Source organism: Balaenoptera borealis (genome assembly GCF_965194805.1).
Source record: "Balaenoptera borealis genome assembly, chromosome: 11".
Lineage (NCBI taxonomy): Eukaryota > Metazoa > Chordata > Mammalia > Artiodactyla > Balaenopteridae > Balaenoptera > Balaenoptera borealis.
The window spans coordinates 12,541,804-12,679,348 of NC_138868.1; the positions used below are offsets into that span (position 1 = coordinate 12,541,804).

The 137,545-nt window shown below is 52.2% G+C and overlaps 6 protein-coding genes across 13 annotated transcripts in view; 5 read left to right on the forward strand and 1 right to left on the reverse strand.

Annotated features, from left to right (window-relative positions):
• The window catches only part of SLC43A3 (solute carrier family 43 member 3), a 16,634-nt gene extending 563 nt beyond the window's left edge, over positions 1–16,071 (forward strand). The window contains exons 1-13 of one of the 3 annotated variants that reach the window (XM_082341201.1): positions 1–62; positions 694–1,061; positions 1,436–1,565; positions 4,108–4,154; positions 6,518–6,594; positions 6,821–6,913; positions 8,049–8,188; positions 9,291–9,385; positions 10,438–10,611; positions 10,837–10,956; positions 14,275–14,461; positions 15,097–15,220; positions 15,832–16,071. The exon at positions 1–62 is cut by the window's left edge and continues 197 nt beyond it. In XM_082341201.1, coding sequence (XP_082197327.1) covers positions 878–1,061; positions 1,436–1,565; positions 4,108–4,154; positions 6,518–6,594; positions 6,821–6,913; positions 8,049–8,188; positions 9,291–9,385; positions 10,438–10,611; positions 10,837–10,956; positions 14,275–14,461; positions 15,097–15,220; positions 15,832–15,933 — 1,473 coding nt within the window. In that variant the 5' untranslated portion in view covers positions 1–62; positions 694–877 and the 3' untranslated portion in view covers positions 15,934–16,071. The remainder of the gene's footprint in view (positions 63–693; positions 1,062–1,435; positions 1,566–4,107; positions 4,155–6,517; positions 6,595–6,820; positions 6,914–8,048; positions 8,189–9,290; positions 9,386–10,437; positions 10,612–10,836; positions 10,957–14,274; positions 14,462–15,096; positions 15,221–15,831) is intronic. The other 2 variants (XM_082341202.1, XM_082341203.1) reach the window with 2 other exon arrangements.
• Positions 16,072–35,911: 19,840 nt separating this feature from the next.
• PRG2 (proteoglycan 2, pro eosinophil major basic protein) lies at positions 35,912–37,688 on the forward strand. Its single transcript, XM_082342209.1, has 4 exons — positions 35,912–36,225; positions 36,358–36,362; positions 36,796–36,867; positions 37,366–37,688. The coding sequence occupies exons 1-4, from the start codon at positions 36,116–36,118 to the stop codon at positions 37,668–37,670; spliced, it is 492 nt and encodes a 163-aa protein (XP_082198335.1). The 5' UTR covers positions 35,912–36,115; the 3' UTR covers positions 37,671–37,688.
• Positions 37,689–44,173: 6,485 nt separating this feature from the next.
• Positions 44,174–47,765, forward strand: LOC309605434 (proteoglycan 3-like). 3 transcript variants are annotated; one of them, XM_082341300.1, is made up of 4 exons: positions 44,174–44,241; positions 44,687–44,994; positions 45,683–45,814; positions 46,640–47,765. In XM_082341300.1, exons 1-4 carry the CDS (start codon positions 44,181–44,183, stop codon positions 46,898–46,900), a joined length of 762 nt encoding a protein of 253 aa, XP_082197426.1. In that variant the 5' UTR covers positions 44,174–44,180; the 3' UTR covers positions 46,901–47,765. The 3 variants fall into 3 exon arrangements, with proteins under 3 accessions (XP_082197426.1, XP_082197427.1, XP_082197425.1); XM_082341301.1 differs by lacking the exon at positions 44,174–44,241 and having other exon boundaries at positions 44,360–44,994; positions 46,640–46,745; positions 47,551–47,765; XM_082341299.1 differs by lacking the exon at positions 44,174–44,241 and having other exon boundaries at positions 44,360–44,994.
• A 787-nt stretch (positions 47,766–48,552) lies between these two features.
• Positions 48,553–82,826, reverse strand: P2RX3 (purinergic receptor P2X 3). The gene is made up of 12 exons (XM_082341328.1): positions 80,846–82,826; positions 74,069–74,204; positions 73,541–73,612; positions 73,308–73,371; positions 72,514–72,607; positions 72,217–72,294; positions 71,442–71,583; positions 70,757–70,893; positions 55,497–55,590; positions 55,181–55,246; positions 54,518–54,595; positions 48,553–54,091 (listed from the first exon to the last, which is right to left on the reverse strand). Exons 1-12 carry the CDS (start codon positions 80,962–80,964, stop codon positions 53,978–53,980), a joined length of 1,194 nt encoding a protein of 397 aa, XP_082197454.1. The 5' UTR covers positions 80,965–82,826; the 3' UTR covers positions 48,553–53,977.
• A 43-nt stretch (positions 82,827–82,869) lies between these two features.
• Positions 82,870–92,180, forward strand: SSRP1 (structure specific recognition protein 1). The gene is made up of 17 exons (XM_082341188.1): positions 82,870–83,017; positions 83,514–83,649; positions 84,078–84,263; positions 84,893–84,998; positions 85,293–85,483; positions 85,589–85,819; positions 85,960–86,063; positions 86,147–86,275; positions 86,515–86,736; positions 87,492–87,564; positions 87,974–88,112; positions 88,230–88,275; positions 89,742–89,871; positions 90,304–90,474; positions 90,609–90,697; positions 91,241–91,427; positions 91,676–92,180. The coding sequence occupies exons 2-17, from the start codon at positions 83,596–83,598 to the stop codon at positions 91,745–91,747; spliced, it is 2,130 nt and encodes a 709-aa protein (XP_082197314.1). The 5' UTR covers positions 82,870–83,017; positions 83,514–83,595; the 3' UTR covers positions 91,748–92,180.
• Positions 92,181–93,181: 1,001 nt separating this feature from the next.
• On the forward strand, positions 93,182–117,729 carry TNKS1BP1 (tankyrase 1 binding protein 1). 4 transcript variants are annotated; one of them, XM_082341092.1, is made up of 13 exons: positions 93,182–93,329; positions 96,468–96,575; positions 97,652–98,285; positions 99,789–99,858; positions 103,875–105,260; positions 107,249–109,374; positions 114,688–115,054; positions 115,271–115,421; positions 115,533–115,660; positions 116,143–116,226; positions 116,351–116,508; positions 116,745–116,817; positions 117,302–117,729. In XM_082341092.1, the coding sequence occupies exons 2-12, from the start codon at positions 96,482–96,484 to the stop codon at positions 116,803–116,805; spliced, it is 5,259 nt and encodes a 1,752-aa protein (XP_082197218.1). In that variant the 5' UTR covers positions 93,182–93,329; positions 96,468–96,481; the 3' UTR covers positions 116,806–116,817; positions 117,302–117,729. The 4 variants fall into 4 exon arrangements, with proteins under 4 accessions (XP_082197218.1, XP_082197219.1, XP_082197220.1 ...); XM_082341093.1 differs by having other exon boundaries at positions 93,192–93,329; positions 116,140–116,226; XM_082341091.1 differs by lacking the exon at positions 93,182–93,329 and adding an exon at positions 95,981–96,140 and having other exon boundaries at positions 116,140–116,226.
• The last annotated feature ends 19,816 nt before the right edge of the window (positions 117,730–137,545 follow it).

Consider the following 137,545-nt stretch of genomic DNA (forward strand, 5'->3'; position numbering starts at 1 on the left):
GAATCTAAACCTCGCAAGGTACGCTGCGGCTAACCCCGAGAGCTCCGCGAGGAGGCCAGCGGGTAGGACGCGGCTCGGGGCCGGGGCCGGGGGTGCGGGCGGCGGGGCCGCGGGGACGAGGCGAGGGGCTCTGTGGCTGGGCAGACCTCGGGGCGCCCCTGCTGGGAGGGCCGCTGACCACGTGCTGGAGGGGGAGCGGGTGGGGGTGGGGAGCGCTTTCCTGGCAGATGGTGATGCGAGGAGGGGCGCTAGGAAGGGGGTTATTGGGAGTCCTAGCCGAGGGTCACGGAGGATCGTGTGGAGGTGGGGATATTTTTGCCCTTAGACTGGCCTGCGACGTGACTAACCGGACCATGTGACCTTGGGAAGTTGACAAAGTCCTCTGAGCTTTTGTCAGTGAACTGAAGATAAGAAAACACCCACTTTGCCAAGTTATTGTGAGGCTTTGTGAGGACCTGTGTAAAGTCCCTTATCCCCTGTTCCTGGCTCACAGTTGCTGTTGTTATTTTAGTGGCCCGTCTCCAGAACTGAGGCTCAGATCCAGCTTCCCGACCTGTTGCCAGCTGTGGGATGGAGAGGCATTTGCAGCTGTTTCTAACACCTGGCCTCTTTGTCTATCCCACAGAGAACCTTTGTCCACCGCTACCTTTCCCACAGCCCTGTGTACCAAGCAGCCTCTGCCTTATTTTACAGGATCCAGGGAATCGCCCACTGATGGTTTTCACCCAGGCCTGAAACAGCCAGCACCAGAGAGCCACCTGAACAGAAGCGCCTGCCGAAGGAATTTTCCAAGTGGCTCGAAAGCCGGGCTTTGCCGCTCCTGTGGTCAGCCCAGGAGGCCACCAGTGGGATTTGAGGATCGGCTCCACCTCGGACCATGCAGGGCCAGAGGCTGCCCCTTCGTGTGGCCACCCTGCTGACGGGGCTGCTGGAATGCCTCGGCTTTGCGGGCGTCCTCTTCGGCTGGGCATCCCTGGTGTTTGTCTTCAAAACAGAACATTACTTCGAGGAGCTGTGTGAACCGAGTGCCAGGCTGATGGGCAATGCCACGGGGCTGGATGGTAAGGGAGGAGGGCTTCTCTAGGAAGCTGAGTCTGGTTCCCCGGTGGCGGGAAGGGGTCGGAAGGACTCCACCCGCTGCCTCCTCTGCCAGCATGTCTATGGTGAGAGGAAGGGAGTGTCAGCTGCCCCTGCCCTCAACCTTGGTCTCGGAGGTCCCCGGGGAGGGAAGTACCGGCTCCCAAGAGGTAATTAGGGGCAGTCACGTCTCCACGTACCTAAGGGAGAACTTATTCTACCAGGCAAGCTGTCCGAGATGGAAGAGGCTGCCCTGGACGGGAGCCAGGCTGGGTGCCGGCCTGGCAGGAAGGCTGGGATGGATGGGAGGTTGGCCCGTCCACCCTGGGCTCTTGAGATCTGCCTTTCTCTCCTCCAGACTGCAAAGCCCAGGACGAGCGCTTCTCACTCATCTTCACCCTGGCATCCTTCATGAACAACTTCATGACGTTCCCCACTGGCTACATCTTTGACCGTTTCAAGACCACCGTGGCCCGCCTCATAGCCATGTAAGTCCCAAGGGGATCTGAACAGGGGTGGGCAAGAGGAATTCTGGCAGCAGCTTTGTTTGGAGGGAGACCCAGGCCAGGCAACTGGGTATCCCTGCCCCAGCAGCCCTGCTAGAAACTGCCCAGGGTGTGGACTCTGTCTCGACCTTCCCTCTTCCCCACACTCCTGCTTCCCTTTCTTCACCTCCTTCCTCTGTTGCACGTGACACTGCATGCTGTATGATATGCTGAATCGAGCAGGAGCCCAGGCCTGCTTCCTGTGAGCGCTGGCCCGGGACAGGGTTATGAAATTAGCAAAGCCTAGAATTGTCACTCTCGGGGCTTCCCTGGTGGCGGTCCAGGGGTTAAGACTCCGCGCTTCCAGTGCAAGGGGCACCAGTTTGATCCCTGTTGGGGAACTGAGATCCCACATGCCGTGCGGTGTGGCCAATAAAGAAATAAAAATAAAAATAGAATTACCACCCTCGCCTTCATGCCAGGGACCTTTGTCCTCATCATACCCGAGTGACTCATTGCCATCCTCCTTACCGCCACCATCACTCCCCAGAAGCTTAGGTAGTAAGGCGTCCTGGGTGTCTCCAGCGGTGGGATTTCAGTTTCCCTCTGACGGGAGGGGAGGCCGTGGGGGTCCATCCCATGCAGACGAGTCACGGAGGGTAAGGGACTTGCTGGCTCCACAGGGTGCCACCGCAGCTGGCCAGGTTCGGTGATAAGCAGCGGCCTGCGGGGGAGCTGATAGGACCCAGAGCCGGCGCCTCCCGGGAGGCACGTGAGAGGCTAGCTGTCAGAGGGACCAGAGGGTGGCTGGACCAGGAAACAGCCGGGCAGGAAAGCAAGTCCTTGGCTCTCTAAGCCTTTGGGTGCACGATGACTCTGTCAGTCGCTCTTGGAATTTGGTCACCTGTCTCCTCCTCTTGCCCGTCCTTCTCTGCCCACTCCCTCTTCTCCAGCCTTTAGTGTGTTAAGAAAAACCCAGTCTTCCCACCCGTGTTTCTCCTTTACTTTTACACAGAACTCTGCACTTCTGGTCACCAAATGTGTGGAAGCCTTTCCCACACCAGGCAATACTGTGGCACCAGCTGGGTGTCCTATCATTTAACTCAATTCTGACACTGTCTACCTGGAGATATAGCATCAGATCCCACAGGTTAAGGGCTCAGTCCCACCAGACTGCCCTCCACCTCAGATGCCAATTGCAAGTGGTAGGTCCCCAGTTTACCCACAACTTCAGCTGCAAACCTGGGATTCCTGTGACCTCCTCCCCCTTGGATTCAGTTATTTGCTAAAGGGCTCGCAGAACTCAGGGAAACACATATACCAGTTTATTAAAGGATATGATGAAGGATACAGATGAACAGCCAGATGAAGAGACACATAGGGCGAGGTCAGGGAGGGTCCCGAGCCCAGCATCTCTTCTGTCCCTGTGGAGTTAGGGTGCCACACCCTCCTGGTCCATGGCTGTGTTCCCCAACCTGGGAGCTCCCCAAACTCCATACTCTTAGGATTTTATGGAGGCTTCCTCATGTAGGCATGATCAATTATTAACTCCATTTCCAGCCCCTCTCCCCTCTCTGGAGAAGTCGGGGGCAGGGCTGAAAATTCCAAGCGTCTAATTATGGCTGGTCTTCCTGGTAAGCAGCCCGCATCCAGGACCCATCCAGGGTCACCTCATTAGAATGAAAGATGCTCCTAGTTCTCTTATGTAGGAATTTATAAGGGTCTTAGGAGCCCCGTGTCAGGGACTGCGGACCTGGACCAAATATGTATTTCTTATTATAAATCAGAATGTCACACTTAAGCACTGCTTTTATTACCCCATGCTTCTAAGAGAGTCCCATAACCTTGGGATCGTGGTCCTTAAACAATAACATTGTAGAACTTTAAGCTTAGGGCCTAGATCAGTCAGTCCAATCATCTCTTTTTTTTAAATGGTTAGATTCTGTTTTTTTTTTTTAATTTTTTTAAATTGGGGTATAGTTGTTTTATAATGTTCTGTTAGTTTCTACTATACAGCAAAGTGGAGTTCCCTGTGCTCTACAGTAGTTTCTCATTAGGTATCTGTTTTATACATATTAGTGTATATATGTCAATCCCAATCTTACAGTTCATCCCACCACCGCCCCCCCCTTCCCCCGCTTGGTGTCCATACGTTTGTTCTCTACGTCTGTGTCTCTATTTCTGCCTTACAAACAGGTTCATCTGTACCATTTTTCTAGATTCCACATATATGCGTTCATAAGCGATATTTGTTTTTCTCTTTCTGACTTACTTCACTCTGTATGACAGTCTCTAGGTCCATCCACAAACATCTCTTCATAGAAGAGGCTGCTGAGGCCCAGAGAAGGGCAGTGCCTTGCCCAAGGTCACACAGCAAGAGGAATTAGAACTCAAGATTATGATTTGTAAACGAGGCACTAACCCCTTTCTTCAAGGGCTTGGCTGGTTGGGACTTCTAGGTGGGAGGACCTTGGCTCCACGCTCCCTGCCCCTCCAGCTTTCTCTCTTGTTGACCGCATTCTCCATCTGCCGTTCTGTGTTCCAGATTTCTCTACACCAGCGCCACGCTTACCATAGCCTTCACCTCTGCAGGTGAGTGCCGTCGGGAGGGACACAACCTCAGGGGCAGCTGGTGGATGGGCAGGTGCAGAAGGTAATGGGCAGTTATTCAGAGATCCACAAACTTTTCAGCTGGAAAGAGTCCTTGAGAGGGTTATTGCTGGTCTATAAAAACAGTTTAGTCTAGTGAGACGTGCAAAAAATAAGGACAGTGGAGGGGTTGCTTCAGAGAGAAGACTTTATTCAAAAGATTACATCCTTCCTTTTGTTATGTATTAAATGTCCTCTCTCTCTCTTTTTTTTTTTTTAATGAAATGATAATATGAATGGCAGTTTTTGAAAATATCCTGACTTAGCCGGGTACAAACTGATAACTCTAGTGTAGTCAGAAGTTTTCTTTTCAAATTTTACTGGTCTATAAGTGTCTAAAATTCCCAAAGTCTGGGAATTCCAGTCTGGTGTATTCCCCACTTCCTCCATTATGTAGAGGAGAAAACAGGTCAGAGAGAGACCCTTCGCAAAGACTAGCCAAAGGCCACAGAGCAAGTTAGTGGGAAGGGGTCCTGGGACCCTGGCTGTGCTCTTTGCTAGCATCTCAGTTATAGAGGCCAAGAGATGCTTTCCAGTATTCCTCCCCAGTGTCAGATCACGTGGCTCAGTTTTGGGGTTAGGAAGTAAAAGTACCTAACTCTCCTGTGTCTAGTACCTGTGCTGAAGCTGTTACTTCATTTGTGTTCAGTGAACGCAGGCTGACTGAGGGTCTCTCTCTGAGCAGATCTCATGAGGTAGCCTGGCACCTCAAGCCAGTTATTTTAAAACCACTCTGCTCATCAAACTGTCTTCTTACCTAAAAGCCTAAACATGATTTTCAAGTGGCTGAATGTGGAGGTGATGGCTGGGTATGTTTGACTCACATTTGTGAATCACTGGAGTCACAATATTCCCTTTCCCTCTAAAATAGGGCTTTTTGGTTTTGGAAAAATCATGCTATTGTGAAAGGAATCTCAACCAACCTTTAGTGCATTTGAAGACGTACCTTTTATAGAGACAGAAATTGAATGGTAAAGAGTGTGAATGCTCTAAAATGAGCAGGTTTACAGTGCTTCTCAAAGTATGGAACAAAAGTTACTAGGATAATAGTTACTTTGGAGAATATTCTTAGGAAGCACACATGTGCTGCATTAACATTGAATCACCTGGTGGGAGAGTTACTCCCTTTTTATTTCTCATTCAGCCCTCTGATTTCATGCACGAGAGTCTTGGTTTGGGGCTGGGATGATTTTAACACTATGACAAGAGCAAGTATCAGGCTTTGAACATTCTGAAGTTTAATAACAGTGTTTTCATTGTATTTATTTTTACAGTTACCTCCTATTCACAACAAGCAACACAAGTTGCTTTTCATTTATACTAGCGATATAAAGTTTTCTCTTTTTTTGGCCGTGCCACAGTGGCTTGTGGGATCTCAGTTCCCCGACCAAGGATTGAACCTGGGCCACGGCAGTGAAAGCCCAGAATCCTAACCACTAGGCCACCAGGGAACTCCCAATATAAAGTTTCGTTTAAAAATAATAGATTTCTTTTGGATAAAAGTGAGTCAACTTAAAAAAACATTTTTTTTAGCAAATAAGACAGGTGTGGGTTATGGCCCAAATCATGAAGGTGGGCAGAAAGAAGGCTGTGACTTGGGAAAGACTAATTTACGGAGGGCTCCCTAGTCCTGGGCACTTTAGTTGTTTTTAGTTCTGCTTTCTTACCCAACACTTGCCAGACCTGTTAGAATGATTTTTTTGCATGTCAGTCTTTCCAAGGGCAAGAAGTATTTATTCATCCTGCATTTCCAGTGCCAAGCACAATGCCTGGCACAAAGGAAATGCTCAAAGTTTAATGAACAAAAGAGAGACACTCAGATCTCACAGCGCCTGGTGAGGTGGGAAGAGCAGGGACTGTTATTCCCATTTATCAGATGAAATGACTGAGTCCCAGATTCAAAATCTAGCTCAAAGCAGTGAATTAGAGGCTGGACTCAGGGACTGAATCCAGGCTTCTCTCCCCCACAGTGTCAAGGATGAATAGAGGGGCTGCTTGTGGTTTAATGAGGGAAGGGGGCGGTGGGTTGAGTCGTGCCTCTCTCTGTAGACATCCACCCTGCCAGAGACCAAGGGTCATCTTTGATGAGGAAGAGGGTGTCTCAGGAGACCTCTGCAGGGTCCCTCCGCAGGGGCACGTGAAGGAGCCTTGACCAGGACCCTAAGATCCTTGGAGGATGCTGGGAGGCTGCCTAGAATTGGGGTCCTGAGCCCAGGATTGTAGGGAGCAGTTGGGGGCCAGAGTTCGGGGCTGCATGTTTGGGTTGCACTGTGACACCTCCCCATCTCTGTCTTGGATTGTTCCAGACTCAGCTGTGCTGCTCTTCCTGGCCATGCCCATGCTCACCGTGGGAGGAATCCTGTTTCTGATCACCAACCTGCAGGTGTGAGCCTGCCCTCATCACAGGCACCTGGCCGGAGGTTGGGGCGGGTGGAGGGAGGGAGAAGCACTTTGCTACATGGGCTGCCTCTGATGGGGTTGGCCCAAGCCAGGGTGGTAGCTCCTGGGGTGGAAGGGTAGGTCTGGGTATGAGGGCCTGACACTTGCCGGGTGCACAGGAAAGATTTCACGGATAAATAAGTGATTCAGGCTGATCGTGTGTTCTCCAGATCGGGAACCTATTTGGCAAACACCGCTCAACCATCATCACCATGTACAATGGAGCATTTGACTCTTCCTCGTCAGTCTTCCTTATCATTAAGGTAAAGGATAGCAATAGCCCATGTCTATCTCCCTGCTGCTGGGGAGCACCAGGCATCCATGACCAGCCTCCAGGGTGCAAGGCAAGAGCCTGGGCCAAGACTCATTCTTAGAAACAGGTTTCAGCCCCTCATTTTTTTAAAAAAATTAATTAATTAATTAATTAATTAATTAATTTTTGGCTGTGTTGGGTCTTCGTTTCTGTGCGAGGGCTTTCTCTAGTTGCGGCAAGTGGGGGCCCCTCTTCATCGCGGTGCGCGGGCCTCTCACCATCGCGGCCTCTCTTGTTGCGGAGCACAGGCTCCAGACGCGCAGGCTCAGTAAGTGTGGCTCACGGGCCCAGTTGCTCCGCGGCATGTGGGATCTTCCCAGACCGGGGCTCGAACTCGTGTCCCCTGCATTGGCAGGCAGATTCTCAACCACTGCGCCACCAGGGAAGCCCCAGCCCCTAATTCTTACACTGACTTTTTGTGTGATGAAATACACCCAGGGACTTCCCTGGTGGTCCAGTGGTTAAGACTCCACACTTCCAAAAAAAAAAAAGACTCTGCACTTCTACTGCAGGGGACGGAGGTTCGATCCCTGGTCAGGGAACTAGGATCCTGCTAGCTGCGCGGCAAAAAAACCCCACCTAACGTAAAGTTTTCCATGTTAACCATTTTTAAGTGTACAGTTCAATGGCATTAAGTTCATTCATGTTGTTTTACAACCATCACCGCCATCCATCTCTAGGACTCTTCTCCACCCTGTAAAACTGAAACTCTGTGCCCATTAAACAATAATCCCCATTGTGGGTACCCCCCCATCTCCCCCTTGCCCCTGGCAGCCACTGTCTTATTGTCTATTTCTGTGAATTTGACTACTGTAGGTACCTCATAAGTCATATAGTATTTGTCCTTCCGTGACTGGGTTTTTCCATTTAGCGTAATGTCTTCAAGGTTTATCAATGTTGTAGCAGGTGTCAGAATTTCCTTCCTTTTTAAGGCTGAATAATGTTCCATCGTATGTATGTGCCACATTTCCTTTATCCATTCATCCGCAGATGGATACTTGATTTGCTTCCACCTTTCGGATGTTGTGAATAATGCTGCTGTGAACGTGGCTGTTACACTGACCTTTCCTCTCCTTTTTCTGCAGCTCCTTTATGAACAGGGCATCAGTCTCAGGGCCTCCTTCATCTTCATCTCTGTCTGCAGTGCCTGGCATGTTGGGCGTACTTTCCTTCTGATGCCCCGGGGGCACATCCCCTACCCGCTGCCCCCCAACTACAGCTACGGGTAAGGACTATGAGCTGGTGATGGTGTGCCCAGAACCCCTCATCTCACCTGGAGTAGGAAGCAGGGATGGGACAGACATAGTAAGGCAGCGGAAACCTGTCCCAGGAGAGGAGGACTAGACCAGGGATGTATTAGTTAGCTACTGCTGCATAACAAACTACCCCAAAACTTAATGGCCTAAAACATTAAGCATTTATTATTTCCACAAGTCTATGGGTAGCTGGCTAGTTCTACTGATCAGGGAGCTACTTGGATGATCTTGACAAGGCTTCTCATGCCTCTGATCATCTGGTGGGCTAGCTGGGTGCTGGCTGGTCTAGGATGGCCTTACTCACATGGGGTTTGTCTGGCCATTTGGAGTGGCAGGGATTTCTGGGTCACATGGCTTTTATCCTTCCACAGGCTAGCTTGGGCTTCTTCACATGGTGGTCTCAGGGTTCCAAGATAAATGCCAAAATGCACAAGGTTTTTTCAGTTTTAAGCTTAGAATTGTCACAACATCACTTCTGCTGGGTTGTCTTGGCTGAGCAGCTCACAAAGCCAGCCCAGATGGAGGGGACAGGGAAATAGTCAGAGCTGTATTGCAAAGGGTGGAGAACAGAGGAGGGGAAGAAATGGGACCGTTTTTGCCGCCACTCATCAAAGCAGTAGAGAGAGGGCATTTGTTTGCTGTTTGGCAGCCCCATGTGCTCTGATTTCATCTCACAGTAGTCCTGAGATACGCATACTTATCTCCAGTTTCCAAATGGGAACAAGGAGGCTCAGAAGAGTTAGGTCTGAGCCATGTTGCACAGCCCCAGGAAGAGGCAGAGCTGGGGTTTGAACCCAGGCCTGTCCTATTCTTCCTGCACTTCGGTGGTTCCCAAACATTGCTACATATTAGAATTGCTGGGATTACTTGGAGATCTTTAAAAAATATGGGAGCCTGTCTCCCATGCCCAGACATTCTGATTTAATTGGTCTGGGCTGTGACTTGGGCATTGGGGTTGTGAAAAGGTGATTCCAATGTATAGCGAAATGTACTATCCCCAACCCACCAGCCTGAATCTGAGGCTCAGCTCACAATTTTTGGGTCAGGCTGATGGGGCTTCTGTTTCCACAGCCTGTGCTCTGGGGATGGCCCCGGAGAGGAAGAGAAGAAAACGGTTGAGTCCCAAAAGCTGGAGCTTTCAGAGGAGTTCATTTCACCAAAGAAAGGTGAGCCCTACTGGTTAACCCATTTCCACTCCAGAACGTGGCCTTTCCCCGCAGCCAACTTGGTTGCTCACCTCCAGAGCTTTCCCAGGGACTCAGAATCAGGAAAGGTCAGGTAGGGAAAAGACCTGCAGGATCTTCTCAACCCCCTCAGTTTATAGGCGGTCCAGAGAGGGGCAAAATTTTTGTCTCATCTCTCCTTTTTGTCCCCCTTTTCTTTCTCATCTCATCATACCCTTTCCCCTCGCAGCCAGTCTTCCATCATTTGCCTTCCCTTCCCCCCACTCCTAAGTCTGCCTTATTTGTCCCCATTTCTGCAGGTCCCCTGGGTCTGCCCTCTCTCATTGTCCCATCTCCATCACTGCCTCCTTTCTCTCCTCTGTCTGTTTTGGGTCTTTGGTTATAAACATCACAAACCACTGCTGGTTAAGGTAGAAACGAGAACAGGATTCTGGGAAGTTCACAAAAGCAAGGGCAAAGTGCACTTGCCAGGCTCCATCCAGGAAGAGTAGAACCAGGATGCCTCTGGGGGCCCCAGTCTAAAATCACAGCCAGTCTGCCTCTCGAGGAGAATGATCAAATGGGTCAGCCTTGGGTGAGGCATGGAACGCTTAATTCACAGTCCCATCTGGACCGTGAAGAATAGGGCAGGGGGAGATTTCCAGAGGAGACTCAGGATCCTGGTACTGAAAGAAAAGAAGGGGATATAGATCAGCTGAAATACTAGCTGTCCGCCGCGAACCCTCATCTCTAACTTTCTCCTCTCGTCTTTCTTTTCATCATCCTGGCTGAGAAAGATCAGGAAAGTGTTAGTGCAAGAAACGTCATTGAGTCCAAGCTGCGATAGATCAGATTTCGGCAGGCAGAGGACGTGGGAGGCTCATTCAAGGTGGTGGGGACAGGATGATGCGTCGAGGTGGCGTTGTGCCCAGGAAGGCAAGAAGAGCAGTTGAGCTCGGACCTCAGGCTGTCCCATCAAGACCCCTACACTCTTGCCCATCCCTGCCCCCCAACTTTAATTGTAACTCTTGCCCAAATCTTCCTCTCCCCACCAGAGATCCCAAGAGCAGGGCAGCAGCAGGAACCCCGCTCTTTCCGGAGCTACGCTTTCTCTCGGCGCTTTGCCTGGCACCTGGTGTGGCTGTCTGTGATACAGTTGTGGCACTACCTCTTCATCGGCACCCTCAACTCTCTGCTGAGCAACTTGGCCAGTGGGGACAGGGTACTAGGTATGTGACGAGGCTGGGAGGCAGCACATCTGAGCATCACAGCTGGGGACTTGGAACCTCGAGCCGCGGGGTGCTAAGCTCAGCAGGGCTCTGTGCTCCAGAGAAAGGTCTGAGCAGGGGTGTGGCGAGGAGGGTCAGGCAGGGCAAGGGCCGGGTGGGAGGGTCCTCTCCTGTAAGGCACTCCTGGAAAGTTCTTACCGCCCAACCCCTCTCTGCCCTCTGCAGTCAGCACCTACACAAATGCCTTTGCCATCACTCAGTTCTTTGGAGTGCTGTGTGCCCCCTGGAATGGCCTGCTCATGGATCGGCTTAAATACAAGTACCAGCAGGAAGCAAGAAAGACAGGTGAGACCTGGGCTCCAGGGGACCAGGGAACCAGGAGGGGAGAGATCTTTATTTTCCTCCATGCCCATCTTCTCTTTTCTTCTAAATCCTTTTCTACTTGCATCTGTCCATTCATCCATCCATCACTCATCCATCCATCCATCCATCCATCCATCCATCCATCCATCCCATATCTGTCCATTCATCACCCATCCATCCATCATCCAACCAGTAGTCACTGAGTGCCAATTATATGCCAGTCACAGTTCTAGATTCAGTAACGGACAGGACAGATATATCCTTGTTCTCAAGAAGCTGTTCTCAGTCTAGAGAGTGGAGAAATGCCAGTAATCAAGCTTTACAGTCCATGAAGTAAACCTGCAGGGAGCTATGAAACAGAAAGAAAGGCACATAACCTGTTCTGGGTGGGGATGGTATGGGTGTCAGGGAAGGAAGTCTTCCTGGAGGAAGTGGCATCTAAGCCAAGACCTAAAGGAAGAGTAAAGAAGTGAGAAGATGAAGAGGAGGGCCTTGGGAGAGTGGCCCAGGAGTGCAGAGGAGTCAAGGTGGTGAAGGGGAGAGTGAAACACTGAGGAATCTGAAGAATCCCAGAAAGTGATTCGGGCTGGCCAGGGCACAGAGGGGGTGGTAGGGAGGGGGCTGGAAAGACGGAGGTAAGAAGGGACAGGCAGTGTTATGCCAAGGAGCTTGGACATGATCCTTGGACAAGAATGGAGGAGCAGGCATGCTGAGGTCTCTCTCTTTTTTTTTTTTTTTGGCCTTGCACCTCATGGCTTGCGGGATCTTAGTTCCCCGACCAGGGATTGAACTTTGGCGTACGCAGTGAAAGCGCAGCATCCTAACCGCTGGACCGCCAGGGAATTCCCTTTACCCTTGTAGTTTCATCTCTCCCACTCCTCCCTTCCGTGAGCTGCTTCTCCTACCGCTGCTGGAGTATTTTAAAACAAATCTCAGACATCAGATCATTTCATCTGTAAATACATCAGTTTGTAGCTCCAGCAAATAAGGCCTCTTTTATTTAAATTAAACATCACCATAATATCATCATACGTAAAACAGCCCCTAGTCATTTCTTAGTATCATCTAATAAGGTAGTCCTGTTCAGATTTCCTTAATGGTCTCAACTATGCCTTTTTATAGTTGGTTTGTTCAGATTCGGATCCATACAGGGGCCACACAATGTACTGATGTGCCTTTTAGATGTTTTTAAGTCTCTGTGTCCCCCACCCCCTTTTTTCCCTTAGTTGTTCATTTATTGAAGGAACTAGGTTGTTTGTCCTGTCAAATTTCCCACATTTTGGATTTGGCATCCTTTTCATGTAAAAACGTTTCTTTGATTGGGTCTTTCCTGTAAACAGGCAGATTAATATTTTTATTAATATTATTATTTAATATTTTTTGGCAAGAATAATTCAGAGGTGGAGCCGTGGGCTACCTACACGCTCTCGTCAGCAGGCCCTTGGTACCCGTAGTTTTGTTCTTATGATGTTAAGATTGATCATTGGGTTCAGACATTGTCAGTCTGATCCGCCCATTATAAAAGTTTCCCATCAGCTGCAGGCCTAACGATTTTAACAGCTATTGATGATCGGTGCCTAGACCCATTATTTTATTAGGGTTGCAAAAAGGAGATTTTCTATTTCTATCTTTCCTTCTGCTTTTAATAGCTAGAATCCCTCTAGAAAGAAAAACTTTCCTTTATTAACTATTTCATTACCCTGAAATAAATGAATGGTTTTTCCTCTATTTACTAGTTTTAGAAAAATGAGTTGGTGCCTTAGAAACTTCCAGGGGTAACCATTCATAGTTTCTCTTTTAAAATCTCATTTTAAATATATTTGACATGTTTCAATCCATTTGTGTCACAATTCTTCTTGATGCTCAAATTGTCTCATCTTTGACTATTGGCAACTTTACCAATCCAGTATCTGTGTCCTTAACAAATAGTCCCATTAGTTTTAGAGAGTGTCTTTCCCTTCTGGCACAAGGAGATATTCAGGTCCATTTCATTGGGTATGTTTCCTGGCCCATACCTGAAACCAGCCATTTCTCCAAATAGCCCTGGGTCCCTTTAAATGAGAAACGGTATTTAAAGACTGCAGTTTGGATGCTAAGGTTTCTAATTCTCCTGGGTTGTCATTGCTTTTAGGCCTCTGAGGTAAGATATACATAATTTTTTGGATGAAAAAATACATCATGAGTATCCACTACTGATATATTTTTTTTTTCAGTACTGATATTTTAATTCAAATTTTACTTCCTTGATTTTTACATTTGTATCTCTTTTCCTCTGAAAATCATGGTTCCTAAAATACTATAATATATACTATATTAATATATATACTGTATATACATACACTGTATACTATATACACATACTATATATATATATATAGTATTTTAAAAATATATTTTATGCATAATTACTGGTTTAGCATCATCAATACTATTAATAATAGTATGATTGCTGCGTGCTGTTTCTCCCTTCCTCCCTCCTTTCTTTCCTTCTTTCCATTCTCATCCTGAGGATACATCCCATAAGAGCTGTCAGTCAAATTACAGTATTTTAAGAGTCACCAACTTGATATAAAGTTATGTTCATTGGTTTCACCTTGTTGGATTTTTTTTGGAATTGCTTTGCTTGTTTTCTTCCTATTATTTTAATTTTATTTTAAATACGTTTGCATATCAAACATTGACATTATTCCTAAGCCGAAACTATGAAACAAGATACAGTCAAAGAAGTTTAGTTTCCTTCTCTGTTCCCTGTCCTCCATTCCTTCCCTTGTTAGGTAATTGTTTTTGTTTTTGCTTTTCCTTAAAGACAGACTCTATGTATGTACAGTTTTTCTTTCTTAGATAAAAGGCAGCGTATCGCACACGCTGTCCTGCAGCTTTCTTTATATAACTCTCTGTCCTGGGTTTGTCCCACAGCCAGGCTCCCTCCTTCTGCCTTTAACCGCTGCCTAGTTCTGTTATGTGACTGCAGCATAGTTGGTGCTGCGTTCCCCTACTGCTGCTGATTTGGTTGGTTTCCAATCTTTTGCTATTACCCGTGGTGCTACCCAGAGTGTCTGTCTGTGGGTTGAGGGGCCTCCCTGTCAGGAGGTCATTGTGATAATCTATGAGTGAGTGATGCTGGCCTGTAATTAGGATGAGTCGCCGGGGTTGGAAACGAGTGGATACATTTGAACGATATTTAGGAAGTGAATTATCAGCATTTGTTGATGGCCTGGAGATGGGGCATGCGTGGAGAGAGGGTTCAGGATGACCCCCCTGCGGGCATCCACGCAGCCTCTGCTCTTCCCTTTGGCCCAGGTTCCTCGGCCTCGGCGGCAGCCCTGTGCTCAACAGTGCCTTCGCTGGTCCTGACGTCTCTGCTGTGCCTGGGCTTCGCCCTCTGCGCCTCCATCCCTGTCCTCCCCCTGCAGTACGCCACCTTCATCCTGCAAGTGATCAACCGCTCCTTCCTCTACGGGGGCAATGCTGCCTTCCTCACCCTCGCGTAAGTGGGCTTGGTATGCGTCACGTGACGGGGGCACCCTTGGGGCAAAGGGAGGTGTGCTGGGGGCAAAGAAATCAGGAGATGAGGACCAGAGGTGGCCAGAGGAGGCACACAGCGTCTGGGAGCAGGTATAGAGGAGGTGGAGGCTGGTGGGAGGGTTAGAGCCTTCATGTACATGAAAGCTCTTCATGTCTGCTCCCCTCTGCCTCTGTTGTCTACCCTGTGAACTCCTATTCACCCTCCAAAGCCCACTTCTGTTCCAGCTCTCCCAGGGAAGAGTAGAAAGAAAGTGTCTTTCTTTCCTTGTGCCTCTCTATTCTTGCTTCCTCTGATAGTGCATGCATCATCTAGCATATAGCGGAATTATTCATGTGTTTTTTCCTTGAGACCTCCCGGGTCACAGCCGGTGTCTGGGTCCATGCTGTTTCCCCGGGATCAAGCACGGTGCCATCTCTTTGCTCTGTCGTTTGAAAGCCTAAGCAAAGGTGAAGGAGGGGAGCTGTGTGGGTGCGGGTGGATGAAGGCAGGCTTAGGCTAGGGGAGTAGGGGGCTGACCAAGGCCCACCAAAGCCATGCCCCTACATGGAGAGAGGGTCCCCAGAGCTCACTGGAACCTCGTTTGTCTCTCTGCCCAGGTTCCCTTCAGAGCACTTTGGGAAGCTTTTTGGGCTAGTGATGGCCTTGTCGGCTGTTGTGTCTCTGCTCCAGTTCCCCATCTTCACCCTCATCAAAGGCCCCCTCCAGAATGACCCGTTCTATGTGAGTACTGTGGCGGGTTGGGGGACCCTGGCCTTAGACCAGCAAGGATGTCCAGATTGGGGCAACTGTGTTGGTCCCCAGCAGGGGGCGCCCCCAACCTGGCTGGGGTGGCCTGGGTGTGGTCCCTGCAGGAGCATTTCTTCACATGGGTACATCCTTGGTCTTGCTTCTCAAACTGGGGTCAGTGGGAGTACCCTGCCTTGTGCTGGGGGTGGGGGTGGGGTCCCTGAAGCCAAAGGGTTAACGTGGCACAGCTTCCCAGGTCACTGAATACTCTCTAGGCCTCTGTTTTTTCATCTGTGTGATGGGCATTGGGACTTCCCTAGCGGTCCAAGGGTTAAGACTCTGCTTCCACTGCAGGGGGCGAGGGTTTAATCCCTGGTCAGGGAACTAAGATCCCACATGCCACGGGGTGCGGCCAAAATAAAAGGCATAATATAATATTCCCCTACCCCCCACCCACCCTGCTGCATGGGGCAGAATGGAAAATAACCAAGAGTCCATCCCAGAGGGCACCACTGGGTCTGAGTGGAAAGTAGAGGATAAACCAGGCAGAATTCTGGTCCCTCCACTAGTGGTGGACTTGGCCTCACTGCTTTCTCTCCCTCCAGGTGAATGTGATGCTGGCGCTCGTCACTCTTCTGACGTTCGTCCACCCCTTCCTGGTGTACCGGGAGTGCTGGCAGAAAGAAAGCACCCCTGGGGTCGCCTAGTTCAGAAGCCCTCACTTTTCAGCCCTGAGGATGTGTCATCTTCCTTCACCTTTGAGCACCCCGTGTCCAGAAAGACTTTGCCCACCCAGGCTACTTGTATAAAGTAGCCATTATTTTTTCTTAAAACGAAAAGACATATTTAACTGTCTACCAAGCCTTCTTATCGGCAAGACAAGAAGCAAAGTCACGTGGAAGTTCTTAGTTTCAGGGTAGGAAGCGTGTGGCCCTGGCAGATGCTTGGCCCGAGGTGGGGTGATGTGATGGGAGGGTGTATCCCCTGCTTCTCCGGGCCTCTTTGTCTCTGAAGCCCATGTGTGCCTGGGCCCTGTGCTGCCGGGTAAGTTTCCAGGTGAAGAGTGAGGTTGTCGTGGCCTCAGCTTTGCCCCCCTGGCATTCAGAAGTGGCACCCAGCTCTCCGTCAGAGCCCCAGCCTTGTTAGGGAATGAGCCTGGGGAGAAAGAGGAAGCAGACCGGGTGGGGTGGGGGACCCCGGGCTGAGTCCCGGCTCTCCCGCTGATGCTGAGTGACCTTGAGCGGACCCTTCTCCCCGCCGAGCATCAGTTTTCCCACCTGTAGAAGGAGAGGGTCTTGGAGTTGGAGGTTCTTTCTGGAGTTCACGTTCTGGAAGGTTTTAAGAACAGTGACAAAGAGTTAGGCCACCCGAAGGGCCTTGGGAACCAGCTAGCCTGCTTGACCAAAGGATTTCTGATGAAGCCTTTTTGGGCATGTTTTCCTCTTCAAGAAGGGAGATGATTATTTACTTTGGGTATTATATAAAAATGTCCTCTGGGGAATCGTTTTATAATATATTGAATTATATATTAAATAGTTTTATTTAAAAAATAAAGCCTTTCTGCCTAAGGCAACAGCTGCTCCGCCTCTGCAGGCTTCGGGGCTCTTGCGATGTGCACGCCTGCGTGCCTGCGTGTTCCTGTCCCAGCCCCAGCCTTGGGGAGTGGGTGCAGGGCTGGAGTGGAGGAATCCTGGCGCGGCAGCTGGACCCAGAGGTGGGGCAGGAGCCCTCAGACTGCGATCTGGCCACCTGGTCCTGGGCCCTGGGCTTGAGGACCCCCAGCAGTCCCTTCCCTTGCCTCCTCTTTCTGTCCACCCCACCCCTCCCCCTACTGCAACGCTCCCCCCCCGCTCCCCGACCTCCCCGACCCCCCCGACCCCCCCACAAACTAGAAACGCTAGATGGAATCCGAAAGTCTGGTGTGAGTCTCAGTTCTGCCTTTCAGCGGCCGGGCAAGTCCCTTAGCCGCTCGCAATCACAGCGTCCTCACCTGCACCCCTGAGGGCGATTGTGAGAATTTAAGGTAATTTCTACTGCCTAGTACACAGTGAGAGCACCTGAGCATTTGTTCCTTTGTTTACTGATGACCAGAGAGGAGGTCGGTAGCAAAGGGGGATAAGGTGAGGGACCGGGTGGGCGAGACGGGAGCATCTGGAACACACCAGGTGTTTTATTTGTTTTATTCCTTTTAGCCAGGAGAGGACTGAGGGGGAGGGGCTGGCAGGCGGATTCATTCATTCATTCAATAAAGGTTTATTGAGCTGCTGCATCAGGCATAGGACAAAGCCTATAGTCCAGCCTGGCAATCCAGGCGGTCAGCAATGTGATACCAACCTCTCCCCTGCCCTCTTCACCTCCCACCTTCAGGGACACAGAACTCATCCCTGGGGACCCAGGTTTCCGGTTTAGGATCTGTGAGCACACCAGTTCCTCTGCACTGGGGGCTCACCCTGCCTCTGCCAGGGAAATCTGCCTGGTCCACTGGGGTCCTGCTCAAAATGTCATCTCCTGTAAAAACCTTTCCTTGGGCTCTCCAGCAGCTCTGAGTTCCTAGGCCTTGGTCACACCCTTCCTGGAGACTGGCCCCTGCCATGACCACCTCTCCTCCCTTCGACAGGGAACTCCAGGAAGCAGCATCTGGGTCTCACTAGGCTCAGGGACTAGTGCCTGATTGCCATGCACGTGGTGCCAGTTAGGGCTTGTTGGAAGAATGATCACTGAATGAGTGGAGTCTTTCTTGTTCTGGCTTCAGAACAAGAACTGGAAGGAGAGAGCATAGCACACGGGGTGGGGTGGGGCAGTATGAATTGGGAGCCAGGCCAACCCTTTTGGCATCCCAGCTCTGTCACTAGTGTGACCTTGGATGGACCACTTCTCCTCTACATCTCAGTTAATTTATCAGTGTGATTGGAGAAATAGACCTGCCTCCCTGGACTAGATTAGAAATTAGGTCAAGTGCCTAGCACATGGTAGGTACTTAACAGATCAAAGCTATCATTACAGTTAATATATTAAATTCAAAAGGATGCCTAATACCATGGATAAATAAAATGTGGTATGTCCATACAGTGGAATATTATTTGGCGATACAAAGGAATGAGGTATCGATACATGCTACCATATGCATGAACTTTGAAAACATTATGCTAAGTGAAAGAAGCCAGTCAGAAGAGACAGAATATAGTATGATTCCTTTCAGATAGAAAATAGGCAAATCTATAGAGGCAGAAAGTAGATTAGCTATTGCATAGGGCTGCGGGGAAGATTAGTGACTGCTAACGGTAAGGGGTTTCTTTCTAGGATGATAAAAATTTTCTAAACTTGATAATGGTGATGGTTGTACAACTCTGAATATACTAAAAACCATTGAGTTGTACACTTTAAATGGATGAATTGTGTGGTATATGGATTATATCTGAACAAAGCTGTTATTTAAAAAAAAAAAAATTACCTGGATTCCTCAGGAAGTGCAGAGAACAGCTGTATCCAGAGAGAGTCAAGGATGATTTCTGGGGAAGGTAAGTGCGTGAGAGAAGCAGCCCATGTGTACAGCCCTCATTTCTGTCCCAAGAGCCTCCCTCCTGTACCCTCTTCCTCAAATGGAATCAACTGCTCTTTCAAACAAGGAAGCAAGCAACCCAGGGGTTTCACAAGTTTTGATTTCACACAGCCACAGGCTCCCAGTGCAACCCTTCTCTCTGCTACCAGCCTCAGCAGAGAGGAACTCAGGCAAATCTGCCCCTGCTGCAGGCAGTGGCGGGCGGCGTCTTCCCTGGGGCAGGGGACAGTCCACCAGGAGGAGGAGGGCACCTGCTGTTCAAAGGACAGCGACAGTGTGAATCAGAAACTTTGTGTGACCACCTCCTTTAATCAGCCTCAATTTACAGATGAGCAAAGTTAGGCTCTGCGGGGCAAGTTACATCCAAGATCATCCAACTATTGCATTATGGAGCTGGTATTTAAACCCACGTCTGTCTGACTCCTAAGGTCACCTTCACATTCATTTTAGACATTACCTTTTCCCTTTTTTTTTGTTTTTGACTGCGCCGTGTGGACCCTTGGCAGTGAAAGCATGGAGTCCTAAACACTGGACCGCCAGGGAATTCCTGACGTTACCTTTTCTTTACATTCATTCTTATGTAAGAAATAAATGGTTGTTGTAAAGCAGATCAGAAGATAAAGAACTGCGTGGAAAAGAAATACCGCTGTTAATTGCAGCGCTCTGAGATACCATGGTGGCTAACAACAGTGGCATGTGTCCTCCCAGTGGTGCAGCTGTGTGTGTGGTGATGGAAACCATCTCATAGACTCTTCTTTACGTCATCAAATAGTTGTCAAAAACGTGACTGTGGGGCTTCCCTCGTGGCACAGTGGTTAAGAACCCGCCTGCCAATGCAGGAGACACGGGTTCAAGCCCTGGTCCGGGAAGATCCCACATGCCGCGGAGCAACAAACCCATGCGCCACAACTACTGAACCTGCGCTCTAGAGCCCGCGAGCCACAACTACTGAGCCTGCATGCCACAGCTACTGAAGCCTGCACGCCCAGAGCCTGTGCTCTGCAGCAAGAGAAGCCACCGCAACAAGAGAAGCCACCTCAATAAGAAGCCCGCGCACCGCAATGAAGAGTAACTCCTGCTTGCCGCAACTAGAGAAAGCCTGCGCGCAAGACCCAACACAGCCAAAAATAAATAAATAAATAAATTTTAAAAAAACAAAAAAAAAACGTGACTGTGAACGGCTGCTTACAACCCCATCTTATGGCTGTGTCACAACTTGATCCCCCACTCCATCCTGGGTCTCCCCTCACACACGTCTTGGGACATTGTGGTTCCCCCTCCCTTTCTGTCCCCCCTCCCTTTCTGTCCCCCCTCTGCTGCCTGAGCAGGGGGTCTCAGATGACAGTGAACCGTGAGAGCAGCCTAGGGCAGGTCGAGAGTGTAAATAATAATAGAGCCAGAAGCGCCACCTTGGGAGTTTCTAGGGAATGACATCACATCCATTAATCTTCCCTTAATCCGGTGCTCACTGTTCTCCAGCCTGAAGGTATTGACTGCCCGCTTCCCAGGGGCTGTTGATCCTCTTCCCCTAATTCAAAGCTTGAGGTCCTAGCAGTTATGCCCCGGAGCTCCTTTTTCTTCCAGCCCCTCGGGGGATAGATGCTTCCCAAATGCACTGGGTGTGGCTCTGGGGCACAGCAGTGAGCCCCTCCTTTAACGTTCTTTGGGAAGAACACTTGCATCCAGTCTCCAAGGCACAGGCTCTGGTCCAGACTCCGGTCCTTTGTTGGCGATGAGGAGTTCACAGATGGGCCATGTCTGACCGCTCCTGGGTCCACTGCTGCCCACAGCGGGGCTGACTCACTGGCAGGGTGATTAAACCCGGGACGATGCTCAGGTCCCTCTGCGTTCCGTTTGCTGAGTCCAGTGTTACCTCCCAGGCCTGAAGGTGGACTCAAGCGGTAGGTGTGTGGGGAAAGGCTCTGGGCTTCACAGACACTTACCAGCTGTGCGACCTCGAAGAATCCCTTAATCACACGGAGCCTCAGTTTCCTCACCTGTAACGAAGATAATAAGCAGTATGGGAGCTGGTTGGGAAGACTACAGAGGACTTTGGGGAATAAAAGGTAGCGGTACCTTGGGCTCGGCAGTTGGACTGTCCAAGACCAACTGCCAGCTCTTTACTATGCAAGCTCTGGGACTTAGGTTCGTGGTGCCTCAGTTTCTTCATCTGTAAAATGGGGATAACAATAGAACTACATCTTGGAGTTGTAAGGATTAAGCGAATTAATGAATTTAAAGCACTTCAAACATGACATCAACCGCCTGGGATGCGGCAGGCATGTGGTGCGTGCCTGCTGTTATCAGTAACATCTGTGATTCCCTGGGGGACGGGCAGAGCGAGGTGCTCCATACCTGATGGAGCCTGGAATGTCACTTCGTTTGTTCAGGGCAGAAACCACCCTGCAAGCATTTGCCCAAACTTGTTTCTGTCTAACAAAGCAGCACAGATTCTCTTGCATTGTTTCGAACGGGAAAACTTCAAGATGAAAAAATGGCTTTCTAATTATCCCAAATCTTAAGCCAAAGTCATTGAAAACTGTCAATCTTCATATTCAATTTTTGCACTTTTCTTTGTTTCTTCAGTAGTCAATGCAGAAAATCTGTGAGCAGAGAACTGTCCATCACCAGGGATAGGGCTGTGTATTCCTTCTGGAGCCAGGGCCCAGAGGTGGCTGGGACCCAGGGAGGAGCGTGGACAGACAGCCCTGTCTCATGTCCTCAGGCTGTGTGTCCTTGAACCGGTAGCAGCCTCTCCCTTCAGGTGAGGATAAATGAGGCTCCACATGAAAAGCGCTTGGCCCTGGCACACAGTAGGTCCTGTAGTAATTTCTATTATATACACAATATCATGTTAAAGGTCAAGTGCATATTTTAAAATGGTTTTATTCTCCTTGCTTGCGTTCCATCCAACCCGTCATCAACTCCTACAGTTCCTTCAGCTCTCAGCTCAGATCTCCCTTCTTTCCTTTCCGGCCTGTTACCGAGTACAGATTTTCATTGCACCAGGCACTTCTCTAGCATAGAGCTTGTCACAGTTGCAGTTTAACATACAGATTAAATAATAATAATAATAATAACGATGATGCAAGACTTCCATTAGGCTGGGAGCTCCATGTGGGCAGTAACTGTATCTTTTATTACCCCCTGTATCCTCAGGGCTTTGCACCCTACCTGGCACAGAATGGAGGTTCAAGAAATACTGGATGTAAGAGAGAGGCAGGGACTTCCCTGGTGGCACAGTGGTTAAAATCCACCTGCCAGTGCAGGGGACACGGATTTGATCCCTGGTCCGGGAAAATCCCACATGCTGTGGAGCAACTAAGCCCGTGCGCCACAACTACTGAGCCTGCGCTCTACAGCCCGCAGGCCACAACTACTGAGATCCCATGCTGCAACTACTGAAGCCCATGCGCCTAGAGCCCGTGCTCCGCAACAAAGAGTAGCCACCGCAATGAGAAGCCCGCGCACCGCAACGAAGAGTAGTCCCTGCTCGCCGCAACTAGAGAAAGCCCGCACGCAGCAACGAAGACCCAACACAGCCAAAAATTAAAAAAAAAGAAAAGAAAAGAGAGAGAGACAGAAAGAGATAGAGACAAATACGGAGAGATAGAAGGAAGGATGGAAAGATGGGAGGGAGGGAGGAAGAGGAAAGGAAAGGGAGAGAAGAGAAGAAGGGAAGGAAAGAGGGAAGGAATGAAAGAATGTTTGAAGGAAGGAAGGAGCCTCTTTAACCTTCCACCACCCTGAGATTTCCGTTCTCCACCCACAGGGACTTGCTTGTGGAAACTTCAGGGTGACTTGAGCCAGGAGGCTTTGGAGAAGTTTGGGGTATTTCTGGAAGTATCATGTTGGGGGAGGTGATGAAATAAAATTTATATTTTATGACAGGAAAGATTTAAACATAAAAATTTTCTCAGCCCATTTGGGCCTCCTCCCTCTCCGAATGAAGATGTGTGTTGTGCATCTGCATTAATCAGACCTCCTTAGGAGATAACATTCCTTCTTAATCTCACAAAGCGTCACAATTCCTTAGGAGATAACCTTCCTTCTTAATCTTGTAAGGGGTCACAATGACCCACGACCCACTACTCACTGTACGTGTAGATCTGGATTGTGTAAACTGTCAATAATACGTCATTTGACATATAACCCTTTGTCTCAAAAACTGATGTCATTGCTTTGATCCCTAACAGGTGGAACAGTCCTCAGAACTTTCTGAAAGACTGTCTCCTGGGTTATAACCCTCAGGTTGGCTCGAATAAAATTTTCCATTTCTGGGACTTCGCTGGTGTCCCGGTGGCTAAGACTCCACGCTCCCAATGCAGGGGGCCCCGGTTCGATCCCTGGTCAGGGAACTAGATCCCACATGCCACAACTAAGAGTTCGCATGCTGCAACTAAAAAAAAGATCCTGCATGCTGCAACTAAAAAGATCCCACATGCTGCAACTAAAAAGATCCTGTGTGCCATAACTAAGACCCAATGCAGTCAAATAAATAAATATAAAAAAATAAAAATTTCTATTTTTTTCTTAGATTGACTATTGATTAATTTCTTTGTCAACAAGGGGATGGAAGGATGCATCCATCCTTAGCATCAGAATGCTGTCCCTCCACAGCTGGTCAAGAGAGGAGGTCTATCTGGGGGGAAGACCCTGAGGTACGCAAACCCTCTCCCACCGCAGGACCCCTCAGTCATCTCCAGGAGTCTTTCTGGGGCCTGACAGAAGCTGCTTCAGGGTTGGTGTGTGTGTCCAGCCTGGTGCTAGACCAGCAAACGTGAAAGCCCATTACGCCAATCACCATGACCAACTGCCTTTTCCACTCATTACCAAATCAGCGAGTCAGCTTACATCCATAGGCCCTCACTGCACGGGCACAAACTCCCCTGCTGTGTCTGTGAGGCCCCAGTTCTGGGCTCTTCCCACCAACTGAACCTCCATCATGGCTCTGAGCTTCCAGCTGGGAGAGCAGAGCTATATTTCCAGGAGCTCAGGACCTGGCTCCTCTTGGTGGTGTCTGTGACTGGTCCCATGCAGTGTTGAGTACGTCGAAGATGTTCAGAAAATATCTGCTCATTAGAATTCTTTTTTTCAAGTTCCGTCATTTGCCAGTACATGAAATTTGGACCATCACTTAACCTTTCTGAGCCTTGCTTTCTCTATTTCTAAAATGGGGAGAATATTTAGGATTGTTTGTTCAGGACCTACCATGTGTCAGATCGGATTACTGTACAACCACCTTCTCAGTGAATCCTCCCCAAACCCTGTGAGGTTCTCATCCTTAACTCAACTTGCAGATGGGCGGACAGAGAATGGGAGATGAGGCACCTGCCAAGCTCACGTGGTGGGCCAGCTCACGAGTGACAGAGCCAGGAACGGCCCCAGGATCCTCTGAATCCCAAGGAGCACATTCTTCATATTTCTTATATCATCACCTGCTAACTTACAGGGTTGCTTGAGTGCCACTCACATTGCTTTGAGCTAATTACTCACCACTACGGGGAAGTGAGGTGTGGAGGATAAGAGCTCAGGCTCTCCATTCAAATCCTGGCTTTGATGCTTACCTGGTAGGCAACGTCACCATCCTGAGCCTCAGTCTTTTTGTCTATAATTTACAGACGACAGTGGTACTTGTCTGATACAGCTGTTTAGAAGAGTAAATGATATGGAACACTCAAAACACTTAGCACATAGAAAGCGCTTCCTGGGACTTCCCTGGCGGTCCAGTGGTTAAGACTCTGTGCTTCCACTGCAGGGGGGGCAGGTTCCATCCCTTGTCAGGGAACTAAGATCCCACATGCCACGCAGTGTGTCCAAAAATATTTAAAAAAGAAAAGAAAGAAAGTGCTTCTTAAATGTTGGATGCTGCTGTTGTTATTGTTATTAAAATTCCTGCTTAAGATCTCATTTCAGGGAGCACCTACTCAACTCATCTTAAACAAAAATTTCTTTTCATCATTCATTCGCTTATTCAGCAAACGTGAATTGAGCCTTTGGCATGTTTCCAGGACACTGCAGGTACCAGAGATACACAGATGAGAAAGGCAACGCTGCTAGTCTTCTGGGGAGACAGCAAGAAGACAGCTGCCGTGAGATGGGCTAGGGGCGGGGCTAGAGTTAAGCCCCATGAGGTTCCTTTCTACTTCTGTCTGGGAGAATCAGGGCAGGCTTCCTGGAAGAGTTGATCTTTGGCTGAGACTTAGTAGAAGAGGAGGGTTAGCACAGTGGTTAGAGAGGAAAGGGCATTCTGGGCAGATGAAATGGTATCTGAGAGCTCACAGAATATTAGGGAAATAGCAGGGTGTTCAGTATGATTGGAGCAGAGTGGAGTGTGTGTGTGTGTGTGTGTGTGTGTGTGTGTGTGTGTGTGTTGTGTGTGTGTGTGTGTGTGTTTGGAGAGTTGAGGTTGTAGACCAGTGGCTCTCAACTAGGGGGCAAGTCTGCCCCCAAGGGGACATTTGGTAATATCTGGAGACATTTTTGATTGTCACAACTTGGGGGGCAGGTACTACTGACATCTAGAGGGTGAGGACATTACTGCTAAACACCCAACACTGCACAGGACATCCCCCTGCAACAAAGAAGTATCCAGTTCCAAATGTCAATAGTGCTGAAGTTGAGGTAAGGAGGGGCCAGATCAGGAAGAAAGTATTTGCCCAAGAGCAAGAAGAAGTAACTGAAAAGTGTTTGTGTGATGAACTCAGGGTTTTAGGAGCTCATTTTGGCAGCAGACAGACAATGTATCAGAGATGTGAGGGTGAGGGGTGGACTTCCCTGGTGGTGCAGTGGTTAAGAACCCGCCTGCCAATACGGGGGACATGGGTTCGAGCCCTGGTCCTGGAAGATCCCTCATGCCGCGGAGCAACTAAGCCCATGCGCCACAACTACTGAGCCTGCGCTCTAGAGCCCGTGAGCCACAACTACTGAGCCCATGTGCCACAAGTACTGAAGCCTGCGTGCCTAGAGCCCATGCTCTGCAACAAGAGAAGCCACCGCAATGAGAAGCCTGCGCACCGCAACGAAGAGTAGTCCCCCCACTCGCTGCAACTAGAGAAAGCCCGTGCACAGCAACGAAGACCCAACGCAGCCAAAAAATAAAAAATAAAAAAAAATAGATAAATTAAAAAAAAAAGAGAGATGGGGGAGGTTATGGTAAGAGGAGGAAGGGAAAGTGATTTGAGAGCCACTGAAGTGATCCAGGTGAAACGTGGTCAGCAGTTGGTTAGGAGAGCAGCGAGGAAGGGAGGTTGGGTGGGTAGATGAGATGGGGAAGCAGGAGCACTGTGACTGAGAATGTGTGGGTGATGAGAAGATTGCAGAGGACGTGGCCCCAGAGTCCTGGCTTGGGGGTTTGGGTGCAAGGTGATGAGTTCTCCTGAGAAAGGGACCACGAGAAGAGGAGCAGTTCTGTGTAGGTGTGTGTGCACGCGTGTATGTGATGAGTCAGTCTGATGTGTTGAATTCATAATGCGCATGGGACATCCAAGTTGGGAAGCTTATTTGGTGGCTGTATATGTGAGTCTGCAGTTGTGGACCAGACCTGGTGAGGAGCAGGTCTGGGGCTGGAGATGAAGATTTGGGAGTGATCAGTATATATTTCATAGCTTGAGACGTGGGGGTGGATGAGATAACCCATGGAGCGTGTGTAGAGCTAGGAAAGAAGGGCACCAAGAAACCAGGTGATGGCCAATATTTAAAATTCCAGAAGAGGAAGAGGAGCCCACCAGCAGAAACTGGGAAGGAATGGCTAGAGAAGTTGTTAAGAAAAGAGGCTGTTTTTAAGAAGGAGGAAGTAAAGAGGTATCAGGCACTGCAGAGGTCAAGTAAGACAAGAACTGAAGAATGTCTGTTGGGTTTGGCAATTAGGTGGTCAGTGGGGACCTTGGCAAGAGTAGTTTCCATGGAGCAATGCGGGGTGGGCAGAAACCAGATTATTATGGTGTAAGGAGTCGAGGGGGTTGAAGATCTGGCCAGCCAGTCTACACTGCTCATTGGAGGAGCTTGGCTTTGGCGCCAAGAAGCAAAGCCACCTCGTTCTTTGACTTAACCTCCAGGAAACACCAATCATCCATATCCTGGCTCAGATTCCAGCAGGACAGGGCCATGGTTTGGCTCCTAGAAGTGCCCCCTACTTCTCTCCTGCCTCTCCCATCCTGTCTGTCAATCCTTCAGAGCCCAGTCCAAGGAACACCTTTACAAGGAAGCCTTCTCTGCCTGCCCTTGCCCTTAATGTGACTCTGGTAGCACAGAAAATTGGTATCTTCTAGCAGGTGAAAGTTTTATCCTTCTAAGTGTCCACTCAATACAGTGCCTTGTTTTACTAAGAGGTTCATTTTGTTTTTCTTGCTTTATCAGCTACATGAAGCCTCCCTGAGATTAGAGACCACCTCTGAGTATTTACTGCATGAATGAATGTATGACCCAGTGCACAGAGCCTGGCCCACGATTGTGTCCATGGCAGGTGGGGCTCAGAAAGACACCTGTAGTATTGAAATTAATGGACTTCGACTTTAACTCAGCTGAACTTTCTCCAGGAAGTACATTTCAAGTTGATTAATCAACTAATTGAAAAACTCTTTCTATGATCTGGGTAGAGTTCTAGGCAGTGAGCAAGAAAGACGAGGTCCCTGTTTTCTTAGAACTTACTTCCTACTGGGAGAGACAGACAATAAACAAGAATCCAGTGAAGGAGCAAGATCGTATCACTTTGGCAAATGTTCTGATGGAAGTAAATGAATGATGTGCACCAGAGTAACTAGATATGCGAATGGGCTGGGTGGGCTTTTTTTAAAAAATTTAATTAATTAATTAATTAATTAATTTTACTTTTGGCTGAGTTGGGTCTTCATTGCTGTGCGCGGGCTTTCTCTAGTTGCAGTGAGCAGGGGCTACTCTTCGTTGAGCTGCACGGGCTTCTCATCGTGGTGGCTTCTCTTGTTGTGGAGCACGGGGTCTAGGTGCACGGGCTTCAGTAGTTGTGGCTTGTGGGCTCTAGAGCACAGGCTCAGTAGTTGCAGCACAAGGGCTTAGTTGCTCTGTGGCATGTAAGATCTTCCCTGACCAGGGCTCGAACCCGTGTCCCCTGCACTGGCAGGTGAATTCTTAACCACTGCGCCACCAGAGAAGTCCCCGGGGTGGGTTTCTTTAGAAAGAGTTCTCAGAGAAGAATTCTCTGAGGGGGTGAACTTGGAGCTGAGACCCACTAGAGGAGAAGGAGCCAGTACCAAACTTTAGCTTGGCCAATGGAGCAGAAACCAGTATGACAAGGGTCACACACACCAGTGAGGTTGGACAAGTAGACAAGAGCCAGACCCTGGAGGCCCTTGAAGGCAATGATAATGAGTTTGGATGAATCGCTAGCACAGAGGGAAGACACTGAATGGCAAGCATGGGGATGATGGGCTCGGATGTACGTTATCAAACGTTGGCAGCTTGGGCTAGGGAGGTGGCAGCAGAGATGGAGAGAAGTAGATGGTCTGGGGAAGTATTGAAGGTGGAAGTTGGGGTAGGGGGATGGGCACTGACTGCAAAGACATATTCCTTCTAACCTTGTTGTGTGTACACAGTCCCTGGGAGAGGAGATGCCTGGAGGCCAAGGGGGGTTATCTCACCAAGGGAGCAGGAAGAGCACTGAACTGGGAATCAGGGCATCTGAGTCCTCCATATCTTAGGCATGGAGACTGGACTGGATCATCTCTAAAGGCCCTTCCCGCCCTAGCAGCCCAGCCCTTGGTCTATGTCAATTGTTGGGGCATCCAAATGGGGAAGTGTCAAAGGAGCTGTAAATCAAGGTTGATTTCACAGAGCAATGGCCCAGGTCTCTATCTTCTGGGCTGCTTACCCCTGGGATGATGTTAGTCCTTTCACCACCTCTTATCTGCCCCCAGGGAGATGTTGGCTAAGCCCAGGCAGCAGGCAGTTGATCAGCTCTGAAGTTCTGGCTCCTGCAGTTCGTTGCTTCTCTGAGGGCAGAACTTGGAGCTAGAAGAGGCTCACCAGCCCCTTATGGTCTGAGGGGAAGGGTGGTGGGACCTCTGGCTGGAATCAAACCTCTCTTTCTCCCTGTCCATATTTCCTGACCTTCTGCCCCTGGGTTCTTTAGAAGGTCCTCCAGCCCATTCCTTTGGGACACTCCCCTGTGCCAATCAATCCCCCACCATCAATTGCACCAACTGTAAATTTCATCCTGGGAAGGAAATGGGCCTCGAGGGTTGTATGTGTCTTCTATGCCACATAACAAATTGGCACAGATTTAGTGACTTCAAACAGCACACATTTATTAGCTCACAGTTCTGTAGGTCAGAAGTGTGGGCATGGCATGGCTGGATTTTCTGCTCAGGGTCTCTCAAGGCTAAAATCAAGGTGTCGGCTGAGCTGTGTTCTCATCTAGAGTTCAGGGTCCTCTTCCAAGCTCACATGGTTGTGGTAAAATTCTGTTCCTTCTGCTGTTCCTGGCTGGCTGTCACATGGGGGCTGCTCCACATTCCTTGCCCTCCGTCCTCAAAGCCAGCAATGGAGAACCTCCCTTGGGTTGAATCCTGCTCATGTTTGTAATCTCTGACTTCAGAAAGAGCCCAGTCACTTTAAAAGGCTTGCCTGATTAGATCAGACTCATCTGGGATAGTCTCCCTTTCATAAGGTCAACTGTGCCATATAATATAACACAACCATAGGAGTAAAATCTACCCTATGTACCTACGTACAGTCCCAGGGATTATGCACCATGTGTGCATGGGAGTGGGAGAAGGATCTTTGGCGACGTCTTAGAATTCTGCTGATTATGAGAGCCAAGGCGGACTTTTTTGGTGGAGAAGGTTGGAGGTCATTCCTGGCAATTTGAGAACAAATCATCCAGTAAAGTGAGAAGTCCCTTTCCTTTTGGGAGGACATAGAGCAATCTCATGGATGGTTTGAACACTCACCCTAGAAACATCACGCCATATGTTGTCTATGATTGCAGAGTTCAGGGCCCCTTGAATCCATTCATTGTTTCTAGGTTGATAAACCCTGGGGCAGGGTGTGGGGAGGGTGCAAGTGGAGATGAGGGCTGGGCAGTGTGAGTTGGGTATTTGGAGCTGCAGAGCTTTCTACCTTCAAGCTGCTCTGTGTTGGTCATGGGAAGGACATAGACCAGACTTCCTTGGTATTGGCCACCTTCGCCAAGGTGACCTCTGCTCAGTGCCCTGTTGACACGTGTGCACATTCGTGGCAGGGCAGATGTCTCAGGGCCAGGTCTGTCCCTGGACAGACTGTACCAGGGCTACAGCAAGCTGTCCCATGAGCCTAAAGTTGGGATGAGTCCCCTGAGAATGAGATCAGGAAAGATGAAATGCAGGGGTGGTCTGCTGGGATCCCCCATGGGAGTGCTGATATGGAAATGGATGACAGAGTCTGTTTAGGGTCACCCAAGCTCTGTAGTAACTTTGGGGGTAGAAAGGGCGATTCCTAAGACTCAGGATCTTGCAGTGGTTGTCCAACACTTCTTGGGGGAAGAAGGCAGACCTGAGACTCAAAGGCACTGGGCCCCAAGACCTCCAGCTCTCTGCTTCCATTCAAAATTCAGGTATACTGAGCACACTGTAGCTTGGGATGCAGGGAGAGAACATGCTGATCAGAGGGCCCTAAGTGGGTCCCTTGCGGATATAGGTCAACCTAAATTATATCATTGGTACCAGATGTAGACATCGGTCTCTTGAGAACTTGATTAATGTGGGTCAGCCCAAAGACCTCAGTCACTTACACAAGTAGCTGTCATTTGTTGAGCAATAACTGAATGCCAGTTTCTGTGCTAAATGCTGTATCTGTTAGGGCTTTTAGTGGCAGCCAAAAGAAACTCTCCCTGGCTGATCTGAGAGAAAAACGAATTTATTAAAAGGAAATGGGGGATGTCCCTGGTGGCACAGTGGTTAACAATCTACCTGTCAATTCAGGGGAAACAGGTTCGAGCCCTGGTCTGGGAAGATCCCACATGCTGCGGAGCAATTAAGCCCATGCGCCACAACTACTGAGCCTGCGCTCTAGAGCCCGTGCTCCGCAGCAAGAGAAGCCACCACAATGAGAAGCCCGCGCACTGAAACGAAGAGTAGCCCCCGCTCGCGGCAACTAGAGAAAGCCTGCGGGTAGCAACGAAGACCCAACGCAGCCAAAAAATAAAAATAAAAATAAAAATAAGGAAATGGGATTGGGACTTCCCTGGTGGTCCAGTGGTTAAGAATCTGCTTTCTAATGCAGGGGATGTGGGTTTGATACTAAGATTCCACATGGCCCGGGGCAACTAAGCCTGCGTGCTCTAGAGCCCGTGCGCCACAACTAGAGAGAAGCCCGTGTGCCGCAACGAAGAGCCCATGCACTGCAATGAAAGATCCCGCATGCCGCAACGAAGATCCTGTGTGCTGCAACTAAGACCTGATGCAGCCAAATAAATAAATAAATATTAAAAAAAAAAAAAAAAAGGAAAGGGGGTAGATCATAAATTTGCAGGAAGGGCTTAGAGGACCAGACGTGGGGTCAAAGCCAGGCCACAGATCAGGTCTGGGGAAGACCCCACTGCTGCTGCTGAGATTCAGACCCTGTGGCTGGCACCCAGGGTGCTGTAGGGCTTGCACTCTGGGTCCATCCTCTAGCCCTATGGCCACTGCAACCCCAGAAGCTCAATCTCTCTTTTTTTAAAAATATTTTGTTTATTTATTTATTTATTTTTGGCGGCGTTGGGTCTTAGTTGCAGCACTTAGGCTCTCTAGTTTTGGTGTGCGGGCTCAGTAGTTGCAGCGCGTGGGCTTTGTTGCCCCGTGGCATGTAGGATCTTAGTTTCCCGACCAGGGATTTAACCCACGTCCCCTACATTGGAAGGTGGATTATTATTATTATTATTATTATTTTAATAAAATTTATTTATTTATTTATTTCTTGGCTGCGTTGTGTCTTCATTGCTGTGTGCGGGCTTCCTCTAGTTGGGATGAGCGGGGGCTATTCTTTGTTGCGGTGCGCGGGCTTCTCATTATTGTGGCTTCTCTTGTTGTGGAGCATGGGCTCTAGGCGCATAGGCTTCAGTAGTTGTGCCACGTGGGCTCAGTAGTTGTGGCTCGCGGGCTCAGTAGTTGTGGCTCGCAGGCTCTAGAGCTCAGGCTTAGTAGTTGTGGTGCACGGGCTTAGTTGCTCCACGGCATGTGGGATCTTCCTGTACCAGGGCTCGAACCTGTGTCCCTTGAAATGGCAGGCAGATTCTTAACCACTGCGCCACCAGGGAAGCCCTGGAAGGTGCATTCTTAACCACTGGACCACCAGGGAGGTCCCCAGGAACTCAATCTCATCATTACTACCACCAGAGAGAGGTCTTCATGGCCCCCACTTTTTGGTCCCTAGCTCTATTTGAAGTCTTGAATGGATGCTTCTATTTGGTGGAGCCTAGTTGTATGCCTTAGTTATGAAGGAAGCTGGGAATCTATTTGTCACATTAGTCTTCATTAATAAGAAACCTGGCCCCCACCAAGATCCATAGGAAATGGAATCCCAGAAGCCAGAAGGCAAGGAAGAGGCTGTGCAGCTCACGGCGTGTCTGCTACAAATGCGCTCATGCGTTCCCAGCGAGGCAGATGTTGTTACCCCCACTTTACGAACAACGACAATGAGGTACAGAGAGGTTAAGAAGCTTGTCCAGTGTCATACAGCTATTAAGTGGTAGAGTCTCAATTCAAACTTGGATTGTCTGATTCCAGAACCGACGCTCTCAGCCACCGCTCTATACCTCCACTGGATGTCGAGGAAATGGAATTTCTGTGTTCACTAAGCTGTGGATTTCAGACTGTGGATTGTGTGACCTAAAGAAGAACTTCCCAGGACTTCCCTGGCGGTGCAGTGGTTAAGAATCTGCGCTTCCCCTGGCCTAGTGGGGGGAACTAAGATCCCGCAAGCCGCATGGTGCGGCCAAAACAAAGCCAGTGCCAAGCCACCAACTGGGCTCTAAGAGTCGGCTCCATCCCGTCCTTGTCTGCCTGTAATAGCTCTCTCCACGTACATGTAAAGTGGCCCTGCCGGGACGGCCTGGGATGGGGGTGAACAGAACGCAGCTCAGAGCTCCTGTCTTGGCTCTCCTTGAGTCATCCCCTTACTCCTGTGTCTGTCTCATTAAGTCAGTGGATACAGGAGAAGGATGTCTCCATCCTTGGCTCAAAGTGTGACATACTGGTTCCCTGTTTTTCCCACCCTCTTCCAAGGTGCACACTATTGACTTTAGTTATGAAAGGACCCTGTCCTGTGCACATGCCAATGTCACGCCACTTGCACACCTTGTTCATGCCCTTCTTTCTACCCGGACCACCTGTTTCCTTCCCTTCTATTCACCACAAATCCATCCAGATGAGACTCAGCTCCTTGTTTTCCTAGAGCCTTACCCACGCTCTTCCACTCTGGAATTTCTTCTGAATCAGCAGAGAGTGCCTCTTAGCTTGGGTCTTAACCCATCTCCTCTTGTTTTATCGGGATGTGTCTCCTCTTACCAGTTAGGTTGCGAGCAAATTGAGGGCAAGGATTGTAATTGACTGTGTTTTGTCTCCACCTAGACGGCCTAGTTTTTGACATACAACAGGCACATGGAAGGGAAGAGAAATTTGGTGCCAGAGAGAACTGGATTTGAATCCCAACTTATTTACCTGAGCAATTTGCTTAACTATTCATTCGTTTATTCATTCAACAATGTTTATTGAGGACCTACTATGTGCAGACACTGTACTAGGCACCAAGGCTACAAAGGTGAGTAAACGGACATGGTCTCTGCTATCCAGGAACTTGTAGTCTAGGGAGGGAGACAGATGTTGACCCATTAACCAGATAATCTCACAAAAAAGAGAGAATGACTAACTCCAGAAAGCACTCTGAAGGGCAAACACATGGAGTTTGATCCTACATGGGGACGGGGTGTGGGGAGTGGGTTAGGAGCCGCGTGGAGCCTTGGTTTTCTCACCTGGACCATGGAGATATCACCCACCTAGCACACCAGGCTGTTGTAAGTGAGGTAATAGATGCAGTGCACATCTTAAGATGTGCAGTAAATGTTACCATAATGAAGGCTGGTACACTGGCCAATTGAGTGGCTAAGTTTTGAAGGAAAGTGGGGTTAGGCAGATGTGAGCATTTCCTGTGCTCAGACATCCCCAGGACAGTGATTCTCAGATACATTTTCCATCAGAGTCAGCTGGGAAGCTTTGTAAAAAGGCATACGTCTGCCCTACACTCTAGATCTACTAGCCAATCAAAATTTCCCAAGGTGGGGTTTGTGTATTTTTAAAATTTTTATTTACTTATTTATTTAGTTAGTTGCAGCAGGTGGACTCCTTAGTTGTGGCATGTGAACTCTTTGTTGCAGCATGCATGTGTGATCTAATTCCCTGACCAGGCATCGAACCTGGGCCTCCTGCATTGGGAGCTCGGAATCTTAACCACTGCACCACCAGGAAAGTCCCTAGGGGTTTGTGTACTTTTAAAATCTTTAATAAGGTCTCTTGCAAAACTTCAGAGTGAATACACACATCATAACCATTGAAACATGCACAGCTATATAAAGAAGGAGAACAGCAATCTCCCTCCACTTTCTTCCCTCTCCTCCTTCTACTCTTGGAGGCCACCAAGGTAAGGAGGCTGGTGTGAATCCTGTTTAGCACACGAGCTCTACGGTCTGTGGTTATGTAAAGGAAACTCACAGATAGATACTCACATATGGTTTTTTTCTTTACAAAAGTATTCTCATACTAAATGTTTTTCTCTGTATTTTGCTTTGCTTTTTTCACTTCACAGTACAGCATACACATCTCTTCAGGTTTACAGATATAGGTCCATATCTTCTTTAAAGAGTCACATTATATTCTGGGGAATTCCCTGGAGGTCCAGTGCTTCCACTGCTGGGGCCTGGGTTCGATCCCTGGTCGGGGAACTAAGATCCCGCAAGCTGAGCAGCATGGCCAAAAAACAAACAAACAAACAAACAAGCAAACAAATGAGTCACATTATATTCTGTAGAATAGATGAGCCACATTTTATTCAATGCTCCACTGATGGATATGGGTTGTTTTGATTTCTGTAAATGGTAAAGCAATACCCAACTTTGTAAAAGTGTTTTTATTTGTGGGTACTTTTATTTCCAAAGGATAATGTCCAAAAACTCAAATGGATCAAATGATCTATGCACTTTTTTTTTTTTGGCTGCCCCCTGAGGCATGTGGGCTCTTAGTTCCCCGACCAGGGATCGAACACCCACCCCCTGCAGTGGAAGCCCAGAGTATTAACTACTGGACCGCCAGGGAAGTCCTGATCTGTACACTTTTAACTTTAATAGATATTGACAGATGTGTTTCCAAAATATCTGTGGCAGTCACATCCCCCTCAGTAAAGCAGGAGAGCTGTGTATTTTGGAAAACTGCCTAGGAGATTCTGAAGTGCAGCCCAGGATAAGAACCACTGGCCCAGAGCAAGCCCAGAATGTCCCCCAGGTTCCTGAAAGGGGTGTCAGGAGAGAATGAATGGGCTCCCCAGAGATGTGAAGAAATGGTTCTTATCAGCCCTCCCATCTCCCTCAGGCTGTGGGGCAAACCCTCCTGCCTCTGGAGAACTTCCTACAAAGCTCCTATATAAAACATCATTGTGAGATGGAGTGAAGAAGGATGGAGTTTGGGGTGTGCCTCAGGACCCAGGAAGACCTCTGGGCTAGTGAGTGCCTTGCCTGTTGCAGTGGAGCTGGTCCTAAGTAAATGTTCAATCTCCTGGGAGACGCCTGACTCAGGCTGAGAGGTTCCAGAGGGCTGGCTGGGACTGTGTGTGGCTCTCAGGTGTCAGCAGGGTCAGGACTTCTCAGCCTCAGCCTATCACGTTTCTTTTGAGGTCTGTGAAAGCTCTCCTTGGCTGGGGAAGGCAGAGCATGGAGGATGTGAGCATGTGTGTGGCTTTCTGAGCTTTGAAGAGGAGACATGCTTTCCAAGAGCTGCGAGTTCCTAAGAAGGCCAACGATCATCTTGTCTTGATCCTCTCTTTTTTCATAGACTCTGAGGAGAACATTAAGTACAAACAAAGAAAGGTAATACTCCCTTCTTCCCATCCAAGCCCACAGGAAAGTCAGCCTTGGCCGCCCCTCATGGTCTGCTTCACTCTATTCAGAAAGAGGTCTCAGTGCCCTAGAGCATCAGGGGCTGGGCATAGCACTAGCTTTTCCATCCCATCTTGACTTCTATTCATGCTTTCTCTTTCTCCACCTCCCTCTCAAGGTCCCCTAATGGTGTGGCTCTTGTGTATGTGTGTGTGTGTGTGTCCAACTGTGTTCTCCATTACAGGACAAAGCCAAAATGAAACTCCCCCTACTTCTGGCTCTTCTACTTGGGACAGTTTCAGCTTTTCATCTGAGTAAGTCTCCTTGGCCTTCAGCCTTTCTTTCTCTACTTGACTCCTTTCTATAGTTTATAGGGTCAGAGTCACATAGCCACCTTCCTCTGTGGCCATCCCCAATTTCAGGATCTCTGCACAGAAAGGAGCGGGGACTCTAGAGCTGGAGTTGAAGGGATTCCTCAGGGCATCTGCATGTCTGCAGTCTTGGTTCTACTGTGACGTTCTCAGTGTTGTCCTTTCTGCAAGATGCAAACGATGATCAAATGATCACTTCTTTGACTTTGAGTTCACCGAGTGTACTGTGCTAAGCGTTTTCTATGCATTATCTCCTTTAATCCTCATACCATCCCCATGAGGTATGTGGTGTGGTATACCCATATCACAAACGAAGACCTAAAGCTAGTAGATGATGGAACCAGAACAAAACCCCAAACTGCCTGACTCTAAGTTCATGCCCTTAACTGCCAGGACCTCATGTGGGAGGTTGGCTTCTCCTGGGGTGGGGTGGGCTCCATTCCAGGTTCCTCTCTATCCAAGGCTCAGCTTGCAAATGCCTGGGGCCAGGAGGGAGCTGTCCGTGGTTCTGGGGAGGAACAGGGGAAGATGTGAAGGAGGGACACTTGGCCTTTCTTCTTGCCAGGAACTGAAATGTCCAACATCGAGAGCCCCTTGTGGGATGACACCCTGCCTCAGGTTGGGGAGGTGCCAGAAAGTGAGGCAAAGGAGGTCCCTGTGGAGGAGTAGATGCTGCTAGAGGAAGAGGAAGATGGGGCTCTGGAAGTGAAGATGCCCGCAGGGAAGAGGGGGCTGTTGAGTCCATCTCAGCCTTGGATGATGTAGACAGGGACCTTCAGTGTCCTAAGGATGAGCACACAGTAAAACTGGAGGGCATCCCTGGATGCAAGACCTGCCGTTTCCTCCTGGTGAGGAGCCCCTGAATTTTATTCATGCTCAGGTGAGTGGCCAGTGGCTGAGGCTGAGGCCCAGGGTGGGGATGGGGAGCAGGTGTCTCCAGCCTCTGTGTCGCTGGTCATTCTCCGCCCTGAGGACCCTGGGGGTGTTAGCAGAGGCTGAGACCCGCAGAGGTGTTGGGGGTAAGAGGTGAGGGTCATGTGGAAACAGAAGTTGCATCTTAATCTCCAGCCTTCAAATGTCTGTGGGGCTGGCGGGTGGAGGGTGAGTTTTGGAGACTTAGACACCCAGGACTAAGGTGATGTGAATTCCTGTGGGACGGGCACTCCATTCTTCTTCTTTCATTCTGCCCTGCAGTTAACGTGCCAGAGGTGCTACTGGGGAAGACTCATCTCCATCCACAACTGCAGCCTTAATTACCAGATCCAGTGCTTAGTCAAACAGATCAACCAGGGCCAAGTCTGGATCGGAGGCCAGGTCACCGGCTGGGTAAGAGGGGTCCCAGCTCTCAGTGGGGAGCACCTCCTGACCCCAGCCCATGTTCAACTTGCTGCAGATTTGTCTGTGCTTCTCCTCTACAATCCCCTGAAGAACTGGGGATAGATGGACACCTGGGCGAGACAACAAGGGGGCTGCCTAGGCATCGGGAACAGTGAAGCATTTAGAATCAGGATGTTTAGATGCGAGTTCTGCTCAGTCTCTGACTGTCTATAGGACCTGGGCAAGACCGTGAGCCTTGTTCCTCATCTGTAGGATGGGGTTGGAACTCCTGCCCTACCTCTTGTTAGAGCCAGAAGGATGGGGGTGTCACTGGAATGCATAGAATGTGATGGTGACAATCACTGTGAATCTACATTTCGGTTGACCAGGACTGTGTCCATTGTGGTCCAGCAGTCCTTTAAGGGCCAATGCCTGGCGGGCAGCGGGAGGGTCAGGCAGGGATAGTCCCAGCTCTGCCTACCTGCTTTCCCTTTGCCCGTGTCCCAGCCCACCTCTTTCCCTCTTGCCTCCCCTAGGGTCGCTGCACACGCTCTCGCTGGCTTGACGGCACTCCCTGGAATTTTGCATACTGGGCTACTGGCCAGCCCCGGGGCAGTGCTGCTAGATGTGTGACCCCATGCACCAGAGGTGAGGTGGTGGGAGTGGGGATGAATAATGGCAAGGCCTGGGAGGGAGGAGGCTCCAGGAAGGGCCAGACCCTCCAAAGGAGAGGCCTCCTGGCTCTTCAGACTCATCTCCACTGAGGCGTGGGGTAGGGAGAGGGGAAGGCCCTACTGGGGCTGAGTCAGGGAGAACAAGAGGCTGAGACCCCTTCCTGTTGCGTCTTCACAGGAGGCCAGTGGCGTCGAGCTCACTGTGGCGTGGGTCTCCCGTTCATCTGTTCCTACTGAGCTGGATCTTCCTGGTTAGCCTCCTCCCATCCCCTCCCCTCCAGCCCCCAGCAAGAAAACTGTTTTCCTGAGACTGATTTCTTTTTCTTCCAATCATTGATCTACTCTGCTTAGCCCCACCCATGAGCTTTCTGCCATACGTGGACCACACCTCCCCACCCTACTGTCTTTCATAAAAAGGGACAGAAGTTATCACTCCCAAGGAGGATGGAGCATGGGGTGGGGTCTGTGTGGCCCTCTTGGAGACAGAGGAATGGGCTCAGGTGGCTCTTTTCATAGGACACCCAATTACTGGGCTCGTGCATTGCAGGTGCTGCCAGGACCCCACGCATCTCTCTCCAAACTTTCAAGGTGAACTCTCAGTGTACTGTGTTTGCATCTCCACGTCTGAGGGCCTTTTCTCCCTCTCCCACAAAAAACTGTGGTTGCCTTAATGTGCCAGGATATTAACATGTCCCTGGGAACAGCCCACAACTCTCAGGAGTGGGTGTATGTGTACCCCAGCCCTTTGCCCCCTCAAGTGGAATAATTCTGGGGCAGGTATCGGGCACTGCTTCCCAGGGTTTCGCAGTGGGATTAACTTCCAGTTATCCACTGAGGTAGCTGGCTTTATAACGCACATCTTATTGGCTGTCTTCTCTCCCCCATGTGAACTCTCCTCTTCCCTACTACTGCCCCAGTACGTCCCATATAAACTACTTGCACTCAAATCCTTGCCTCAGGGTCTGTTTCCGGGGAGTCTCAACATAGGACAAACTGCTATACGTCCAACTCTATGTAAGGTTTGGGAATATGACAAGACACAGCCCCCTGCCATTCGGGAAGGTACAGATGTTTGTAATACAAGCTCAACAGCATCTACTAATTGTTACCGCTTACCGTGCACCCACAAAGTACCCCCTGCTGTGGCAGGCATCTTACAAAGATGACCTTGTTTGATCAGTAATTATTATCCCATTGTACAGAACCAGGCTCAGAGAAGCTATGACCTGTTTTTTTACCCAAGGCTGAACATCTAAATGTGACCTGTGCTGTGATTCAAGTATCTCCAGAGCATGTTCTTTCAACCATTAGGATTTCATGTCTGGAAGTGTTGGCTGCTTCCAGGACATGATCATATAGGGACAGAGCACAGAGGGGAGGCACAAGAGACTCATCTACCCTTGGGTTCATCTTGGGGCATTGGATTCCAACCCAGCTGGAGATGAGGGAGTCCCAATCAGAGGTGAGGAAGGAAGGCATTCTGAACCCTCCCCCTGATGGGGAGGTGAGCAGAAAGTAAGGCATCAATGCTCCGAAGCCCTTTTCCTCCAGGACTCCACAAATTCTCAGAAGTACAGATGGCCCCAGGGATTCCATTCTATCTGGTGGCCCGGACAGAAGAGGCTACTTATTCAAGGTTGCACAGGAAGTTGAAAAAGACAGAAATCACACTGAGGTCCTTTGTAACTGCTGTTCTCTTGATTTCAGAGACGGTGGAAATCTGACACACTCTTACGAGTTCAGCCCTGTGCTGGGTGCCGTGGAGGATGCAGTAGGAGCAGAACTTTCCCTCCTTGCCCTCATGGACTCTGTATTCTGGTGTGGTGAGGCGTTGCTTCTCTTTATTCCAGTACTACTAATAAAGAGTAACAAAATCCCTCATTTCATTGTTTATTGATCTTTATTGGAGTATAGCTGCTTTACAACGGTGTGTGAGTTTCTGCTGTACAGCGAAGTGAATCGGTCATACGTATACACACATCCCCTCTTTTTTAAAACCCCTCATGTATTAAGCACTAAATAGGTGCCAGGGTCTGTACCAAGAGACTTTGTGCTCAGGTGGGACCTTGTTTTATGCCTCACAAATCTCTCCTGTTGGCGGTGGTTTGTGACCGAAGTGTGACTTCCGGTCCACAAAGGTCTCCTCTGGGGGATTAATGTCAAGAAGGGGGCATGAAGGAGGCATTTGGGCTCCTGGTAACATTCTGTATCTTGACCTGGCCTGGGTTACGTGGGTGCATTCCCTCCGTGACCACGCCTCAAGCAGTCCACGCTACAGTGAACATTACAGGATGCATGTTAAAGATGCATCCTCAAGAAAAGCTTTAAATGAAATAAGAGGACTGGCCTTATGTCCCCAAATAAGGGCTTGTGTGGTATTTTTCCTGTCCAAAATCGTGCTAACTAAGCTCTGGGAAACTCAGCTCGTGTCTTTACAATGGTATCCCTGGCGTTCCTTACAGCATCATGCGGTACCCAGAGCGGGAGCTCAACCAGCTCTCAGTGCTTGCTTGTTGATTAGGGTCACAGTTCAGTCTCAGTTTCCTGACAAGGGCTACCCGCAACTCCACGTGCCAGGTACTCTTCTGAGGGCTTTACTGGAGCTGATCTCATTCGAGGTAGGTCCTGTCATTAGCCTCAGTTTATGGATGGGAAAACTGAGACCCAGAGGGGCTGACTCTGGAATGGTGATTCCATTCTATCAATACGTCGCACTATGCTGCCCTCTGCATAATGTGGGGCTGGATGGAAATTTGAGACGAGAGGCAGAGTTTGAAACCCCTATGAATATAGATGCAAACAGTAAGCCAGAGAGTTGGCGTTTCATGGATGCTGAAAAGGTGGGCACCATTGGCTAGTCTGGGACTAACACATTTGGGTGAATCAAAGAAAGCAAGGATGTAGGAGTCAAACAGACTAGGGTCAGACATGCCACTTCTAACTAGTTGTGTGGGCTTGGGCAAGTTATTTCACCTCTCTGAGCTTTTGTGGTAGGTCTGCGGACTGGGATGGCAGTGTCTAATTGGCAGGATGATTGTAAAGATTAAGTAAGTAGGATAATGGATGTGAAAGCCTTAATGAAGCATAGTGTTTGGACTGTGGTGGACCTTCAAAAATGTCATTTCCAGACTTCCCTGGCGGCCCAGTGGTTAAGACTCCGCGCTTCCACTGCGAGGGGCGTGGGTTCAATCCCTGATCGGGGAACTAAAATCCTGCATGCTGCACGGAACAGCCAAAAAAAAAAAAAAAGTTATTTCCAGTTTTACATCAGACATCACTGTGGTGACTGAGGAGGGCCCTGAAGTCCCTGGGGTGTCTTTGCCCAAGGTCAACTCCGGGCAGGGGCAGGCCAGAGAGATGGGAGGCCAGTCAGAGGAAGTAGAGGGAAGGCAGGCGTGGGGTAGCTAAGGAGCCGAAAGGTCTTGGTTTAGGCCTGTCTCTGACTTGTTGTGTAATCTTGGGTAACTTATTTAAGATCTCTGAGATGCCGTTTCCTAATGTGCAATACAGGGACGTTTCAATGAAACAATGCTTGTAAAGCTTATCGTGGTGCTGGCTAACGGGGGGAGCTGACCTTATTGGTCATCCCAACCGCTGAGTGAAATGAGGCCCCTGGCCTGGGCCCCAGGACTGGGGAGAATAATGGGGAGGGCAGCTAGCTTTCCACCCCTCCCCAGCTAGGGAAGTCTCCTGCTTGAACTCTGGAGACCAGGTTTTTGGGCCCTGGAATTAGCCAATCAACCCCCAAGTCAGGTAGATGAGCTGAGGGTTGCGTCTGTTGGGCCAGGGAGATAACGGCCGATACCGTTATTCTGCCCGTTGGGCCAGGGAGATAATGGCTGATACTGTTATTCTGCATTCAGGCCCAGAAGTGACCTCTCAGATGCTTCTCCACTTGTAGGTCCCCTGAGAGAGCAGAGGAGTGGAAGGAATCCAGGCCTTTTCACCCTCTGGGTGACGTGTCCCTGATGCCCTGAGCACTGGAGGACTGGGCTGGAATCCGAGGAACAAACATGCACTGCCCAGCTAGGATATCACAGAGCAGAGTCACCCACCCTGACAGGGCCACGAGCTCTTGGCAGTGATGTCTGGCAAAATCAAGGCTCAGCACTTGCTGGCCTCTCCTTGGATTGCAGTGAATGTGACTGGAACTTGATTGATTAATATTTTGACGTTTTGTTCATCATGGTAGCTTGACATCGATTCTGATTTTTAAGAAAGATTGCATTAAATATTTGTTTACCTTGACTACTGAGTCCTTTAGTGTCCCCTTAAGTTTTGCAACTGAGGCAAGTGCCTTCTTCCCCTTAGTCCTGACCTTGGTCGTGACAGAGGGCTGGTGGGAGATGGGGAGTCGGGGTGGTGCGGGGAGGCTGGCCCACAGAGCATCTGAATGACTCTGCGTGAAGGTTTCCATTCCAGCTGCTGCCTCCCCGCCAGAAAGATATGCCTCAAGGTTGGACAAAATAGCATGTTCTAGATCAGTGATCCTCAACAGGGGTACTTTTTCTTTCCAGAGGACATTTGAAAAAGTGTGGAGACATTTCTGAGTGATATGATTTGGGGAGGCACGATTGACATCTAGTGGGTAGAGACCCAGAGATGCTGCTAAACTTTCTACAAGACACAGGACAGCCCCTCCCCCAACCTTCAACAAAGAATGATTTGACTCCAAATAGTAATAGTGCAAGGGTTGAGAAACTTGATCTAGAGCCACAGCATAAAGGAAAGAGCATAAGTTTTTCACATATTAAAGATAAGAAAGAGATGGAGAGGGAGAAGGAGAGTGAGAGAGAGGAAGAGAGTGAAGGAGGGAGGGTGGGAGAGAGAGAGAGAGAGAGAGAGAGAGAGAGATGGGGTGGGTAGAGAATGTTGGGAGCCCCAAAGACTTAGAAATACCAGTTCCCCCACTTCCTGCATAACCTTGGCAAGTCACTTTCCCTCTCTGTATCTCATTTTTCACATCTGTGCAGCAGGGCTAATCATACATTCTCATGGGACTGAGGTTAGGAAGGTGAGGATTCAAGGATGCAATGCACATAAAGTACTTGGTCTAGATAAGAGCTCAGGAGGGCTGAGGCTGCCCTTCATCTCCTATCTCCTCTCCTGTGGTCTCCCTGTCCCTGGGATTCTCCACTTCATTTGCTGGAATATTGACCGAAGGAAGGCTGCTCCTGGGGCTAAAGAGTATTGTTCAGACTGGGACCCTTTAGGGGTGCTGATAATCATGCCTGGACAGTAGTCATCTGGGGCTTTCTCGAGCATACTAGGGTGTTTGGGCACCTACATATGGCAGGAGGCAGGTCCCTGAAGTCCCAGCAGAGAGCAGGGCCCAAGGGTGGGAGGACTGAGCTAACCTCTTATCAGCTCCACTGTCCCGCCCCCCAGCCCAAGCCTGGGGCAATCGTCCTGGCTTTTTCCCACTTCCCCAGAAGCCCAGTATAAAGGTTGCCTCTGGGACCCAGCAGCCAGAGGCACTGAGAGTGGAGGCTCCAGACTCTGGGGAGGTAAGTGCTCCCTCGGCTGGCCGGGAAGGAGAGGTCCAGGGCTGGGGGAAGCAAGACCCTATACGGCAAACACCCTGGAGGCCTGTCCTTAGGACCATAATGGCCACTATCCTTCCCCTTTCACCCCCAGTGTCAGTGAAATTGGCCCTGAATGTGAGCAGACCTCTTCCCATGGCAGCTAGCATCTGAGCTAAGTGCTGTCCCAGGGAGCAATGATGGAGCTCTCAGGAAAAAGGGTCTTTCGTACTTGAGCTGACAACCCCCTGTTCTTTTCTTGATTCTCCAGCTCAGGGTCTGTTCACGGGGGGAGAAGGAAGCTCTCTAGTTTGCCCTTTAATCCACCAGTTAAGCAAACACTGTATCTCCACTGTGTGTCAGGGACCGTGCAGACACATGAGAAGTCCCCAAGGAGGGAAGGTGAAGCTGTGTCCCTGTCACAAGACTGAGAAGATATGAAATGCCCCATGCTCCTGCCCCTTCTCCTGCTGGGGACAGTTTCTTCTCTTTATCTGGGTAAGTCCTCCCCTTTCCCTCCTCGTCCATTTTTCTCTTTTCTCTTCTTTCCTGCATCTGTTTTTGCTCTTGTGGGCCAGGGCCACAGCCTCCCCTCTTCAGCTGACCCAGCCCACCTCTAGTTAGATTTCTCCTGGACTCAGAGCTGTGACCTGAACTTTCCGTCAGGGCTCCTTTGCAAGGAAAAACACCCACCTGTGAAGATGAGGGCTTCTCACAGGTGCTTCCTCCCACTCCCAAAATACCCCACATGTGGTGTCCGCCAGGTGCTCATGCATTTGGGTGTGTGATGCAGGAATTCTGGCTTGCCCAACCCCCAAGGGATCCGTCCAGTCTTGGTTCCAGATGGTGTCCCTAGGAAGGCTTGAGTGGGGCCATCAGAGCTGTCCGTGGTCCTGGAAGAAGAGAGAGCCCGGCCTGATGGCAGGTTACCTCTTCTTTCCAGAGAACGATGCCTCCCATCTGGGCAGCAGAGAGGCTGACCTGAGCCAGGATCTGGAAGGTTCGGGGGAACAGGAGGGACAGCTGGCCCTGAATTATGGAGTGCTTGAGTCAGAGGAAGAGGAGGCTGTGGCTTCCAGCTATCAAGATGCGTTTGAGGATGAGGAGGCCATGGAGTCAGACCCAGCTGCCCTAGACAAGGATTTGCAGTGCCCTAAGGAAGAGGACACAATTCAACTTCCAGGCAGTCCTGGGCGCAAGACCTGCAGAATCCTGTTGGTGCGGACCCCGAAGAACTTTAGGCAAGCTCAGGTAAATGGCAGGGAGGCTACTATGGGGGACCAGGTGGAGGAGACAAGAGTGGAGAAAAACCTTCTGTTCCCTATCATTTGGACTAATGGTTCTCCAAGCCTAGTATGCATCAGAGTCTCCTAGAAGTCTTGTTAAAACACAGATTTCTGGGCCCCATCTCCTCAGTTTCTGATTTAGCAAGTTTGGGGCTTAAGAGTTTGCATTTATAACAAATTCACAGGTGGTGATATTGTTGGCCGGGAGACCGCACTTTGAGAACCACCGGTTTAGATAAAAAGCTTTGGTATAAGATATGCCTGTGCTAAATCCTGGCTTTGCTTGTCACCAGCCATTTTATTTGGGCAAGTCACTTCACCTTTCAGGGCTCCTGTATCTTCATTTGTAAAATGGAGGTGTATGGTACCACCTCTTAGAGTTGTGGTGAGGATTTAAATAATATATGGAAAGTATTTAGAATAGTCCCTGGGTCATTGTAAACTCTCCATAAATGGTGGCTGTAGTTATTCTGAGTATTATTATTCTTTTCTGCAAGAAGTTCCTGACACCAAATAAAGGAACAAGAGACGGGATTCAGGGGGGCAATAGATCCCTGATTTCTGACTTGGAAAGGGATGAGGGGGTCTCTCCTGGAGACTCAGGGACTTGAGAGAAAACAGTGAATTTTCTACCCCACCTCTTCTCTCTGCAGAGTATATGCAGGAAGTGCTACCGAGGCAATCTCGTCTCCATCCACAACTACAGTTTCAACTATCGCATCCAGTGCTGGGTCAGTAGGATCAACCAAGCACAGGTCTGGATCGGAGGCTTCGTCAGGGGCAGGGTAAGCAAGGGGCCAACTCCCAGGTACACGAAGGTCTTTCTGATTGCCTCAAGGGACCACCTGCTGGCATCAAGCCTCGTCCCGGCAGCTGAAGCTGGCTCATACCGGCTTAGGAGAACTGATGATTGAGTGCTTCTCTTCCTAACTCCATGTTCAGTGGCCTCATGCTTGTAGCTTGAAATCTGCCATGGTGGCTGTATTTACACCAAGGAAATTGACAATTATTACAAATCAGGTTTCTTTCTTCCCTCTAGCCTCTCACCTTCCCCCAAAGCTGGTTGTTAAACGTTTACCAGCACACTCCTGGCGTCAGGAGATAGATTCTATATCTAATTTGGTCCCTTACTAGCTGAATGACTGCCTCCAAATTTCAGTTTCCTCATCTCTAAAGTGGGGTCCTTCTCTCAGAGTGGCTTTGGGACTGTGGACAAATAAGTGCCATTATATTTGCTACTCAAGTGTGGTCCACGGACCAGCAGTATCAACATCATTAGCTCATTAGACATGCACGATCTTGGGCCCCACCCCAGACCTCCTGAATCAGAATCTGCATTTTTCACTAGATCCCTAGGAGATCTGTGTGCCCAGTGAAGTTTGAGAAGCCTACTCTGTGTGATAGCTGGAAGTGATGTTTGCTCTTCCATTGTCATTGCCTGCGAACCCTCAGGGATGGGTCTCAATGGTATACTAGCCAGGTGGGCAGTGAGGAGATTATATATACAGTGTTCGGGAAGGGATACTCAGGGGGCTTTCTGGAGACCCAGAATCTGTCTGTCTCTCCGGACCTCCGCCCTCTGACCCAGCCTCTCTCTTCTCTAATTCCAGGGCAACAGATTTTTCTGGACGGATGGCAGTAGCTGGAATTTTGCATACTGGGCCCCAGGGCAACCTAGGAATGGGAGAGGCTGCTGTGTGGCTCTGGGCATCAGAGGTGAGGGGGGCCGGGCACCAGGACAAGGGGAAGGGGTGGCAAGGTGGACTCCCACACAGATCCCTCTGAGCTGCCTGAACACACCTCCCCAAACCCACACCCTCCCTCCAACCGGAAAACCAATGTCCCCGTCTGTGAGGAGGGCTGAGATGTAGGGATTCCTCAGAGCAAGCCCAGGTGATGAGGCTCCCGGTACAGGGGAGAGATGGGGACTCTCCATCCTCCCAGGCAAAGCTAGGCTCAGGGCCTGGGGACTCCTTTCCTTCCTCTGGTATGATGGCGACAAGGAGTGAGTATGGGACAGATGGGGGGAACAGATGTGAATGCAAGGTGTGGATGAGGGATGAGGTGAAGATGTGGGAATTAAGGATGGCTGACATAATTTGCCAGCTTTGAACAGCATGGCTGCCAGATGGGAGGGAACCTATTACAGTGGCTGGACCATACGGGTTGGAGTAAGATGGCCGGGATTCACATCCCAGCTGTGCCACTTGCCAGCTGAGACACAGGCAAGTTATCACTCCCACTAAGCCTCAGTTTCCTCATCTGTGAAACGGGAGTGATGATAGCACCGACCTCTTGGAGAGTCATTGTGAGGATTAAACGATAGTCCATATAAAGCACTTAGCACATTGCCTCTGCAAGGGAAGAGATCAATGGCTAGTCCGGATGTGTGGGAAACCTGTGGCCATCGGATCATGACGACGGCAGGCAAAGATGACATATGAGGTGCCTGAGGAGGGGAGGAGGGAGCACAGGCCACACTCAGGTGGGCAGCTGACATCACTGTGCTCTCTACCGCTAGGGGGTTACTGGCAACGAGCTCGATGCGGAAGCCGTCTGCCCTTCGTCTGCTCCTTCTAAGCCAGAGGCACGGAGATCCTCCCTTCACGCCCTCCTGGTGGCCTCTGTCCTACCCTTGGCACTTGTCCCCAGCCTCTCCGGATCATAAAGCCAGACTTCCCACAGCATCTCGTGACTCTTGTTTCTTCATTGAGCACTTTAGAGGAGTTGGACTCTGGGTTGGAAGATCCTGGAAGCATTCACTCCGGTTTCGTGGGGAGTGGGGTGGGAAAGTAAAAGATGTTGGAGTAGCGCGCCAGATGTGGGGGGCGGGGCGCCGGGGTGTGTCTGCAGCGCCACCTGGGGGCGGAGCGTGTACCAGGCGGCGGTCCTTCTCGTTCCGGCTCCGAGGATTCCACCCCGCGCGCCCCAGCTCCCTCAGGTTCTGGGAGGAAGAACTCCTTTGGTGAGGGGGTGGGGAACTGACCCTGTTGCTCTGTTTGGATTCAGTAAAGTGTGCGGAGCGGGGTGGGAGTGGCGGCTTTCCAAAATGGAGGCTCTGTCGCCGATTCAAGAATTGGATGGACCATTGAGGTCCCACCTCGGGTAACCACATAGCGGGGAAGAGAAAGTAGTCTCTCGGGGCAGCCGGCTTCTCTAGACCTGTGTCTTTTTCACTTAGGATAATGGCCCCTATTTTCCACTCTCCCAGCCGCCTGTGTGTGAGTTCGGAGGCCCCAACTTCTTCTGAGATGGTTCCCCACCCCGTTCCCAGGAGGGCGGCTGTCCTCACTGCGCCCCGAATCCTTCGTCCCCTCCCCGGTCCCCAGCCTACGTCCCCCTCCCTAGAGGGGCCACATTCTCAGGAGGGAGCTGCCTCTCATCCCAGGACCTTTTTTAAAAAATATTATTTAAAAAAATTTTCTATTTTTGGCTGAGTTGGGCCTTCATTGCTGCGCGAGGGCTTTCTCTGGTTGCAGCGAGCAGGGACTACTCTTCGCTGCGGTGCATGGGACTCTTATTGCAGTGGCTTCTTTTGTTGCAGAGCACAGGCTCTAGGCACGCGGGCTTCAGTAGTTGTGGCACACGAGCTCTAGAGCGCAGGCTCAGTAGTTGTGGCGCACGGGCTTAGTTGCTCTGCGGCACGTGGGATCTTCCCGGGCCAGGGCTCGAACCCGTGTCACCTGCATTGGCCGGCGGGTTCTTAACCACTGCACCACCAGGGAAGTCCCTCATCCCAGGGCCTTGGGGCCAAAGTCAGGGCATCTGTAGCTGTGTGGCTCCAATGCTGGTTCTACAGCCCCAGGTCTCCTCTGCTTCTCCCATTTGCTCAGATCCTGGGGACATTGAGAACATTGTTGCTGCTCTTAACTTTGTTCCAGGCTGGGCTCCAGGAAGGATCTGGGCTTGATGAAGCGAGAAACTCACACTGGAAACTGGGTATTCAGAGGACAGAGAGCCCCAGGTTGTGAGAGAGAGAGAGAGGGATAGAAAGAGAGACTTCTTGGGGGTGTAGTTCTACATGGGGCACAGGGAGAATGTACAAGTAGTTCTGGGGGCGCACACATACACGTGTGTATATGTATCTTGGTGTGTACAAGAGTCAGTCTTCGGATACCTGTGTATATGTGAATCTATATTTGTAAATATGCATAAATCTGTGTGTGAGTCAGCATGTATTGATGTGTTGTGCGTACGTTTTATACATCTCTATTTATGGATATGCCTGTATGTCTGTGTCCATCTTTGAGTGCGTGTATCTGTGTAGCTTTGTACCTTATACTCCTGAATCTGTATATGCATGCATATGTGTGTACCGCTGTGTCTTTGGCCAGTGTCTTTGGGAGTATGTGTGCATGTCAGTGTGTCTGAGCATACCTGTGTACAGGTCTACCTTTGTGCATGTATGTGTGTGTGTATCTGTACAGCTATCTGATGAAATGTGGAGTTTTTTTTTTTAATACATCTTTATTGGAGTATAATTGCTTCACAATACTGTGTTAGTTTCTGTTGTACAACAAAGTGAATCAGCCATATGCATACATATGTCCCCATATCCCCTCCCTCATGAGCCTCCCTCCCACCCTCCCTATCCCACCCCTCTAGGTCATCGTAAAGCACCGAGCTGATCTCCCTGTGCTATGCTGCTGCTTCCCACTAGCTAACTATTTTACATTCGGTAGTGTATATATGTCGATACTACTCTCACTTAGCCCCGGCTTCTCCCTCCCACCCCGTGTCCTCAAGTCCATTCTCTATGTCTACATCTTTTTTTTTTAGATTCCATATATATGCGTTAGAATACGGTATGTGTTTTTCTCTGACTTCACTCTGTATGACAGACTCTAGGTCCATCCACCTCACTACAAATAACTCAATTTCGTTTCTTTTTATGGCCGAGTAATATCCCATGGTATATATGTGCCACATCTTCTTTATCCATTCGTCTGTCGATGGACACTTAGGTTGCTTCCATGTCCTGGCTATTGTAAATAGAGCTGCAGTGAACATTGTGGTACATGACTCTTTTTGGATTATGGTTTCCTCAGGGTATATGCCCAGTAGTGGGATTGCTGGGTCGTATGGTAGTTCTATTTTTAGTTTTTTAAGGAACCTCCATACTGTTTTCCATAGTGGTTGTATCAATTTACATTCCCACCAGATGTGGAGTTTTTGGAACAGAAAATCCAGTTTTGCCAGATGTGCTTTGTTTCTAAAGATGCTGGAGTTGGACAGGATCGGAGAACCCCAGGGGAAGTGGCTGGTGACGAAGCGGCAGGGTTGAGTCCCTTGAACATGAGCAGGCCTCTGGCAACAGGATCGGGGCCTTGACATTGCTATGAACCTCACCAGTGCTGGGCTCCGGGGACTGCCTCTAGGTGAAGAGGCCTGTCCTCCGTAGAGGGGTCTGTCCATCTGCCTTGGGTGGAGATTGGGTCAGGAAGCTCCTAATCACAGCATGTCAGTCTCCCCAAGGGCATGGAAGGGGAGCTGCCTTGAGGTCAGGCCCCTACCCAAGTCCCTGCACTGTGTACTGCAACAAGCTAATAGTGATGCTGTACTTCTAAAAGAAGCAGAAGCAGTGGGGGGTGGGAAGGATGAGCTTTGCACAGGTAGCTCTGGGACTGGTATTTCTGGGACTTGCTGAATGGCAAGCCCCCTCTTATCAGCCTCCACTTATCTCCTTGGTGGGGAATGGGCTCTAGCTAATCCCAGTAACCAAATATACTGCCAGCCAAGATCAGAGGTAGAGGGAGGGAAGAGAAAGGGGTGAGGTGGGGTGGTGCTCAGACCCTTCCAGACTGAAGCTTGCTTGAGGCAGGCCAGGGAAGAAAAGATGTCCTTCAAATAGCCAGTACTGTTAGTGGGCCTCAGCTTCAACCATTATATATTCATTCCTTTGGCTGTTTAAGGCCTTTCAGACTTGAAGCCCTTGATTAAAAAGCAAATATTCTTAGGACAAGAAACTCCTGAGTGTGTTGCCTATTAATACCTCTGGAAGATTGATTGGTAACTTGCCGAGAACAAGGTTTTGTGAGAAGGAACACAGAAGGGAAAAATGTGTGTAACTGTTAGTGTGCATGGGTCGGGGGTTGTGGAGAAGAAAAGCTATTAAAAAGGAGATAATGAAGCAGAGAGTGCTGTGCTCACAGTTTTCTCTTCCTGGGGACCTAGGAAGACTATATTCCCCAGTATTCCTTGCAGTAAACCTGGGCTCTGCAACATGATACCGAGTCTGGCCAGTGCAATGTGGTTGGATGTGATATAAAGGCCACACCTGGCCTTTATATGATCCCCTATGATCATCCATGACCCTCCAGTTCTCACTTTCCTTGCCACAGTGATCTGGGGGTCCATGTATCTCAGATGGCATAGCTGCCAGGTGGAAGTGGCTGACTGACCTACTTTGTTGTATTAAATCCTGAGATTTCACAATTAACTTGTTACTGCACCAAAATCTGCTTTAGCCTAACACATATAGAAAAGAAGTTGCCAACAAATTTCATAGTTTTTCCCAGGCAGATATGGCACAGAAGTCAAGATCCCAGACTCTGGAGTCATAACGGTCTGGGTTCAAGTCCCAGCTCTACCACTTCAGTTTTAAAACCTTATTCAGCCTCAGTTTCTTCTATAAAATGCTGGTTGAATGAGACAATGCCTGTCACACATTTAACTCATTGCTTGGCGATGGTGAGTTATCACTAGATGTTAGCTTTGATGCTGAGCTGTTAGGAATGAGCGTGGGTTTCAGGTCAAATATCCACGTATTGCAAATTTCTTTTTCTATTTCTAGGATTAACGACAAACCATAGCAAGCTAACCAGGGTTGGTGTGAGGGGTCACGTGATTATGTTGGTGATTGTGCTGAGTACACGTGATGCAGCGGAGGTGAGTTAGTTACTGGTATTACTACTGAGATCAGCCCTAAGTCTTGCACAGGGAGCCATAACCTAGTTCAGCCGTGGGGAAGACAACATCAGGCCCACACACACAGGAGTTCAGGCTCAGGAGGGGCTGGCAACCTCAGGACGGGCTGATGCACCTGTAGGAGGACCACCCCAGTCTGGAGGAAAGGGAGGGGCTGGAGGAGAGGGTCCCTTCAGGACAGAGCTGCCTCTGTCTCCTCCTCAGAGAGCATCCCTGTGACCCCAGCCTCAGCCCATCGTCCTGAGAGCTGGATTCACCGGGGCTCCTGGTGGGAGAGCTCAGCACTGTCTTCACTGATGTCTCTGCTGGTCAGATCTCCAGATGCTGCCTGATTCCCTAGGCCACCCATGGGGAGGTGTTACCCCATCCTCTTGAGGATGGGGCTGGGGGTGAAGGCAGAGTGGGGAAAGGGGTGATGGGCCTCATGTGGCAGAATCTCACCCCTTCTCTCCCTGGGGTGGGGGATCAGAGGGCTTGGGCCTTCCCGAACTACCCCCCAAGCTGCCTGCACCTTCTGTAGAGGGGCCAGCCCACCATGTACAGTTAAGCTCATCTCTGCTAAGACCTCATGATCAGGCCTGCGAGCCAACCTTTCCCAGGGATTTACCATGAAGCTAGTGAAACTTACACTCCAGGGCCACTCACCTGCCTGAGCCTCTTCTAATCCTAAAAGGTGACCCACATTGCGTATGCTTCAGGCTTCATAAAACCTGGATCTGCTCCTGATCTCTGCCCTGGTGAGATTTCTGGGCCTCCACTGTGGAAGAGCCCAGAAGGGGAGGGGGCGTCGGGGCAAAGGAAGACGGGGTGGGCTTGGCGTGCTCGCAGCAGCCTTCCCAGCTGCCTGTTTCTTCCTCCTTCCCTGAGTGGCGGGACACCTGGTTCTCTTTGTGCCACTAACTGCGTGACACTGGACGAGTCATTTTCCCTCTCTGGCCTCAGTTTGCTCATCTGTACGCAAGCGAATCAGACAAGATGGTTCCTAAAGCCCCTTTAGTTTCTGACATTAGAGGACGGACCACCTCATTAGGGCCCCACGGGGACTGGCCTGTTGACAGGCTGCTTGCCGGGGGTTGGGTCTCACCGGACCTTTCCGTCAATGTGTTGGAGGAGACTTGCTGATCTCCTGGAACAGGGCACCAGCTTGGGGAATCCCGTCCCGCTCTGGGGGAGCCTAAATGGCCTCCCGGAGTGAGGGGCCTGGAATATGTATGAGCACGTGGAGGTCCCAGAGAAAATGAGAATGGCCTCTTCTCTCGCTTGGGGTGAGGGAAGGAAAAATTTACTGACAGTTACGCCTCCTATTTCCTTCTGAATTTGGGACCCCCCCAAGTCAGAGAGAGACCCCGCACCCCAGTCCTACTGATCTCCCCTAAAATGGGGCCTGCCTGCGTTCCTGGGGACAGCATGGGGCTTACTCTTGACTAAGCTGAAACTAATCGTGGTCAAGGTGGAGGAGGCTGAAGCAGCAGGGCAGACGCCCCCCGGGGGTTCATTCTCTCCTTGTGGGGTGTGGGCGATGGAGTTAGTCAGACGTGGGTTCAAATCACAGCTCTCTCGCTTCCTGGCTGTGTGGCCTGGGGCAAACGATTCAGTCTCTCTGAGCCTCAGTGTATCTTCAAAATAGGGAAGCTAATATCTACCTCGTAGGATTATTCTAAGGATTAAATGAGATAATGTGTGTGAAAGTGCCTGGCATTTGGTAGGCCCTTGTGGCCACTAGTTATTCCTATTATTAGCTCTACTCTTCGGAAGGGGATGACTCAGGTACCACTGCCCTGGGGGTTCTGGGAAGCACAGAGGGGTGAGGCGAGGGGTGAAGGTGAGACTGAGGTCTTAGTGGGAACAGGACCTGTCTGTAGAGCAGTGGGAAGGCCAGACACCCGGTCCCGGCTGTGGTCTCAAGGGGTGAGCAGCAAAAATGAGAGCCTCTCCCCTCTCCCATCTCCCCTTGCCCAGGTGGGACCCTCTGTTGGGAGGCCTGGAGCCCAAGGGTGAGAGGGGGGCCCACAAAAGAGGCCCTAGTGGCCAATGGAGTAGGCGCCTGAGTCCGTGGACTGCTTTTCCTCTGTGGTCTGGTCGCTGGCGTACACCGGGTTGGCCGAGGCCGTGACCTTCAGCGTGGTCTCGTTCACCTGCAGGCAGAAGGGCTGGCATGATCGTGCTCTGCCTGTGGGCAGGGTCCTCCTGTGGGCCCCCGTGGGACAGACTCAGCCTCTGGGGCTCACAGCCCGGTCATAGCGGAGCTAGAGCGAGTCTGTGACCCCAAGACTCTTCCCATGCACCTCAAGGGCAAACAGACCTGAGCCAACCAGTAGCAGGATTTGTCCCTCCCCGAAGCAAAGAGGGGACAATGAGTGGACGGAGACGTTGACAGCGATGAGCACAGAGCCCACTCTTGGCCAGACCCCCTCTTGTCGGGTCCCCAATACGCATTGAGGCCCAGTGAACTCCCCTTCAGAAGCCCCCAGAAGGTGGGCCCCTGAGAGTCCGGGGTCCAGCTCCCCTCCCTGCCCTGTTCCTCTGCCTCTCGTGGGCGCACCCCACCCTCCCCGACGCACCTCCTCAAACTTCTTGGCTTTGTACTGGTCGGCCCCCTTGAGGAAGTTGAGCAGGATGATGTCGCAGAGGACAGTCCCCTGGAGGAGGAGAGCAGGGCGGCTCAGAGGGGCTGCAGGGTGGGAGCAGGGTGGCGGGAAGCACGGGCCGTGGGCAGGACTGCCCTCGGGGTCAGGGTGAGTCCTCCAGAGACACCTGGCTGATGTTTCCTCTTAGGAAAACATCGAGGGGCTTTGCAGAATATCTCCAGAACCCACCTCCCCAGCTCCTGGGGTGAGCCCAGACCAGAGTGCAGAGGGAGGACTTGCTGGGAGAAGCAGAGGGACCGCGGGGGTACAAGTCCCTGGGGACGGGGCTCTGTCCCCACCTTGCCAGCTGGGCTCTGTTCCTCGACCGGGCTCTCAGGTCTGGGAACCCTGGAGTCTCCTCCCCACCCCTTCACAGTGGCGCACGGGGACTTTTGTAGCAGGTCGGGGGGCTGCCGTGGAGGGAGTGAGCTCTCCAGGACTGGAGATGTTCACGCAAGGGCTGGCCCAGCAGGGAGGTGAGGGCAAGAGGTTGGGCTCACGGTCTGGGAAGGAGAGGGTCACCGCTTGCCCAAACCCTGCCAGCTGGGGCCGCACCCTGAGTGGCCCCCGGACTGAACCCAGAGGGGCTGCACTCACCACTCCCACAGAGGTGAAGGCTGCCACGGAGCTGATGATGGTGGGAATGATGTCAAACTTGCCAGCCTGTGTGTGCAAAGACCCAGGTGAGTGGGCACCGCTCCAGCAGGGCCGGGCGAGGCCTGACATGGAGCTTGGACTCCCAGCCGGGGAGACCGTGGAGCCAGCAGGCCTCACCTGCTGTGGACATGTGACCAGCGAGGGTCTCAGAGCTGGTCAGTGGCAGGACCCTGCCCCCAGAGGAGCCTCTTTAGGGCCCAGGATGGGTCCGGGTTTCCTCCCCTATCCCCCGTGTCTGCCTGGCCCAAGGACTCACATTCCCATACACCAGCACATCGAAGCGGATGCCGAAAGCCTTCAGAAGCGTGCGGTACTCACTGCCGTTCTCCGTCTTGTAGTACTTGGCAAACCTGAAGGCCAGAGGGGAAGGTGGGTCCCGCTGTGGGCTCCTGTCTCTCTTGCCTGAAAATTCAGCGTCCTCTAGAGCCCTATGACCCTCACCTACCGAGCAACCCTTACTGATGGTTTGGTGGGACACCTGCCGTGGCCCTCCCTGTGTGGTGAGCTGAACCCCTGCACAGGCATCACCTTGGGGGTTTGTTCATAAGGCAGATTTCCAGGCCCCACCCTGAACCCATGGAATCAGCATCTCTGTGCGTGGAGCCCAGGACTCTGTCTTTTAAATAATTTCTTTAAGTGATTCTGATGTGTATGAAAGTTGGAGCCCAGCTGGACTCCAAGCTTCTTCAGTTCTCTTTGTTTGGGTATCCCAGGGCCCGGCAGGGGCTCCCCTCTCCACAGGCTTCTCAGCCTACTTGGGTTCAAAGCCTGGTTCTGCCACTTATCAGCTGTGCAACTCGGGCCAGTTACTTAACCTCTCTGACACTCGATTTCCTCATTTGTGAGTGGGAATAATACAGAAGTCCTGCTTCAAAGGGTTGCCGTGAAAACTGAATGAAACCGCATGTGTCAGGGGTTTAGAATAGTGTCTGGAACAAAGTAAGCACCCAGGAAATGCTCACTGGTGTTGATACTGCTGAAAAGATACGTTGATTTCTAGAGCAGTTTTAAAAAGTGCCTTTAGACACCTCATCTCACAACCCTGTGGGATAAGGATGTGAATAATCTGTTTTTCAAATGAGGCTCCAGGGGTTAAGTGACTGGTCCAGGGTTACCCAACTGGCTGAGACCTGGTGCTGGATTTGCCCCAGTTCAAGAATTTGTCCTCTGTACCTTCTCTGCCTGGGCTGCTGGCTGCCAGGAACCGTGCTGGAGACTGATAAGAATGATCGCATTTAATTCTCACCAAACAACACAGTGAAGTGGGTGTTCATACCCCCATTTGGAAGATGCCTGTGGGGTGAAGGGACCCGCCTTGCAGTCAGTAAGGATTCAAATTGCATTTGGCTTTTGGCTTCTAAAGCCAGTGTGTTTCCCCTTACGTGGCTCTGCCCACCACGGGCGAAACTCTAACATTAGCAAAGTGCAATCTCTTTGGGCTACTGTCCCAAAGCTGTAACACAGGCTCCTGATGCCAGCATCCCAGGAAAATGGTGAGGATTAAGGGAGAGGATGGTCGAGAACGAACTCAGAAACCTCTGTAACTGTGTGGCGTCGACATCGGTCTTATTCGGTGCCTCCCTCTCAGTGTTTCCACTCCCCAGAGGTTCCCAGGCCAGTCCCAGGCCTCTCCCAGCACAAAGAGGGCGCCTGAGAAACTCCTTCCCTGGAAGTGTTCCGTGATTGACGTGACGCCCCTCCCAGGGATGTTTGCCTTTGAAACTGTCCAGCAGGGAGAATGAAGTGCTGAGCCCAAGGGGATAAATAAGGGCGAGCTCACAGGCAGGGGAGGAAGGTCATTTGTGGTGGGGAAGAGCCTCCTTAAATTGTAAGTACCGGCCACTGTCTGCTCTGGTTGCCAGGGAACTTTGGGGTCAGGCAGAAATGAGTTTAAATCCTGGCTGCACCACGTGCTGGCGGTGTGGGGCCTTTTATGGGACTTAGCCCTCAGGGTTTGACTTCCCACGTCTATAAAATGGGGGTGCTCAGGCCCCCTTTGCAGGTCTGTTAGCGAGAAGGGTGACCCCTGAGACCAGCCCTTCGAGGCAGGTGCTCTCCTGATTCCCATGTTGGACATTTTGCCTGCCCCTCCACACCCAGTCTCTGCCCTTCTCTGCGGGGCCTGGCAGCCTGGTCTGCAAAGACTGCTTCCTCCCTGCCCTCTGGTTCCAGCTGGGTACAGCCAGTGGGAGGCACCCACAGGAAACCAGACGGTGGGAGGGAAGAAGGGGGAGGGCGTTTCGTCTCCCAGTTCCTCTGCTGGGCCTCTAACAAAGCTGACTTCCCTCCTGAGGCCCAGAGCCTGTAGGGCGCACCCCTCTCCAGTTCTGTGACTGCTCCCTCCCTTTGCCTTGCCAGCTTAGCTGGTAGCAGCTTTCCTGTGGTGGCCGCTCTGGTCCTTCCCCAGGCTCCTAGCTTCCTTCAAACTGCCTGCACCTTTGCACACAGTCGTCCCTTTTGAGACCACTGACTGTTTCCCGCCAGGACACTGACCCTTACCATCCCCATTTTACAGAGCGGGAAGCTCAGGCCTGGAGAGGTTTATGTGGGTCAGGAAGGAGTGCAGGAGGAGGGCGGCCCATCTTCTGTCTTGCCTGTGCCTGGGCAGGGCTGTAGCCGTGTGCCCAAGTAAAGCACCTGTTACCTGACTAAGGCCTTAAAAAGGCTGTAAACTATTCAGTGAGAAAGTAGTTTCTGGGGAGCCTGGGCTGGGAATGTATTTCCTGTGGGCTTAGCGGCTGGAGGGAGAGGCAGGGGAGGCAGGATGATCTTCCTGAAAGTGAGACCAGAGGAAAACCGAGAGCGGCCCTGGGAAGGATGCCGGAGGAAGGGCAACTGCTTAACCCTAAGAACAAAGTCTTGGTGGGGGACTTCCCTGGCGGTCCAGCGGTTAGGACTTGGGGCTTTCACTGCCGTGGCCCGGGTTCAATCCCTGGTCAGGGAACTAAGATCCCGCAAGGTGTGCGGCACGGCAAAAAAAAAAAAAAAAAAAAAAAAGAACAAAAGAGGACAAGGAAAGCGGGCAGCGGCTACACCATCCTTAAAAATATGGTAAGTATGGCCTGGGTGGCAGCGGCAGAGAGCTTCACAGACCAAGGCAAAATGCAATGAACTCAAGTTGCACCAGAAGGAGAAGAATAGGACAGACACCAGAAAGAAAATCGTTTCTGTAAAGATGAAGAGGCCCCAGAAGATAATTCTCCCAAAGAAGTTTGCAAAAGAAGTATCTGGGATGGGCAGAAGGCTTCAGGAAGTCCTTACTGTGGCTTTTTCAGGTTGGCCTGAGGCTAAGTATGAACCATTGCCATCTCCACACCCACTTTTACACAGCACCAGAAAAATATGCACGTCTCTTGAGCTAAGCCGCTCAGGTAATCTCATGAAGAAGGCACCATTGGCCCATTTTGTAGATGGGGAGACAGATAAGAAGGTCACTTGCCTGAATTGGAATTCTGATCCACCCTTAACAACTCCAAAATCTGTGCTCTTAACCCAGAACCGTCCTGCCTCTGAGCTCTAAGTGGTCGTTAAGGACACAGGCAGCCCTCGTGCTGGATCTCAAAGCCCTTCTGTAGTCTGTGTTCTGTCTCACATCATGGAAGAATTCAGGGCCCTTGTCTGAGACATGTGGCAACTAAGAGATGGGGACCAGGCAAGGATGAGAGGTGGATCACAGATGTTAAGGGCCGGGCAGAGCCTGGGACTGTGATCCTGAGGGCTACATCCCCGGCCTGAGGCTGCAGCCGTGGAAAATGCTCTGACACGGACTCGAACAAAAAGTCAGCATCCTGGGCACTGCCGTTCAAAGCAGGGCTGGCTAAATTTATCTTGGGAAGGAATGTGAAGGGAACAGGGAGAAAAACCAAAGCAGACTTGGTTTTCCTCCAGCACCTGCCTTCCAAGAGGCAATAAGCATGATAAGATCATATCTCACCACCCACACACCCTTGGAGGAGGTTTGGCAGGGACTGGTTCTCTACCCGGGAGGGCAGGAGGAGGGACAGCTCTTGGTGGGTGGGGGGAGGCCCCCCGCTGCAGACAGGGGAAGGACCCAGACATCCTGACTTCTGCACTCAGTGTGGCCAGTGGAGATCACAGAATCTGGCCCAACCCTGTGGCAGAGATGGGCTTGGCATTCACCAGGGTCTGGGTTATCTTCTGTCCTGGCACCCGGCTGGACCATATTTCCCAGCCGCCTCGCATCTAGCCTGGGCCCTGTGACTAGTTCTTGTCAATGGACTGGGAATGGAAGTGAGGTCTGTTACCTCTGGGCTGACGTGTGTTAGAGTTGTGTGCCTTCCTCATCCCCCCTTTCCTCATGGCCAGGTGCTCAAGAGCCAGGGGAGAACTCAGGCCCTAGAGGAGATTGATCCATAGGTGGCAGGAGCTCAGATCCCTGAATGACTGCACGGAGCTCCCCACCCACCCTGACTCACAGGGCACTGTGCCATGAGCAAGACACAAACCTTTGTGCTGAGCCACTGAGATGGGAGGGGCTGTTTGTTACAGCAGTTAGCAATATTTACGCTGACCATTACAAACTCTTGTAATGTTATCGCTGAGAAGACTGAGGCTCAGGGAGAAGAAGTATTTGCTAAAGGACAAAGAATGAGTTAAAATTGGGAGTAATTCAAGATTAGACAGAGAGAGGGTAAGGATACCACATCCCTAGGAATAAACCTTCTAAGAAAGTCCAGGAGATCTACGTGTGGTTCTATGGCTGTCTTTAACTAGCCTTTTGACCCCTGGCAAGTCACTCAACCTCTCTGATAAATGAGAGTAAAAAGAGCTACAGGAAGGATGAGATGAGATATAGTACGTGCCCAGATATAGTACGTGCTCAAGGCATGTCCCTTTCCTTTCTTATCCTGAGATCAAGGTGAAGTGAAATAATAGTATCTAGACTTGTCTGAACCATTACACTCTCTGACCTCCTGGAGATAATAACATTAGTAACAATAATGGCCAACGTACATTGAGTGCTTACTGTGTGCGAGGCACTGTGCTAAGTGCTCTACACCTACTAACTCATTAAATACACACAACCACCCCATGAAATCCAGTACTGCTGCAATTCCCATTTTACAGATGAAGAATCAGGATCAGAGACGTTATGCCACTTGTCTAAGGTCACACCACCAATAGTCAGTGAGTGGAGATGGGATTCAAAGCAGGGCAGTCCAGTTCTAGAGCCCACACTCTTAGCCAGTATCCTAGACTGTTTTTTTTTTGTTGTTGCCTGGTTTCTGTTAGGTCCTGGCTAATTTCTTTCAAGTTCTCCCCAGCTGGGAGCCCCTTTTGCATTTGCAAAATGACCCAGAGTCATCCGGTGGGAGTAGAACAGAAAGCATAGGAGAGCCATGAAGTGTACGAAGAAGGACCCCAGCCTCCTCATCTAAAAAGGGGAAGGGGCCTTCCTTGGCCTGGCTCACCTCTCTCTTGAGGTGTTCCCTCTGTTCTCTCCTTATCGTCAATAAACTCTCTTGCAACAGGGGGGAAAAAAAGGGGTGGGGGGGAAGGGCTTGGAATTCCCTGGTGGTCCAGTGGTTAAGACTCGGTGCTTTCACTGCCGTGGGCCTGGGTTCGATCCCTGGTTGGGGAACTAAGATCCCATAAGCCACACAGCGTGGCCAAATAAATAAATACATAAAAGGGCTGAGCTACCCCATGCCTGGGCCCTGATTTCTCCCAAATCCTCCGATTTCTACCTCTCTGGCTTTGGTCTTCTTGTCTGGGAAGTAGAGTTGGTGAGAATGATACCTCCATCCAACACCTTGGCCTGGAACACCGCCCTCCCCCCAGCCTGGCTGGGCCCAGCTTCCCAGCCTCATCGGCGGAACCCCTCTCACTGCACACACACCACCCTACCTGCTTCCCGTAGTCCCCGAACGCACTCAGACAGACTTCTGTGCCTTTGCCCATTCTGTTCCCCTCTCCTCCCCTCTTCCACCGTGCAAACTCCTATTCATCCATTAGGGCCCAGCTCCGTGGCCTCTCATTTTTTTCTACATTCAGCAGATCTTTCGAGCACCCCACCCTACGCCAGGCGTGGTGCTAGGCACTAGCTGACCCGTTGGCAAGCTCTGCTCTCATGCGAGGAAGAGAAATACGAATGAACCGTGCAATCCCATCAATAGGTAAAACTGGAAGTAACCCATAAATAGGTAAAATCGGACATAAGGGCTAGGAAGGAGAAGGGCGCCATTCTAGAGCACAGGTAGTCAAGACACTGGATGGAGGCTGGCGGGTCAAGGAAGGCTTTGGTGGAAGTGACGTGAAAGCTGAGACTTGAAGGATGGAGAGCGGAAAGGTAAGAAGGACAGAGCGGGGGCAGCTTTCCTGGCTGAGGGATCTGCAAGCCCTGTCAAGGGAAAGGACGTGGTGTTCTGAAGAAGCTCAGAGAGAGCCCTGGTGGGTGGAGGACAGAGCCAGATGGCAGTGGCCGTGGCTGGTACACCTGGCCCTGGCTGCCACAGCCAGTGTGTGTCTCTCTTCCCACTTCCACGTTCAGGGACTTCATGCTTTAGCTTGAAATTGATCATGGTGGAGTATTTCCACTACGGAAATCGGCAAGCACTACAAATCAGCGCTGTTTTCTTTTTCTCCGGAGAGCCGGCTTACCAGTGTAGCACTGAGGCTGTAAAATCCCCCTAGGCTACCTTTCCTGTCTCTGCTGGGATCCAGGCCTCTACTCCAGTACCTGCCACACCAGACTGTAGTTAATAATTGGGACTATTGACTACAAGCTAGATCTCACTGTCTCTCTTTGCCCAAGGGCCTACCCAGTGCAGCAAGGAGTGGGGTAAATGCTTGCTGGAGGGATAAATGGATTTCGGAGATTCTCGACATCTCACAGATGGAGTTTAGTGATGTCAGCCTCCAGGTTTCCTCCTAGTGACTCGGGCTTCTGCATTCCTCCCCCTTCTTCATGTAGAGCTAGTACGAGGTGGTAACAAAGGCTCTTTCTCTCCCCAGCAGAAACATTTAGATCTGGCAGCTGGCTGGGTGGGAAAGTAGGCGCTCTTGGTGGGAATAGCCCCTGTGGAGGGGAAATGGGGAAAAGAGTAGGGAGATAATATACGTGCAGCGCTTACTCCAGCTAAGCGCTAGGCTGGAGACTTCCACACCCATTATTTCACTGAGGCCTCATAACAACAGCTTCACGGCATAGTTGCTGGCTTAGGGGCTCTGAAACGAAGACAGTCCTGGGCTGGAATCCTGGCTTTGCCACTCGAATGAGCTACATAAGCTGGGGCACAGTGCTTTATTTCTCTGAATCTCAGTTTCCCCAGGTGCGAGATGGAAATATAGCAACAGCTGCAGGCTTACTAGAGAGGATTCCATGAGCTGCTGGAGGTGAAGGCTGAGCACAGCCCCCGGCTCGCAGCTTTCTGCGAATATTATCTGTGAATATTTTCTGTGAATATTATCTATCACCATGAGGCAACGCTGTCCAGACTCTCCAGGCTGGAGGGAAGCATCGCAGCTCTCCTCAGGCTACTGGGCCTGCAGGGGCACAGCTGGGATCTGAGCTCAGGCCTCTTGAATCCAAAGCTGCCTGCTCACCCACCGCTGCTTCCCTGAGAGAAGATCCAGAAAAGAGAGTTCACTGCAGCCTCAGCGGCGGGCAGGGAGCTTGTTCAGCTGGTGCCTGAGAAAACACCGCAGCTGTGGAGGAAAGAAGAGTGTGGCTCTGACTGTGATGATGCCAGAACTATCTGGGGAGAGATCAGAGCCCAGACGCCGCCCAGACACCTGGGCAGTTATTAAAGCGGTGGCTCCTATGTAACTTCAAGGAGTCTGGATAAGAATAGCTGCAATAACAAGTGCTGTATGGCTGACGGAAGAAGTGCTGAGCTGGGAAAGGGAAGGAAGCCTGGGGGCGCGCGGGGGGGGGGGATGGCGCACTGGCAGGGATGGCCATGGGGGTTGGGAGGCCCCCTGAGCCCGGGTGTTTGAATGAAGTGGGGACGATCACCTGCTGTGCTGACTACTCTCCACGATCCCAACACCCAGTCTCTGATCGTGGGCCCCTGAAGGCTGACCTCTGCAGGCCACATTCCTGCCCCTCTTTGCCTCGGGTTTCTGTGGGGGGGGGGGTGAGTTGGTTAATGGGAAGCGCTGGCCAGCACCGGCCGGGGATCAGAGGGTGGGAAGGAGAGAGGCGGGGTATTTATTCCACCTGCCGCTTCCCTGCTTCGCTGTGGTCCTGCCTGAGGCTGTGTCGCTCTGTGGCTGCTCCTGCCAGGGACCCCAGCTCTTGGCCAGGCTCCCGTCCTTTCCACTGGCTGGGGGACTAGGGATGGAAACAGCTCCCACGTTGTTAGGCCCTGCGTGTGAGTTTCTTCACAAACCCCAGCTGAACCTGCTTTCCCACCAGGCCCCTCACTGAGATACCTGTCCTGTGACCAGACAGGAAGCCCCCAACACAGGACTGAATCGAACACTTCTGAGGCCTGACAGTACTGAGAAGCTTGTGTGTGTGTGTGTGTGTGTGTGTGTGTGCGTGAGCAAGCACACGTGCTACCTCTTGCCTCAAGCAGCAACAGATAAAGAATGAGTAAGTTACAAATGTCAATTACCATAATAAGTCACTTGTCAGAGGTATTGCTGCAGGGCAGTTTGGAAGCTGCATTCCACTGTGATATATATCACAGGTCTATAAATAAGAGTGCATGCTTCGGCAGCCCAAGTTTCCAAAGCCCCTCCCCAGATGCCCACAGGCACTGATTCAGACTTCTGGAGCTTAGAGATGATCACCTTTAACCAACCCACCCATTTTACAGAGGAGGAAACTAAGGCCCATGGAGGGAATGAGACTTGTCCAAAAAAATCACACTGAGTTTTTGTGGCGAGGCTTGAACCGTAGCCTGTGTCTCCTGACCCACAGCCTGGACACTGGTGTTTCACCTCTGCCTCATCTTAATTATTCTTGGCTCGCCCCAGCATCAAATGTTTTTTGTATAAACATTTTTGTTATTTGGGTTCAGGCCTTACCATCTCCACTAGATTAAAAATTCCTTGATCATAGGAACTGGTCCTGTTCATCTCTGGGTCAGCCACAAAGCCCAGCACATAATATAATTAGATGTTAAAAGAAATCCTCAAAGCCCTCCCCCACTTTAGCCACGAGAGGTTCCCTGCCGCTGCCTGCGTACCTCCAGTGAGAGGGAGCCGTTACCTGTGGGAGCAGCCCAATTCAGCTTTGGACAGCTCCAACCCTTAGCAGCGCTTCTCCACGCTGAGCTGACATTTGTAGTCGTCGGCAGTCAATAAGCTGAATGGAGAAGGGTTTTTATCACCACATTCAAATCCCTTGGAAGCTCTCAGACATCTGTTTAGAAACGATCCATCTCCCAAGAAGTGGTGGAAATTCCTTCCCAAAGCAGGGACACCGTAACTGTTACAACAGCAGGAAAAACAGCAACAAACTTGCGGGATCTGGGTTGGGCCTGCGAGGGAAAACTTGGGCCTGGAATCTGGGCGTCTAAGTGAGGGAGGTGGTGTTCTCAGCAAAGCTTTTGCCTGGTGGGAAGTAATTTTGCCAGCTGAAATATACTTTTACAGTTGATTTTATACTGATGGGAAAATATCTCCTGGCAGACGCATTGCATGGGGTTGAGGCAACATCCTTCCAGCAGGCGGGACTCTTCCCCTTAGAGAAGGGTCCCAAGCTATATGGATTTACTCATGTTCTAGGAATCTAATCCACCTCAAAGGCAGACATTTAAAATATGGTTTGTTTGATCTTTTTTTAAAAAATTTAACATATTACTATTAATCTATCTTTAATGAGGCAGGGAAGGCTCAATGGACACAGAGCTAGAAGATATACCTGAGAGCCTGGTTACTAGCTGTCTTATCCTGGGAGTAATCTTTTTTTTGGCCTCAGTTTCTTCATCTGTAAAATGGAGGAACCATACCGGTCCTGCCAGGATACCTGTGGCTGTGAGCACATGCTCTGGAGCTAGCCTGCCAGGGTTTGGATTCCAGCTCCAGCACCATTTGCTGTGTGGTTTTGGGCAGATAAATGCAACCTCTGAGCCTCAGATTTCCAGCTATAAAATTCTCCCTCTTTAGAGTCAATGGGATAATCCACAAAGAGCACTTGCTAAGTCCCAGGCTCACAGGTAAGTGCTCAGTGAGTGTTAGCTAATATCTTCCACCCATAAGGTTGGTTGTTGTGAAGATAGGGTAGACATGGAAATTACCAAGGGCTGAATAAATTCAGGATTGCTCTAATTGCCTCGCCTCTCACCCTAAGCTAAAGAAAGTGAAGGGGAATATGAATCAGGGAGAATTCAAGCAAGTACGCCCCATCCAAGAGGGCCTTCACATGTTTCTGTGGAAATGATGGAAATGGCTGCATTTAACACATATTTTATGGCTTTTGAAAGGAGAAAAATCCAGATTGGAGAAAGAATGATCAAAGCCAAGGGTGCAGTTCGAGTCTGTCTCTGTCAATTGGCCTAAGATCTTGCTGATCTGCATGTTGCAACATGGAAGCAGAACACACGCCAAATTTCAGAGCTTCATGAAAGCTGCTGTGGGTACATTTCCAACACGAAACGATCACTAGAAACACCTACAGCACGAGGAACATCTAGCAGCTGAACGGGTGTTTTTTGTCCCAGACACCGAGAGAGGAAATCCAAAACTGCGTTGCCTTTTAGTAGCAAAGCTGTCTTAGGAACTCTCAGGGGAGGAACAAGAAATCAGACATTGCTAAATGCACCATTTTGCTTCTCTCCTATCACTCCAGCAATCAGGATGGGCGAGGGGGAGGGTAGGGGTGTGGTATATCCCTTATAGCTGCTTTCTTTTCTTTTTTTCTCTTTTGCAAGCAATGTGTTGGTGGAAGGTGTGCTAGAAGCAATGGCGATAGATCAGGTCCCTGGCTTTGAGGACCAGTGTTCCTCTTCATTAGGCTGTGTAAACTTGGGCAAGTCTCAAAATCTTTCTGAGCCTACCTTGGGGGTGAGGGGTAGACAATGAGCTATAAATCCTGTCGAAAATCGGTGTGAAAGGGCTTTGCAAACTTAACTCTAGGGGCTCTTAATCTGAGGTCCAGGGATAAGCTTTTAAAGGCCTTCAGAGTCCTGGAATTTTACGCTGCATGAATATAAATGCAGAGAAAAAAGATGGACAAACTGCCCAAGTGGTTAACTTCCTGCAAAAGGAGTAGGACTGGGGGAGGGAAGAGAGTTTTCATGTCATTACTCTGTTTGGCTTGGATGTATTATTCAGAGAATGGATTTAATCTTATTTGTAGAAATAAAGTATCCTTTATAAAAAAGAAGTTGCCTGCAAAATTGCTCACGTGTATGAATATGTGCATTTTTCTTGGGCAATCAGTGCTTTCACCAGGGGGCATGAAAGGCTCAGAGACCTCCAATAGTTACGGCAGGGCTGTGATATCACAAAGGAAAGTTGTCAAGACTTTTGCTGGGTACCTCCTCTGACCATGCTCCTCCCTACCCCACGCTTGGACAGTCACCAATGTCCTGTTACTGCCCCCAGACACTGCGCTATCCTTTGTGGTTTCCCTATATCCTTTGAAACAGTCTCTTTATTCAACTCTCTTCAAATTACCCAGTTTGCATGTGCCATCTGTTCCCTGCCGGGACCCTGACTGATACAGTATTTTTTTTTTTTTTTTTTTTGGCCGCGAGGCACATGGGACCTTAGTTCCCCAAAGAGGAATCGAACCCGCGTCCCCTGCATTGGAAGCGCAGAGCCTTAACCACTGGACTGCCAGGGAAGTCCCCTGATACAGTATTTTAATAGACGCTCACACAGATGCACATGTATTCACTGACACACTCACACACACCAACTCACACAACTGAGGCACACACTCACACCCACATGTCCACACTCACTCACATATACTCATTCACAAACACACACACACCCCACTCATGGGCAAATGCACACTCAGTACTCCCTCAGCAACACTGCCTGCTCCCAGCACTTTGGGGAATGCAGTGCTCTGGTTAAAGTCCTGCTCTGGTGAGCTGAGGGTGCACCAGCTATGCAGGAACCCTGCCTCTGGGACCCGTCACCCTGTGCACCACGGAATTCGCGATTCTTGCCAGTTCTTATTTTTAGAAATGCTGCACTTTGTCTGGGACTAATGTGGACGAATCCACCGACTGCACACCCTCAAGGTACTTGGAAAGAGGCTTCATAAAAATATCAAGTTAAAGTGGCCCCTGGAATCTTGAGCCATGCAGAATAGACCTAGGAGTAAAAATAAAATCTTTCCACCAAATTTCAGGTAGGGACAGATGGAAACCTTCAGGAGATCGTACAAATAAAGGTTAATTTAGATGGACAGCACCAGGTGCTTTGGGTGGGAGTTGAAAGGAGACACGTTTTAGTTCAATATGAGGTCACCTCTCCAATAATCAGAGCCGTCAATGATGGACAGACCTTTTCTGGGGCTGCATCGCCGAGAATGATGTAGGACTTGGGAGCAAATGACCTCTAAGGCGACTCTAAGATGCACCCGTGACCTTGGGCTCATCATTTCCCCCTTTGGAGGGTCTGCTTCCTTATCTGCTAAATGACTGCCTTAGTCTAGGTATCTTCAAGGGGTCTTTAACAGCAATAAATTCTGAGAGTCTCTGATTCTGCAGGCAAAGATCCTCAAGATCCTCAGGGGTGGGGGCGGCATTTGGAAAGGAGCTGCAGACGTAATTAGTGATGGAAATGCGAGTCTCTAGCTGCCTCTGGATGTCGGAGTTTTCAGATTAAAACAAGGCTGAATCTTGGCTGAATGATTCCATTCCCTCCAGAGCAAATGGCAACCGCAGAACGTTGCAAAAAAAAAATCTGGCCTCGGTTGGAGAGCGAAAGGCAGATGAATTTGTTTGGGAGACAAAAGGCCGGGCAAGGAACGGTGCCTCCGGCAGCTGCTAGTCTTTTAGCCTCCCGGGTCCTCAGATTCTTCCTCTTTAACTGGGGATGAAAGTATCAACCTCACTGCCCGTGTTTTTCTGAGGATTAACAAAAGCGAATGACCGTAGCCTTCCTATGGGGTGGAAAACAGCCAAGAAAATAGGTTTGCGTTCAGGCACCCATGCTTGCTGGCTCTGTGACCTTGAGAGAATTACTTAACTCGCGAGCCTCCATTTTCTCATCTGTGAAGTGGGGGGACGGAAGCTCCTCCCTGGCAGGGGGTGAGGAACCTTGAGCCAAAGCACACGGGACACTTAGTACGTGGGGCGGCCAGTCTCGGGCCTCTAGCAAGGAGCCTTGTGGGATTCTACAGAGCAGACACATTCTACCGCGTCACAGGAACCGCACCGCGGCTGCGCTGAACCTGGCCATGACCCTTTTCCTCTTAACCGAGGATTCGGATGGGTGGCCTGGAGCCTCCCCAGCGGGGGATCTTAACTTAGTCTTGGGTGTCCGTGTGGTGCCAGCAGCTTGAAGGCAACATGAGGTAGTGGGTGGGCACCCAGGGGAGGGATTTGAGGAAGCTTGGGTAGAGCCCCCTGCTTGCCATGGCCACAGAGATTCCCCCATGCCCAGGCTACTCCTCGGGCCCTCTGGACACTCTTCAACCATAGGGTCAAGTGCAGCAGCTTTGCCTCTTCACACTCCGGCCTGCAGGTTTTTGGTGAGGGGGTCAGTCATCCAGGGCCCACACCTCTCAGATGGTTTCCTTTAGGCCCCCGGGAATTGAGCTTGCAGGGTCCTTAGGGACCCTCTGACCTGTCTCCCCAAATTTTCTCTGTCTTTTTTTTTTTTTCGCCGCGCTGCGCGGCATGTGGGATCTTAGTTCCCCGACCAGGGATCGAACCTGTGCCCCCTGCAGTGGCAGCGCGGAGTCTTAACCACTGGACCGCCAGGAAAGTCCCTGTCTCTCCAAATTTAACCCAAGCTTATTTAGGACCAAATCCATCTCCTGCTCTCCTGCTGTGCCTAGGGGTGATAGAGGGTAGAGGGTAGAGGGTGGGGGCAGTGTGTGTGTGTGTGTGTGTGAGTGTGTGTGTGTGTGCGTGTGTCAGCCAAGCCCCTACACATTGGAAGTAAGGAACTCCAAACCAATTCTTCTTTAAATGAAAGACTTTGTTCTAAAGCTGTATGAGACCAAGAGTCGGGGTCTTCAAACTAGCTATATTCTTCATAAGCTCTCCTGCCAAATGAGTTATTTGGAAGACTGAAGAATTCCCAGTGGCCAGAGAGAAGTTATGAAGATGAAAACTTGCATTTTAGATCACGAGGATTTTATTAATTTGTTCCTATTTTAAGCCACCGTACAAATACCCTTTGTATTGATCTCAGTGTGATGTACTGACTGAATAAATATGCCAGTTTCTACCAGGGAGCCGAACGGTATTTTTAACCTACTTTAAAATATGTGTTGTTTCCTATGGATTTTTTTTTTTAAGTTTAGAGTTGATTATGAAGGCACTTTCAATTTTAAAAAATTCTTCTTTCCAGAGAATACACATATATTTTAAACTATTAAATATAAAGCTTAATGGGGCAGATCATTATTTTTTTAAACTACAAATAAAGGTGGGAAAAAAGGTGAAATGATTTTTTTTTTTTTTTGCTATGGATACCATTATATTGGATAATACCACTATAACAAAGGGAATTTGAATATATAACTGAAATATATTCTTATACATATTTTTTCCTGATACCTGCCTATTTACCTAATTTAGCCTGTTTAGTGTATATAACACTGTGTACTTAATCAGGGCCCTGCCAGAAACTTCAGGATCTTAAAAAATTGAGGGAAAAAAACTCCCGAGAGCTGAAGCTTTTCACACACTGGCTGATAGGCTCCTCAAGATAATAAGGATACCATCACCATTTCATAGATAAGGAAATGAGGATGGGAGAAGGTCAAGGGCTTTTCAAGGGCTTTCAGCTGTTTCCCAGTAGTTTACCCCAAGTTCTTCTCTTTCCCTTTCTTCAAAATGGGGAGAGGGATCCCTTATGTCTCAAGGCCATTGGGAATATAACTGAGATGATATTTAAAGACTGGCATGAGTTCTTGTTTGGAAAGGCACTGAAAAACTAACGGCCACTGTAATTGTTATTTGTGACTCAGATGAAATCTCCTGGTTATGGAGAGAAATGCAAAATTTCCACCTTGTAAAATGATACCAACTATCGCTCTTGCTTTGTGAAGTGAGAAACCTCAGAAAATTCGGGACAGGAGACGAATGGGACTACCTACAGCTTCAGAGCCAGAGCTAAGAATGGGCTCAGAATCACAGAACCCAGCATTTCAGGAGACCCTGGTCTTGTAGTCTAACTGCCGGCTGGGAGCATGAATCCTCCACAGGTCCCTCCCTGTGACGGGGAGCTCACAGGATGGCCTGTCCGTCTCCGAGTGGCCGACTGCTGGAAAGTCCTTCCTAATTTTGAGCTGAAACCTGAGGGGGGGGAAGTGGGACCGTCTCTGCCCAGGATGCGTTGCTGCCTGAAGTGTCGTTCTCTAGGACAGCCCTGCCTCCTTCTCCCGAAGTCCCAGGGGACGGGGGTTACCTGAAGTTGTAGCCTGGGGAGACGCTGCTCTTCTCAGAAACGCTGTCGAGCCGGGTGAAGGAATATTTGGGGATGCACTGGTCCCAAGCCTTGTCCAGGTCGCACACCCAGCCGATCTTAATGCCCAGAACTCCTCCCTGGATGGAGAAAGGGGGCAGATGTGAGTCCTCCCACAGCCCCCGACTCCCGGTCCTCGGTCGGAGTGGAGTGGGTCCCGGTGTGGGGGGGTGCATGTCATGACAAATGGACAAGTGATTTCTTTTCATTCTCCAGGTGGAGGACAGAGGTCGGGAGAAAGAAGAGCGGTCTGTCACATGTTGCTTAGTAAAGAAGTTCTGTAGTTCAGGGTGACAGCCCTTGAGCCTCTAAATCCTGTTTTTGGTGCCTTTAGTCCCTTAGCTACAACCCAGGAAGCCACAGATCCACTTTCCCACAGTGTAGACCTCCTCGGAGATGTGAGGCCTCTGCCCGCAGGTGAAGCATGAAGACAGGAATGGGAAACTGAGGCTGGGCGGGAGGCAAGACCACTCAGGGCAGGTGTGGGTAGGACAGGCACAAAGCCGGTCGCAGGCCTGGGATGCCCCCACCAGGTGGCGCTGCCACAGGCAGCTCCTCTTCCCCAGTAGCCGCTCCCCCTGCCCGAGGGCCCCCAGGCCGGGGAAGGGAAGAGTGGCTCGTTCCTCACCGTGCTGGCCAATTTGGCAAAATCCTGCCCCGCGAACTTGACCACATCTCCCACCCGCAAGATGGGGCAGAAGGGGGCCTTGTCGGGGTGGAAGCGGCATGTCTTCAGGTCGGCGGCAGTCAGGCTGGGAAGGAGGTTTCCCCTGGGGAGGAGAGGGCAAGGTCCAGGGTTAACGCGAGGACAGTCACGCTCGGATTTTCCTCTAGCCGTCAGGAGCCTCGGGGCCGCCGCTCTCTTGGACACTCGCCTTCTCCCTTCCCTCTGCCCCTACATCTTTCTGGTGATTACCCCTCCCTCCCGTAGAAGGTTCTGTGTGCCGGGGCTCCCAGAGGGCAGGAGTCTTTGCCCTTGGCTCCTCTGTTGTGCCCGCCTTGTGCTTTGCATGTGGCCGACACCCACCCAGGAGTCGCCAAATGGGGAAGTCACTGAAGAGGGGCTGAACTAAGAGAAAAAGGACACCCACACTGGGCTTGAGGTGGGGAGAAGAGAGATGGTAGGGGCGCCTCTGGCCCCACCTTTGGAGGCGTCCGAGTTCCAGGCCCAGGTTCAGCTTGTCCCTCCCCTGCTCTGAGCAGAAGCCCCCGTGGGTCCCGAGCCCCAGGGCAGGAGGCTGGCAGAGAAACTGGCCCCAGAGTCCACCCTGGGGAGGTTGGGAATAGGAGCCCCGGGAAGCTGGGGGATGGGGAGGAAGGGGTGTCTCCCCTCCTGGGAAAGGGAGGGGGAGGGTGGGGTGGCAGCATTGCTTCTAGGTTTTAGGGAGGGAGCTTGAACTCACTTCTCAAAGTTGAAGAGGGGGAAACGGATGCTGTTCTTGATGAAAATAGTGAAGTTCTCAGCTTCCATCATGACAGGCCTGTGGGCGAGAGCAGGAGGTCTTAGCGCCTTGGGAAGAAGAGGGGAAACAGGAGGAGCTTTCATCCCAGGGACCACCTTCCTGGGAGCATCTCCCAGTGGGCACTGCCCGCCCTGGGAGTGGACAGTACTGGGGGTGCCCAGAGATGCAGAGCGCCCCCTGCTGGCAGAGCAGAGCTGGGGTGGGTCCTCTTCCCGCCTGCCCTCCTCGGGTCCTTACATCTCCACCGTGTCCACCTCGGTGGGGCACCAGCCCTGGATCTCACAGGTCCGGAGCTCAGAGCTGTAGTTCACGCAGCGGCCCGTGAGGATCCCTGCGAGGGTGGAGCCAGAACTGCTAGATGCACGCCTGGCCCTTCACCCCTTCCTCCCCCCACCCCTCCATCAGGGACGCCCCCCCCCCCCACAACGCACACAGGGACCCCGCAGGTGGAGGGAGAGGACAGGCAGGGCCAGGGACTGGGGGTCCGTTAGCCCTGCAGGGCTCTCCCCTCCTCACCTCCTGAGCCCTAGACAAGCCAGAGGGAGGTGACAGCCCTCCCCTCACACGTTCCAAGCCCCAGTCTCCCTGAAGACCCCATCACCACTTGCTCTTTCTTGCCTCTGAGCCTTTGCTGCTTCTGTTGCTTCTGCCTAGAATGCCCTTTTCGAAGCTTCTCTATCCTGCCAAATCCTACCCATCCTTTAGGGCCCATCTCTAGGAAGCCATCTGGGGTCACCCACCAGGAACCAATCTCTCTCCCTCCCTGCCCCGGGGTCCCACAGTACCTCCGTGACAGCACTTGCCACCTCATGGCACACCTGTCTGCAGCACCATCCCTGGCCTGGGAACTCTGGGGGCAGCCCCGCTGGGCTGGCCCACAGCGGGCATCCATCAGTGCTGGCAGCGTGACATGGAACAGGCCAACTCCCACCCCCTCCCTTAGGGTGGCCTCTCCCCTGGGGGGATGTGCTGCCTCCAGGGCCCCACTGACAGTGCGGGGCAGTGAGGGGTGGGGAAGGGGCTGCACTCACCCACCCCTGGGAAGCGCTCGGGCCCGCACTGGCTGTCTGACACACAGCGGAACTTCTCCTCGCTCTGCGGGGAGACAGGAGCGTGCAGGACCCGCACTGGCTCCTGGGGGGGCGGGGCCCGCCCATCGGCGGCCTCTGGAGGGTGGAGGTCCCCGGACACAGCTCCAAGGCTGGGCCCTGGGCCTCTGCTCACACCCTCACCCCCCCCCCCCACCATGCTGTCCTCCCCTCACCTCTGGGCAGAATCCTTGCATCTGGTTTTCGGTTACAATCATCTTTGTGATTATGACAAAGACGGAGGTGCCCTTGGGAGGAGGAGAAGGGAGAGGAAAAATGCAACAGTGCTAATTCTGTTATCCCCACTGTACAGACGAGGAAACCGAGGCTTGGACTAAGAAATCTGGCCAAGGTCACGGGGCTAATAAAAGGCAGAGGCGAGGTCCAAGCCAGGCTCTTTCCACCCACCCACCCACCCACCTGGCCCTTCTTGCTCCCTCTGTGGGTTGTCCTTGATTTCAGGACAAGTTGAGCCAGGGCTACAGAGAAACCCAGCCTCCCCGATACCTAGTGCTGCCTAGTGGGAAGGCAGGCCCAAGCCCCCAACACCTCCCAGACGCTGGGGAAGGGGTTCTCTGGATCACCGATGCCACAGAACCTGGTCTGGGAAACCCATTGGCACTCTCCTTGTCTTGCCCTCTCCCCTTCAACCTTCCCAGTGTCTGGGCACCCACAGCGCCCCGGGGCAGGTAGGGGGACCCTACCTGGGGTGGGGTCACATAATCAGACACGTCCATGACTCGGTTGGCATAGTGTCCAAAGCCCTTCACCTTGGTCACCACCGAGGACTCAATGGCTGTGTCCCGCACCTGGTACGCCTTCTCGTGCAAGAAAACCCACCTGGGCAGGAGAGCAGGGGCGGAGAGCAACAGAGGAGGGGCTAGACCCTTCACACAGAGGCTGGGAGAGGTCCCCTTCCTGTCAACATCAAGAGGACATGGGGTGCCTGGCAGGGGGCATGGGCCCTGCGAGTGAGCCCTGGGTTGGCTTAAACTCATGTTTCTCTACCTTTCCCCTCACTTCCTCCTTAAAGAGCCCTTTTAGACTTTTTCCCTAATTGTACCCCCCTGGAAATTTTAATACCGTAGATATCATTTATGTACTGTTTGTGTTTTTGTGCTTTATACATAAAAAGAGTGAGTTTACTTTTTATTCTCCAAGAACCAATTTTCACCCCTCTTGAGAACACACTGTCTTTCCCTCTTTGGCTGGCATCTGGACAGAGAAGGGAGAGGATCATAGGCCTCTGGCTCTGTGCATCCCAGGCTTTGTTCATGGCTGTATCCTAGGTGCTGGCACATAGTAGGTGTTCAGCAAACAAGTCAGTGAAGGCCCTGGGAGCTGGGCGCTTCGCAGAGGCTCCGTCTGTGCAAGGGTCGGGTGAGAAGGGCCAGAGGAGGAAAGGAGGGGCCTTGCCAAGCCTTCACCTGGCAGGTAAAGGGAGTCGGGTGGGAAGGGAGGAGGGGGCCTCTAATCTTATTCGTTGGATTCTGCTGCCACCCAGTGGGCATTTACCTGTACTGGCTTCTCCCTGCAGCTTCAAGCCAGCGCGGGACCACGTGGATCAGGGAGGGGCCCCTTCCCTTCTTCCCTCCAAGCCTCCCCCAGCAGCAAGAAGGGCCTGCCGACACATCACTTGTTTCCCTCTGCGTTTCCGCGAGGTGCCCACCTTTCCACGTGAAATCACCCATCACAGCCCTCGAGGCTCAAGCCACTCTCGGCCTCAGAACCACGCGGGGCCTCAATACTTGCTCCTGACAGCACGTGGGGAGGCACATTCACTGTCCCCGCTGTGCAGACGAGAAAACCTCTTCAAATGTGTTTGGAAAGTGCTGCGTATGCTCAGCTTTGGGGAAACACTGGTGGCATCTCAGGGAATCTAGGAGCGCACTTTTGGAAATGGGGGGGTTAGGGCCATTTTCTGATGCTAACCAGGGTGGTATCTGGCTGCAGAACTCCAGCGGACGAAGTTGAGTGGCAGAAACGGAGACCGTGGCACAGAGGAGACAAAGCTGGGGGAGGCTCCCAGGCTGGGAAGCGGTGAGGGCAGCTCGCAGGCTGACCCAAGGAGTTTATGAGGAGGGGTTAGGACATCAAGCCCAGGAGTTTTCTGACCTCTGGGGCCCCCTGATGTTGGCAGATGCAGAGGGGAGCAGCTCCCGGGTCGTGCCGGGGTCACGGTCACTTGTGGGGTCCTGCTGATGGGAACACAGGCTGACGTTTGCAAGCGGCTCCTCGTTCCGTTTTCAGAGAGAGGGTTCAGAGTCATCCCCCCGTTGGGGCTTCCCTCAGGCCCCTGAATTCTGAATGCTGTCTCGAGTGGGAGAGAAAGGCTGGTCACAGCCAGCCTGGCAGAGGGCTCCTAACCTGTCACCTGTTTTACGGTTGCTGCCTTATCCCAGGCAGCGTTCTGAGTAATGCACCGTTAAGACTTATTCGCCTGCTTGTAAAACGCTCCCGGGAACGCCACGCCTCCGTGGAAGTCCGCCGTGCTTTACTTCCCTAGCACTTTTCTTCTGTTTTTTAACTGGGAGGGGTTTCATCAAGGTCTCCGAAGGGAGTGTGGCTCCCATAAACATCCCACCTGCCGTCTAACGTCCTGGCAGAAGGGAAGGGAGCATCGCTATTACGGAAAACGGTGAAGTCATCCAAAAGAGCGCCACCAGCTCCCGGGCTGGGGCCCTTGGAGTGAAGGGAGGGAGGTTGCAGCGGGAGCACCTTTGCCGCTGCTGCGCCCTCACCCGGGTGGGAGCCACAGGTGCCACACACCCTTCTGGAACCTCCGTGTGCCTGGCCACGGAACGGACACTCCTCCGAGCGTTGATCAGTGAAATGGTCTCCTGGGGCCCCTCCCCTGTCCTTAAAGTCTGGTCACATTCAGAACTCTGAGAAGCAGAGTTCAGATGGTTGTTTATCACTGTATAATCAACACAGCACGCGGAGTGCTGTACGTGTTGAGGATTCTTTGAATCCTTACTCACAACCCAACGAGTCACCTGTGTTATTATCCTCATGCTACAAACGAAGGAACCAAGGCACATAGCAGTGTGCTAACTCGCCAAGCTGGCGTGCGGGTTCCAACCCCGGCAGACGGCTGCAGAGCGGCTCACGGCCACCCCGGGGGGTCCCCAGCTGTGTTCCACGCAGGGCCTGGCCACAGCTGGCCCCCTGAACTGGCCCCTGGTTCTCGTCCTGCTGGCCCTGCCCCATCACCAGGGACAGCACCTCCTAGCTCAGGAGAGTCTCAGGAGGAAGAGCCCAGGGCTCGAGGGACAATTAACCAGCCTCTTTCCTCCTCCTCCTCCACCCTCATGGCTCCTTCTTGGGCCCAGTCGGGAGGTGAGGCCACATCAGAATTCTCTCTTCGAGTTAAATAACAAGCGGAAGCGTTTCAGTGGCACCGGGGGCCCGAGGACATCATCAGGGCAGCTCAGGATAAGGGGATACTTCATTTCCAGAAGAGAGGGACTGAGTCTGTCTCCAGAGGCCAGGGCTGAGGAGATGGGGCAGGACTGAGCCTTCAGTTCTTGGCATTTACTCTGCTGCTCTGACTTGTTTTTCTCTCGCGTTCCTGGTTCATTATTTATAGAGCGGAAGGCGGGTGGCAACTCCTTGGCAGGTGGGATGTGCAGGAAGGAGGCCAGAGCAGCGTCCCAGCACCCTGCTGTCCAGCCCGCCCCGGGAGTCAGGGAGGAGGCCGGGGAGGGCGTGTGTGTGCGTGTGTGTGCGGGGAGCAGAGGGGTCTCTCAGGAAGGTGTGAGCTGGGCCGAGCGAAAGGGGGACATGCGGGGAAATCTGAGAAATAACAACTGTCACCATCTTCCTGAGTCACCCGTCCCAGGCAGGCACTGGCTTATGTCACCTCCCCTTCCCAGGACTCTCGGAGGGGGCATTCCTACACCCATTTTCCAGATATGGGGACTGAGACGTAGAGACGTAAAGTGACCTGTCCAAGCTCCGCTCCTGTTGGTGTCAGAGCCAGACTTCTAACCAGGTCTCCCCTTCACGGGGCTGCGGTGAGGGGGCAGGGGACACAAGAATGAAAACCACTCCTCTCTCCTGACCTGCAGGAGGGGTTTCAACACTTCTTCCCACCATAAGGCACCTGGTGTGCCGTCCAGGTGGCTCAGGGGCTACCTTGGGCTGAGAGGAGGGGTGGGGGCCGAGAAGGTGGGATTCCACGCCCCCCTCTTTAAACTAGAGGGGCTCCCCCTTTTAACTGCTTTGCACGTTGAGCTACATAAGATTTTACACGAGGCTGAATATCATGAATCAAAGTGCATGGCTGTGCAGATGGGCCTCGTAGGGGGAGGAACAGGGCGGGAAGAGCAGGGTTGGGACAGGTCAGGGGCGCCATCAACCTCCACAGGCCCTTCCCACGGATGGAGCATCAAAGGGCCGGGAATGCCCTCCCTGCTGGTTTCCAGGAAGGTGGCTTCCCTGGAAACCAACCTCAGGCCGAGCGCTGCCTGCTGCTTCTGGGGACTCAGGCCCCAGGGATCTTCTTCCTCCACCTCAGGGGCCCACAGGATACAGGAAGGGGGTGGCCTCTTAGGAAGTCCCACCCCCAGAGGAGACTGGGCATTATGACCTGGGCCTGAAAAGAGAACGTGAGAAACACCTGTAAGTCCTGGCCTCTCGTGTGTGGGTGTGTGTGTGTGTGTGTGTGTAGTCGAGTAGGTGGTGTGTTGCTGTGTGAAATGGTTGGCTCATGTCACATACGTCCTAGGTAAAGCTGTGCATCTGGTCTACCTGGCTGGGCTCATACAGAAGAGATTCAAGTTAAGCATTAACATCAAAGCACTAAAAATCCTTTCAGATTCTCTTGAGTCTAAGCCATGATCATCTCTCTTCTCAGGACTGCATGGACCCTTAACAGGTTTTCCTGTATCCACTTCTACCCACTCCAATCCTTGGTGTATCAGCCAGAGCAATCTTCCCATCTCTCTCTCTCTCTCTCTCTCTCTCTCACACACACACACACACACACACACACACACACACACACACACACACACAGGTTAAAACGCATCAGGAGCTTCCCATCCACGTCCATTACTCTTCTGTAAAAACGAAAGATCTGAGGGTGTCTGAAGTCTGGCCTCTGCCTGTGACGGCACTCCCATCTTACGCCATCCTCGCCTTTGCTCTCTCTGCTCCAGCCACAAAGACCTTGCCTTCCCCGCGTTTGCCAGGCTCTTTCTCTTTGCAGAGCTGGGTTTCCCTGCCTTGAACCCCCTTCCTTCCCTTCCTTCACCTGGGTTGCTTCTACTCATCCTTCAGCTCTCGGCTTCAATGTTACGTCTCCAGAAAGCCTTTCCTTACTTCCCCGACCGGGTCAAATTCCAACACCTCTGCACTAGTGGCCCTCCTAGCTCTGTGCGGCCCTTCTTCAACCCTCAGCCACAGCTGGAATGTTACGTTTGCTTGTGGAGATGATTTGATTAATATCCGTCTCTAGCACCGTGACCTCCAGCGCGTACAGGAAGGGCGATGACCCTTCCTGCTTTCGCCCACTGCTCTCCCCTCGGTGCCTAATGCCTGTCATGAAGAGACGCCTGATACATTTTTTGCTACATTCATGACAATGGGTTCGTGCAGCCCTAACAGTGCATGGGCTCATGTGCACAAAGATGGGGCTCAGGCCAGGGGCCGGGCCAAAGAGCGCACTGACGTAACTGCCAGGCACTGCTCTGTGGGGAGCTGTCAGGCCGGGAGATCGATGGGGTGGGATATCCAGACGCCAAAGAGCCTCGCACGCCCGCCCCAGCAGGCTGGGCTCCAGCACTGAGGATGGAGCATCAGACTGGATCAGGATGAGGGAGAGACAAGGGCAGTGGCGGGGGCGGGGGTGGGGGTGGCGGAGCCTGCTGTGTCTACCCTCCATCAGTCTCCTGCCTGGAGCCCACGGAGCCAAGCCAGGCCGGAATGTGCTGAGGCAGCTTTTGCGCTCACCTGGACCAACGTACCATTTTGCGGCTATAAACAACACAGCCTCACATATACATGGGAACAGGGAGCCTTGAAGAAGCAGCTTTGCCCCAGGCGCTGGACATGCAGCTGGGGAACATCTGCAAACATCACATCTTGTGAAACCACAAAGTTGGAAGGGAACTTCATTTAACGCCGTTTAATCCTACCCCAAAGCTTGAATCCCTCCTCTAATGTCTCCGAGAGGAGCACCGGTTGTCTAGCCTTGCCTACAACGTCCACGGAACGGAGCCCACTGCCTCTCACCCAGCATGTGGAGCAAAAAAAATCCCTTAATCCACGTCTGTCCACCTTTCCAGGCACACCCTCACATGCTACCCGGCCTCGCAGACCAGCGGGTTCACTCTCGCAGCGCCCGCCCACATGCACACAGGTCTCCTTTGATTTCCTTGCGTTAACTCCTGACGGTCATCAGTGGCTTCCTGTCTCACACACACAGAACTGTTGTTGTCTCAGGGAACAGCATGAGCCTAGAGACCCGCATGCCAGCAAAGAAAATCCCCGAGGTTTCTGCCCAGCTTTCCTAATGCAAATGACCACAAGAAGGACAGAACCTGTGTTTTCCCCCGGCCATTGTCTGCTCCATGAACCTCTGTGCATATATATCTGTGTGTGTGTGTGTGTGTGTGTGCGGGGGGGGGGGGGTGTTTGGACCTTGATGGCTCTTAAGCAACTCCCAGGATGGGTTCTAGGGTACAAAGTCAGGTAGAGGTAGGGAATTTATGCTTCCTGACAAAAGGGAGCATTTCTGGATTCTTGAGGGGAGTCCTTACATCATGTTCAGAAAAGCCACTTCTCTCCGCAGTAACTCTCCCCTTGAGTGGCATTTGCACCTGTGTTTCTCCCCACCCCTCCCCAGGGACAGAGGCCCTCACCCAATGCCCTGCTTTGTCCTGCCCTCCAAGAGAGAGGGCTTCTCCCCTTCCAGGTTCTCTCAGCATCTCTCCCTGCCAGACAGGTGTTCCTCATTCCACAGCGGGTCCGTTCTCTCCTTCCCCCTCTGCCATCCACCTGGTCAACCCGTCACCATCTCCCTTGTCTCAGCGCCTTCCCTTCCCCTTCCCTGGCTGCCCTGTCTTTCTGAGACCCCCGAAGAGTTGACTGAGGGGAATGGAAAGATGTGTGTGTGTGGGGGGCTCTGTCTGTTCTCTGGCTTGGGGCGGGGGGAGATGAGAGAGGGGAGGGGAGCTGGTCACTTGGGACCTCTCCTGGTGGAGGGTGGTGCAGGGGCAAGGGCTCCCCTCCTTGGGGTGTGTGCCTAGAGGCCACTGCCCAACTCCGGAGGATTTACTGGGAAAAAGAACGCATCTGGGGATCAGATCCCCGATGGCGGCAGCAGAAGCCAGTTTCTGGGACGTGGCCCCATGGAAGAGACTGTGGGCCCCGAGAGGGGAGAAGCTCAGGCAGCTGGGCAGCAACACCGAGGGGAGGACAGGGAGGACAGGACGCCGGGAAGGCCTCCTTCTTGGACCTGAGGGCCACAGACTCACCCCACGAAGTAGGAGATGATCAGAAGCTGAACGGCGCGGTTGATGATCCCAATGGTCCAGCTCTTCACAACCACCGACTTGGTGGTCTCGTAGGTGAAGAAATCTGAGATGCAGTTCATGCTGAGAGAAGGACCCCTCAGAAGAGACCCGATGGTGGCCTCAAGAAGGAGAGGTCATAGGGATGGGGAGACAAGAGATGGAGCCCTGGAGGGGGCAGCTTAGAGGGTCTTGAGGAATGGGGAGCCTGTCCCTTTAAGTCGGGCCACCCTAGCCCAATGCTCTCAGCCTTTCTCTGCTCTTGACACTCTGGGCTGCCAAGAGTCCAGGGCCAGGGTGGCGGACCCCCTTTTTGTTCGTCTCCACCCCACTCCCCCGTGATGTCATGGCAGGGGTGGGGTCTCCAATCCCAGGCTCCTGATTGCCCGGGATGCATCTGGCTACGGCCCTCTGGGACTCATGTTTTATCTGCACTCTGTCTACCGTTTCTGTTCCGTTCTCTTATGCTGCATCTTCAGCCCGGCTCACCAGCTGCTTCATGCTCTCCTGAAAGCCCCTTGCAATATCCCACCCCCCAGCCACCTAACAGCCTGCTTGAGCTGAGTATCCCCTTCATTCCTGAGCGTCTTCCTAAAGCTGCTCGATTCTACAGCCATCCCCTCCTTTCTCGAGTTGCCACTAATAGCATGGGTCACGGGGAGGGGGTCTCTTGGTCTCCTGGGAAGGTGTGATTAAAGAGTCCTATAGTTCCCATTTCCTGCTCATGTTGGCAGTGGCTGAAGCTCTACCTCTAACACTGCATTATCATACTGGGTTTTTTTTTGGGTTTTGTTTTACTGTCAGTTTACTTATCTGAATCATTTGTTAGATTACATGGTCCTGGAAGGCTGGCGCTGTTTCCATCTTGTTTACTAGTTTCCTCAAATCTTATCACTGCGTCAGAGCTCAATACATATTTATTGAATCTAGTTGAATTTATGTTGCTAGATAGTGCGGTAACAGCCATTACCCAGAGGTTAAAGTTATGAGTTCAGGGAGCAACAGAGCATTCACGTTGTCTCTTGTCCCAGGATCGAGTTAGCAAGCTGGTGTAACAGTAGGTCAGATTGTCAGAGAAATCTTGAGTTTAAATATTCTGTCCTGATGTCTTCATACACAACACATATTATCACTCATTCTGAATGTAGGGTCACGGTGAGGCTGACAGAGGAGAACTAGACTGCGGTAAGTAGATTTGGATTCTTAGTCTTCAGCTTTGTTGCCCACTGAGACCCTGGGCCACTCCTCTTAGGGCCTCAGCTTTCCCATCTGCAAAAGGAGGTTGGAGCAGACGAACCCAAACATGTCTTCCAGGTCTGGCCTCCTCTGATTTTGCAAGATGCACCCTAGGACTATATAAGGGGGGGCCTGGCTTCTGCAATCCCAGGCTGATGTGATTTCAGATCAATTCCGGCTCCATGGTGAATCTGACACCAGCACTTGAACTTGATACTGCCGCTGGCCAGCCCCTTCCAGGCGACTCACAACTTGCAGTTACTGATGTTAAGTTTTTGGGTGCAGTGAACTCATTTCAAAATGGATCCAATCCCATGTGACAGGGGAGGGCAGTACAGTCACAGAGACACCAACAGCCGCATTCTCACAGAAGGCAGTGGGAGGGGTCATTTCTCTCCACAACTCATGAAATATTTTCCTTCTGGTCCCGCAGACTCCTTTCTACTCCACGAAACCACGATTGTGTAGGAGAGGACACACATCATTCCAACACGTACATACGTATTTGTGGAGAGTCTGATAAAATACAACTACACAATTTCTCTTTAAAACCTAGTCATCCCCTGAAGTGTCTGTAATTTTTAAAGAGCCCGACGCGCTCCCACTTTCTGGTCGGATGCCAAGCGGGTGGGACTTCAGCGCACCCCTCTTCCCTCAGGTCCTCCAGCGCCGACGACGCTCTATGTGACCGCCGCTAAGGCGGGCCGGGCTCGCATCTCTCTAGCCAGCTCGTCTGCTCTATGGTTTGTGCTGGGCTTCCGGTGGCGGGACGCTGGGCCGCGCACGCGGGAAAAGCCTCCCCAGCGTCCCCCCCCTCCCCCGCGTCCCCACCCCCGCTCCGCGTCCCCCAGCGCGCCCACTGCCCGCACCCGGGCCGTCGCGAGGCGACAGCTTGAGAAGGTGGGTGGTCGCCGTCCCCGTTCCCCAGGAGGGCGCGGGCCCTGCTCCCCCGCGGGATGCGCGTGATGGACCATTCCGCGTTGGAATCCACGGGCAGCGGGCGAATCCATTTTAGGGGGAGGGGAGAACTGTGGGTCCGGGACCGCGTCGCGGTGGGGGCTCCGGGAGGGAAAACCCTGCACTCTGAGCTGGGTTGGGGCGCGGGCGAGGTGCGGCCTCCCGGGCAGGCCCTGGGGCTCCGCTGCTTGTTGCCATGGCGCCCGGTGGAGTGCCCAGAGCGGGTGTCTGGTTGGGATGCAAGCGCTACTTCAGGCAGGCCTGGTTCTTCAGCCCGGGCTGGGCCTGGCCCCTGGAGTTCGGCAGAGTCGGCCTGTAGGTTCCCAGGCAGAGGCGATCTTGAGACATCCCAGGCACAGCAAGGGTTGCCCCTTGGCTCCATCCGTAGGCAGAATGAGGTGTTGTCCTTTGTACTTATTTATCTCCCTCTCGAATTCAGATTCCCAATCTGCCGTGTATCTGCACACCTACCCAGGAGTTGGGGCCCAGCTCCCAGTTGAGGCCAGCAGCGGCAGGTCAGCATGGCAGAAACACTGGAGTTCAACGACGTGTATCAGGAGGTGAAAGGCTCCATGGTAAGAAGGGTTTGGGTTTTTAATACAGGTGGAGGGAGGGAGGCGGAGTAGACGTTTTGTTTACTAACAAGAGCTTGTCTTGATGATGGAGCAATATCATCAACGTAGCGACTTTGGAAAAGGAGTCAGTGTTACCTCAACAAGAAGCAATACTGAGAGAGTACAAAAATTATACAGTGTTACAAGTGGAAGGGACCACACCTGCTGCTCAGCCCTGCATCCCTAAACTGAGGGCCTGCAAGGGTTCTGGATGCCAGGGCCAGGATTAGAATCCACATTTTCTGGCTACTTGTCTCTTACTGGCTCTCACCCCTTTAGCTGTTGCTCCTGCGTTGCTATCTGGCCAGCCCAGAAGGGGTGCTGGGTGGGACTGACCCTGGTCTGCACCGTGTGCTGTTCCCGTGCATTTGGACCTGTTTTTCCAACAGAATGATGGTCGGCTGAGGTTGAGCCGCCAGGGCATCATTTTCAAGAATAGTAAGACCGGCAAAGTGGACAACATACAGGCTGGGGAGGTGACGGAAGGTATCTGGCGCCGAGTAGCTCTGGGCCACGGACTTAAACTGCTCACAAAGAACGGACACGTCTACAAGTACGACGGCTTCCGGGAGTCGGTGAGGTGTCCTGTTGTCATAGCCCCCTTTTTACTGTGGCGTCTTCTTGATTTTTAACTTTCTAGAGAGAAGTGGGGCTCCTTTTTCTGATAACCATGTAAATGCTAGTTTGGGCTCCTTAGTGCAGGACCATTGAAGCTATTAAGCATTCAGTGTTCAGCTTTGGGTGTCAGTCTTGGGAGTTTCTTTGTGCCTTGACTCCGGAAGTTCTTCTACTGTTTTGATTTTTTTGGTGGTTTCTGCCTATTGCCTCTATCCAGGTTCAGGGTCTTACCTGATGCTTTAGTTTGGGTTTTGTTTTTTCATTTTGAACTGCTTGAGTTAAAGACTTCATCTTCATTTCTACTTTCACTAAAGCAATACCTGTACAAAGTCAGAAAACCATTGTGAGGTGCATAGCCAGGAATGTCAGTCCTTTTACTCCTCCCCCAGCCTGAGAGCCGGTCCCCAGAAACAACCTTTTTCAAAAGCCTTTTAAACAACTTTATAGCTGAGACTTTAAGTCAGTATGGATTTCTGATAAAAGGTATATTGGGTCAGTTTCTCAGAAATAGATAATCCCAGAACGTTCAAGTTTGTGTTAAGGCCACTGGGGTTTACTGGGCTTGTTCTCTCCCCTCTACCCACAGGAGTTTGAGAAACTCTCTGATTTCTTCAAAACTCACTATCGCCTGGAGCTCATGGAGAAGGACCTCTGTGTGAAGGGTTGGAATTGGGGAACAGTGAAGTTTGGTGGTGAGTCCTGTGGAAGATTGAGGTCTCGGGGGAGAAGGAAGGATGAAGGGTTTCAGTCTTTAGCTTGTTTTACTCTCTTACTGCCACTGTTTCTGATTTCCTGTCAGTTTGTAATTTATCATGTACTTAAATCGAGGACCAACGGTGTATCAGGCACTGTGCCTGGTCCCTGGGGTACAGTATTAACAAAATAGCCTCAGTGCCCTGTCCTTAGGGAACGTATAGTCTGGTGGGAACGTAGTTTACGCAGAGCCAAGGGAAGAGCTTGTGGCTTGATACGCCTTTTCCCCACAGGGCAGCTACTTTCCTTCGACATTGGCGACCAGCCGGTCTTCGAGATACCTCTCAGCAACGTGTCCCAGTGCACCACAGGCAAGAATGAGGTGACACTGGAATTCCACCAGAATGACGACGCAGAGGTCTCTCTCATGGAGGTGCGCTTCTATGTGCCTCCCACCCAGGAGGACGGCGTGGACCCCGTTGAGGTGAGGCCTTCCCCAGTTGCCTTGGGAGCAGGTGGTGTGGAGCAGGCCCCAGATAGCCCAGGGGCGGGGTCTCTGCTGCTTGATTACCAGTGTGTGCTTTTGCAGGCCTTTGCCCAGAATGTGCTGTCGAAGGCGGATGTGATCCAGGCCACCGGAGACGCCATCTGCATCTTCCGGGAGCTGCAGTGTCTGACCCCCCGAGGCCGTTACGACATTCGTATCTACCCCACCTTTCTGCACCTGCACGGCAAGACCTTTGACTACAAGATCCCCTACACCACAGTGCTGCGTCTCTTTCTGCTGCCCCACAAGGACCAGCGCCAGATGTTTTTTGTGGTAAGCAGAAACCGCTGGGGGTGCATTGCCCTGGGTTTTGCCCGAGTCTTTAGTAGACGTATCTCACCAGTGTTGAGTTCGTCAGCACGTTCTTGTGGAGCACTGACTGGTGCTGAACTCGGTCGGCTCTTCCTTCCCAGATCAGCCTGGATCCCCCCATCAAGCAGGGCCAGACCCGCTACCACTTCCTGATCCTCCTCTTCTCGAAGGACGAGGACATCTCCTTGACTCTCAACATGAATGAGTGAGTGTGTCCCTGGCCCAGGCAGGAGGCAGGTGTGCCAGCAGCAGGCAGCAGTGCTCGTGACCACGTCTTCCTGTTTGCAGGGAAGAGGTGGAGAAGCGCTTTGAGGGGCGGCTCACCAAGAACATGTCGGGATCCCTCTATGAGATGGTCAGCCGGGTCATGAAAGCACTGGTGAACCGCAAGATCACCGTCCCAGGCAACTTCCAAGGGTGAGAGTGCAGGCCTGGGCCCGTGGCCTGCTGGGGATGGGCTGTGCCGTGTCTCCGTGGTAAACCTGTCCTGGGATGGGAATGCGGCTCTTTGGAGGCCTGGTTGGGTTGTAGCTTGATGGTGTCAGTTGCCCCCATCATAGCAGCTTAGTGAGGTTTACTCACTTGAGGGCCTGAGCACACACTGTGCCGCCTGCTGCTGAGGCGGCACTGACTGAGCTCCCTGCACCTTCCACCAGGCACTCGGGGGCCCAGTGCATCACCTGCTCCTACAAGGCCAGCTCGGGACTGCTGTACCCACTGGAGCGGGGCTTCATCTACGTCCACAAGCCACCCGTGCACATCCGCTTCGATGAGATCTCCTTCGTCAACTTTGCCCGCGGTACCACCACCACGCGTTCCTTTGACTTTGAAATTGAGACCAAGCAGGGCACTCAGTATACCTTCAGTAGCATTGAGAGGTGAGAGTCTCTGCCCGCCACTTCCTGGGCATCCTGGTGCTGACCCAGCCTCGACCGGGAAGGCTGGCATGGCCTGGGGTACTCTTCAGGGTTGGGACTCTTCCCTGACTCTTCAGGCCTTGAGCAGAATTTTTCTATTGCTTCCTGGAATTTGGTCCTCCTCTTCGGAGTGCTCAGGCTTTGGCAGCCTCTCCATTGCTTTCTTTCTGTACTTGAAAAAAAAGTCGTTCTCCGTATTACGAAAGCTCTATGTGTTTGGTACTAGCCCTTCCTCTCCTCCACTCCCCCCATGATGGAAATGCTATCTCCCTCTTTCCTGGAATGAGCTTTGTGCCCGAGAACACGGCAGCTAATGTTTATTGAGTGCTCGCCGCGGGCTAAACGTTTTACGGACATCTTCACACTTAATCCTCATAACAACCCTGAGAAGTATGAGATACGGACCAGTAAAAAGATGAACACATCCCCTCCGCCTGCATCCTCCCCTTGCTCTGTGCGTATTGGTAAATAGGTGCACCTCCCTCCCCGCCTTTTATTTCCCAGAACTCTTGAGACCATGTAGGTTTCCTTCAAGGCTAGTGCCTGACTCTTTCTTCCTGCCATCTTCCGGGAGCCTCTGAGCTGTTGGGTTGGATAGTGCGGTCAAGAGCTCCAAGCCCCACAGTCTGTCCTGGCCCGGGGGTGTCAGGACAACATGGGGTCCACCCCTGTGTTGGCCCTGCCTGTCTAGTAATGTGGTGCGTCTCTCCTCACAGGGAGGAGTATGGAAAGCTGTTTGATTTTGTCAATGCAAAAAAACTCAACATCAAAAACCGAGGATTGAAAGAGGTACCTGCGTGTGTGGAAAGGACGAGCCTCTCTCCTGTTCTTTCTGTGGGGCGAAGGGGCAGGGGTTTGTCTGGCTTCTTTTTCACTCTCTTTTCTCTTCTTACTCTTATAGAAAAAAGAGGTGCGTGTGACCCCTTCCCCCTCCTGGTGCAGGTTTCCTCAGCATGACCTTAGAGCAGTCTCTGCAGCCCCTCAGGAGCCCCCAGTGGGGCTGGGAGAGGGAGGGGCTTGGACTAACCCCGTCAGCAGGAAGTCCGGGGCAAAGGCCCTGCACGTTGGCTGCGTGTGGACAATCCAGCCCCAGGGTCTTCTGGGCACTGCTCTGATCTACTCACAGGCATGGGGAGCGCTTTTGAGTCTGCAGGCGCCAGGGTGGGTTGGCCCTCACTCTCACCTCTGCCCCGACTAGGGCATGAACCCCAGCTATGATGAATACGCCGACTCCGACGAAGACCAGCACGATGCCTACTTGGAACGGATGAAGGAGGAGGGCAAGATCCGGGAGGAGAATGCCAATGACAGCAGTGATGACTCAGGAGAAGAAACCGGTGGGCTCACCTCGGCAGTGCCGTGCCTGGGGGCAGGGCGGCTCTTCCGTGGGGCGGGCGCTGGGCGTCTGGGATTTCCACGGGGGCAGAGTTGATGCATCCTGTGCTGTTTTTCAGATGAGTCATTCAACCCAGGTGAAGAGGAGGAAGATGTGGCAGAGGAGTGAGTTTTTGGGTCCACCTCGTGGGGGTGAGGTGGCGGCCTGTAAACTTAGGGGACCAGAATATTTCTGGACGTTCCCATGTGCCAGCGTTACCTACTGACCGAGGGTGGAGAAGTGACCTCCCGCGAAGTGACACATGGAAATGTTTTGGAAGTTGTCAAGATGCTTTGTAAGTGCAAGGCACATTGTGAAGCCAGAAAATGACAGTGGAGAGAGAATGGGAGTAAGGATCAGTGCTTGCCAGCTTCCCAGCTGGGGATCATTGGGTCAGGCGTTGCATCGTGGTGTCCTCACCTGTGAGATGGCAGTATTCTCCCCGTGCTGTATCCATCAAGACTCTTGATCGCTGATGTCAGAGATACGACTCAGACTGACTTTAGCGTAAGAGGGAATTTTATAAGCTCATGTAACTGGAGAGTCTGGTGATAGAATTGGCTTCAGGCACTTGGACCCAGGTGCTTATAAGCTGTGGGGAATCTTTTTATTTCTTCTGATTTCCTTATTTTTAGATAGGTTTGCCCCATGCGGTGTTAAATGACCCTGAGAAGCTTTGGACAGGCTTAATCCTACTGGTTTAACACCCAGAAGTGCCAGTTTTCTCAGAGCAGTGGTAAACAGTGTGGTTACTGCCCCTTCCTGAGTCTGAGTTACCAGGATATGCTCTGATGGGCCAGAACTAAGCCATTTACCCGCCCTTAGAGCCTGTGGTTGGGGTGAGCCCCTCCTGAATGGGGCAAGGTGGTTCCCAGCAGGAAATTGGAACTCTCTTAATCCAGAAGAATTGGGAATGAATGTTGGGCAGCAAAAAGAAAAAAAAAAAAATCTGCTAGAGTTCACTAGTTCTGCTTGCCGCATACTTACGAGGTCAGTGAGCAAATGCGTGTGAAAATGCTTTGAAAACGGCTCAGCACCATTCAGGTGTAAAGCAGCTCCACCTTCTGAGGAGTTCCAAGTGTAACAGGTAGGAGTGTTTGTTGTTTGGGTAGGTACTGGGTTGGACTGAAGTTGGTTTTCCCCACTTTTTATATAGTAACTAATTATCTCTTCATCGGAAAAGACTATAGGGCAGATTAAAACGATTAGATCCAAGGAAGTGGTGAAATGGACTTGGGGCATGTTCTGGGCAAGACAAGACAGTGGTTTTGTCCCCAGGAATGTGGGGATGGTGTAGGAACTGGGTTAGGTAGGCCATGACCAAGGAGAGCCACTGAAGCGCATTGGTTCATTTGTTTCTCACTGATTGATTCAGCAAGTAACCCATCGCCATGGCTGGGTCTGGAGAGGGTGTGGTTGAAGCCACCTCAGCAAAGGGGAGGAAGCAGGGTTGGGGCCTGGTGGGGGGAGGCCATGGTCCTCTTCCCTCTCTCCTTTCCGGGCAGGCATCTTGGGGCTCATTTTCCTCCTGTCCTGAGGTTGCAGGGTGCTGTCCTCTCTCCCCGAGTCTAAGTCCCACTCTCCTTGACAGGTTTGACAGCAACGCCTCTGCCAGCTCCTCCAGTAACGAGGGTGACAGTGACCGGGAAGAGAAGAAACGGAAGCAGCTGAAAAAGGCCAAGATGGCCAAGGATCGCAAGAGTCGCAAGAAGCCCGTGGAGGTGGAGACTCTGCTCGGTGGGAGGGCGCTGGGGAAGCCGTTCTCTTTACCTTCTCCTGTCCTCCACCAGTAGGGTCTGCTGACCGGTCCTCCGGGGCTGAGTTTTACAGTCAGCGATGATGGCCTTGAGGAATGAATATCTTGGAAATTTTTCACTCTGGCCCTTGAGATAATCAGCTTCTGGGAGATGTGAATTGGGGGCAGGCTTCTTCTGTGCCAGGAGCCCAAGGAAAGGGGCCCCTAGTGAGCTTGACCCTGGGGTGCAGAGGGGAGGAAGACATGGTCTTTGCCCTTGGGGAGCTCTCAGTCTGGCCTGACGCTACTTAGTCTTCTCTCCATTTCATCCCCCTAAGAAATTGTCCAGATAAGTTCTTTGGGAGAATGGGGGGGTTTGTGGAAATAGACGGCCGAAGGCATTTGGGTTCTTACGTAGGTAAAGAAAGGCAAAGACCCTAACGCCCCCAAAAGGCCCATGTCTGCCTACATGCTGTGGCTCAACGCCAGCCGAGAGAAGATCAAGTCAGACCATCCTGGCATCAGTATCACGGATCTTTCCAAGAAGGCAGGCGAGATCTGGAAGGGAATGTCCAAAGAGAAGAAAGAGGTAAGTAGCAGCAGACATGAGGGGGTGGTGGGACTTTGCTGTATTGGTTTTGCCTATGTCAGGGAAGAGGCCTCATTTTTCCCTCTGGTTTTTCTCTGTGTGTGTGTGTGTGTGTGTGTGTGTGTGTGAGACAGGAGTGGGATCGCAAGGCTGAGGATGCCAGGAGGGAATATGAAAAAGCCATGAAAGAGTATGAAGGGGGCCGGGGTGAGTCTTCTAAAAGGTGAGTATTGGGAGCAAAATGGCCCAGTTACTGCTTTCTTGGCAGATATTTTTGCAATTCCAGGTTGAGGATTGGGGTGTTAAAGATAATAGATATGCTTCTGACTGTGGTGGGCAGTGCTTCTCAGATCTGGGTAGGCAGCTGCCCAAGTATGGGTAATGTGCTAGAGAATTTACGAAGTCACTTGGATAAATATGGCTCATTTTCCTAAGAGGGTCAATTTTATTTGAAGGTATGGGGAAATTAAAAATACTTATATTATGGAGCATAATTCACATGGATTTTTAAAGATAAAGTAAGAGGTTTTAAGTAAATTTTGCATATAGGGCTGCTTCAGGCTGTAGCCCCTGATTCTTCCGGTTATTCATTTATGATGTGCTCCCTTGGGGCACTTGGGGCTGAGGTGGCTGGCTGGGCACATTTAGAGTGAGCTGGGCAGTGTGGCTGGGATTGGGAAAGGCCCTGTTAAAGCCAGGAGAGATTTGGCCTTGACCATGGGTGGGAACTTGAGGGCCCAGCCCCTTTCCCCTCTTGCTAATCTAGGGATAAGTCAAAGAAGAAGAAGAAAGTAAAGGTCAAGATGGAGAAGAAATCAACACCCTCTAGGGGCTCATCATCCAAGTCTTCGTCCAGGCAGCTGAGTGAGAGCTTCAAGAGCAAAGAGTTTGTGTCCAGCGATGAGAGCTCTTCGGGGGAGAATAAGAGCAAAAAGAAGAGAAGGCGGAGTGAGGTGCGGCAGGAGTCTGGGGGCTCTGGAGCCTGGGAGGGCGAGGGGCATCTGAGTTGGTGGGGCAGGTGTTTCTGGACCAAGGGTTGTGGTTGGCCCTTAAGAGAAATGAGAGGTGGAATTCTGTGGTTCTGAAGGCTAGTGCTGGAGTCTAGGGACGGGGTTGGGAGTTGGGGACTCTTCACTGAAAAATGGCTGGGGGGCGCACCTGGACTCTACACCTTTCCCTTTAAGAGACCTTTGGTTTTCAGGACTCTGAAGAAGAGGAACTAGCCAGTACTCCCCCCAGCTCCGAAGACTCGGCGTCAGGATCTGATGAGTAGAGAGGAGGAAAATTCTCTCTTCTTGGGCTTACCCTGTCACACCCCCAGTCTCCCCGCCCCGTGTTTTGGTACCAGTTTCTCCTCGTATGAAATGTAGTCCTTGGATTCCGTGCCATCTGAACAAGCTCTCCTGCTAGTATGCACTTCCCTGGGGCAGCAGGGGAGGCGTCTTACTCTGCTGCTTCACAAGGATGGCTCTTTATAATTAGGGGAGAGGTTGGGTAGGAGGCAGGGCAGTGCAGGATCCAAATCCTTGTCCTGCTTTCCCTGCCTTTGGGATATAGCTGCTGCTTGTCCTGGTCAAGTTGCTGCAAGCAGGGGTCATGTGAGGTCAGGTCTGTAGCTCCTAACCGGGGCCTATTTCTACTTTTATTTTGTATTTCTGGTCTGTGAAAAATCAACATTTAATAAAGGGAACCGACTTTGGAAACCATGTCCTTATGCCTTCTCTCTAGCCCTGTTGTATTGCTGCCACTTTTGTGTTTACTGCACTCTTCTGACCCTTCAGCTGGGAAGCAAGTCTCCAGGTACATCCTGTTCTGTTCCCGGCTGGACAAGCATCGTTTTTCACTCTCTTCTGCTGGGATGGGCCACCTGAGAGTCTAGAAATGAGAGCTGATCTGATTAGGGAGTCTCTCTCACAGTTGCACTCCATTAGCCAAGCTGAGGGGGCAGCTCCGGCTCCATCCTTAATCACCTATATGAGTCAAGGGTCTTCTGAGTCTTTAGATAATGGAATCAGGATTGACCAGCCTCCCTGCAGCAGGGGTAATGGAAACCTGAGCCCGGAGAATTGGGGAGGATGAGTGGTGTGTGTGTGTGTGTCGGAGCGGGGGGAGTGGTGTAAGTCTGATGGAGATGGAGATGCAGGAAAGGTGTGGAGTATGTGTGAAGCTTTTCTTATGGGAGGAAAGGGGTATGCCGCATTTTTAGGTTGGGAGGAATTTATATATGGGAAGGGAGCATAACAGGAGATAAATGAGGATTAGCGAGGAAAACAGAGCTTCCAGTCATCCCCGCGGTGGCTCTAAACCTGAATTTATACACGTGGAGTGGCCACGTTGCGTAGGCTCTTAGGTGTTTGCACAGGAAGCCTCTCTAGTCCGCCAATGGTTACCTTTTCTCTAGCCGTGACTCTATGGTGCTGCAATCAGTACAGGCGGCTGGGCCTGAGAATTGGGCCGTCCTAAGGCAGTCTCCTCTCTAGGCAGTCGTCTCGGTGGCCATTTTGCCCAAGCGCTCCTCAGCAGCTAAGTTGCGTCAGTTTCGCCGGGGTCTCAGCCTGTGGCGGGCCCCTCATTTGCAAGACTCATTAATAATTGAGTACCTGGGCTGCGCCTATTTGCGTACGACCCGGCGGATTCTGCACGGTCTATCCACTCCCGGTTTTCACCGGTTCATGGATATTCATGAGGCGCTTTGGGGGCGTGGACCTGGGCGGAGCTAGGGGCGGGGCCCCGCCACAGCTCGTACTGGCTTGGTCCCGCGGTGACGGCGGCGGCGGCGGCGGCGGTAGCGGCGGCGGAGACTGGCATCGGGGTGCCGAGCCCGAGCAGAGCGGAGCCGGATCCTGGGGGAGCGCGTGAGTGTGCGGGGGCGGGCGGGAGGGCGAAGGAGGGGGCGGGGTCCGGCATTGGGGGCGGGGGAGAGGCATGGAAGGAGTGGGCGCTGTTCAGTCGGGACCTCGGTTGAGATTGGAGGGAGGGGGGGGTCACCAGGAAAGTTTGCAGGGGCCGGGGGCGCGGGGTAGGCGGGGGACACAGGGGACCTGCCGCGTGTGCGCGGGGGCGGTGGGTGCACGGTCTGGAGCTCGTGCTGACCGAGCCAGAAGAAAGGGGGGAGGGGGCGAGGGCTTGAGGAGGAGCCGGGGGCGGGCGGAGCTGCTGGAGGGACCCCCGCCTTTCCCTACCCCCGGGCCTGCGCTAGCCCCCTCCCCCGGCTCCCTCGGCACGCCCCCAAGCACCCCAGTCCGCCCCCACCCGGTCCTTGTCCCCAGTCCCTCGTCTGTTCGCCGGCTGCTCCACATCCCGCGCACAGGTTCTCTGCTTCTGCCGCCGCCGCCCCCTCCTCCTCCTCTTCTACCCTGTTCTCCTCCTCTCAGGCTGCTGCCGTCCCTCTGTGTCCAGAGCTCCCCACTGGGCCCCTCCAGACGGCCCCTCGCCCCGGGCTGTTCCGTCTTCCCGTTGGCCCTCCCTCCTCCAGCAGTTTACAGGCTGTCCCTTCCGACCTCTCTGGCCCCAGATCCGGCCGGAGATCCCAGGTCTATAGGGCCGACCCCGCCTGCGGCGATGCTTCTCTGGGCCTCTGCCCCGGGGCTGGAGCTGCCTGGCCTCTCCCCTGCCCTTCCGGCGGCCTGTGCTCCCAGGGGTCAGCTAGTCTCCTCCTGACTCTTACGGATTGGGAATGCTCAGAGCCACTGAGATTTTACAGCTTTGGGCTCTGGCCTTGTTCCCCTGGGTTTCCTGGCTGGGGCCTCTGAACTGCTGCGACCCCCTCCTCTTGGGGAAGGCGAGCTGCAGCGTCTTTGCTGCAGCTCCTCACGCTGCTGAGGTGTCCACCAGGCCCCCAGGTGAAGGGTTTTTCGGTTCTGGACCAGTTCCTCTCCATTTCTAACCACCCAGACCATGTCCCTGGTAATAATGTTCAGGGACAAGGAAACAATCTTGTGTTTTTTTAATTTTATTTTTTCCCGTCATGTGCCCCTCCTCCATGCACACTTGGACCGGCTGTGCACAGTTACTCACCCACCCACCCACAGTGAGCATCCTGTGTGGTAGTTGGCTGACCAAGGGATTGACAATCATGGGTATCTCTCTACCTCCTTCATATTCCCTCCCATCTTTCAAACAAGCTGGGGCAGGGTAAAAGTGAGAGGTGGGTGGGTTTTGCAATGGTTGGACACCTGAGGTCCCTTCGGATTTGGTGCTGTCTTGCCAGACCAGCTGGAGTGGGTGACTTTGAGGAAGGCAGTGCCCCTTGCAGGTTGGAGAAGTTTGGGTCATCCTCACTGACTGTGGACACACTAGGTGATAGGAAATACCCCTCTTCCTTTGGAACAAGAGGGGCAGGGCTCCGTCAACCTGGGGGGGTCTTGAGGGTGGGATGGTGCTTCAGGAGCCAGGGTGGGAACTGAGGAGGTGGTGAAGTGTCTGAAGAGCAGGTGACATGACTGGGGCCTGCAGGAGAGAAGGAATGGTCTGGAACAACGGAAGCCTGTGGTTTGGGGAAAGGAGGAGGTGGTCACCAATGTGTTAGCTTATTGGTGACACTAAATGGAATCATACTAATAATGGCCAACATTTATTGGACACTTATTAGGTGCTAGGCACTGTGGTCAGCAGCTGTGTGCATCCTTTCATGTAAGCCTCTCTCTTTTTTTTTTTGCTGCGCTGCATGGCATGTGGGATCTTAGTTCCCTGACCAGGGATAGAACCTGTGCCCCCTGCAGTGTGCAGTGAAAGCGCGGAGTCTTAACCACTGGACTTCCAGGGAAGTCCCTCATGTAAGCCTCTTAACAGTCTCAGTAACTGTGTTTTTCACATAGGGAAACTGAGGCTTAGAGAAATCAGCAATGTGCCTAAGGTCACAGAGCTAGAAAGTGGTAGATCCACCCAGCATTTGAATCTGGTGTAGCAGACCTGAAGCTTCTGTTACAAGCTTAGAGGAGGGGCACCCGTTTGGCTTCTACCATAGGGTTGTGTCATTAGGTTTAACATTTCTACTTCAGCCCCCCTCAAAACCCCTCAGGTCAAGTCTAGGCTGGTGAGTGATGCCCACATACATTCATAGGCTGAGGCTGTCCCACTGTGACTGTCCAAGAAAGGGAACCCTAGGGAGTTTTCCCCCAAGCCACCCCGCCCCCCGGATGTTCTCAAGCCCTGTCCCATTCTCCCAGCCCAGGCCTGGGCCGGCTCCTCCTTCCTCTTGGCGAGGCTCTGGAAATCCAGTGGGAGGCCATTGCTATGGCAACAGGACTAGGCCCTGACTTTACCTCATCAAATTCCAAGCTGAAGCCAAAGCGATTGAGAAATTAAAGAAAAAAATGTATTCCAGATGTTTACTTTTTATTCCTTATTTTTCCGTGTTTGGATGAGACAGCTCTGAAGGAGGCGGGAGTGGGGCAGGGATGTGGAAGGAGGAGGGGGGAAGCGGGGGGGAGAGGGAACCACTCCCAGCTGCAGGAGGGAGGGAGAGAAGGAGGGTGAGCAGGAAGGGGGAGGCAGGCAGGCAGGCGGTGGGGCGGAGCCCCAGGTTGGGGAGGAGGGAGCGGGTTTTTCCCGTCTCCCATGAGGTGATTCACAGAGAGACTTCAGACTTTGCGGACCTCTTACTCTGCCCCTGAGTAGATACCTCGAGTGGGGCCACCGGACCCCAGGGGGGTGCCTTGGGAGAGGTAAGTGGGGTGCCACGGAGAGATGGCCACGGGAGGGAGCAGTGCGTGGCTCCCTGAAGCTCCAGGACTTTAGGGTTAGGAGACAAGAGTTGGAGAGTGATTTGGGAAGTGTGGAGGGTGTGGCGGCTGGGGACCTCCCTTGACCTCCCCCAGCCCCCCCCACCCCCGAAGTTCCCTCTTCCTGTCCCGCACTCTGCTTCTGCCAGAAGTAGGAGACGTCCCTCGCCACCGAGCCTACTGCCAGCGCCCAACCCTTTTGCTTTCTCTCTTTTCCTGGGTCTTCAGCCACCCCAGCTCACACCCCTCTGCTTCCCACTTCTCACGCAGGTCCGCCGCATGTGATGAAAGTGTCTGCTCTCAGGGAAGGCACAGCCATGGCTTCCCTACCGCCCCGGGAGCCGGAGGAGGAGTTGGTATCTGCTGGCTCTGAGCCAGGTACCTATGGGTGCAGGGTGGGGCACCGGGGTGGCTGGGAGGAGGGTGGGAGGGGCGGAGGCTTGAACCCCCATTCTGTCTTGGAGCGGTTGGGCTAACGATGACTCTGTGCAGTGGGAGGGAGGGAGGGAGGAGTACTGAGGACGGGCAGGATGAGTCTGAAAGGTTCTTAGCTCCCACTGAGACCCTTCAGAACTGTTTGAGATCATAGCTCTCCAGCAGAGGAGAGCAGACTAACCTTGAGATGGTGTGGATCAAACCACATGTTTGACAGAGGAGGAAACTGAGGCCTAGGGGGGAAATGGCATGCACCTATGGATTTGAACCCAGGCCTCCTGGCTCCCTGTCTAGACGCCTTTCTTGCCCTGAGCCAAATGAGTGGGCGATGAAGGATTCTATTAAAAGGGCCGTGGCCATGAGTAATTCAAGGTCTTTTATTTGGTATTGAAACGCCTTACATAGAAGATGGGTTTCTGGTCTTTTTTTTTTTTTTTTTTTCCTCCTCCTATACCAGATTTACTTCTGTTTGGCTTAGGTCAATAGTAAGTTTGCATTCCTGATCACACACCGGATGACAGTGGGGAGGTGGCCTGGGTGTGCACTGGGGGAGGGGGCAGCAGGGTGGCAGAGTAGGGAAGCTGAGCTGGGATAACAAGTTTACTGTGAATGGTAGTATAGCAGAGTATCAAGTAAGAGGAGAGGACTACATTGGGGAGATGATGGGCTGACTACTTGATATGGGTAGGCAGGTACTCATTTATTAGCTCATTTGCTCATTTATTCATTCATTTGTTAAGAACGTGTACTAGGTGCAAAGTGGGTACAGGGAGAAATAGCTGCCAGCTGGACCCTTAAATAGCTTTAGCTTATAAGGGGGATTGACTAGACATTTTGGGAATTTGGAGATGGAAGATGTTTCTGGCATGTGTATGGAAAATCAAGGAAGGCTTCGTGGAAGAGGTGACATTTGACTTGTACCTAGAAGGATGTGAACATTCTGAGTTTGTACGGTGGGAGATGAAGTTCTGCTTGCTGTTCTTCTGACATCCCCCCAACCAACCCTTTCCTTTTGGTAGGTGACGCTCGGGCCAAACCCCCTGTCAAGCCCAAACCCCGAGCCCTGCCCGCCAAGCCAGCCCTGCCTGCCAAGCCCAGCCTGCTGGTGCCTGTTGGGCCTCGGCCTCCCCGGGGTCCTCTGGCCGAGCTGCCTTCTGCCCGCAAGATGAACATGCTGGCGGGACCCCAGCCCTATGGTGGCAGCAAGCGTCCCCTTCCGTTTGCACCAAGGCCTATGGCTGAGACCCCTACTGGAGGAGAAGCCACCCGAGAGACTGTGAAAGAGGAGCCTGGGAAAGAAGAGGTAGCCCCCTTGACACCTCCAGCTCGATGTGCCGCCCCGACGGGTGTGCGGAAGGCGCCCGCGCCCTTCCGTCCAGCCTCGGAGCGCTTTGCAGCCACCACAGTGGAAGAGATCCTGGCCAAGATGGAACAGCCGAGGAAGGAGGTCCCGGCCAGCCCTGACCGCCTCTGGGGCTCCCGCCTCACCTTTAACCATGATGGCAGCTCAAGATATGGCCCCAGGACCTATGGTGTGGCCACAGGTCCCAGGGATGAGGATGGTGGGACCCTCTCCAGGGAATGGGCCCAGGAGGGGCCGGCAAAGTCTCCCACAGAGTGCCCTGAAGAGCCCAGCAAGACCCCCGAGGAGAGGTGAGGGGGTGGGAGGCTGTATGTTTGGTTGCAGCCTGGAGGACAAAGTGGGTAGTTGCATCTGGGATTGTGATCTTCGCTTTTAGGTTAGGTCTGAGTCACAAAACATTCCCCCAGCAGACAGTGCTACTGTGTTCTTTTTACAATGATAGTTGTCTATACAGAGTTGATGTATGTTTATAGTAGAGTTCAAATGTACGGTATGGAAGTTTATTTTCAGGGTTTTTTTTATACTGAGAGCCAATCTCTGCCTCACTTAATCCACAGCCATGCTGTTTAGTGAAGGGAATATTAAACCCATTTTAGAGATGAGGAAACTGAGGCTCAAAAGTGACTTCCCCTCGTCCCTTAGCAAGTGAGAGAGACAGAGCTGGGGTTTGAATTCGGGTCTGTTTGATTCCAGAGTGTGCTTTTAACTTTAACTGCTAGCTCGTGCTGTGGGTGCAGCCGTGTGCCAGGTGCTTGTGTGTGTGTGTGTGTGTGTGTGTGTGTGTGAGTGTGTCAGTTTGAAGAGGACACAGTCTGGCTGTGAGGAGGAGTCTGATGGGAGAGGAAAGACACGAACACACCTTGATGCCAGGCCAGCTAGTGTCAACGCACAGGAAGTACAGCTAGGTTGGAGACTGTTGCATATGGTATACTTGCCTAGAGTTGGTGCCAGTATATAAAAGAAGGCTGACCAGGAGGTGCCCCTGGGCACTGGAAGAGGCTGAGGGCTGTCAGCTGCATGGAGGCCATCCTCAGGGCAGGGAGAGCTGCTTGAGGCACTTGGCAGCTGGACCCCTGGCAGCTCTGCTGGGCCCACAGGCCCCTTCCCACTCCTGCTGCTGTGGAGGGCAGGGCCGCTGTGGTCTGAGCTGAGCTGGAAGGTAAGACCCTTGCCCTACCCTGCGCTGCCCTGCCCTCCAGCCTTTCCCCTCTCTCACCTTAAAGTGCCTGGAAGGCAGGGCCTCCTATCAACTCTTTTGTCCCAGGCCTGGGCTCCCAGGAGGTCACACCCTGTCCAGACTGGGTTCCGCCCTTCATCTTCCCCTCCTTTGCTCCAAGCCAGGCTTAAAATGAACAACTTCAACCTTGGAAAATCACTCTTCCCTCTTCCCCCTTTCCCTCCCCCTGCAATTCCTCAAGAAGTATTGGCAGGGCAGCAGGACCAGCTGCATTCTCCCTGGTGGCAGGAGAACATTAACCCCTTAAGGGAAGGGGGGCGGGTATCTTTTTGGGGGCCATGGAGGGGTCTGGGCAAGCTGCATCCTCTTCCCAAAGGAGTTGGGGGAACTTAACCCTCGGTGTGCAGGTGGGGAACAGGCACTGTCTCTGGGGCACTTTGTGGAAACTGCATAGCGTCTCTGTCCCCCAGTAGGAAATGCCTGTGGGAGGTGGGAGGCAGTTAACATTGGATGCAGTTGCAGTCGCTTAGGCAGACCCGTGATCAGCTCTCCCTTATCTACCCTGTGACAGGCCTTTCTATTCTAGGCCTCCATTTCCCCTCTTTCTCCCTCACAGGAACCCCCTTTCGGACCTGGCCTTCAACGGGGACCTGGCTCAGCTGGCCAGCTCTGAGCCACCTACCGACGTGAGTTACCCTCCGGTTGCGAATCAGAACCGTGCTATTTTAGAGCTGGAAGGGTCATCTGAGATCATCTCTTTCACCTCCTTGTAGTTTAGGTGGGGGAGCGGAGGCCGTGGAGGAGGTGACTGGCCCAAGGGCTGGCCCTGGGGCTCAGATTTCTCCACTTCCAGGCCACCCTGGCTAAGTGTGGCTCAGGCCCTGAGGCTCTTACAGTGTCCAGAACAACAGTCCTTGATTACCTACTGTGTGCTGGGCACATCCCAGGAATGTTGACTGATAACTCTAGCTGGCAGGCCCCTTTGGTCCCATATGAGAGGTGAGGACACCCGGGCTTGAAAGGTTAAGTAACTTACCCAGGAGCTGAGGCAGGATCTGAAGGGTCTGAGTCCTCGGCTCTCCCTGGCTGGATTGCCTTCTCAGGGTTCAGAAGAGAGGAAGAGTCCTTTCTTGGGGGTTTCCTGCTACATCCCCTCTCCTGACAGTGTGCTCAGAGGGCAGACGGCCTGAATTTCTGAGTAAGTGATGTGAAGGGTGGTCCTTCTTACTCACAGAGCCCTTGCTAGCCAGAGGCTGTCCTATCTGCCCCATGAGGGAGACCTGACTCCATTCATTTGTCTGTCCAAAAGTATTTATTGAGCAACTACTGTGACCTGGGTACTGGGGAAACAGCAGAGAACGAAACAAAGACCGCCCCTGCTCTCAGGGAGCTCACCTTCCAATGCGGGGAGGCAGATGCCAACCCAGACATCCCTGCGAGCCAGCAGATGTGTAGTGTGTCAGACAGGTGCTGGGGACACCTGGAAGGGTTCTGGGGTGAGGGTAACAGGGGGAGGCCTCGCTACGAAGAGGGGGATGGAGTGAGCTATGTGGATGTTGGGGAATAGCATTTTTGGCAGAGGGAACTGCAAGTATGAAGGACTTGGTACCTTCCCGGCAAGGAAGCCTGGATGTCTGGATCACAGTGAGAGAGGAGGAGTTGGGCGATCGGGAGGACCCAGAGGTGATAGCCTTGCAGGCCCCTAGGAGGACCTTTGCTTGCGTGAGGGGATTATGCCATTGAGGGGCTGGAGGAGAGGCGTGACCTCTGCTGTTTTAATTGTAAAGAGTCACCCTGCCCTCTTGGTTGCAGGGAGCCTAGGGCAGCAGCAGGGACTAGTTAGGGGGTTGTTGCGATAACCCAGGTGAGAAATGATGGGGTCATGGACTCTGGAGGTATAGCCCGTGGTAGAGACGGCGAGCAGTGGTGACCTCTGTCTAGGATCTGAAGGTGGCGTGGACGGGATTTGCAGATAGACTGATGTGAGGAGAGAGCAGAATCAAGGGTGACTCCAGGGCTTCTGAGGTGAGCGATCAGAAGGTTACCCTTTACGGAAAAGGGGACTTCTTAGGATGAAGCAGGATCGGGGGAGATCAAAGGAGCTTGCTTCTGGATTTGTTGAGTTGGAGATGCCTTGTAGACATGCAAGTGGAAACGTCGAGGGGGCAGTGGGATATTTGAGTCTGGAGCTGCAGGGCCTTGTCAGTGTAGAGATGGTAGTAAAGACAACTGAGATCACCAAGGGAGGGGGTGAGGCGGAGGAGGGAAGAGGAGGAGGCCTAGCAGAGGAGCTCGGAAGAAGCGGGAAGGAGCAGCGGTGAGGTAGAAAATCCAGCCAGCGTGGAGTGCTCTGGAAGCCAAATGAAGTTAGTAGCTTCCAGGACTGGGGGGGTGGGGGGGGCGAGAGACGGGAGGAGGGCGGATTAGTGGTCAGACGCTCCCCACGGGGCAAGGAAGATGAGCGCTGAGAAGTGGGAGTTAGCTGCAGGGCGTCATGGGTGACCTTGACCAGAGCGGTGGGATGGCGGGCGAGGGGAGAAGCCCATTTGGAGGGGCTTCAGCAGAGGATGGGTGAGAGAAGCTGTGGTGATAGATACTGAATGCAGAGCCCTGTGTTTAAGGAAAAGGGGTGGTAGCCAGGGAGAGAGGAGGAGTCAACAGCACTGTGTAGTTTGTTTTTTTTAAGCCAGAAGAAACGAGAGCAGTTTGTGTGCTGATGGAAGTGATCCAGTAGAGTAGGAAAAATCAGTGATGCAGGACAGAGAGAGGAGGAGTTGGCCTTAGCTCTGAGCAAGGACAGTTCACGACCACGGCAGGGAGCAGGGTGCTTGGGCTCCTGTGCAGGCGGCGGGGCTGTGGGTGCTGGTGTGGGTGTCCTCCGTCCACGGCCCCTGCGTTCTCAGGGAAGGGGGGCGAGGCCGTCAGCTGAGAGAGCCCGGGAGGAACTATGGAGTTTTGAGGAGACCAGATGGGAAAGCGTTGCCTGGGGGGTGGGGGGGGGTGTGCAGTGGGATTGCTGGGCCGCAGGGGTGCCCTCTGAGGGCAGGGGGGATGAGCCGCAGGGGGCCCAGCCATCCTGGTTGCGTGCTTTTCTCCAGCCGCGTCCAGCACAGCTGCCCGGGTGCAGCCTTGAGGTGGGGAGAGCCGTGTATTTAAACAGGTTAAGCAGTAGGGTGAGGGAGGGAGCTGTGTAAAAAAGTGACATCAGTGGTGATAAAGAGAGAAGGGAGGGAGTGAGAAGGAAGGAGGGTTAGTGGCTGTGCTTCTCAGAGGGGCTGAGGGGTTAAGCGGGGTGGGGGATGGAGAGAGGGAGGTGGACAGATGTGGGTGGGAATGGGTGAGCGGGACACCTGAAAATGAGGTTGTGGAGGAGCAGTCGTTACAGGTAAGGACAAGGTCTAGGGTAGGATCCTGGGGACAGGTGGGTCACAAAGTAATCGGGGAAGAGGAGGGCAAGGACTGGAGCCAGGATGCTGGGTGGGTTGACGGGGTGACTGTTGGAATCACTATGCATTATAACGGGTAGCTCTGGGGAGGGTGGCAGTGGTCCAGGAGCTCTGCTTTTGAGGGAAGGAGGGGTCTGTAGGGGGCTCTAACAGGAGGGGTTCTGGCTGGTGTAGTTCAAGGGCATGAGCTTTAAATTAACCAGAGATTTGTAGAGGGGACAGAGGGTGGAGGGAATGGAAGTTGGCCTTGAGAAGGAAGCAGGATGCCTCCCCCTGCCCAGACCCAGTGGGTGATGATGTGGCAGAAATAGCCCCGTTGGCGAGAGGGCGGCAGGGGAATCGTGATCTCTGGGGGTGGGGCAGAGGTCAGGTAGAGCGAGACTCACTTCGCCGTCTGGGGACAGGCTGAGTGGAGGGGTAAAGGAGTGCCAGGTGTTTGGTGGCCCCAGTGTCCCACAGCATCCATTCTTCCTCTAAGTCCTATCCTGAAAGGCCACGTGCACAAATCTTAGTTAATCCTCACCTAACCGTGAGACGGACATGGTTGCCACCAGCCCCAGGGTACAGATGGGGAAGCTGAGGCTCGGAGTGACTTCTGTGCAGGAGGGCACACAGCTTACAAGGGCCGGGCCAGGGGTAGCTCTGGGCCAGGTGCTTTCCCGTGCCCTGGGCCTTTCACCTGAACGCTGAGGCCGGCCTGCCTGCCTCCTTGAGGCGAGACTATGACGCACAGAGCAGGGTGCAGAGCTCCACGCCACCCCTGGGAGGTAGGAGCTGCTCCTGGGAGCTGGTCTGGAGCTGCGTGGGGCCTGGAGTCCTGCTCTGAGGCCGAACCTCCGCGCACACAGACAGCCAGAGTCCCAGTTTTCCTTTTCCCTTTGTAAAGCCAGTGTTCTTGACCCATGAACCGTGGACCCTTTAGAAGATCCTTAGGTGCGCTTTGGGGTGGGTGGGTGTGGGCGGGAGGGTTTGAACCACCTGAAGTGGTGTGAGTGATACCGTGTGAATAAGGCGACGTGCATTTTGTGGGGAGAGGGCCAAAAGGAGGGGTCTGTGGACCCCAAGACGTTTAAGACACTCGAAGTCCTGTGGGAGCCTCTTGCGGCCATCCTGGGTGGCTTTCCCTCTGCGCCCGGGCTTCCTCCGTGGAGCGTGAGAGTGCGAGGCGGCCGCTGACCTGAGGTCCCTGTGGGGGTGGCAGCGGGCCCCCCACCCGGCTGAGTGGTGAGTGATGGCTCTTGACCTTTCTCTTGCAGGTTTCCAAGCCCCGGGTCCCCTCCAGTCCAGGCTCCACCTTGGAGAATGGAGGCTCCGCCAGCCCAGGCCTCCCCGTTGAAGCCTCGAGCTCGGCCCCCGAGTCTCCCCGTCCTTCCTCACCCGATGAGAGCTCTCCCCGCCACTCACAGCTTCCAGAAGCCCAGAGCCCTGCAGCTTCCGGCGCTTCTCCCTGCCTCCCCAAGACTCCGGCATCCCCAGCTGCGGCCCCTCCTGATGAGGGCTCCTGCCACCCCCCTACTCCGGGGCTGCCCTCTCTGGGAGCCCCGGAGGCCCCCAGACCCAGCAGCCCTCCCCTCCAGGAGCTCTCGGGGCGCCGCAGCCCGGAGCAGCCCCCAGCCGCCTTGCCCCAACCCCTGACGGAGGGGGGTGAGTTGCTAGACCTCCCTTGGACGTTGCCATCTGGGGAGGTGGCGGCCGCAGAGGGTGAGGACCTGCGTCCCGTCAGCCTGGCCCAGCGCCGATTTTCTGAAGGTGGGCTCCGGCCGCCCGGCGAAGACCAGGAGAAACTGGGGGGCTCGCTGGCCGCCCTGCCCCAAACCCAGGGGAGCCATTCGGCCCTGGATCATCCCTTTGGGAGTGAGACACAGTCCAGCTGGAGCCTGTCACAGTCCTTTGAATGGACCTTCCCCACGCGGCCTTCGGGTCTAGGGGTGTGGCGGCTGGACTCCCCGCCCCCCTCCCCCATCACTGAAGCCGCGGAGGCCGCGGAGGCCACGGAGGCCGCGGAGGCCGCGGAGGCTGGAGACTGGGCTGCAGCCGGCGGGGAGGAAGGAGTGTCCCAGCAGGCGCGAGGGGCCCCGCCAGCTCCAGAGGGCCCAGGAAGGCCTGGTTCCTGGGTGCAGGCGGATGATCCGGGCACCTCCCCAACCCAAAAGGGCGATGGGGAGAGCCATCCTCAGTCCCCAGCTGTCCCCCTCGAGCCCCTGCCAACGGCAGGGCACCCGCCTGGACCAGTCTTGCTGCAGGCAGAGGAGAGGCACGAGGAACGGGAGCCCCTGCCCGGACACGGATCCCTGCTTCCTCTGCCCACCAGGGAGGCCACCCTGCCCATCCTGGAGCCGGTCCTGGGGCAGCAGCAGCCAGCACCCCGTGACCAGCCCTGTGTCTTCTTTGCCGCCATCCCCGACCCCGGGCAGGCACTGCCTGCCGAGGAGGAGGCCGTGACCCTGGCCCAGGCTGAGACCACCCAACCCAGGACAGAGGTTCAAGACCCATGCAGGGCGTCCCCCGAGCCTGCAGGCCCTGAGAGCAGCTCCCACTGGCTGGATGACCTCCTGGCTTCACCGCCCCCCAGTGCTGGAGGTGCAAGGCGGGGAGCTGGATCTGAGCTGAAGGACACACAGACCCCAAGTGCCTGCTCTGAGGTGAGGACAGGGCACGGGGCAGGGCTTGGGATGGAGGCCAGGACTTCCGGAGGGCTTTGTTCTTTCAACATGGATTTTATGTGATCAGAGCTTGGGATCCAGCCATGATCAAGGGCACCTAGGACGTGCCCCTCAGAGCTGTGTACCGTCTGGCAGAGCTGGCAGAGCAGAGGGTATGGGACGGTGCTTAGGGTTTAGTGTGAGTTCTTATCTGGCTCCAGCATCCACCAGCTGACTGGTCTTGGGAACATACCCTAACCTCTAAGCTTCAGAGTCCTTTCACAATGATAACGTTTGCCCCTTAGGCTTGTATTGTGGGTAAGATAGACATGGAAAGCGCTGGGTGCAATGCTTGGCAAACAGCGTTCAGTACGTTATTATGGGTGGCATTATGAAGGGCACCAGCATAGCCAGTTAGAGCTATGGGCTCTGGACCCCGACTGCCTGGGTTCGTGTCTTGGCCCTGCTCTTTGCCCACGTGTGACCTTGAGCAAGTGACTTTTCTGCCTGTGCCTTGGTTTCTGCATCTGTAAAATGGGGAGAACAGTGATGAGCTCTACCTTGTAGTGTGCCGGTTACCTTAGTACCTGTAGAGTACTAAGAATAGTGCCTGGCTCATCACGAGTGCTTGGTGAGTGTTGCCTTTTATGAACATTATTACTATTAAGCTCAGACTTGCCTCTGTAGACAGGCAGCTGAGGCCCCGAGGAGGCAGAGCCTTGTGCAAAGGTTACCCAGCAAGTTGGTGGCTGGGCCAGGGCCAGAGCGCCAGTTCCAGGGCCGGTGCCCTTTCTCCTACCAGGCTGCCCCAGAATCTCAGGGCTGGGGTCCAGGTGGCTTTTGAAATGTATTTTTCAAGCCCAGCCTGGGCTGGTAGGGGTGGGGCTGGAAGGAGGGCGGAGCCTGGGGGCCTCTGGGGGCAGAGGTGGGGGGAGGAGGAGGAGCAGGAAGGAGTTAAGACCAGGCTGGCTCCTGAAGTAGGTGTGTCTGTCCCAGGATGTGGGTGACTCAACTGGCTTCTGGGCGGGGCTGCCGGAGCTGCAGCTGCTCTAGAGGGAGCGGGGCCAGGGCCAGCGAGAGCCAGAGCCGGAGCACTCGGACAGGTCCGGGCGAGGGGAGCGGCCCAGCCCTGTCCTGGCACCCTCCGCGCCCAGTAGCCTGGGGCGGGCAGGGGGCAGGAGGCAGGGGCCATGGCTCGACCTGGGGACGGGGAGCCCAGCATGTCTGTCTTGGAGAGGCTGCTGGCCAACGCAGCGCTGCGGGATGAGGCTGGCTGGCTCCGCAGCCCTGAGCCCAGGGCTCCCCCACCCACAGGAGTGAGTCAGGGAGTGTGGGGTGGGGTGCCGGGAGCCCCGGCTGGGTCTTTTCCCCTGTGCAGGAGGAGGCTGTCCCTTCTGCCTCCCAGGCGGGCAGGCGGGCAGGCGGGCAGGTGGGCGAGGACTGAGAGGTCTTCCCGGGGAGGCCTAGACAGGAGGGTGCTTTCCTTAGGGAGGAAGGGGCTGGGAACTCCCGGGGGCTAGAAGGGTGTTGGGTGGCGTTGGGATTTTGCCTTGGAAAGGAGATCGTGGAGGGGCTTAGGGTTCTTGATCTCTCCTTGCTGAGAGTGCAGCCCCATACCCATGTGAAGACCATTCCGCCAGGCAGCCTCTCTCCTGGCGGTTTGCCAAGTGTTGCCCAAGGGCTGTAAACATGACCATGGGATCATCGATTGAGTGTCCATGGTGCGCCAGGCGCTATGCTGAGTACTTGGCTTAAATGATTTTGTTTAATCCTCTTGTACCACCCCACGCAGTAGGAATTACCCCATTTAAGGATGAGGACCCTGAGGCCCAGAGTGGTAAAGTGATTTGCCCAAGGTCACACAGCTGGGATCCAAACCCAGGCTTTCTGTAGCCAAAGTGGGGCTCTTGGGCACTAGGCAGTGCTGACTCTCTCATTCTGGACTGATTCTCACCCTGATTGTTTCTCTCTTTTTTCCTGATTCCCAGGGACTCCTTGGCTGGGCCCAGAAAGATCTGCAGAGTGAATTTGGGATTGCAGCAGACACACATCCCAGCAGTTTTAGTCCCTCCAGCTGGTCCCAAGACACTTCTCAGGACTATGGCCTTGGGGGTGCGAGCCCTAGAGGGGACCCAGGCCTTGGAGAGAGGGACTGGACCAACAAGTGCGGGCACGGAGTGGGGGAGGGGAGCTCTAGGGAGTGGGCCGGCAGGTGTGGCATCGGCCAGGAGGGGATGGAGGTCGGCAGCCAAGATGGGAGTGGAGTGTCGGCCCCAGGGGGGCTCGCGGGCCAGGACCGGGTGATTGGAAAGCTAGCCCAGCTTGGCACTCCGCAGAGCCAAGAGGGGGATGTTCGGGACTGGGAGTTCAGAAAGAGGGATTCCCAGGGCTCTTCCTCCAGCCAGGATGTAGATATCCAGGACCAGGAATTCGGGAAGAGAGATTCTCTGGGTACTTACAGCAGTCAGGATGCAAACCTTCAGGACTGGGAATTTGGGAAGAGGGAGTCTCTGGGTGCTTACGCCGGCCGGCGTGAAGATGAGCAGAGCCAGGAATTGGAGAGGAAGGACCAGCTCGGCAGGTGCAGCAGCCGGGACGCAGGTGAGCAGGACCAGGAGTTCGGGAAGAGCGATGCTTCCCTGAGCACCTGCAGCAGCCGGGGTGCAGAGCAGCCGGGCCAGGATTTCGGGAAGAGCGCCTGGATGAGAGACTACAGCCGCGGTGGCAGCTCCACGGCCCTCGGCTCCCGGGACAGAGGCTTCGGAGTGAGAGCCCTGAGTGCCGGGTTCAGCCCCGAGGAAGCCCAACAACAGGACGAGGAGTTTGAGAAGAAGATTCTGAGTGGCAGAGAGAGCCTGGGCGAGGCCAGCAGGGATGTAAGCTGGCCTGAAGAGACTGAGTCCGGGGCCTTGTTCAGCCCCAGCAGCCCCCAGTCACAGGATGGGGCACTGGGACAGAGAGACCAGAGCAGCTGGCAAGGCGGTGGTGCCAGCCAGGAGGTTGGAGGGCTGCAGGGAAGACAGCAGGCAGGGGGCCAGAGCCCCGGTGATGCCGACCAGGAAGACAGGGAGGGGGGGCAGCGAGGCTGGGCCGGTGACTTCAGCCTCGGCGTTGTCCCCCAGCCAGAGGCGGTGGCCTTCAGCCCAGGGCAGCGGGACTGGAGCGGCGACTTCCGCGTGGAGGCAGCCGAGAGGAGCCATCAGTTTGGCATCATTGGCAACGACAGAGCGAGCGGCGCTGGCCTGAGCCCTTCTGGCAAGATAGGAGGCGGCCACTTTGTGCCTCCCGGGGAGACCTTGGCCGGGACCATTTACTGGAGGGACCAGCTGGGCCTTAGGAACTTGGAAGTGTCCAGCTGTGAGCGTTCCGGGGGCTTGAGTGAAGCCAGGGAGGATGCCATGGGGCAGGTGCGCTGGGCAGACAACCTGGGCTTGAGCGACGTGGAGCTGGCCGGCCGCCTGGAGACTGGAGGGTCTGTGGAGCCCAGGGGCATCGGAGTCGGGGAGAAGGACTGGACTTCTGAGGTCGGGTTGAGGGGCAGAGATTTGGCGGCAGTGGGGGAGGCAGGAGACCACAGCCAGGCCAGAGAGAGTGGCGTGGGGCAGACCGACTGGTCAGGTGTGGAGGCGGGAGAGTTCCTTAAATCAAGGGAGCGCGGCGTGGGTCAGGCAGACTGGACACCTGACCCAGGGCTGAGAAACAGGGAGCTCGGGGCGGGCCAAGTGGACTGGGGCGACAATCTGGGCCTGAGGAATTTGGAGATGCCCTGCGACCTGGAGTCTGAGAGTTCCCGGGGGCCACGGGGGTGTGGAGTGGGGCAGACGGACTGGACCCAGGACTCGGGGCTCCGGAACGTGGAGCTCTTGGGGACCCGGAGTGAGGCCAGGGAACATGGGGTAGGGGAGGTCAGCCAGCCCCCCGAACCAGGCCTGAGGAACGACGGCGTCTTGTCCCCTGGCCTGGAGGCCAGAGACCCCTCGGAGGCCAGGGAGCTGGGAGTTGGCAAGACAAGTGGGCCAGAGACCCAGGGCGGAGACGCTCCCCTGCCTTCCGTGGCCGTCTGCCCCGAGGAGCCCGGATCAGAGGCAGGGGAATCCCCCGGCTTTGGAGTCAGGTAAGGGAGCGCCATCCCAGGGTGGGGAGGGAAGGAGTGATGGCTGTCCGAAAAGTGCATCCTTTGTAAGGGGGATAGAAACTGCCTTCCCCCAAGAACTTGTAGTGTTTGGAAAATTGAGGTGGTTTGGACTGTGAATTTTTGCTTTATTTTTTAAACTGACCTCTGACATACATACAGGTGAGTTCCTTTTTTGAACGATGAATGTGATGGTTGCGGTGTGACTTTTGCAACCCGTGCTTTAGGCTTCCTTGGTGATTGTGAGTATGCTGGAGGATATGTCCTGTCTTTGGTTGGTTTCTGGTGGCTGTTCCCCAGGCCTCTCGGTCCTGAAGCCGCAGGTGCTCCAGGACCAGGGAACACGGATGCTTTCACAGGCTTGGGGCGGAGGACTCTGCATCGTCCTGGCCTGAGCGCTCCACGTCAGGGTGGAGCGGGCAGTGGCACTCGTTGCTTCTTGCAGCGGGTAGGATCTCTGTGCTTCTTGCCTGCCTTGTCTTAAGGCCCAGGAGGGCATCAGTTTAAGAACCTGAAAGGTGGGAATTCCCTGGCGGTCCAGTGGTTAGGACTCTGCACTTTCACTGCTGCGGGCCCAGGTTCAATCCCTGGTCAGGGAACTAAGATCCTACAGGCCTCGTGGCACGGCCAATGAATAAATAAATAAATAAAATAAAAAATAAAACAACAACAACAGAGAATAAACCCTGGTTTAAAAAAATAAGAAAAAAAGAACCTGAAGGGCATTGGGACCTGGCTCCTGGCCCCATGACCTTGGCCTCCATGCACAGAGTTTCTGAAACAGAACTTTCCAAAAAAAAAACAAACCGATAGTTTTCCGAGCCAACCACAGTCTGTCCCTGAGATTTTTCTGTTCTAAAACCAACTGAGGTGATGTTGCACCTGGTAAGGGTGCTAAAAAGGCATTGTTTCTATTTCCCTAACATTTCCATCCACTGAGGTTGGGTTTAATTCTCTTGACCGAGTAGCAGGTTTGACCTTTTCCAGCCCTGGAGCTTCTCACCTGGCGTGAAGGGAAGAAGGGAGGGGGGTGTTGGATGGGATCTGTGTTAGAAGTGGAAGGGGTTGATGGTAGTGGGAGGGGGGCAGGAGGGCCCAGGAAGTGTCTAGAGGGACTCGGTGGGGTGTTGGAGGGGTCAGGAGGGGCATTTGGGGTTGAGGAGGAGGGAGAGGGGAAGGTGGACAGAGCCTGGGGCCAGGACGATGCCCCGGGGAGTATCCTGGGGGCTCAGGCTGCTGAGGGGGAGATGGAGGAGTGTGGGCAGAGGTGAAGCCTGCAGGAAGGGCTTGAGTGCCCGGGACCAGGAGTCCACTGGCTCCTGGGATCCTGCACAAGTTGCTGGACCTCTCTGAGCTGTAACATTCCTGGTGGGAGGAGAGTGTAGGCTCCCCGTGGTTGCCCCGGATTCCACTTCCCGGGACTCTCAGAACTTCTCAGAACTCCGCAGTGCCCCATGCTCAGCTGCACACTGCACCTCACTGATCGTTCACACCTACCCTGTGAAGCGGGAAAGGGATCTTATCGTCTCCGGTTAGCAGGTCGGGGAGTGGTGTGACCCGCTTAAGGTCACCGAGTCAGCAATGTCTCTTTCTCACTTCTGCGTCTTTACTGCGTTCAAGGCTCTTAGACTACCACGCAGTGGGACCCACAGCCCTCCACCTTTCCCCGAAGATTGGGGTGGGCCTTGGGAGGGGGAAAGCGAGAATATCTCCCCTTGTTTAGGATGGAGGGAGAGGCTGGCTGGGGGACTGGGTTGGGGAAGGGGAAGGGTATCGGCAGAGAAGCTGGGAGTCCTCAGCGCTCAGCTCTCTGAGCTCCGGTCCCCATCACACCTTGAAAACGCTTGGGTTTTTCCGGCCATGTTGTGTGTTTGGAAAACGCCACTGTGTACTCAGTGGGCGTACAGGAGACTTAAGGAGTATGGATATTAGCACTGAAGCACAGGAGTAAGGGAACCTGTATATCTTTCTCTAATGTGATGTGTCTCAAGCTTATTTGACTAATATCCAAGGGGCTGGTGTTCTGAGCATCTGACTTAGGGAAATTCTACCCTCTGGAAAGTTGCTCTTTAGAGGAAAATTTGGAGGTTCTCCTGGTAACGAGAAGTCCTTGAGGACAGCTCAGAGCCGGCTGGCTTTGGGCCTGTGTGCCAGGTTTGGGTCCTGATTCTGCCACCACCCCTGTGACTTCGGGCAAGTCCCGTCTCTGCTCAGGCCTCCTGTGTCTTGTCTGTAATTGGGAGTAATCGACCCCCGACACCCACAGCATTGATCTTCACACCTACCCTGTGAAGCGGGAAAGGGATTTTATCATCTCCGGTTAGCAGGTCGGGGAGTGGTGTGACCCGCTTAAGGTCACTGAGTCAGCAATATCTCTTTCTGGAGTTGGGCTAGGAGTTCACACACAGGAAGTGATAGAAACCTGCCTGGCACGCGGTCGTCACTGACCGAATGCTCACCACTAGTATCTGTATCTGTTTTGCAAGTGTGGATGGACGTGAGGGGCTGTCCCGAAACTGAGGCCTTGGAGGACACTTTGGTCATCATCCTGTGTGGGGCAAAGGTTCCCCTGCTGGTGGTCATTGGCTGTACCACTGTCCATATAACTGGGACAAGAGCGGCGTCGGGGAGAGATCAGGCCCCTCCCCTCTGTGTCTAGGTCACCTCGTCCTGGTGGGAGTGGCGCTTCTGGGTCTCCTGAGAGCTGTTGCAGTGCCCTCTCCTCTCTCTGGCCTCCTGGTCATCTCCTGCCCCTTCCCCCAGGCCGCAGCGAGGCAGAAGCCTCCCAGCCATTTGGCGGGGGTGGGGGGGTGGTGGTCTTCACAGAATGTGAGAGGACCCGCAGGGATACTGAGGCCAGCTCCTTCATTCCGTGGGTGGGGAAGCAGGCCCAGAGAGGCAGTGTGACTTTCTCAAGGCCCCACAACTTGTGAATGTGGGCTCCTTCATGTTCCCTTGGGCCCCAGCCCTGTAACCGTCTCTCTGGGTGCTCCTCCTGTCTCTCTGGGGTCAAGGTCAGCTGCTGCCCCTTTAGACACATCATTCCAGCTTCAGTCCTCACCTCTCTCATTTTCGGTCTTGGAGCCTTGAACACAAGGAAACTGATTTTTTGTGCATCTACTACATGCTGATCCCCGTGTTTACACCTGGAGTGGCTGTGGGCGTGGGGTTGGATAGAGTCCTGGCCCTCAGGAGCCTCTAAGTCCAGGTGGGCGAGGGATAGGGATGGTATGAGACAAGTCCTCAGGCCGGGAACCTGTGCTGAGCACGAGGATGATTATCCTAAAAATTCTTCAAGGGCCAACTACATGCTGGGTGTATATTTCTGCCAACAGACCCGGCAAAGTATAGGTACTTATATTATCCCCATTTTACAGATGAAGAAACTGAGGCTCAGAGTGGATAAGTAACTTTGCCAAGGCCACAGGCAAGGGGTGCAGTCCATATGTGTGCTGGAGTGGGCAGTGCTCAGGATGGGTTCCTGACCTGCTTCCCTGCCAGGGAGCGGCTCAGGTTATAGGTGTTCTGGGTGCTCCCAGAACAAGGAGAAGGAAAGCTTCTCCCGGGATGGGGAGAAGGGTGAGTGGGGTTTAGACAAGTCAGCAGGAATGAATGCTTCCCTCCCCCACCCCATGGTCACCCCCAGAGCCCACCGAGCTCCTCCACTGCCCTCTGCCCACGTGGCTCCGGGCCAGGTCTCGCTCTGGAGGTGGATCTTTCCATCCACCCATCCGCTGTTTCACATCCCCTTAGCTCTCGGGGCCTGCCCTCAGCCTCCTCACTGCCTCACCCCGGGAGAGGCTGTGGGCAGGGCCTCCTCAGGCTGGGTGGGGTGCTGCCGCTGCCCCCTCCCTCCCTGGCCTCCCTGATTTTAAGCAGCAGGGTAAGCTGGCTTTGGCCCCTCTCCACGGCTGCTCCTGATTCCGCTGCCTTGCTGCACTTCTGCTGCTACCTCCGCCTCCTCCCTCCCTCCCTCCTTCCCTCCCAAGACTGCTTTAATTTCCATCTGTCAGCAGCTTGTGGAAGGACAGACTGACACACGCTCTCTCCCGCCCTATCCCCTTCTGGCCTGGTACTGACTCACCTGCTTCACGCTCTTCCCCTCCAATCTGGGACTCTGGCCTGGCTCCGGGGTGCTGTCCTGCCCGCCTTTCCCATGCCTGTGTGCACGGTGTGTGTGTGTGTGTCGGGTGTGGCTCTGCTGTGCTTGTGGTGTGGCAGGTACGAGGTGTGTGTGGAAGGAGTGACAGATGAATAGTGCGCACTTCCCTGCAGGAGATGTGCCCTGAGAGTGTGCAGGTATATCTGTGTGTTTCAGGGGGGCAGCTGGGCAACACAGGCTCCTCGTGTGAGGAACGTGAGCTAGTGAGAGTGGTGTGCTGTGCCTGCTGTGTTCTTGTCATGCTTTCAGGGAGCGGCGGGCAGAAGACCGCAGACGCTGTGTCGAGGTGCAAGGTGACCCAGCCTCTCATTCCCTCGGCAAATATTTGCTCCGTCCCGCTCCTGGCCAGGCCCTGGGCCGAGGGCTGGGAGCACAAAGGTGGCAGGGGGCCCGTCTTTGCCCTTGAGTTGCTCACAGATGGGCAGTGGGGACAAAGAACCACGCGCTCTGAGGCAGGGGCTGGGGCAGGTAGAACCCAGGGCTTGCAGGGCTGGGGAGAGCGCTGGCTGGGGGAGGGGAGCCGGCCGGCTTCAGAGGAGGAATTGAACTTCAGGGAGAGTGAGCAGAGAGGCAATGGGGGAGCCTTCCAGGCGGGAACAGCTTGTCCAGACACACAGTCGGACACACAGCCATCTGTGAGGGTCGGGTGCTCAGTGAGACTGGGGCACGGGGAGGGACGACCCGGAGGGTGGGGGCCGAAGAGGCAGGCTGGGCAGATGGACCGCTGCCTGGCTTATCCCAAGGAGAGTGACCACCCAAGCTGGTGCCCTTGGGAGGGACACACTGACAACATCAACAACAGCGACGGTCGTGGTAATAGTAACCGTTATTTATAGGGCACATACCGAGGGCTCTGCACTGTGCTGGGGGCTTTAGAGTCTCACTCCAGTCCCCCAGTGATTCTGTAGTTAGGAGACCCCGAGGCTTTTATAGGTGAAGGCACTCATCCAAAGTCTCAGTAAGTGGTGGACCTGGGATTTGAACCCGCCAGGCTGGCCCAGGTGCTGCCCTCTGTGCTGTGTTGTATGAGGCGCCTGTCGGGAGAAGCATGGAGAAGAGGGAGAGGTTGGGGAAAGCGCCCTTCGGGGAGGGAGATGTGGTCCCACGTGACCTTGGCCTCTGGTCCTTTGCAGCCCTGGCGGATGCCTGGCCCGCTCCCCGCCCTCCGGCTCCCAGGGCCTCCTGGAGGAGATGCTGGCTGCCAGCAGCTCCAGGGCCGCGGCCCGGAGGGAGTCGGCAACCTCGGGCCTCAGGGAGCTGTCAGAGGAGGAAGGGGCCACAGCAGGCGCTGGCCAGGGGGCGCCCCTGGACCCTGGCCGGGACCCTCTGCCCTCCTGGAGGCCCCAGCCCGATGGTGAAGCCAGCCAGACAGAAGAGGTGGACGGCACCTGGGGCCCTGCAGGGACCGGGCGGAGCGAGCGGGACCGGACGCCGACCCCCCAGTGGCCCCCCCAGGGCCCTCCCGCCAGCTCCACCAGTCAGGATTTCTCCTTCATCGAGGTCAGTGGAGGGGAGCCCAGGGCAGTGGGTGGGATGTTGTCGGGGGCATGGGGGGGGTACTCGTCCCTTGGGCCTCTCTCATCTGTGTGGGCCCTGAGCAGTCTCAGTCCGGGAGGCAAAAAGCAGGAAACTCCGGCCCGAGGCTGTTAGGGGCTCCCCTGGGATGGGGCAGGACCACGAAGACGGTGGCAGTGGTGTTACCCTTGTCCTGAGCAGGACACCGAGATCCTGGACAGTGCCATGTATCGGAGCCGTGCCAACCTGGGGCGTAAGCGTGGGCACCGGGCCCCGGCCATCCGGCCTGGGGGCACGCTGGGCCTGTCGGAGGTGGCTGAGTCGGACGCAAGGCTGTTCCAGGACTCTACAGGTAGGGCCGGGGTATCGTGTGATGACATCTGTGTCCATGTCTGAGGGCGGTGCAGGGGCGGGGAGGTCTGGGGTTGCCGCCTGTGCTGAGCCCTTCTCTGGGCCCTTGCAGAGCCGCGGGCTTCACGGGTACCGTCTTCCGATGAGGAAGTGGTGGAGGAGCCTCAGAACCGCCGGACACGGGTGACCAAGGGGCTGAAAGTCAACCTCTTTCCTGGCCTGAGCCCATCAGCCCTGAAGGTACCGTCTGATAACGGGGCCATCTGACCACCTTGCATCCAGCCTGCCTTCCCTCCATCCATCTTCTCATTCCCGATCCCCTTCCTCCTGTTCTTCCTCTCACTCTGCTCTCCCTGTGCTGCGCGCTAAGTGGGATGAAAGGAAGAACAAGGCGTGTTTGTGTCCCACAACTTCCCAGGGTAGTGGGGACGTGAGCCGTGCCATCATTAGCCCTGGTGAAGGGAGAAGTTTAGGTGTCACTGGGGGGGGTAGAGGTAAGAGGTGGGCCTGCCCAGAGGGAGGGAGAGACAGTGGGTGCAGGATGGGAGGGTAGATTGGGGAAGGCCTCCTGTGAACATGTGATTGTAGCTTCGAGGTGCGCGGAGGAGTGGGCTGTGCAGGGTGAGGTGGGGAGACATTCGAGACAGAGGGAACAGAGGCGCGGGGACGGGAAGCCACTGCTGGCTTTGTCCAGCCCAGTTAGTCTGCATTCATTTCAGCAGCGTCTCTTTGAGGGCCTGCTGTGTGCCAGGCATGGCTCAGCTCTCGGGGGAAGCTCATCTCTAAGCGACTTCGCATCCACTGGGGTGAGAGGTGGAGGGGGTCTGAGCCTGATTCTGGGGACGGCGTACTCTGGGGAGAAGGCCTAGCCTTCTGTGGCTGCTCTCCCCTGCCCCTCTGACATCTGTCTGCACCTGGCTTGTCTCTCAGGCCAAGCTGCGCTCCCGGAACCGCTCGGCTGATGAGGGGGAAACGACAGAGAGCAAGTCGAGTCAGAAGGAGCCCGTGATCCATCGCTCCAAGTCCTGCAAGGTCCCGGGGCTGGGGAAGCCCCTCGCGTTACCTCCCAAGCCAGAGAAATCCTCAGGGTAGGTGACCTAAGCACCGGGCATTCACTGGCCTCACTGCGTCGGCCTTAAAAGGAAGACCCTGCTTTACAAGAGAGGAAAACTGAGGCTTTGAGATGCTTGGCATGACCCAAGTCTGCTCTGCTCAGTTGGTGCCGGAGTGCTGGTCTCTAACCAAGCCCGAGACCACCTCTCCCGGTGGGAGGGGCGTTTCTGTCCCTACCACTCCCTTCTGACCTTCGCCCTCTGCCTTCAAGGTCAGAAGGATCATCGCCCAACTGGCTGCAAGCCCTGAAGTTGAAGAAGAAGAAGGTCTGAGAAGTCACTGAGGTGAGGGCAGGAGCTGGGCTTGGGCCTGTCTGGGGTTCGGAGTGGGTTCAGGGCTGAAGAGGGCCTGCCCTGGAGGACTCAGGAGGCCCCAGACCCTCTTCTAGACCTGAGCTCTCCATCCCTCTTTCTCTGTGAGGCTGGAAGCAGGCAGCTGAGGCCAAGTTCCAGAGACCTGGCGGGTCCCTTGGCTTGGGGACGTCCATCCCCACCTTCCTTCTTGGGCTCAAGGAGGGTCCCCCGTGCCCTGTAGGTGGCCTGAGCGTGGTCTGCCCGCCCTTCCAATCTGGGACCCTGGGGTGCATTCACTAGGCTCCAGGTGCCCAGCAGGGTCTCCATCGCGCTGGGCTCCGCTGGGGGAGCCAGGCTGCGGTGTGGGGAGGCGGGTGCGCGGTGGAGGGGGTGTGGAGAGGTGGGGGAGAGACACCGAAGCGCCTCCTCTACTCCCACGTCTCTGCCTGACCTCTTCTCTTTCCTCCTGTTGCAGGTCCTTCCCATCTGGCAGTCTCAGGCAGTGCCTGTCCCTGTGGGGTCCCCGGCAAGGAGACTGCTGAGCCCCCCACGCCCCAGGCTGCAGCCTCTGCCCCCTCCACCTCCGGGGGCCGTCTGGGGAGGCACAGTTATGCACTTTGTATCACCGTCCCAACTCCCCTCACACCTCCCTCCCAACCAGTTGTTAGCGGTCGAAGGTTTAGGTCCCTCCCTCCTTCACTGTCTTCCCGCCTCCCTCTCTGCTTCCTCCTCCAGCCTCCCTTGGGTTTTCTTTTGATACCAGTTTATAGCATTTTTTATAAAAGCCTTTGATTTTTGTAACGGGCGGAGCCCAGCCCCACCCCCAGTCTCTCTCCGCCCTGCCAGGCGCCCCACAGAAACTGATACCATTTTGCCACTTGAAACAATAAAGTTTTTTGGGAATTTGTGCTGCCCAGGTTGTGGTGTGTGGTCATGGTGCCGCGTCCCCTGTCTGAGGCTGTACCTGGGAAAATGCTGGTTCTAGCCCTGGCCGACCAGCAGCTTGCTCTGACATTGAACCCGTCACTTCCCTGGGACTCGCTGGGCACCTAGCACCCACTGAGGAGGGCGTATTGGTTACAGTAGGCTGACTGCCGATTCACACAACCCCCAAATCTCCGTAGCTTAACACACAAAGGTTTATTTTCCATTCATGGCCCCGTCTGGGGTGGATTAGTGGTAGGGACACTCTGCACCTCACGGTCATTCAGAACCCAGGCTCCTTCCCTGTTGTGGCTCAGCCATCTGCAGGGGCCCTGGAGTCTCTGCAGCATCCAGTGAGAGAGGGCAGGATCCTATGGGAGACCCGTAGTCCACCGGCCGAAATTCAACTCATGCCCCTTGCTAACTGCAAGGGAAACTGAGAAATGTAGTTTAGATGTGTGGCCAGAGAGAGAGAGAGAGGACCAGATATTGGTAAAAATTCACCCTTCTTACAGTGGGGGTGGGGAGCGTTGTGTTGGTTTCTGTGATCCCTAAGGGTCCTCTGAACCCATGCGGTCTAGAATGTCCCCCAAGCTCTGGCCTTTCTCCCCTAAACCCCTGACCATTGGCATCCTACTGTCCCTCAGCCTAGTCCTCTGTCATCCTGGGTTCCCCAGACTTGCCAGCCTCTTTCAGGGCTGGCATCATCTTTCCCTGAGGTTTGGGAAATGGAGAGTCTCCTGTGGACTCACCTTAATGGGGGCCAAACAGAGTCACTTAAATTGTAGCTATAGCTGAATTTAGAAATCATCCCATTTACCAGAGCTTCTTAGCCTTTTGGGTTTTTTTTTTTTTTTTTAGGGAGTATGGGGGCTATTGACCTCATTTGAGAATTTGACCAAAGCTGTGGACTCTTCAGAAAAATGCACAAATGAGGCTGGAATTCCCATCATTGACTAGAGCAGCGGTTGTTAGCCTTTCACCCTGCATCACGATCTCCTGGGGTGCTTACTAAAAATGCACATTCCCGGGCCCATCCCTGGACTCCAATCTAGAAGGTGTGCCTAGGAACCTGCATTTTGGGAGGCGCCTCGAAGTGGAGAGGGAAGACAGGGACCCTCAAGTGTGTGCCTGGCTGTGCCCCTGGGTGGGCCTGTGCCACACAGCCCCTGCGCCGGCCCTCCCGGGAGCCAGCGGGGCCGAGCTGGCATAAGCTTCGTCCGGTTCCTTCTCTCCCACCGCACCTCCCTCCTACCCATAGGAGTAGGGCTGGCAGGAGCCCAAGCCAAACACTTAAGACTCATTAGTGGGGAAAATGGAGCCTGGGCCGGTCCCAGTGCCCGGGCTCTGCTGGGAGGGGGAAGAGATGGGGCCCTGCTTCCAGAGAAGGCCAGAGCCAGGTCTGGTGGGTGGGGACAGCACACTCTCCCTCTGTCTGAGGACCGGTTCGGGGACCTTGCTGGGAGTCAGGGAGAGAAGAGGGCAACATACGTGAGCTTTGAACTGCCTGTAAAGTGTTTGACAACAACTGGGAAAGTGTGATCTTAGCATGCAGCCATTTCTTAGACTGTGCCTGGGGTTCTTGGGAGTGGCCTCAGAGGGGCAGGTCTTGGTCTTTGGAATGTGGCTTTGGATTTTGGAAATGGCTGAAAGTCACTTGGATGTCTGTATTGGGGAATTCTTTGGGCAGTCAAGCGGGCTGATCAATTTTGGTCAAAGGTGGCTCTGAAGGCGATTTCTGAAGAGTTGAATGAGCTCTAGAATAAGTGTACAGCCCTTGAGGGCACCACTTTAAAGGCAACAAGTCCATGTGTTTATAAAGGAATCAAATCCTTTCCTACATGTCAGAAAGCTGAACTGTCCCTTCCCGGGATTTTTGTTGATGACTTTCAGAGGTTCTGGTCCCAATCCCGTTATAATTAGAAACGTCCCAACACGGTCTCTTCCCGATGCCTTGCTTCCGAGGCCCTCACCCAGAGCCTGTCCACGTGTGAATTTGGCACTACCAGGTAACGGAGGAAGCCTTTGGGAACTGAACAGGAATGGTGTCCAGGGGGCAGTCCCACATTCCCTACGATCCAAGGCTGGAATTGGTGTTTGGGTTGGGGTTAAGCCTGAGAACCCTGGCACTCGCTGGGCACCTAGCACCCACTGAGGAGGGCGTATTGGTTACAGTAGGCTGACTGCCGATTCACACAACCCCCAAATCTCCGTAGCTTAACACACAAAGTTTTATTTTCCATTCATGGCCCCGTCTGGGGTGGATTAGTGGTAGGGACACTCTGCACCTCATAGTCATTCAGAACCCAGGCTCCTTCCCTGTTGTGGCTCAGCCATCTGCAGGGGCCCTGGAGTCTCTGCAGCATCCAATGGAGAGAGGGCAGGATCCTATGGGATCCTGGCAGAAGCTGGCTGTGACAGTTTCTGAGACTTCTGAGGCTGTCACAGACTGAGAACAAGCTGGCGGTTGCCCACGGAAGCCTTTTGCTATTTGGGTGGTAGTGGTGGGTGTTGTGGGAAATCTTCTACCCACTGTTGCTGCCCATTGTCCTTCCTCCAGCATCCTGTCCCCCAAATGTGGTCCAGCCATCTGCCATGGGCACAGCCCATCCCCGAGAGGGCTAGAGACAGGCGGTTCCGGTGGAGGGGTGAGCAGGTCAGAGTTTATCTGCGGCTTCTGACCCTCAGGGACACTCTCTGACCCTCAGCTTTAGAAGAGGTGTAAAATAGGGGATCTCCTCTACAGAACTGTTTGAGGTCTAAATGGTGGCAAATGAACATACCTGGGACAGAGCAAGTGGTCCTGGCTAGTTTTGTCTTCTTTCTTTTGTTTATTTATATGGTGGGAACAGAGGACCTTTTTTGGATCTCTCGACTCCTAGGCTCAGAGCAGGCTGACACTTGGCCTGGAAGCTGGTGGACGGGATTTTCCTGGGGATGATTTGCCTCTGGGGTCTCTCTGAGCCTGAAGTGTAGGTTCACCTGGGATAAGCCTTCGGCCACTGAGCAGCTGCCCTGACTCCCCGCCCCTCCCCTGCCAGAGAGAGCCCATCACAGACAGGAAACATGCTGGCAGGTTTCAGAGGCACACCGCTCTACCCTGGGGAGAGTGCCAAGCCCTCGTGGCTGGAGCCTCCTGGGTGCAGAATGATCAAGTAGGTTTTTTTTTTTTTTTAATAAATTTATTTATTTATTATTTATTTTTGGCTGCATTGGGTCTTTGTTGCTGTGTGCGGCTTTCTGTAGTTGCGGCAAGCGGGGGCTACTCTTCATTGCAGTGCTCGGTCTTCTCATTGCAGTGGCTTCTCTTGTTGCGGAGCTCGGGCTGTAGGCGCATGGGCTTCAGTAGTTGTGGCGCGTGGGCTCCAGTAGTTGTGGCTCGCAGGCTCTAGAGCACAGGCTCAGTAGTTGTAGCGCACGGGCTTAGTTGCTCCGTGGCATGTGGGATCTTCCCGGACCAGGGCTCGAATCCATGTCCCCTACATTGGCAGGCGGATTCTCAACCACGGCGCCACCAGGGAAGCCCTCAAGTAGGTTTCAATTGCCGCCCAAGGAACAACTCTAATTATTCTTTCATTTATATAGCACTCTGTCTCCAAAGGGCTGAACACCCATTCATTCATTTTTTTAAAGACAAAACTTGCTGAATTTTTTTCTGATGACAAAAGCAAAACATATTCATTGTAGACCACTTAGAAAATACAGAGAAGTACAATTAAGAAAAGAAATTGCCTGTAACTTCACCACCCAGATATACCATTTTTTAAAAGTTTACTTTCTATTTTAGAATAGATTTAGATTAACAGAAAAATTGCAAAAATAGTACAGAGAGTTCCCCTCAACCCACATCCAGTTTTCCTTAATGTTAATATCTTACATTGGTATGGTACTTTGGTTACAACAAACGAAATGGTATTGATACATTTTTATTAAAGTCCAGACTTTATTCACATTCCTTAGTTTTTACCTAATACCCCTTTTCTGTTCCAGGATCCCACATTACCTTTAGTTGTCATGTTTCTTTAGGCTCCGTTTGGCTGTGACAGTTTCTGAGACTTTCCTTATTCTGATGACCCTGACAGTTTTCAGGAGTACTTGTAGAATGTCCTTTAATTTGAGTTTGTCTGATGTTTTTCTCCTGATTAGACAGTGGTTATAGGTGTTTGGGAGGTGGAAATAAAGCATCATTCTCATGATACCATATCAAAGGTACATGATATCCAAATGACTTATCACTCTTAATTTTAACCTTGATCAGTTGGCCGAGACAGTGTTTGTCAGATTTCTCCACTGCGAAGTTACTCTTTCCCCACTTTCCATACTGTACTCTTTGGCAAGAAGTACTAACTTTGGCGTTTTTATATATTTGTTTCCAATCTCAAACTTTTCCCCCTCATTTCCTAAAATGAAAGCAAAATTCCAGTGGGCACTTGTTAATTCCTGACCTGTTGGTCTTAACCAGGAGCTGGGATCTGGGTTCTAGCCTAGACAGTTTTTATTTTCTTATTTTCTGGAGACCTTAGCATGTAAGCACATATTGCCATTTAAAATGAGTCTGTGCTTTGGTTTCATCAATTAAAATGTAGTTTTCGAGCATTTACGATGTGCCAGGCGCTGTGCTAAGTGTCTTCCGTGCCTTGTTAGTCCACGTACCACCTGGTGGTAGAGATACTTTTGCTCTCTTCTTGTTGTGGGTGAGAAAACTGCGATTCGTGGAAGTGAAGTAAGTCGCCCAGAGTCACACAGTGGGCAAGTGACAGAGTTGGAATTCAAACCCTGGTCTGTGACCCCAGAGCTCAGCCCTAAACCATGCTTAACTGGACTGGTGAAGAGCAATCATAGGGAAGAGTACAGGCTCAGGGGTTTGGATCATAGTTCTTCCATTTACTAGCTGTGCGGCCTTGGGTAAGTCACTTCCTGTCTCTAAGCCTCAGTTTTCTTAACTGTTCATTGGGAGAGTAACATTATCTTCCTCAGAGGATTAAATTACTTAAACAATGAGGATTAAATTACTTAAACAGTGCTTGGCTCAGGGTAGGAAATCAGCAAGGGTTGTTATTGTTATTACTATGCTGTTTTCTCATTTTCACATCCATCCATCCATCCAACTATCCATCCTTCATTCATCCATCCATCCATTCTTCCATCCGTCCATGAAAAGCATTGCTTGCTCTGGGCCTTGGTTTCCCCATCTACAGTGGGCGTTGAACAAGAGCGGGAGTTTTTAACCTTTTTTGTGCCACTGGACACTTTAGGTGGTCTGGTAAAGTTAAAGACATAAGATGACAAAGGAAACTAATTATATCAACATACAGTTATCAAAATATTGAAAAACGAATTTGTGCCATAGTAATACATACATTTATTTATTAATGCATTAAACAAGATCTAGTGGTAAGTCCGGTCACTACTACAATTTTGAGGTAGTCGTATGAATAATGTTTTGAGAATTCTGCCATGACTGTAATGAGCTATGAAGATACTTGTCATTATTCTTAGTGACAAAGTCTTAGGTCCTCCTAATTCTGCTGGGGCTGGATGCCTGTGTTCATAATAGAAAGAAACACTCAATTTCCGTTAGCATTGCTGAACACTTAGCGAACATTTATTCCCTCACTCCAAGTTCACAGATGGCTGAATTCTTTTTTTTTTTTTTTTTTAATTGGGGTTTTTTTTTTTTTTTTTAAACTTTTGGGTTTTATTTATTTATTTATGGCTGTGTTGGGTCTTCGTTTCTGTGCGAGGGCTTTCTCTAGTTGTGGCAAGTGGGGGCCACTCTTCATCGCAGTGCGCGGGCCTCTCATTATCGCGGCCTCTCTTGTTGCGGAGCACAGGCTCCAGAAGCGCAGGCTCAGTAATTGTGGCTCACGGGCCCAGCTGCTCCGCGGCATGTGGGATCTTCCCAGACCAGGGCTCGAACCCGTGTCCCCTGCATTGGTAGGCAGATTCTCAACCACTGCGCCACCAGGGAAGCCCAAGATGGCTGAATTCTTAACAAGGACCCCAGGTTAAGAAGGGAGCCGGTGGATGCCTGGGGTCCCTTCCAGCTCTTACAATGTGTGATTCGAGTCTGATCCCAAGGGGTTCCGGGGGTGGAGAGACAGGAGCCCTGTGTTCCGAGGATATCGACCACAGGACAGACATACCTTGGGGCCTTTCAAGCCTCAACCTGGCTTTCCCGGATTGCTCTGTTCTAGATGTTTCAGAGAAACCGGCTGGCAGCTCCCCATGGAGACTTTGCCCTCACTGATGAATGGCTGCTGCTGCACATCTATTGACCGGGCCCTTTGTTTTCGAGAAGCAACCTGCCTTTCTCTTGTTAACCCCTGCCGGCCTGGCCCCAAACAGGATGCTTTCTGTGCTCCGGGCTCAGCACCAGGGCAAGACAGACATCAGGAGAAGGTTAACATCTGGGATGAAGGGCACCCACCAAAGGCCAGGAGCTATGCTGGGCCCTCTCATCTAAGTGTTTGGCTCATTTAATCTGGTGGCAGCACAGGAGCTAGACTTCAAACCCCAGGTCTGTCTGAACTTCAAGCGCTGTGCTCTCTCCGGGGCTCCAGAAGCTTCTATCCCTGCTTCACCACACAGGTGAGTTTGGGGTCTTTTCCATCCCAAGATACACACATAACCACCCCCCTTCCCACCACACACACACACACACACACACACACACACATACACACTTTCTCAGATTCACAGACAGATCGGGGTTGGTTTCACCCAGCATGAGAAGGAGCCATTGACTCAAGCTTTGGGGTGCTGGGAAGATGGGAAAGGCCCTTCCTGCCCCCCAAGTCTGCTAGTTTTCAGCCCCTGGAAGCCAGCCTTTTCATCACTAGCAACCCATATCTTTGGGTTAAGCATTGCCCTCCCTGGGGCTTTGGTTTAGAATATACAATCTCTAAGGCAATGCTAATTCTTCCGACCTTAAAGTCCTTGTTAGTGTTTGTGCAGGGAGCAGGGCAAAGGCACGGAAGGGGAAGCCATGGGGTCTGAGGGCCCGGGACGCTGCTGGGGCAATGCTGAGACACTCAGCAAGCTCCTCCGTGCAATGCAATCCAACAGACATTTTATCGAGCCATCTGTTCCTCATGCTGGGGAAGTGGAGATGAGTCAGGTACCGCCATCGTATCAGGGTCAAATTCTGGCAAGGAAGACAACTACAGGAGATAAACCAAAATATGGTGCCATAGAGATAATAATGGTGACATACGTACAGTGTGAGACGGTGCAGAGCAATTTGGATGGGAGTTGTCTTAGTCTGCTCTGGCTGCTGTAACAAAATACCACAGGCTGGGCAGCTTAAACAACAGGAATTTATTTTTTCACTGTTCTGGAAGCTGGAAGTCCAAGGTGCTGGCAAGGGTGGTTTCCACGGAGGTCTCCCTCCTTGGCTTGTAGGCCGCAACCATCTCCCTGTGTCTTCACATGGGCTTCCCTCTGTGTGTGTCTGTGTCCTAATCTCCTCTTCTTTATAAAGACACCAGTCGTATTGGATTAGGGCCCATCCACATGACCTCATTTTCACTTAGTGACCTCTTTAAAGACCCTTACCTCCAAATGCAGTCACAGTCTGAGGTGTTGAAGGTCTTCAACATGTGACTCTGGGGGCTGGAGGGGGCACAATTCAGGTTGCGAGAACAGGAGTTGCCCGTGGAACAGGGGAGAAATGAGGCTGATAGGGGTGAGGGTGGACAGAGCAGAATCAGGAGAGGCCTTGACTGTCAGAGTTAAGCTTCACGTTATAGGGCTTAAAGGTGCAGACGCCTGTTCTGTAGTTGGAAAGTGAAAGCATCTCATCTTCTCGTTCCCAACGCTCTGGAGATTCTGGGAGGGGTGAGAGCTCTCAGGCCTACAGCCCTCAGAGCTGGTCATTGGGGCCACTCCCCAAGGAGGGGCCAGCATTGTCCCTGTGCCCGGGCTCTGTGGGAGCCCCGCCCAGCTGGGTGGGTCGCAGAAACTCGTCAAGTAGGAAACCTTCCCGCTTTCCAGAAAATCCCATCTGGGTGGGCATGGTTGTACAAAGACCTCACTAAGCAGAGTCTGATGGTCAACCGAGAATTCAGGTCATGCTCTCAACAGAGAGGAAGAGGGGTGGAGTTCTGCCTTCAGGGCTTTCACCATCCCGGGGGCGGGGGCGTGGTCGATGGAGGAGGTATGAGGTCCCACGCTGTCACATTCAAATCCCTCCATCTCGCTGCTTCCTGCTTCCTCTTCCGTAAAACAGAGGGCCTGGCCCTTCTGCCACTGACTTTAGGATCCTGAAACTGAGAAGGAAATGGGGGCAGAAGGGCCAGCTGAGGGCATGGAACAGGCCCCTGCCTTTGGGGAGAGACTTTCTGCTCCATCCACCAACCAGGATGAGGAGGCATGGAAAGCTGGCTGGGGCAGGGATGGAGGATGGGTACTTCTGCTGGATAATTAAAAAACAAAAAATCATTTATTGACCTGGTGTGTCCAGTTTATGAATTTTAAGCATAGAGCTTTGATGGATTTTTACATATGAATACGTGTGTGTAACCACCACTCAGATCAAGATATAGAACGTACAGAGCCCAGAAAACTCCCTCCTTTGTATCCCTTGCACCCCACCCCCCAGGAACCACTATTCTGACCATAGATTAGTTTTGTCCTTGAATGTCACATAAATGCAATCACACAGGATGCACTCTTTCGCGTCCGGCTTCTTTCGACACTCGTTATTATACCTGAGATATTCTCCCTCTGAGTTCTGCAGGAAACAGGGCAGACCCTCCTCAGACAGTCTCTTCCACATACGCCCCTGAGCTTGGCCCCCAAATTCCTTGACATTTCTCGTGGCAAGATGTCCCTGCCTTTGAATCTGGGTGGGGTTGTGACTGCTTTGACCAATAGAGTGTGAAGAATGACGCTGGACTTCCTGGGCCGCGGCGTAAAAGGTGGTTCAGCTTCTGCCTTATTTGCTGGAACACTGGTGGTTGGAGTGCTGGGTAACCACGTAAGAAGTCTCACTACCTGAGGCTGCCATGTTGTGAGGAAGCCTAGCCTCATGGGGAGGCCATGGCAGGTGCTCTATCTCTGAGTCTACCCAGCCCAGGCACCCGGCATGTGAGTGAATAGACCCCAGAGGGTTCCAGCCCCCAGGTGTCAATCATTCCCTGCCTTAGCTTTCCCCCCCCGATTGACCCATTTACCAAATCCCTGACCCACGGAATACAGGCACATAATAAATTGGCTGTTTTAAAAGCAGCCAAGTTTTGATAATTTATTACCCCAATAATAACTGGAACACACAGTGAGAAGTAGATTCAGGAAGGCTGAGTTTAGCTTTCTCGTTGGGTGGGAAATGGCAAGAAAATCTCCTTTCCTGAGCCCACCAGCTGCTTCACAGCCCTGCCTTGGCCTCATCGTCTGGTCCATTCTTCAGACCTGCTCATCTCGGTTTTAGGCCAGTTGTCAATTAATTCTCTGCTTCCCCGACCCCAGAAGCCAAAGGCTTCTCCAGGTAAGGGTGTCATTCCTCCCACACATCTTTGCCTTCCTATCAGACTCTCCCAGAGAGGGGAGTGCATGGAATATTTGGGGCTATAGACAATCTCCGGCCACTGCAAGGAAATCACATGACAAGTCCCAGGCCCATGGTGCTCAAGAGATGTGTGTATCGTGGAGGATTACTGGACTGAATGTCAATATTATGACATAGTATGAGTGTGTTTCAAGTTTGGTAATTGCAATCATTGTTGCTTTTGTTGTGGTCATCCATGTACAATGCTTGGTGTCAGTCTATTTATCTCTTGTAAAAATAAAATACAGTGTGTGTGTGTGAAAAAAAAAAAAAAAAGAGATGTGTGTATCGAAAGCATCATCATTCCTCTTCTACGGCCAGGGGTCCTCTCTGTGGCCTCTGGATGGAGCCACTGCTCGGGGAGCAGGACTTTGGCACCCTGGCTCTTGGAACTCTTTTCTGAGGGTGCAGCTCTGGGTCAAGCTTTTTACCTACATTACGAAATGTCATCCTGGCTGTGGGGATGGAGTAGAGTATGGCACTTAAAGTGATAGATTTGGCACAGTTGCTCTGCTACTTACTAGCTGTGTGACAATGGAGAAATTGACCTCTCTGAGCTGCAGCCCCCAATTTTGTAAAAAGGGCATAATAATAAATAGTCCTTGCTTTGTCCAGGGCTGCAGTGAAGACTGAAAGAAATAATAGTGCACGGACAGTTTTTGCTTGGTACATAGTAAAGCCTTCCATAAGTGTTAGACACACGAAACAAAACAGAATGGAATGGGGGGAGGGGAGCTGATGTGATAGGCATTATTACTGAATTTTTTCAGGTGAAGAAAAGGCCTGAGGTCATGGAGCTGATAGGTGGAAGAGACGTGGTGCCAGGTCGGGTCTGGCTGCGGCCAAAGCTCATGCTCCTTTCACTCTGTGTCTTTGTCTTCAGAGCAAGTGCCTGTAGGTCTGGAGCCCATGCGTGACCTTGCAGAGCTTCATGCCCCGCCCAGGCTCACGGCTGCGTCCAAGGCTGGTAGAACTGGTCTGCTCTCCTGAGGCATGGTGGCAGCCCACTGCAGCGTCCCCTCCAGCCCCAGTGAGGCTGGCCATGCCAGGCTGCAGCCACTGAAGGGTTCACTGAAGGGTCCAGAAGGTTGCACTGCAGTACAACTGCCCTGCCTCCCAGAAGGCCCTGTTTTTTTCTGTTTTTCCTGTGATCTAGACTGAATGCAGGTGCTTGGAAACTGCCCTTAACTCAAGCAGGTGTACAAGGAAGAGTCTGATTTATATATTTTTTTAACAACTTTATTGAGATATAATTCACGTATCATACAGATCACCCATTTAAAGTGTACAATTCAGTGGCATTTACGATATTTACAGAGTTGTGCAACCATTAAGCAATTTTAGAACATTTTTGTCACCCCATAAAGACACATTGAACCCCTTAGCCATAACCTTCTACCCTCCCCTGGCCCCCAGCCCTAGGCGACCACTAATCTACTTTCTGCCTCTATAGATGTGCCTATTCTAGACATTGCATATAGACAGAATCATACGACATGTGGTCTTTTGTGTCTGGCTTCTTTTCCTTCACATGTTTTCAAGGTTCGTCCATGCTGTAGCAGGTACCTTTCCTTTTTATTGCCAAATAATATTCCTTGTATGGCTATACTCCATTTTATTTGATAGGTTTGGGTTATTTTCCCTTTTTAATTGTTGTTCTGAATAATGATTTTATAAACATTTGTGTACATGTTTCTGTGTGTACATAAGTTTTCATTTCTGTTGGGTACATACCGAGGAGTGGAATAGCTGGCTATGTGGTAACTCTAGGGTTAACCTTTTGGGAAACTGCCAGACTGTTTTCCAAGCAGTTGCACCATTTTACATTCGACCAGCAGTGTAGGAAGGATCTGATTTCTCCACCAACATCTCACCAACATCTGTCTTTTTTTTTTTTTTTAATTTTTATTTATTTATTTATTTATGACTGTGTTGGGTCTTCGTTGCGGTGCGCAGGCTTCTCATTGCAGTGGCTTCTCTTTTTGTGGAGCACGGGCTGTAGGCACGCAGGCTTCAGTAGCTGCAGCACTTGGGCTCAGTAGTTGTGGCTCGCGGGCTCTAGAGCGCAGCCTCAGTAGTTGTGGCGCACGGGCTTAGTTGCTCTGAGGCATGTGAGATCTTCCCGGACCAGGGATCGAACCCGTGTCCCCTGCATTGGCAGGAGGATTCTTAACCACTGCGCTACCAGGGAAGCCCAACATCTGACTTTTTGATTCTAGCCATCCTCATGGGTGTGAAGTGGTGTATCTTTGTGGTTTTGCTTTGCTTTTCCTTGATGGCTAATGATGCTGATCACCTTTTCATGTGCATATTGGTCTTTTGTATATTTTCTTTGGAGAAATGTCTATTCGGACCCTTTTCCAATTTGTCTTTTCTTATTGAGTTGTAGGAGTTCTCTATACACTCTCCATACAAGTCCCTTACCCTGGTTGATTTTTTTTTTAATCTTTTATGTTTTAAAAATTAATTAATTAATTAAATTTATTTATTTTTGGCTGCGTTGGGTCTTCATTGCTGTGCGCGGGCTTTCTGTAGCTGTGGCGAGCAGGGGCTACTCTTCATTGCGGTGTGCGGGCTTCTCATTGTGGTGGCTTCTCTTGTTGTGGAGCCTGGGCTCTAGGCGTGTGGGCTTCAGTAGTTGTGGCACGTGGGCTCAGTAGTTGTGGCTCACGGGCTCTAGAGCTCAGGCTCAGTAGTTGTGGCACACGGGCTTAGTTGCTCTGCGGCATGTGGGATCTTCCCAGACCAGGGCTCGAACCCATGTCCCCCTGCATTGGCAGGCAGATTCTTAACCACTGCGCCACCAGGGAAGCCCCTCCTCGTTGATTTTTAAGACTCTTTAGGAAAGGCCATTTCATAACTTGCCCGATCGAGTGTTTACTGGCTGGAAAACTGCGTCAGAAACAAAACATTGCCTCATTCTGGAGGCAGAGCTGACACTTCTTGGAAGCAACATACTTTCCTGGTGCTGGCAAAAACAGACAGGGTCCTCCTGGTTCTCCTTTTCCCTCATTTCTCTTTTCTTGAGCTCCACCTAAATCAGTGGGTCTCTAGTGGAGTAGAGTAGAGGTACATGTCAGAAGCACCTGTGGGACTCTTTCAACACTCACAAGCCTCACCTTCCCCCAAGAGAGTCAGATGTGCTTTTGTCTTTCCTCCATTCCTCACCTTCTTTTTGAGAACCACTGTCCTAAAAGGAACGCTTTGAGAGTAACCCTGGCATGGCATGAAATGGCCCCTGGGTGGCAGCAAAACTGAGATGAAGACCCAGGGATTGGTGGCAATGGCCACTGCTGATCCTGAGACAAACAGCATGGAGATTCCTCCAAAAATTAAAAATAGAACTACTCTATGATTCAGCAATCCCACTTCTGGATATATAGCCAAAGGAATTGAAATCAGGGTCTTGAAGAGATATCTGCATTCCCTTGTTCACTGCAGCTTTGTTCACAACGGCCAAGACACGGAAGCAACTTAAATGTCCGTCGATGGGTGAATGGATAAAGAAACTGTGGTGTACACATACAATGGAATATTATTCAGCTGTGAAAAAGAAGGAATTCCTGCCATTTGCAACAACACGGATGAACCTGGAGAATAGAATGCTCAGTGAAACAAGCCAGTCACAAAATGGCAATACTACGTGGTATCATTTATATAAAGAATCTAAAATAGTCAAACTCATAGTAGCAGAGAGTAGAATGGTGGTTGCCAGGAGCTTTTGGGGAGGGAGAAATGAGGAGGTATTAATCAAGAGGTAGAAAGTTTAGCTTATACAAGATTAATAAATACTAAGGACTACTGTATGGCATTGTGCCTATAGTTAATAATACTGTATTGTATACTTAAACATTTGCTAAGGGGGTAGATCTTGTATTAAATGTGCTTATCTCAGACACACACACAATAATGAGGACAGGAGGAAAATTTTGGAGGCGATGGATATATATTGATGGCATAGCATTGATTATGGTGATGGTCTCATGGGTATATACTTACCTCCAAACTCATATTTACACACTAAATATGTACAATATTTTGTGCACCAATTATACCTCAAAAAAGTGGTGTAAACAAAAACAAAATAATAAAAAAGAACATTCCCTTCTTGCAGACTGCTGCCTATAAGGCTGGTTAGGTGTCAGATTGTTCTGTGGCTGAAGCCAAGAGGGTAATGTAGTGAGGCACCTTCATGCTCTAGGGAGGGAGGAAGGGATAAGGGCATCATTTTGTTTCTAAGAAGGATCTCAGCAGCATCATCGAGTATTTATTAAGCTCTCACGTTGAGCCAGGCCTTGTGCTAAGCATTTTATATTCGTTGTCTCATTAAGTCTCCATCATAACCTTATGGGCTAGGCACAGTTCATTCTTGTTTTCCAAATGAGGGAAGTGAGCCCAGATAGATGAACTTGCCAACCCTCACCCAGATCACAGGTGGCAGAGAGGGAATTCAAACCCAGGCTGCCTGCCTTCAATACCTGCACGTTTAAATTCCTCCTTCTCAAATACCCAGAGTGCCCAGTTTCTTGAATGCAAATCCTGCTGACGTTCATTTTCACGTTGTCAATTTCCATAGAAATTTGCATGGGAGGCATCCGAGCTGTAGAAGAATCTCTGAGCGTGGGTTCAGAAAACTGGCACTGAGAACTACTCTAGTACACTCAGGTTTTGTGTGATTTTGGTCCGTTATGTCCCCTTTCTCTAAACTTCCTTACCATACAATGGAGATAACATGCCTACGTCATGGGGTTATTGGGAGGGTCAAATGAGATTATGGCTGTGAGAATGATTTGTAAACTCTAAAGTTTGAAAAGTCAGGAATTGTTATTCTTATTACATTGTTCCCTTAACTCAGGTCAGATCCTGTAATTAGCAGCCCCAAACCTAGATAACAAGAGTTCCAAGTCTTAGCCAAGAAGTTCAGCATTGGCTCACTTCTTTGGAGCAACATTTGGGACAATAGAAACGGGGCCCCGCCCAAGCATTGGAGTGTGGAGCTTGTGGTACTCGGTTAATCCCTGAATCCTACCCATCGCTCCCCACTTCCCAACCACCAGCCAGAATCTTGGTCTTTTTGCCTTCATCCCCCTACTCCCATCCTCACTGGTTGGCTGAGCTGGCTGAGTCTTTACCTTTTTTTTTTTGCTTGCCCCTTGGGAGGAGCTGTGTGGTTCTTTGTGGCAGAGACAGGATGTGTTCAACAAATGTCCACATATTCCTTGGTTGGGGCCAATGAAATGCAAGCAGAAATGACACGTATTCTTTCCAGGCTGAGGCAGTTAAGAGCCCATGTTCCCCTTCCATCTCTTTTTCCCCTGTTGGAAGCCATCTATAAGAAATAAATCTTTGTCACGATAAATTACTGAGACTGGGACTCATCTGTTCAGCGATGTAGCCTAGCATGGCCCCAACAAATATATTTCCTGCTATCAGTGTACATAGAGGGGAGGAGGGAAGACCCTACTCCAGGCAGAGCATCATGAATAAGATATACCATGATAAAGGGAGAATGAAAAAACTGGTGTGGATGGAGCTGAGTTTCCTTGCACACAGGGCCCTACAGCATAGCTAAAGTCACATGTGTTGGGTCTTGGCTCTGCCATTGACTGGCTGTGTGCCTTGGACAAGTTACTACTACGTCTTGGTTTCCTTAACCATAAATTTCAGACAATAACAGCACCTAGACCAGCCCGTGGAGATATGGTGAAGATTGAATGAGTGCTTAACTTAATGCCTGATAAAAATCAGCCATGGTAAATCTCAGTCATTGTTATGACAAGGGAGGAATGTGAACTGATATCAGGACAAAGAAAAGTGTGTTCTATGCTTCCAGGAATCTGGAGCCTAAGACGGTAAATAGGACAAGACATGGAGATAGGGTGTTCTGAAGGCACCTAAAACTGATTCATCCAGCCTGCATTCCATCCATCCATCCGTCCATCCATCCATCCATCCTTGCAACAATCTAAACAAAACCAAAAAAAATCATTCTCTGGATCTTGCGAGGATGTCTCTAACCAATAGAGAGATAAAGGCTGAAATACTGGGGTTACTGGAAAAAACTTTTTACAGTTCTGCTGCCTCCTTAACAGGAGCTAGAAAAAAATAGAAATGTCAGGAAGGGAGCCAAGGCCAATGACGTCTCGGTAGGAAGGGCGGCAACAGGAAGCCAGCATCAAGGTTAAGTGCCTCTCCTTGGGGCGAGTCCTCCCCCGTGTGAAGAGCTTGGTGGGGAGGGGTGGGGGGGACTCTGCATCCCAGGGCACTACGGTCCAGGGGTCTCTGGCTTGCAGTCCACCAGGTTTCTGGGCTGGTGTGAGGAGAGCAGGATGGTGGGAAGCCGGGTGGTGCTTCCCTGAAGTTACATCTCGGGACCAAGGAGGGCGGGAAGGACCACCGTTTGCAGCAGCATTACCGGCAGCCTCATAGGAGTGTTAGGAGCACCGGTGAACTGAGCTGTAAACACTGGTCAGAGTGAACATGGTGGGTCTTTTTTGCCCAGCATCTATCGCCCTGTCTCCTGGTTACTTAGTCAGCTCTAAACCCATAGGTTCAGGAACGCTGATTCCAACTCCGGCTCCAGAGCTGGGCAAGTGACCTGGGCCTGACCAATCACAGCATCAGTTCTTCCAGGCCACTGTGGTTGGTTCAGGGGTAGATATGTGACCCAATTCGTCAAATGGGATTTGATTTCTGCGCTTTTGTTTGAACTTCTGGGGAATAGAATCTCTCTTTTCACTGGACTCACAGCTGGGAGGATACGGGCCTGGAACTTTTAGAAGCTAGTAAGTACAGGGAGAAAGTCTCCCTAAGGCTAACCCAGCAAAACATAGTGTTGAGAAGACAGAGGCCCCATCCTGATGCCATTGTGTGTGAACCCCTGGATCCAACCATATCTGAAGGACGGCTGAATTTTTCAGTGATTTGAGAGTCCGGATTGATACAGTGGTTCTCTGAAAGCCGTATCTGTCTCTCTGAACACTATTAGATGGGGGAAATCTCACCACCAGGATGCATTTCCACTCTCCCCCTTTCCTCTCAATTCACAATGGATTACTTACTCTGCAGCAGCTTATGAGCTGGGCTCCTGGCATCAAAAAGGACCTGGACCTTATCTTCAAAGAGTCATGGTCTAGAGAGAGTGACAAACATAACTAGAATACCTCAGTGTAAGATGTGCTGAGATAAAGTAAAAACTAACTGTCATAGGATCTAATTAGAGAAAGGAAGCCTGGATCTCAGAGGGACAGGAATGTCAATTAAGGCTGTTTAGAGGAGGTAATATTCATTCATTTCAGTAGGTATTGATTGAGCATCTGCTATGTGTCATATACTGTGCTAGGTGCTGGGAATATACAAACAGATATTTACAAACAGGTATGGTCCCTGACCTCAAGGAGCTGATAGTCTAGTGGAAACAGGGGGACCAGACTTCTCAGAATAACCCATAGGGCAGAAGGATCATGGTGCTATGAGAACGAATAACCTTCAGAGAACTTTGGGATTTAGGGGAGGCCTCTCCAAAGAGGAAATGCTTGAGCTAGTAGTTGAAGGAGGAGCAGGAATTAACAAGGACAAAGGAACTGAGAACATGGGGAAGCATCCTTGGTTGAAGGGAACACATATGCACAGGTTCCAGAGTGGGAAGGAGCAAGGCAACCAAACAAACAGAACAAATTATTTGACTGTTTTACTGAGAAGTTAGGACCCATGATGCTTAACTCCATGGCTTTCTCACCCACTATGTTTTTTTAATCACCTTGAGTATTGTTTTCCTCATCTATAAAATGGGATAACAATACCCACTTTGCAGGCTTGTTGAGGAGATTGAAGGACATGATGTGTTAAAGGGCCCGGCAGAAAGAAGGTAGTCAGTAAATAACGTTTTCCTCCCCCTCAGGTCCCATCCTGATCATCCCAGCTGAAGTGTGATTTGGGCTGTCATTTGGTTCCCAGAATGTTCGCTTTCCTTCTGGGAACCCTCCTCCTTATTCACCTACTCCCCACAGCTCTGTCCTGAGAACCCTGCTCTCATTGGCTCCTCCAGGTGGCCAAGACCTGGGTCAGGCAGTGTGGACAGAGATAGGGCATGTTCTGGGCTGAATTGTGTCCCCTCACTCCTGAATTCCTATGTTAAAGTCCTAACCCTCAGGACCTCAGAATGTGATGGTATTTGGAGATAGAGTCTTTAAGGAAGTAATCAAGTTAAAATGAGGTCATTAGGGTGGACCTTAATCCAATACGGCTGATGTCCTAATAAGAAGAGGAAATTAGGGTGTTATATGCGCAGAGGGAAGGCCATGTGAAGACACAGGAAGAAGATGGGCAGCTACATGCCAGGGAGAGAGGCCTGAAATAGATCCTTCTCTCACAGCGCTAAGAAGGAACTAACCTTGTGGACGCCTTGATCTTGGACTGAGAAAATACATTTCTGTAGTTTAAGCCACCCAGTCTGTGGAACTGGTTATGGCCACCTGAGCAGACTAATACAGGGTGACAGTGACAGGCATAGAAAGGCACCTGGGCCACGGGTCATTGCCACACGCCTGAGAGAGGACTCCTGGCTGCTTCACCTCCCACGTCCCACAGGCAGCCCCCTGAGGCCAGAAGAGGCGCCTTCACTCTCCTCTCCTTGGACGCAGACGATAGAGAAAGAGCAGGAGAGAAAAAGAGGCCCTGGGAACAAAGGGGCTTTGTCCTTCTCCTGCTGCCTTCACCTGTGCTGGGATGCTGGTGAGTGAAGTGTAAGATCTCTAACCAGGCTGGAATCAGACTGCTTGAGTGTTCATGTCCTGACTCCACCACTTCCTGGCTGTGTGACTTTGTGAAAGTTAATTACCCTCTCTGTACTTCACCTTCCTCATTACTAAAATGAGAATACTCAGTGTCCCTACTCCACTGGGTTGTCGTGGAGATTAGATTTGTGTTTAGGACAGTGCCTGGCACAGAGTAAATGCTGTGTGTGTGCCAGAGAACATTAAGACTGAGTAAATGCTGTGTGTGTGCCAGAGAACATTAGGACTGCTCCCCTCTTAGATCCTTCCTCTTAAAATGGGAGGAATGTTCTTAACCTCATTATGAGGTTAGGCTAAGGCTGAAATAGGACATTTCATGATGTTTCAGGACATCGGACATGAAAGAATCCACAGAGGTTAGTTGTTGAATTATTAACTTAGTGCAAGTCCTAGTTTTGCCAGCCATTCTAGAGGTTGGGTAATCTCGGGGGTCTCTGTTTATCTGTCTGTAAAATGGCTCAGCTGGCTCCTCACGCCCCTGCTGGCCTCATAGAGCTATTGTGAAATGCAAATCAGGAGACAATTGTAAAATAGCTTTGTAAAATGAAAGCCTCACATCAGTGGGAACATACGCTCCCACAGACATAATAAGAGCTAATATTTAAGTGCTTACCATTGTTTGGCATTCTTCTAAGTGTCTCACATATATTTCTCATTTAGTCTTTAGAACGGCTCTATGAGCTGGGCCCTATAATTCCCCGTTTTATAGGCGAGAAAACTTGAGCATAAAGAAGATTAAGTAACTTGCCCGAGATTACCAGTAAGTGGTGGTGCTGGGGTCTGCATCCGTGAGTCAAACGTGGGTGCTTATACCTTTAATCGGAGGGCAGTGCTGTCCAGTTGAACTTTCTGTGATGATGGAGATGTCCTAGAGCTGCCCTGTCCACCACAGTATCCCCACTGAGCCCTTAAATGTAGCTAGTGTGACGGAGGGACTAAAATTTAAATCTAATTTAATTTTAGCTAATTAGAATTAAAATAGCTACATGTGGTTCATGGCTACTGTACTGCATGGGCACAGCACTAGGCTATACTGTCTCCTGATTTATGCACTGAAGCTAAATTTCAGACAGCATGCAAATGAGAAAAAGGGGATTCTCCAAATTCTCAAAGCTACTAAGTCAGGTTGCTGGGACTCCAACTCACTGCTCACTGCTCCTGGCTTTCACCCCAGACTTCAAGCCAGTCCTGACTCTTCCCTGCTGGACCTGCAGAGGACAGACTGTCCACTCCTGAGAGATGACAAAGGTCAGGGGATTTTTGGCGGCAGGGACCAGACCTCATTTCCCTGATGAGAGGTGCCGGTGGAGGTTGAGCGCCCCTCCCTGATCCCCGGATCCCCTGGTCCTTACAAGCCACCAGCTATGAGCTCTGCTTCTGCGTCCCCCCCCCACCTCCCCGCCGCCCCCCGCCAAGACAGAAGTTGGAGCGGAAGCCGACATGAAGCTCCTGC

Coding starts and splice junctions, on each gene's coding strand:
- PRG2 (XM_082342209.1), top strand. CDS start 36,116: ATGAAACTCCCCCTACTTCTGGCTCTTCTACTTGGGACAGTTTCAGCT. Junction 36,868..37,365: donor GGTTGGGGAGGTGCCAGAAA/GTGAGGCAAAGG, acceptor CCCAGGACTAAG/GTGATGTGAATTCCTGTGGG.
- LOC309605434 (XM_082341299.1), top strand. CDS start 44,587: ATGGTGTCCCTAGGAAGGCTTGAGTGGGGCCATCAGAGCTGTCCGTGG. Junction 44,995..45,682: donor AGAACTTTAGGCAAGCTCAG/GTAAATGGCAGG, acceptor TTCTCTCTGCAG/AGTATATGCAGGAAGTGCTA. Junction 45,815..46,639: donor GAGGCTTCGTCAGGGGCAGG/GTAAGCAAGGGG, acceptor CTCTAATTCCAG/GGCAACAGATTTTTCTGGAC.
- P2RX3 (XM_082341328.1), bottom strand. CDS start 80,964: ATGAACTGCATCTCAGATTTCTTCACCTACGAGACCACCAAGTCGGTG. Junction 73,613..74,068: donor ATTATGTGACCCCACCCCAG/GTAGGGTCCCCC, acceptor CCTCCTCCCAAG/GGCACCTCCGTCTTTGTCAT. Junction 55,591..70,756: donor TCCCCAGGCTACAACTTCAG/GTAACCCCCGTC, acceptor TCTGGCCTTCAG/GTTTGCCAAGTACTACAAGA.
- SSRP1 (XM_082341188.1), top strand. CDS start 83,596: ATGGCAGAAACACTGGAGTTCAACGACGTGTATCAGGAGGTGAAAGGC. Junction 83,650..84,077: donor AGGAGGTGAAAGGCTCCATG/GTAAGAAGGGTT, acceptor TTTTTCCAACAG/AATGATGGTCGGCTGAGGTT. Junction 89,872..90,303: donor GTCGCAAGAAGCCCGTGGAG/GTGGAGACTCTG, acceptor GTTCTTACGTAG/GTAAAGAAAGGCAAAGACCC.
- TNKS1BP1 (XM_082341093.1), top strand. CDS start 96,482: ATGAAAGTGTCTGCTCTCAGGGAAGGCACAGCCATGGCTTCCCTACCG. Junction 98,286..99,788: donor AGCAAGACCCCCGAGGAGAG/GTGAGGGGGTGG, acceptor TCTCCCTCACAG/GAACCCCCTTTCGGACCTGG. Junction 115,422..115,532: donor GCTGTTCCAGGACTCTACAG/GTAGGGCCGGGG, acceptor GGGCCCTTGCAG/AGCCGCGGGCTTCACGGGTA.